The following is a 144,179-nucleotide window of genomic DNA, read 5'->3' as shown; positions in this document are numbered from 1 at the left end:
CAATCAAATCTCTAGCGCATGTAATGACAAGAAATTTTACATTATTCACAACAAACTTCAACGGCTGGAAAGGTTTCAGAGCCGAAGAAATGGGAGGAATGTAGTTATAGTAAAGAAATTGCACAGTAGGCTTTTTGAGGAAGCATTAAGGTTAAAAATTTAAATATTCTGTTGGATTCATATGACAGTTTGCATGCTCTGTAGCATAAATAGCATCAAATTATTCGCCACATTTATTTTTTAAAGATTTTTCTATTAAAACTTTGCTAGTTGTCGTTACGTTTTTCCGCAAGCCCATCACCATAGCTCAAATATGCCCAATGGGGGTGAAAAAAAGGTTGAAATCGTTGACCGCTTACATCACACCCAGAAAAATAAGTTTGCTGATATCAGCAAACACTGTCTGCTGAATTTACTTTTTATACCCACCACCATAAGATAGGGGTATAGTAATCTAGTCATTCCGTTTGTAATGAATGTCATTCCGTTTGATCTAGGACCTCAAAAAGTATACATATTCTTGATCGTCTCGAAATTCTGATTCGAGCCAGCCATGTCCGTCCGTCCGTCTGTCGAAATCACGATAGCGGTCGAACGCGTAGAGCTAGCCACTTGAAATTTTACACATATACTTTATATTGATGTAGATCGTTGATTATTGGGCCATATCGATTCAGATTTCGATATAGCTCCCATATAAATCGATCTCCCGATTTGACTTCTTGAGCCCATAAAAGCCACACAACAGTGTTGGAAGTTCTAAATCCTGTCTATGGTCCGGTTTCTGCATACAAATCTCCACCATTGTAAGGCCGCTTCGGAGGCTAAAGGTCCTCCTAATGGCAGGGGTATTTGACGTGGTTCTTGTCCAGGAACCATGGGTGTGTGGTGAAATGGGAGACACAAAGCCTGTGCTTTGTCTTTTCGGGGTCTTTAAGGCGAAGAATAAAATGTTGGACATGTATTGCTTGGACAAAGAGTGGCTTGTGGCACTCAGAATCCGGGATGAAAACCACCCTTATCTCTCACCATCCAGTCGGAACATAGTCCAGCTAAATGCAGCTCCTTAAAATCACTTCGAAGCGGCTTTGTAATAGAGCAGTCAGTACACAATGTGGTTCCCTTGACTTGAAAATTTCAAGCGAATTCATTGTCCAGACTAACTTCTTCTCCTTTATCATGTCCTCAACGAAGGACAATGATTCGGCACTAAGTTATATAAATGGAACATAAATATCACACTGGTACACCGACCCTCCGGCTACGTCCAAGCACCTAGGGATGTGCATCGCAGCAGAAGTTCGTGCTTCTCGGATATTGATGCTTTCTCGGTTCCTCGACTCTCAGAATGCTCGGAATGCTAGGAATACTTAGAAAGCACCCTGCGGAGCCTAAAAAACTTAATTACTTCTTCTATCAACTCCCAAGTATAGACCCACGAGATGTGTATGTATGATTTCATCTCGATTTTGTTTTTATTTGGGGATCCCCTATATAGGTCACAATTCGCACGCAACTTGATTTTAGAGCCTTCTCAAAGTCTGACAGAATAGATCAGTCAGTACCGAATCACGGACAGCACGAGTACTTCTTATAAATGCAGGTCGATTGGGGTTATATTTATATGGGCTATATCGGTCCATCTTTTGGCTTCTCGAGTATTTTGTTTTAACTTCCAATAACTGTGCTTAGTATGGTCAATATAGATTCATTACCTGATAAAGCTCCCATGTCAACCAATCTCCCGATTATACTTCTTGAGCCTCTAAAGGGAGCAATTCTTATCCGATTTGGCTGAAATTTTGTACAAAGACTTCTTCTATGTACTTAAACCTAGGTGCTTAATACGGTCTGAATCGGTCCATAACCTGATATATGTAGCTCCCATATAAACCAATCTCTCGATTTTATTTATTTATTGGGCGCCCCGGTATCCAAGTTGGTAGCGTGCTTGGATTACCATTGCAGGGGTCGTGGGTTCGATTCCCGCCAGAAGCCTTGGTCTGTCGCTACTGTGGTATCACAATGGACTTAAAATTGTCTAAGTGAGTCTGTAAAGGACTGCCACTCTTACCTAATGTAACCTATTGAGCCCCTATAGGACGCAATTCTTATCCGCTTTGACTGAAGTTTTGTACAATTACTCCTGTTATGCTCTTCAACATCAGAACCAAGTATGGCGCGAATCGATCCATAACCTGATTTAAAGCTTCAATAGCATAGCATTTCTTATCCATTATCCTTTGTTTGCCCATAAATAGATATCGGGCAAGAACTTGAAAATGTGATCCAGGCGGAGGGTATGCAAGATAAGAAAATAAGAACATAAGAAAATACTTATGATCCGTAGCTTCACGCACTGGAATAATAAATTGCGCATTACAAGCCAATTTCGATGAAGTTTGCAACAATAGGTTCTACAAGACCTCTGACTTAAATGTCGAATGTCTAGATCAGACCATATTTGAATAAAGCTACCATATAGACCAATCTCTCGATTTAAGATTTTAAGAAATGCGATCTATGGTAAAGGATCCGTATGGGGGTCCAACGGTTTTTATGCTATTTTTATCTAATTTTGAACAGTATTAGCCTCTCCTACATTCTAACAGAAAATTTTCTACAAATTGGAATCGCATTCAAATGGGACATTTCTTTATAATTTCATCAGTGAATTCCTCAAGATGGCTAGCGCTACAGGTCTTAATCTTCCTTTACAAACGTGCGGAATTTTCAGCATGTTTTTTCCTGGGTTAGTATATGCCAATCATTGAGCTTAAAAACTTGAATCGGACAGCACTCATTGATTTGTGAGAAGTTTGCCCCTATCCCTTAATGGAATTTTCATAGGCAAATTTGCATTTTTATCTGCCGAACATGGTACACAAAAAAATTTAAAACTGCAACTTTTCGTTGAAGATTTCGGACATTCTATATTTAAATGTGCAAATCGTGGTCCTGAAAAACATTTGCTGGGATAGTTTGAGGAAATCTGTTGTCAATATTCTTGGTTTCTTTTTAGTGGCAAAACAGTCTGATGAGGCGCCTGGTAAGGCTGAAATCACGTAATGTTATTTATATTCGATTCCACATTATGTAAATTGCGGCTTTTTATAGAAGATTCCGAACATTCTAGATTTAAATGAGCAAATCGTGGTCTTGAAAAACATTTACTGGGGTAGTTTAAGGAAATCTGTTGTCAATATTCTTGGTTTCTTTTTAGTGGCAAAACAGTCTGATGAGGCGCCTGGTAAGGCTGAAATCGCGTAATGTAATTTCTACTCGATTCCAGATTATGTAAACTGCGGCTTTTTGTAGAAGATTCCGAACATTCTAGATTTAAATGTGCAAATCGTGGTCCTGACAAACATTTGCTGGGATAGTTTAAGGAAATCTGTTTCCAATATTCTTAGTTTCGCAGTCTGATGAGGCCCCTGGTGAGGGCGAAATCGCGGTCACTTCAATGCAATTTGCACACCACATTTTGGCTTGACTTTTTAAAGGGTTTTTTGTTGCTTTGTTTTTCTATTCCAAATGGAAACAAAAACCCAAAGGTCTTAGCAGGGCGTAAATCCACAAACAAAATGGAACACTTCTACAAACATCTTCAACTTACTTAAAAAATATAATTTCACAATTTCGATATGAATTATTGCCTATCTCATTGTTTTCAAATTTTAACCTATGTGATACTGACAGAATATTACATTTCATCTCTTTTCAGATCGATGACATTCTTTTGACACTGAGTTTAAGCGAACATCGCAACACATTGACACGCAATCTTTCTGGCGGTCAAAAGAAACGTCTATCCATTGCCTTAGAGTTGGTCAACAATCCACCGATTATGTTCTTCGATGAACCCACTTCTGGCCTTGACAGTTCCACTTGTTTCCAGTGCATCAATTTGCTCAAAATGTTGGCTGAGGGTGGCCGTACCATTATCTGTACCATTCATCAACCTTCGGCTCGTCTCTTCGAAATGTTCGATCAATTGTATACCTTGGCCGATGGTCAATGTGTGTATCAGGGCAGTACCAAACAGCTCGTGCCTTTCTTGTCCACCTTGAACTTGGAGTGTCCCAGTTATCACAACCCGGCCAGTTATATCATTGAGGTAGCTTGCGGTGAACATGGTGATCACACCAGACGTTTGGTCGATGCCATTGATAATGGCAGCAAGGATATTCGCTCAGCTGCCGACTATGCCGGCCTTAAGGCACGTAACGATTTGATGAAAGTTCAAAATCTAAAGGCAATTTTGGATAAAAATGATGCAGCCAATTCGACTGGTAGCAAATTCGAGGATAACCTCAAGCTGAACAATGGTATATTGAAATCGAATTTAGTCAATGACATTGCCAAGGATTCCATGGCTCCTGTGGTGAGCACAAATGAAAAGGGTGATGCCATGATTGAATTGGAGAAGGCGGATAATTGCACTACGGCATTGTTGTCGCCTGAAATTACATCTCCCGAACGTTATCCCACATCGCAGTTTCATCAGTTTTGGGTTGTGTTGAAGCGTACCCTGCTTTTCAGTTTCCGTGATTGGGTAAATGGAATGGATATATGAATACTCTCATATAATTGATTATCATTACTAACTATTTGTTTTCTTCTTTCTTCCTAGACTCTTATGTACTTGCGTTTGTTTGCTCATTTGTTGGTTGGCTTCCTAATTGGTGCCTTGTACTACGATATCGGTAATGATGGTGCCAAGGTCTTGAGTAATTTGGGTTTCCTCTTCTTCAACATGTTGTTCTTGATGTACACTTCCATGACTATAACAATTTTATCATGTAAGTAAAACTTAACTTTGAATTTCAACAATTGATGCATCAAACTGAATTTATTAGGACAATATTAGATATTGACAAGTTTAAAGCGACTAAAACTGTCGTGACGATCCATATTACATATGCTTCATGGGGTCTTGGACTTTTATTTCGAGAATTTATGAACAGAGTGACAAACAAAATTTTTCCAAATCGACACTGTTTGATATGTAAGTGTGCTTCAACATTAGCTTTGCTATAAGTGCTATCGAATGCCTTCGATAGATCCAGTGCCACGAGTACGATCCGGCAAATGTGTGCGATGATGGCATGCGAAGCTGTTATGCTATGCAGTCTTTGAAATCCATGCTGATGCTCGGCGAATGGAAATTCTCCTACGAGGCTCGGGAGGAGTAATTCCTCAAGTGAAGGCGAGAAAGGAGATCAGTCCAGGCTTCAGTAGCGGGATCACTTTGCCCATTTTCCAGACATCGGCAACTATAAGAGTGTTCAAAGACTGGTTGAGGACAGTTGTAAGGTGCTCAACTCCAAGTAGATCCAGATTCTTCAACATCAGTGTAGAGATTCCTTCGAGGCCCGACGTCTTTAATTATTTAGCGCCATGCATAACATACGTAACTTTGCCCACGGTAAATTGTGATGGCTGTCCATCGGCTTGGAGACCACGGATACGACCTGTCACTCTCGGAATGCACAATAAATTTACGGTTGAACAACCTGGTGCATGTCTTCGGATCAGTCACGGTTACGTCGCCAAAAGTGTCTGAGGCCCTGTCATCCCGTTTACCGGGGATCGAGAGTGACTTTACAGTAGACCACAGTTTGCCTAAACCGCTGCCTAAGTTACATTACTACAAGTGTTCCAGCCACAAATTCCGCTTATGTTCGTTGACTACCCTGTTAATTTCCAGATTCAGTTCGCTGATTATTTGACCTAAAGAGATGACGGCTTCACTCAGAAGATCAGGGGATGCAATGGAAATATCTGGCTAGCTGCTACACCTCTTCGTAATGTTAGTGGGGGCATCCTCATTTACTGTGCAAAACGTGGAACTCATCCTCATTTACTGTGCAAAACTTGGAACGCTCTGCCAAAGCTATGCCGCGCTGGTCGTTACCTAGGGAATGCCATGAAATGTGTATAGCTCTATCTCGGCAGTACCGGACCTAACTGCTATCCCCATGCACTCCATGTAGGAGTCACTAGCCCCAGGCGCAGGCGAGATGGTTCTATATTGCACGAAATGGTGTATCACGAAGGCCAATCCGCCACCTCCATTCCTTGAGCGATCCTTATAGCAAATTATATCCGTGAAAACTGTGCAAGCTGCAGGTGTTGGTCAGCTTTGTCTTCTGGATCGCTGCAACCAATATGTTCTTCCGACTCATATCGGGATATCGGTTTATATGGAAGCTATATTAGGTTATGGACCGCTTTGGGCCATATTTGGCACAGTTATTGGAAATCATATCTACAAAATTTTAGCCAAATTGGAAAAAAATTGCGGCTTCTAAGAGCTCAAGAAGTCAAATCGGGAGACCGGTTTATATAGGAGCTACATCCAAATCTAAACGGATATGGCCCAATCCCCAACGACCTACATCAATAATAAGTATATGTGCGAAATTTAAAGCTTCTAGCTTTACGCATTCGACCGCTATCGTGATTTCGACAGGCGGATGGACATTGCTAGATCAATTCAAAATGTCGAGACGATCAAGAATATTATATACTTTATGAAGTCTCAGATCAATATTTGGAGGTGCTACAAACGGAATGGATCAAGAATATATATACTTTATGAAGATCAATATTTCGAGGTGATACAAACGGAATGACTAGATTGGTATAGCTCCATCCTATGGTGTTGGGTATAACAAAGTACAAATATGTAATCTTGATCCTCGGAGTCCACTTAGTCATGTCGTTCGTCTGTCGAAAGCACGCTAACTTCGGAGAAGTAAAGCAAGGCTCTTGAAACTTTGCACAAATACTTCCTATAAATGTAGGTCGGTTTGGATTGTAAATGGGCCATTTCGGTCCATGTTTTGATATAACCATATAAACCGATCTCGGATCTTGATTTCTTGAGCCTCTTGGGCTCCATTCTTTTCCGATTTGGCTGAAATTTCACATGAGGTGTTCTGTTCTGACTTTCAAAAAGTGGGCCAAGAATGGTTCGAGTCGGTACATTATCTGATATGGCTGCCATACAAGGGGATCTCAGATTTTGACTTCTTGAGCCTCGAGAGGCCGCAATTATTATCCGATATTGCTGACATTTCGCATGATGTATTTTTTTCTGACTTCCGACAACTATGTTAAGAATAGTCAAAATCGGTTTATAACCTGATATAGCTGTCATATAAACCGATCTCGAATCTTGACTTCTTGAGCCTCTAGAGGGCGAAATTATTATCCAATTTGGCTGAAATCTGCTCTGACTTCCAATAACTGTGCCAAGAATGGTCCAAATCGGTTTCTAACGTGATATAGCTGCCATACAAACCGATCTCAGATTTTGATTTCTTCAACCACTAGAGGACGCAAATATTATCCTCTATGGCTAAAATGTCGCATGAGATGTTTTGTTCTAACATTCAATAACTGTGCTAAAAATGGTCCAAATCGGTTCATAACCGCATATATCGATGAGAAGTCGATCTTGGATCTTGACTTCTTGAGCGTATAGAGGGCGCAATTCTTTTCCAATTTGACTGAAATTTCGCATCAGGTATTTTGTTCTGAATTCCAATAACTAGGTCAAGAATGGTTCTGACTTTCAATAGATGTAAAGAGAATGGTTCAAATCGGTTTATAACCTGATATAGCCGCCATATAAACCGATTTCGGATCTTGACTTCTTGAGCCTCTAGACGGCGCAATTATCATCCGATTTGGCTGAAATTTTGTACGTAGTCTTTTGGTCTGACTTTCAACATCTTGACGAAGTATGGTTCTAATCGGTTCATAAAATGACATAGTTACCATATAAATCGATCTCCCGACTATACTTCTTGAGCCTATAGAGGGCGCATTTTTTATCCAATTTGGCTGAAATTTTTACAATGAAAATGTACAACGTCTTATACGAAGAACTTCAACATGCGTGCAGATTATGAGAAAAATCGGTCAATAACCTGGTATAGCTCCCGTATAAACCGATCTCCCGATATTACTTCTTGAGCCCCTATAGGGTGCAATTCTTTTCTTATTTGGCTAAAATTTCGCATCAGGAGTTATGTTTTGACTTACAATTACTGTGTCAAAAATGGTCTAAATCGGTTCATAACCTGATATAGCTGTCATATACACCGATTTACGATCTTGATATCTTGAGCCTCTAGAGGGCGCAATTATTATCCGATTTGTCTGAAATTTTTCATGATATATTTTGTTTGCATGATGTATTATTCCAATGGCTGTGCTAAGTATGGTTCAAATTGGTTCATAACTTGATATAGCTGCAATATTAACCGATCTCGGATCTTGATTTCTTGACCCTCTAGAGGGCGTACTTATTATCCGATATGCCTGAAATTTTGCATGATGTATTTTGTTATGACTTCCAACAACTGTGCTAAGTATGGTTCAAATCGGTTTATAACTTGTTATAGCTGCCACATTAACCGATCTCGGATCTTGATTTATTGACCCTCTAGAGGGCGCAATTGTTATCTGATTTGGCAGAAATTTTACATGATGTCTTTTATTTTTACTTATCCGATTAAGCTGAATGTTTTGCATGAGGTGTTTTGTTATGACTTCCAACAACTGTGCTAAGTATGGTTCAAATCGGTTCATAACTTGTTATAGCTGCCATATTAACCGATCTAGGATCTTGACTTCTTGACCACTAGAGGTCGTAATTACTATCCGATTTGGCTGAAATATTGCATGACGGCTTTTGTTTTGACTTTCAATAACTATGCCAAGTATGGTTCCTATCGGTTCATAATCTGACATAGCTATAACCGATCTCCCGATTATATTTCTTGAGCGTATAGAGGCCGCAATTCTTATCCAATTTTACTGAAATTTTGTACAACGACTTATCCTGTGACCTTCAAAATTCGTGCCAAATATGATATGAATAGGTCTATAACCTGATATAGCTCCCATATAAACCGCTCTCCCGATATTGCTTCTTGAGCCCCGGTAGAGAGCAATTCTTATCCAATTTCGCTGACATTTTGCACAATGACTTTTACTATGGTCTCTAATATATCCAAACCAAGTATGGTCCCAATCGTTCCATAACCTGATAGGGCTCCAATAGCAGGGCAATTCTTATCCATTATCCTTTGTTTGTGTATAAAGAGGTACCGGGCAAAGAACTCGACAAATGCGTTCCATGGTGGAGGTTATATAAGATTCAGCCTAGCTTTTACTTGATTTCAATAGATTTAAGTCAAATGTGATTAATATATATCCGAGTTCGTCCCTCCCGAACTTTAAGTTAGCTAACGATAAAATCTCTTTAATGTGGTCTTTATAGGAATTTAAGGCTTCCGTCATCATTACATCCATTTGAATAATTGCAATCTGTTTCTCCCCATTACAGTCCCTCTCGAAATGCCGGTGTTGTTAAAGGAAAACTTTAATCGTTGGTACTCTCTGAAAGCATACTATTTGGCCATATCTGTAGCGGATATACCATTCCAGGTAAGCTACAATTATCTTCCTGTAACATGAATACAACAAATCTGCAATTCCCCTTTTTAGGCTATTTTCTGTACCATTTATGTCTCGATTGTCTACTACTTCACCTCACAACCATGGGAGATAATGCGTTTCTCCATGTTCTTGGGTGCTTGTCTGCTGATCTCGTTTGTGGCTCAATCGGTGGGTTTGGTTGTGGGTGCTGCTATGAATGTGCAAAACGGTGTCTTCTTGGCTCCCGTCATGTCTGTACCATTCCTGTTGTTCTCCGGTTTCTTCGTGTCCTTCGATGCCATTCCCGTCTATCTGCGCTGGATTACCTATTTGTCCTACATTCGTTATGGATTCGAGGGTACTGCCCTGGCCACCTATGGTTTTGGCCGTGAGAAATTGAAGTGCTATCAAACCTATTGTCATTTCAAATCGCCCATGACCACACTGGAGGAATTGGACATGGTCAATGCCAGCTACACTTTGGACGTAGTTGCCTTGGTGGTGATATTTGTAGTGTTGAGACTTTCCGCCTATCTCTTCCTGAAATGGAAACTAAAGACAGCACGTTAAGTGTGGCATGTGGGGTAATTGGTTTCTTTTAGAGATATAGAAGAATTTATGATTATCCGTTTTTAATTTTATTTTAACACAAAAGAGGATTTGTTTTTCAAAGATTCTTTTGAGTTTCTTTTTTATCATTTTATTGTTGTAGATTTAAGGATGAACTTAGGTTTTTATTTGCGATACAGAAGGGAAAATACGCAAAATGTGATTTATATAAATATATATATGTATGTTTGTATATGCATAAACATTTTAATAATAAAACGAGAACAAAAACCCACACAAAATTTTGTATGCGAACATTGCTGTAGTCTGTATTCAGAGTTACCAAAATAAAAATAAACCAAATTATGCCTTAAGTAGACCAAGAAGAAGAATACCCACAACCAAGAACAAAGGACCTACCTATATGCATTTAGCAAAGTATAGAAGCACTTTTCATGGAAAATGTGAAAATCGCTATTTCCATTTGTTGCTTCTTTACCGAACAAAAGGTTGAAAGACCTTCTAACATTCGATATTCTCCTCAACTCATGCAAAAAACTTTCGCCTCCATCCCATTATGCTCCATGACAAGGAAGGTTCCACCACAGGGGTTTATTACTTGGCTGCTCTTTGTAATATCTTTACTATGTCAATCAAAACAACGATTCATTTTGTACATTTAATATACAATCCTTCTTTTTTTTAACGATAATTGTGTTTTTAGCTGTTAAGAAGTCATACACAAGTTAATTTTTATTATTTTGGTAAAAGTAACGCCTTTTTTATTAGCCCATTAATTGTAAAATAAATTATTTATCTATCTATTTGTTTAGGGAAAGTCTTTTTATATGTGATCAGCTCTTCTATATTCAACATCAATTCAAGTTTAACATTTCTTTAATCTTCATAATCTTATATATATATATAGTGTTAAAGTAACTCTTTTTGTATCCGAAACGAACAACGTTTTTCCCCATATACCTATCTTCTATGTAAATTGTAGTATTGTATAATGTCAATATATTTTATAAATAAATGTAAAAACTTTGTGGAGAAATTATATTGTATGTAGAAATTTTATTTAAAAGTAGCCGAATCGGGCTCGCTTCGCTGCTCTCCGCTCTCTAATATAATTTAGGGTTGGGACACTTCGCCCTGAATATGCCCATTTGGGGGTACTTGGCGCTGAGGCGACCTCCCATTACTTGGAACTAATTTTTTATGCCATCTTTGCAATCTACTGTCAAATACTTTTCATTTGAGGCCCATATTGACATGAACATTGAATATATCTGTTTGAAGGAGTTTTTGGATTGGGGAGGCCCGCTGGATACTTGGACCCAAATTTTAATACGATATTCGTTTTTTAATCTCCAATACCTTTCATTTGATACCCATATTGGGGAGGGACCGCCTCCATCCAATATCTAAAAGTTATAGAGCCTATGTTTCCTTCCAGACAAACTTACACAATCTGTGAAAATTTTAAGAAAATCGGTTGATTCTACGGAACAAATAAAAAAACCGAGTCCCATATGGTCATGATGGGTCATATGCCCATTTAAAGCGTTTTTGGAGGGAAGGGGCACTCCCTATTCTTCTATGATGGGTCATATGCCCATTTAAAGCGTTTTTGGAGGGAAGGGGCACTCCCTATTCTTCTTTCCGTTTTTGTATGCCAGATTCATAATCTACTCCCGAATACCTTTCCTTTGAGGCCCATATTGACATGAACGCCCGATATATATGGGTACTTAGATCCCAATTTTAATACCATATTTGTATTCTATTTTCCAATACCTTTAATTTGATACCAATATTGTCCCGATCGGTCCATTTTTGATTTTGGGCGGTGTTTTTGGGTAAAGGGGGAGGGTCCGCCCCCTTCCGAAATCAACAAACTATAAAGCCTATTTCTCCTCCCTGACCTCATTCACAATCTACTCCCGAATACCTTTCATTAGAGTTCCATATTGTCATGATCGTCCAAAAACCCTGTTTATGGGGTAGGGGCGGCCCCCCAGTTTCTTGAACCCAATTTTTAATAGGAAATTTGTTCTCTACTCCTAAATACCTTTCATTTGAGTCCCATATTGTCCCGATCGGTCCACTTTTATTTTTGGGTAGTACTTTTGGGGTAAGGGGGAGCGTCCGCCCCCCGTCCGATATCAAAAAATTATGTAGCCAATGTTTCCTTCCAGACCAACCTACACCATCTGTGAAAATTTCAAGGTTTTTGAGTCTATACGGATCAAACAAACACAAATTCAATTTTATATATAAGAAGATTATCAGATTATTATGGATCAGAACTACTTTCTTTGGTCATGTCTAGGCCTGCAAGAACACCGGCCCTCCATCTTGTGGAAGCGTTTCTTCTCCAATGTGAAAAGCTTGCACATTTACTCTTGCTGGGTATCCTCAAATACCTCGAAAGAGTGACAAGGATTCGAAATATAAAAATAGCTGACAAAGTATTACCTATTCAATCGTCCACATTTGGTTAAGTCACTCAGAGTCCCGGAAGAAGGTATGACAAGATCTCATTCACTTTTGGTCTCATTATTGTTACTGTTCCGAAGAGAAGTGCCAGGTTGTCCCACCGTCAATTTATTGTGCATCCCGAGAGTGACAACGCTAGGAGGAGAGCCATTCGTCGCATCCGTGGTCTCCGAGCCAATGGACAGCCATCACAATGTACCGTGGGCGAGGTTGCAATAGTCATCCAAAGCATTGGTCCCCGACGGAATCTCTACACTGATGCTGAATAATCTGGATTTACCTGGAGTCGAGTACCTTATGACTGCCCTCAACCTGTCCTTGAACACTCTTTTAGTACCCGATGTCTGGAAGATGGGCAGAGTGTTTCCGCTACTGAAGCCTGGAAAGGATCCGAGGAAATGAGAGTTGTACAGATCGATCTCCCTACTTGACTGTCTTCAGCGCATCCATATTTTTATACCTGATGTAGTCATTTCGCTTATAGCATCTTGAAATATTATTCTGTGACCCCATAAAGCATATGATCGTCTCGATATTTTGAGTCGATAAAGCCATATCCGTCTCTGCGTCTGTCGAAACCACGATAGCCATCGAACGAATAAAGATATCCGCTTGAAATTTGGCACAAAGACTTTTTAGTGATATAGGTTGTTGGGGATTGCAAATGGGCCAAACCAATCTCATGATTTGACTTTTTGAGCCCCTGGAAGCGTCAATTCCCATTCGATTTGAACCATTCTTGACACAGTTATTGGACGTCAGAGCAGAACACCTGACGAGAAATTTCAGCCAAATTGGAAGTGCATTGCGCCCTCTAGAGGCTCAAGAAGTCAAGATCCAATATCAATTTACATCGATATATCAGGTTATGAACCGATTTGTACCATTCTTAGTGCACTTATTGAAACCAAAAACATCATGCAAAATTTCAGGCAAATCGAATAATAATAGCGCTCTCCAGAGGCACAAGATATCAGGTTAAAAGCCGATTTGGACCATTCTTGACACAGTCATTGGAAGTCAGAACATAACTGATTTGACTTCTTCCGCCCTTAGAAGTCTAAATTTTTAACTGAATTGGCTGAAATTTGGCCAAAACCCTGCCTTATGACATCAGTGCCAAATTTTATCCGATTCGGTCAATTTGGTGGTATAGGCCCCCCCAGTTTTACCGGAATTCATGGAACCCAAGATTCGTTGGGGCCTTACTTAGGATGCTTGTACTTGTTATTGTTATACCCACCACCATAGGATGGGTGTATACTAATCATTCCGCTTGTAACACCTCAAAATATTGATCTAGGACTCCATTAAGTATATAACCTGATATAGCACCCATATAAACCGTTCTTCCGATTTGACTTCTTGAGCCCCTTGAAGCCTCAATTTTCATCCGATTTGTCTTAAATTTTGCATATAGTGTTCTGTTATGATTTCCAACAACTGCGACAAGTACGGTTTGAATCGGTCCGTAACCTGATATAGCTCTCATATAAACTGATCTCCTTATTTGACTTCTTGTACTTCTGGAAGCCGCAATTTTCATTCGATTTGGCTGAAATTTTGCACAAAGTGTTCTGTTATGACTTCCAACAACTGGATTAAGTGCGGTTCGCATCGGTCTATAACCTGATATATTGGGTTGCCCAAAAAGTAATTGCGGATTTTTCATATAGTCGGCGTTGATAAATTTTTTCACAGCTTGTGACTCTGTAATTGCATTCTTTCTTTTGTCAGTTATCAGCTGTGACTTTTAGTTTGCTTTAGAAAAAAAGTGTAAAAAAAGTATATTTGATTAAAGTTCATTCTAAGTTTTATTAAAAATGCATTTACTTTCTTTTAAAAAATCCGCAATTACTTTTTGGGCAACCCATAGCTCCCATATGAACTGTTCTCCCTGCTTGAATTCTTGATCTTCTGGAAGCCGCAATTTTTGTCCGATTTGGCTAAAATTTTGCAACTAGTGTTCCGTTGTGACTTCCAACAACTGAATTAAGTGCGGTTCGAATCGGTCTATAACCTCATATAGCTCCCATATAACCTGATCTTCCGATTTGATTTCTTGAGCCCCTGGAAGCGTCAATTCTCATTCGATTTGGCTGAAATTTAGCATGAAATGTTCTGTTTTGACTTCTAGCAGCTATGCAAAGTACGGTCCTAATCGAGCAAGAACCTGATATAGCTCCCACATAAACCCATCGCCCGATTTGACGTCTCAAGTCCCTGGAAACCGCGATTTTTATCCGATTTGGCTGAAATTGTATGTTATGACTCTCAACAACTGTGCCAAGTACAGTCCAAATTGGTCTATAACCAGATATAGCTCCCATATTTTAGCAGAATCCATGGTGGTGGGTTCCCAAGATTCGGCCCGGCCGAACATAGCACGCTTTTACATGTTAAACTTCAAATAGATAATCAATTGAACGATGAATTGGTACCAATTAGTGTCCACTTTTCAAAGCATACTTTTGAGCGCTATAACAGTTATTATCATGATTACCAATAAGATGAATCATCATTATGAAGTTCACTTATGTGGTAGTTGAGAAGCCGTTTATTTGAATTATAAAGAAAGCATGAGTTATGGATTCCATACATTAGGTCTAAAAATTGCTTTACACAGCAGATTTCCTTTATCGAGAATTGAGAGAAATCTCAAAAAATGCTTATGAAATTGAGTAGTTGTTTAATGTACCAACTTTTATGTTTAACCAGCGATTTTTATGATCATCACTTTTAAGAATTCCAGACGATGCAACAAAGAAGATACCTGTAATATGATTTCCGTGTTCTCTTTCTAATTTTTGCATTTAACGCCAAATACTGTCAATGTACTGTTACTGATTTATGTTGTCTACACAAATTTTAGTTTTAAGAACAATATTTTTGATGTCCAGAACTATATCGTTAAGGCGTTATGACCATGTTAATATCAGTCGCTGTACATGCTCGATAAATTGTGCTTCATATGAGTTGCCTAAAGTGCTATTATTATTTTGTTCTATCAATTAATGAAAATGACAATTAAATCAACCAGTTGGACAAGTATTGTTTGAAATTCCTTTAATCATAAACAATGTTGCATGCTCGATTCGATTCGGACATAAAGTAGTAATTTTTATTCGCTTCAGTAATGGATGGAAGTATACTAATTTTGTCATTCTGATGGTAACACTTCGAAATATTGATCTGAGACCCAAGAAAGTTTGACATATATTCTTGATCCTCTTGATGATCCAAATCGATTTAAGCATGTCCGACCGTCTGTCTGTCTGTCCATCTGCCTGTATGTTGAAAGCAACTTTCGAGGGGAGGCCGCCGTAGAGCAGAGCTAAGCATGGTCGCCTATGAAGTTAAACGCCTGGGTTCGAATCCTGGCGAAGCATCAGAAGAAATTTTCAGCATTGGTTATCCTCTCCTAATGCTGGCAACATTTGAGAGATACAATGGCCTTCGAAACCAGTAAGGGAAGGCGGTGCCGACTTTATAATACCCTACACCTACCCTATAAATACAAAAGGGGGGCTATATCTAATACTGAACCAATTTTGATGGACCTCGGCGGATGTATTCAGATAGGTTATAAGGATATATAATAACTTCGGTTGACAAATGAACAAGTTACCCAAATTTGGCGAATATATACATCGGAGCTATATCTAAATCTGAACCGATTTCGACTAAACTTTATGGATATTGTGGAAGTCGTCAAGGAAAGCGTTGTACACAATTTTGGCAAGATTGGTCAATAAATGTGTTTGCAGTGGGTCTAGGAGTGAAAATCGGCCGATATATATATATATGTATATTTGGGAGCTATATCCAAATCTGATAGCTCCCAGTTATATAGAGAGTTATAGGAAAATCCTTTCTGTAAATTTTCAAGAGAATCGGTTAACAAACTACCATTTTATTGCTGTATTACTGCAAATCGGACGAACATATATATGGCAGCTATATCCAAATCTGAACAGATTTCTATGAAATTCACCAGTAACATCGAGAGTCATAAGAAAATTCTTTCAGCCAGATTTCGAGAGAATCGGTTAACAAATGACCATTTTATTGCTGTATTACTGCAAATCGGACGAACATATATATGGCAGCTATATCCAAATCTGAACAGATTTCTATGAAATTCACCAGTAACATCGAGAGTCATAAGAAAATCCTTTCAGCCAGATTTCGAGAGAATCAGTTAACAAATGACCATTTTATTGCTGTATTACTGCAAATCGGACGAACATATATATGGCAGCTATATCCAAATCTGAAACGATTTCTATGAAATTCACCAGTTATATCGAGAGTCATAAGAACATTCTTTCTGCCAAATTTCGAGAGAATCGGTTAACAAATGACCATTTCATTGCTGTATTACTACAAATCGAACAAACATATATATGGGAGCTATATCCAAATCTGAACCGATTTCTATGAAATTCACCTGTAATACTGAGAGTCATAAGGAAATCCTTCCTGCCAAATTTTGAGAGAATCGGTTTTCAAATTACCATTTTATTGCTGTATTACTGCAAATCGGACGAACATATACATGGGAGCTATATCCGAATCTGAACCGATTTTTCCCAATTTCAATAGGCTTCGTTTCTAGGCCGAAAAACATACCCATACCAAATTTGAAGACGATCGGATGAAAATTGCGACTTGTAGTTTGTACACAAATAAACATGGACAGACGGACAGACAGACAGACGGACATAGCTAAATCGAATCAGAAAGTGATTCTGAGTCGATCGGTATACTTATCAATGGGTCTATCTCTCTACCTTTTGGTTGTTACAAACAAATGCACCCTGTACCACAGTAGTGGTGTAGGGTATAAAAAGGGTATGGCAGCCATGTAAAAACTTCTCCCTAAAAAGATGTCGTACTACGGCACGCCTTTTGAACTAGGCTATAAAAGGGAGATCCCTTATAATTGAGCTTAAACTTGAATCGAACATCACTCATTGATATGAGAGTAGTTTGCCACTGTTCCTTAACGGAATTTTCATTGACAAATTTGGATTACTTCCTATTAGTATAGATCGGTTGGAAGACTAAATGGACTATAATGGTACATGTTTTGATATAACTGCCATATAAACCGATCTCGGATCTTGGTAAAAACGTAATTCTAATCCAACTTAGATGACTTTGCATGAGGTATTCTGTTCTAACGAGGATGGTCCAAAACGTTTCAAAAACTGATATAACTACCATATAAACAGGTCTTCAGATTTGACTTCTTGAGCCTCAAGAAGACGTACTTACTACCCAATTTGCCTGAAAGTTTTGCTAAAGCTTTTAACAGCCGTACCTAGTATGGTCCAAATAGGTCAATAGCGTCATATATCCCCCCCTTTAAACCGATCGCTCGATTGGACTCCATGACTCCAGAGTGCAAAATTTGTAGGCTGAAATTTTAGTCGTGGTATGTTTCTATGACTTCTGATAGTCATGACAAGTACTGTTCATCAGCATCTGTTGATGTTTCTCCTATGTATCCATGGTGGAGGGTATATAAGATTCGGCCCAGCCGAACTTATCTCGCTTTTACTTGTTCCTTATTACTAAGTATTGTTTATTGAGCAAATTCTAAACAATGTACCAACATGCAATCACAATGTACAAAATTTAATAATGATTGCATCACAAATGAATGCCCATTAAAATTTACACATTGGCGTGGTCAACATGAGTGGTTGCATGGCAAAACTTACTTAAGGTCATCTGCTGTCAAAGCTGACATTGATATACATAAGGATAACTACAATGTGGCAAGGTAGCAGAATTTGATGAGGCAAAAATAAGTGGGAATTTGATGGACATTTTTGCACGGAGTGTTTGTTCATTGAGGGTTATTTTGGGGATATTGGAAAATAAGCAACAGTTCTGATTGGTCTTAATTTGGCAAAATCCAGGCTTACCTTGGTATTTTTTTAGCTAAACTGTGGACACAAACCTCCCCGCGGTGTCACCTAGGTAGCTGTCTTTGACATCCGTTAAAGGTAGTGAACTACAATGTGCGACGGGTTCCCCTGTAAAACGATAAAAAGATGGTTGAGGCATCGGGTTAGTAGTCCATCAACCGTAAACTTGGAGAGATTACTTTGAAACAAGTAAAAACGTGCTAAGTACGGCTGGGCCGAATCTTGGGTACCCATATGTACCCTCATTTCCTGAGTTTGTATTTTGATTATTTTGGTCTCAACAAGTCATATGGGGATATCGGTATTTAGGGGGCCTATATCACTATATATTTTCACTTGATTTGGCTGAATTTGGCTTCTAAGCGCTTAATAATAAAAATCGGGGATTGGTTTATATGGGAGCTATATCAGGTTATGGACCGATTTGAACCATACTTAACATAGTTGTTGAAAGTCATAACAAAACACCTCATGCAAGCCAAATCGAATAAGAATTGTCAATATAGAGGCTGAAGAAGACCCCAGATCGGGTTATATGACATCTATATCAGGTTATGGACCGATTTTAACCACACATGCAAGTTTTCAGCCAAATAGAATAAGAATTGCGCCCTCCAGTGACTTAAGAATTCAAGATCCAAGATCGGGTTATAGGGCAGCTATATCAAAACCTAAAGTATAACAAGTAAAAGCGTGCTTAGTTCGACCTGGCCGAATCTTGGGTACCCATCACCATGGATTTCGCTAAAAATGTATCCTTATTAACTGAGATCGTATTTGAATTATTTTGGTCTCAAGAAGTCATATGGGGATATCGGTATTTAGGGGGCCTATATCACTATATTGACCGATTCGGAAAAAACTTGTCACTGATGTATGTCATATGATAGGATTTTGGAAACAATTTCCGCCACATCAGGTGTAAATTTTCACCTGATTTGGCTTCTAAGAGCTCAAGAATAAAATCCGGGGATCGGTTTATATGGGAGCTATATCAGGTTCTTGATCGATTTGGACCGTATTTTACACAGTATACTATAACATAACAGAACAGTATGTGCAAAAATTTCAGTTAAATCGGACAAAAATTGCGGCTTCCATTAACTCAAGAAACAAAATCGGGTAGATTTAGACCGTGCTTAGCGCAGTTATTTGAAGTTCTAACGGAATACTACGCCTCCCCAAGAACCTATGGTACGGCCAGGAGTGTCAAAAAGCTACTGAAGCCAAGAATGCGGCATACAGGGCAACTCTACAATAAGTAACAACGCACAAGGCGAAGCAAAGGAATCGGGGAAAAGGGAGGGAGGAGAAGCGTCTATTCCGTAGAAAGAACAAGTTAGAGCGTCCTATGTTCGGCCAGGTCGAATCTTTTATACCCTCCACCATGGATCGCATTTGTCGATTTCTTTGCGCGGTTTATCTTTTTAGACAAACAAAGGATAAAAGAAAAAAATTTCTATGCTATTGCCGCTATAGCAAGTTATGGTCGATTCGGACCATAAATGAACTCAATATTGCAGACCATAATAAAAGTCATTCTATATAATTTCAGCCGATTCGCATAAGTATTGCGCCTTTTGGGGGCTCTAGAGGTAAAATAGAGAGATCGTGATGTCAGGAAGGTCAATGCACGTCATTTTTCCAAATTTCTGAAAATTTAGTAAAAACTGCTACTTTTATGGGCTTAAGACCCAAACTTAGGAGATTGGTCTATATAGCCAAACATGGTCTGATCGTTACAATCCGTCGAGGGATGAAATGTAACTCACTGTTCAAGTTTTTAACGTAATCTGATAACAAATGAGCCTGTTAGGCCATAGGATGGGGGTATACCAATCTAGTCATACCGTTTGTAACACCTCGAAATATTCATCTAGGACCCCATAAAGTATAAATATTCTTGATCGTCTCGAAATTCTGATTCAAACTAGCCCCGACCGTCTGTCGAAATCACGATGACGGTCGAACGCGTAGAGCAAATTTTGCACAGACACTTTATGTAGGTCTTTGGGGGCCATATCGGTTCAGATTTGGATAAAGCTCCCACAAAAACAGATCTCCAGATTTGACTTCTTGAGTCCTTGGAAGCCGAAATTATCATCCGATTTGTCTGAAATTTTGCACATGGTATTCTATTTTGACTTTCAACAACTGTTATAAGTATGGTCCCAATCGGTCTATAACTTGATATAGCTCCCATATAAACCGATCTCCCGATTTGACTTCTTAAGCCCCTAGAAGCTGCAATTTTTGTCCGATGAGCTAAATCATTTGAAAAATAGGAGAATATTTTTAATATTGAAATAATGTAACTAAAATTCCAAAAATTTTTTTATACCCACCACCGAAGGATGGGGGTATATTCATTTTGTCATTCCGTTTGCAACACATCGAAATATCCATTTCCGACCCTATAAAGTATATATATTCTTGATCAGCGTAAAAATCTAAGACGATCTAGCCATGTCCGTCCGTCTGTCCGTCTGTCCGTCTGTCCGTCTGTCTGTTGAAATCACGCTACAGTCTTTAAAAATAGAGATATTGAGCTGAAATTTTGCACAGATTCTTTTTTTGTCCATAAGCAGGTTAAGTTCGAAGATGGGCTATATCGGACTATATCTTGATATAGCCCCCATATAGACCGATCCGCCGATTTAGGGTCTTAGGCCCATAAAAGCCACATTTATTATCCGATTTTGTTGAAATTTGGGACAGTGAGTTGTGTTAGGCCCTTCGACATCCTTTGTCAATTTGGCTCAGATCGGTCCAGATTTGGATATAACTGCCATATAGACCGATCCTCCGATTTAGGGTCTAAGGCCCATAAAAGCCACATTTATGGTCCGATTTCGCTGAAATTTGGGACAGTGAATTGTCTTAGGCCCTTTGACATGTTTCTTTAATTTGGTCCAGATCGGTTAAGATTTGGATATAGCTGCCATATAGACCGATCCTCCGGCTTAGGGTCTTAGGCCCACAAAAGCCAAATTTATTATCGGATTTTGATGAAATTCGGGGCAGTGAATTGTGTAAGGCCCATCGACATCCTTCATTAATTTGGCTCCGATCGGTCCAGATTTAGATATACCTGCCATATAGATCGATCCTCCGATTTATGGTGTAAGGCCCATAATAGCCACATTTATTATCCGATTTTGCTGAAATTTGGGACAGTGAGATGTGTTAGGCCCTTTAACATACTTCTTCAATTTGGTCCAGATCGGTTCAAATTTGGATATAGCTGCCATATAGACCGATTTCTTGATTTATGGTTTTGGGCCCATAAAATGCTCATTTATTGCCCGATGTCCCCGAAATTTGGAACAGTGAGTTAAGTTAAGCCCCTTGACATACTTCTGCAATATCGCACAGATCGGTCCAGATTTGGATATAGCTGCCATATAGACCGATATCTAGGTTTTAGGTTTTGGGGCCATAAAAGACGCATTTATTGTCCGATGTCGCTGAAATTTGAGACAGTTAGTTTGGTTAGACTCTTCGACGTCCTTCTTCAATTTTGCCCAGATCGGTCCAGATTTAAATATAGCTGCCATATAGACCGATCTCTGGATTTAAGGTTTAGGGCCCATAAAAGAGGCATTTATTGTCCGATTTCGCCGAAATTTGGGACAGTGCTTAGTGTTAGGCTCTTCGACATGTTTATGCAACTCGGCCCAAATCGATCCAGATTTGGATATAGCTGCCATGTAGACCGATATCTCGATTTAAAGTCTTGGCCCCATAAAAGGCGCATTTATAATCCGATTTCACTGAAATTTGACACAGTGACTTATGTTCAGCTTTTCGACATCCGTGTCGTATATAGTTCAGATCGGTATGAGGTATATGAGTATAAGGTATGAAATTTTCACCGAATTTTGATGAAAGGTGGTTTACATATATACCCGAGGTGGTGGGTATCCAAAGTTCGGCCCGGCCGAACTTAACGCCTTTTTACTTGTTTAAATTTAATTTTCAAATATTTCCAACACCATCACGTCCGAAATTGAAAACAGAATTTCCTATAGCTCAAGTCTACGCCCATGGACATGCAATGCAAAAATGTTTTTCTTTTACAACTTACTTAATAACACCTAAGGGTACTTAAAAAAAATATGCGATTGAACATATGGAAAAAATTTTTAAAAAGAATTACTGCACTAAAAAAAAAAAACTTCATGCCGCCAAATGGAAGATAAAAGCCCCTTAGAGAACTGTATGACTTCTTTGTTTATGTGACTTTTTGCAAGATTATGAAAAGAGGAAAACTTGAAACGGGTTATTTGGAAACCTAAAAAGCTGATAACTCATGCTGACTAACTGACTGGCTGCGATTGCAGCCCGACATGAGTTGTTGTCGTACCAAAAGAGGCTAAAGAACCGCTAATGGGTTGCGGATAGATGCGGTTTTGATGTCGAAGTGTAAAAAAAAACTAAAAGGGCGCAAAAAATGAGATTAGACGAAAGAAAATCTAGCTTAGAAATGAATCACTGCAATTGGCGCATTATTGCAAGATAAGTAGCATTTTATTAAAATGCAATTGCCATAGTTGTAGCCACAGCCAGATCAGTTATTCATGATAATACGTTTTTAATGAAAACGGTTGTGAAATAAATTTTTAAGTTAAGATTTGACACTGGCATGTATTTTAAATGAGTGTTAATGTTATACGGTGGTTTTAAGGGGGTTTTAAGGCTTAAGTAGGATCTACATAGCTGATTATTGGCCCTAAGTTTTCATACTGATTAGTGTTTTCAGGATAAAATTGGTTGAATGATTGAAGGTAAGAATGTAATCTCTTCTTAAAAAAAAAATATATCCTGATATCCAAATTTGTGACAAAGTTTCTGGGCGTCCACCCCTTTCCTAAAACACACCCCAAACACGACTTATTTACTGACCATGGCAATATGGGGCTTAAATAAAAGGTATTTGAGTGTAGAATTCGAATCTGACATCCAAATGTGGGGCCAAGGGTTTGAGGGGCCGCCTGTCCCCGAGAACATCCCCCAAATCGGACAAATTTACGACCATAGATAGCAATATGGGACTCAAATGAAAGGTCTTTGGAAGCACGAGTCTGATATCAATGTTCGGGAAAAGTGTCTATGGGGCCACCCCACCCCCATATGATCACCAGATTAGGAAGTATTTGCTGAACATTGCAATATGAGGCTCAACTAAGAGGTATTTTAGAGTAGAACACGAATCTGATATATATTTTTGCAAAGCCAACTCACTGTGGGGCCGCCACATCCCCCAAAACACTCCCCAAACCGGTCATGTTTGTCGACTATGGAAATATGGAGCTCAAGTATTCGTGAGTAGACCATGAATCTGACATCAACATTCGGTACCAATTGTCTAGGGGACGTCCCACCACCATAACAACCCCCTAGTAGGATGCATTTGCTCACCAAGGCAATTTAGGTCTTCAAGACTGTGGAGCCCGATATTCATAGTTTTTAGGGCACATACCCCAAACCGGACATATTTGCTGGCTTTTCCAATAAGGGGTTATAGTGAATGGTATTTGAGATAAGAAAATGAATTTGATATCCAATTTTGAGGCCAATGGCAATATGGGGTTCAATTATTGGGTTGCCCAAAAAGTAATTGCGGATTTTTTAAAAGAAAGTAAATGCATTTTTAATAAAACTTAGAATGAACTTTAATCAAATATACTTTTTAACACTTTTTTTCTAAAGCAAGCTAAAAGTAACAGCTGATAACTGACAGAAGAAAGAATGCAATTACAGAGTCACAAGCTGTGAAAAAAATTGTCAACGCCGACTATATGAAAAATCCGCAATTACTTTTTGGGCAACCCCAAAACAACCCTAAATCGGTCATATTTACCGACGATCTCAATGTGGGGCTTAAATGAAAGGAATTGGGGGGTAGAGCAAGAATTGATACCCACTTTCGGGACCAATTTTCTGGGGGTCTACCCCTTTTCCAAAATACTCCACAAAAAGCAATTTTTTACTGACCTTCGCAATATGGGGCTCAAATAAAGGTATTTGGGAGTAGAATACGAATTTGATATCCAAATGTAGGACCACGCATTTTGGGCAACACCCCTGCCCCAAATGATCCCCCAAAGGGTAAACATATTTCGACCATGCCAATATGTGGCTCAAATAAAAGGTATTTGAGATTAGAAAACGAATCTTGGGACCATGTTTTTAGGGATGCCTCATCCTGTAAACTCCGCTCAAAACCGATTGCAATATGGGGTTTAAAAAAATGGTATTTGAGAGAAGAGCACAATGCTGATATTTTTTCAGAGCCAAGTGTCTGGGGGACCATCTCGCCCCCGAAAAGAATTGCGCCCTTTGGGGGCTCAATAAGTAAAATAGAGAGATCGATTTACATGGGAACTGTATCAGGCTATAGACCGATTCAGACCATAACAAACACGTATGTTAATGGTCATGCGAGGATCCGCCGTACAAAATTTCAGGCAAATCGGATAATAATTGCGACCTCTAGAGGCTCAAGAAGTCAAGATCCCAGATCGGTTTATATGGCAGCTACATCAGGTTATAAACCGATTTGAACCTTATTTGGCACAGTTATTAAATGTCATAATAAAATACGTCATGCAAAATTTCAGCCCAATCGGATAGGAATTGCGCCCTCCAGGAGCTCAAGAAGTCAAGTCCGCAGATCGGTTTATTTGGCTGCTATATCAGGTTATGGACCGATGTAAACCATACTTGGCAAAGTTGTTGGATATCATAACAAAACACGTCGTGCAAAATTTCATTCCAATCGGATAAGAATTGCGCCCTCTAGAGGCTCAAGAAGTCAAGACCCAAGATCGGTTTATATGGCAGCTTTATCAGGTTATGCACCGATTTGAACCTAACTTAGAACGAGTGTTGGAAGTCATATCGAAACACGTCGTGCAAATTTTCCTTCCAATCGGATAAGAATTGCGCCCTCTGGAGGCTCAAGAAGTCAAGACCCAAGATCGGTTTATATGGCAGCTATATCAGGTTATGCACCGATTTAAACCATTCTTGTCATAGCTCAGTTTGGAGCTCAAGAAGTCAAGTCCGCAGATCGGTTTATTTGGCAGCTATATCAGGTTATGAACCGATGTAAACCATACTTGGCACAGTTGTTGGATATCATAACAAAATACTACGTGCAAAAATTCATTCAATTCGGATAGGAATTGCGCCCTCTAGAGACTCAGGAAGTCAAGACCCAAGATCGGTTTATATGGCAGCTATATCAAAACATGGACCGATATGGACCATTTACAATCCCAACCGACCTACACTAATAAGAAGTATTTGTGCAAAATTTCAAGCGGCTAGCTTTACTCCTTCGAAAGTTAGCGTGCTTTCGACAGACAGACGGACGGACATGGCTAGATCGACATAAAATGTCACGACGATCAAGAATATATATATATACTTTATGGGGTCTCCGACGAATATTTCGAGTAGTTACAAACAGAATGACGAAATTAGTATACCCCCATCTTATGGCTGAGGGTATAAAAATGATGCGTACACTCATGCGTGTGTTCACTCGTTCAACAACGACTTAAACCATGAGAATAAGAACAAGTAAAAAGGCGTTAAGTTTGGCCGGGACGAACTTTGGATACCCACCACCTCGGGTATATATATAAACCACCTTTCGTCAAATCCGGGGAAAAATGTATACCTTATGACCCCTAGCAGCTATATAGAAATATGTTCCGATTTGGATTAAATTCTAATAAGTACAAGTCATTGTTCAATTGTGTAAAACAAAATTTTGCTCTTTTTAGTAGCTGTATCTAAAAATAAACCGCTCTGAATCATAAACGACACGGAAGTTATATCGAAAGTTTTATCACAACTCACTGTCCCAAATTTCTGCGACATCGGACAATAAATGCGCCTTTTGTGGGCTCAAAACCTTAAATCGAGAGATCGGTCTATATGACAGCTATATCCAAATCTGAACCGATCTGAGCCAAATTGACAAAGGATGTCGAAGGGCCTAAGACAACTCACTGTCCCAAATTTCAGCAAAATCGGATAATAAATGTGGCTTTTATGGGTCTAAGACCCAAAATCGGCGGATCGGTCTATATGGCAGCTATATCCAAAACTGGACCGACCTAGGCGAAATTGACGAAGGATGTCGAAGGGCCTAAGACAACTCATTGTCCCAATTTTCAGCAAAATCAGATAATAAATGTGGCTTTTATGGGTCTAAGACCCAAAATCGGCGGATCGGTCTATATGGCAGCTATATCCAAAACTGAACCGATCTGAGCCAAATTGGCGAAGGATGTCGAAGGGCCTGAGACAACTCACTGTCCCGAATTTCAGCAAAATCGGATAATAAATGTGGCTTTTATGGGTCTAAGACCCAAAATCGGCGAATCGGTCTATATGGGGGCTATATCAAGATAAAGTCCGATATAGCCCATCTTCAAACTTAACCTGCTTATGAACAAAGTTTCAGCTCAATATCTCAATTTTTAAAGACTGTAGCGTGATTTCAACAGACAGACGGACAGACATGTCTAGATCGTCTTAGATTTTTACGCTGATCAAGAATATATATACTTTATAGGGTGGGAAATGGATATTTCGATGTGTTGCAAACGGAATGACAAAATGAATATACCCCCATCCTTCGGTGGTGGGTATAATAAGTGTGAATTGAGCATCAACGCTAGAGTAAAGAACAATTCGGCAGGAGTTAGAAGTATTTTCAGTAAATCTCACCTTATATTAAAGAAATAAACCTTTATTTGAACTTATGTTGTCTATATCACTTTTCATTCATCAATATTAAAGTCCTATAGGAGTCCCTAGGAGTCAAACTTTCAATAATAAAGCGATGGTTGCTCATGACATATCATTGTCTGATGATAACTCTCCATGAACTCAATTATTTTGTTTTGTTATTATCTTTTGTTTGCATACTTCCAAAATGTGTACCATATACCAAAAAGTCTCCCAATAGCCCAATTGTATCTTTAATTATGTCAACTTTCAAAGCGGACTTTGCAGTAGCATTTGTAACTTTTGATCATTTGAATTTCTTTCCGGTAAATATCTGTAACATAAACAATAAATTGTGGTCGCGCCGACTGTTATATACCCTCCGATGTAGTCAAATGCTGCAGTTTATAACTAAGACAAATGATTCTTTAAATTGTGGGCACAAGGGTTTGAATAATTACAATTCAAACAAAGAGATCAGTTGTTTATACTTATTGGGTCATATCAAATGAAAACAAGTTAAAAACGGGATCACACTTTGAATACCCACCACCTTGGATATGTATATATTAAACACACTTCGTGGAAATCCTGAAAAAATTCATAATCTATGAATCCATAGCAGCTATATCGAAATATGGTCCCACGTGGACTAAGCTTGGCACGAACGTAGAGTGGTCTATCACAATTTCCTGTTGCTAATTTGAAGACAGTTAGCCGGGAGATCGGTTTATATACGTCCAAATATGGTCTGATCTGCACTACATTCGGGTAGGGTCCTAGTTATGGTCTTCCAGCACCATATTTGTGTAGGGGTCTAAAACAAATTCCTGTACCAAATTTCATAATAATCGGCTAATAAATATGGGTGAAAAACCATCAATCGGAAGATCGATCAACAAATACTGTCCAATCTCAACCATAATCGGCCCGAAATGAAATTTCCCGATTTGGCTAAAGTTTTGGATGAAGTGTTTTGTTCTAACTTCTAACAACTGCGCCAAGTATGGTTCAAATCGGCTCTTAACCTGATGTAGCTCCCATATAATCCGATCTCGGATCTTGACTTCGTGAACCTCTAAAGGGCACAATTATTATCCGATTTGGCTGAAATTTTGAATGAAATGTTTTGGTTTGACCATCAACAACTGCGCCAAGTTTGGCCTAAATCGTTCACAACCTTATATAGTTCGAATACGATTTCTTTTACGACCTTTAAAATACGGGTTTAATATGACATGAATCAGTCCATAACTTGATATAATAGATCCCATATAAACCGATATCCCGATTTTATTCCTTGAACCCCTGTAGTGCGCCATTCTTATCCAATTTGGCTGAAATTATGCGCCATGAATTCCACTTTGGTCTCCAACAGCCAAACCAAGTATGGCCCCTATCGGTTCACAACATGGTGTAGCTGAAATAGCAATTCTTATTCATTAGCCTTTGTTTGCCTATAAAGAGATATCGGCCAAATGACTTGACAAATGCGATTCAGGGTGGAAGGTAAATAATTTTCGGCCTGACCGAAATTATCACGCTTTTACTTCTTGTTTACTAATTTTTCGATTTTGATTTTATCCCACTGTGCGACATCAGTGGTTCATTCTTGGTCAGCTCATCGTCTGCTTCGTTTCCAGCCACCACTTTATGGTCCGGGACTTAACAGAGCCTAATAACGACCTTTGCTTTGGTTCGAGCAAGCTCTTTGCTTGTTTTAACCAGTTTTCATCTCACATGGACCAATGCCAAAGCCCTCAGCGCGGTCTGATTGTCCACATATGTATATCGTGACATTCTGATCGGGCTGCTGGTTTTGCATCGACATCGTCTCCAGTACCTTCAGGTCCGTAAAACTCTTTCCCTGAATAACACTGCACCCGTCCAAAAGCCTATGTGAATATCCGATTCCAAGAAATTCATCGAAGACTTCCGCCCTGGTGTTACTATCCATTTTAGACCTAGCGGTGTATATAGAAGGTTCCGAGAAGTGAGGTGTACTCGCCGCCTTGAGATCCCTTTTCGGAAAACGATATCTAACCCGCCGAAAAGAAAGGGAATGCATATAGTCAGTGCCTTCACACCGTATCTCCATCCTCCAGAAGAACAGCACCTATACCGAGGTTTCTATTTAAATCCCATAACGACCTCGCTCGATATAAAAGCCCTACAGGGTAATTTTTATGGTGAGGTCATCTCAACCATTAGCCAATTTCCGTCGCACTATATATCGGAGAATGTGCATCAACTTAAATTTTATTTTCACACATATGAAAGTTTATTTAATGCTTATAGGACTCGAAAACCTTGGGGTCAAAATCCCCTCAAATTTTAAGGAAAATATGGGTGTCAAATAATTAAGTGAGGAGTGGTAATCTAAAAATTTTGTTTAGTCTGTGGCCTCACCGATCCCAAAAATCTCTCTTAACTAACGTATAAGTCGACAAGGAAAACATGAGACTCAAATGAAGTAGTGCGGGAATATTAACATAATATTGAAGAAGTATCCTTTCTCCATCCCAAAAAAACCTTCAAAACAGGACATGTACTTGACAGGGATATTGTTAAGTTAGGTTAGGTATAAAAAGTGCGAATATAAATCCGCCCGTATGCCACTATGGTTGTGTTGTGCTCTCAATACAAAAAAAAAAAACTCGAAAACAGAAAATCTAAGTCAGGAATTCCATGCTACTTACAAAATTCCAAATTGTTTTCCACACCACGCCCCTTAGTTGGTTCATATATGAAATTGTGTCCCCACTAAAGTGCCGGTGTCTATGAGCCGCAAACGCCGGGCAATGTTATAGGAAATGCTCCAACGTCTCATCATCCTCAACATATGCCCTACACATGCTATCACTTGGCGCACGTAGTTTGCAGAAGTGAGCTCGTGGTCCTATGTGTCCTGTTATGATAACGACAGCTATACTAAACTCCAGCTTACTTCCTTTCAGTAATATCCTCGTCTTCGGATCTCCCCATAGGATTTTCATGGTCCTACCGTCCGTTTCACTGTTCCACAGTGTTACACGTGCGTTCATAACCCAGGCCCTTAATTCGGACTGCATCAACACGAAAGGTTTCGGGTTAACCAAGTTTATTGACGTCAGTCCTCTGGCCTTCAGTGCCAAATAGTCTGCTTTTTCATTCAATCGTCTGCTTTTTCATGCTTTTTCGACGTCCACACTATCACACGCAATCCGTAATCGACCGGGTCTCTGCCAGCAGGATCGTATCATAGTAAGGCAGTCTCACACAGATCTCAGGGTTCTCAATGTAGACCACCAGGCTCACTCTGTTCTCTAGCTTTGGTCCATCTGTGTAGCATGAACTTCCAGATGGCAATACCAGGGTTCCATCAATCCAAGTGCCGCTGGCAGCAGTGCCTCGCACTCGAACTCAAGTGTCGTCTCAGGTAGCCGATAGGAAGCCTCTTCCATTCGTTTCAGGTTTCCCGTCGTTGCCACGATTTTACAGCGATAGTATAACCTGCTTCTAACCTCTATCCATTCTCTCATCGTCCTACGTCTCATAGGTTTTTATTTATTTATTCTTCCTTAGTTTTTATTTATTTATTTGATAATTATACTTATAACTAAACTAAAGGTATAATGGTTAAAGCCATGACTGCAGAGGTCTTAGGCTTCAATAATGTTAAGAACATTAAGTAAAATTTTGTCTTTTTACAAAATTCAGTTTGCGTAAATTTTTAACTAAATCCATGATGAATGGTGGGTTCCCAAACTTTCACGTTTTTAGAATTTTTTCTTCTTTCTTATTCCAAGTTACAAACAAATGATCATAGTCCTTATAATTCCATTTCAAGGTAGTGGTGCCTGGTATGCAAATAAATTGTAACACGTTTTCTTTCTATAACAGGATTGATTCAGCAAAGTCGTAGCTGCAAGTTCAACTTTCGATTGAAGTTAAATAAAAGAAAATATCACACAGTAGACACTGATCCATGAAAAAGCAGTTTCCATTTCCCAGTCTGTAAGTGCATACATTTCATTTAAATGAAGCCACAATAAAAAAGTCATATAAAATCGAGCCACTTTTTTATTGTGCAAAGAGAGTATAATTACTTTCTATTCTTTCGTATTCGATGTTACTATGGACCCAACCGAACAAGAAAATGAGAACAGAACTAAATTCAACATACAAAGTCCCAATTTCGATTGACATTTAAGACAATTTTGGATTAATATTTGGTGAACCCCAAAGCAAAAGTGTCTAAATACTCAACATAAGTTTCGATGTCTTGAGGCAACACAGAATTTGGTTAAGCTATTTTACAAATCCTAGAATGTTTTTGTACGAATTTCAATGTATTAGGATAATGAAGACTTGACTGAATTTGCAATAATTTCATGGATAAAGGTGTGATGAACATTAGTGGCAAAACTACTAGAGAATTGTTACACAAATTGTGGGTTATATTTACTAGAGCCATATTTCATGGCCAGGAATGGCTTATCCATAATATCCTTACATATTTATTTTTATGAAAATTTGCTGCAAAGTCAAGTTAATCGGCACATTTCGTTGAGACAAACAACTTTTTGGCAGACCTTTTTGGAGCATAGATGAACATATTCTAAATTTATTACAATCCGAAAAGTTTGCTCTTAAAGTCAGAAGCAAAAATGGAAAACATGTGATGTCACTTCAAAAAAAAATTGAACCTTTCCTTTCGCTTAAAATGCTTAATTGGCTTGCATTTAAAACAAAACAAAGCATTGCAAAGAGTGTGGTCACGTATTGTATGTTAATGAAATCAAGACATAAAGTTCGCCATGGACAAACTTTACATACTCTACACAATAGAGTGCATACACCCAGATCTAAGGAGAATGAAATCAAATTAAAAAAAAATAGTTTACAAATATTGATGCCTTATAAACAATTTTAGTATCAACCTCCATAAGTACACTATCTGGGAAACTTATATCACAGGAGTAGCCTTGTACTTTATTTTCAATATTCAAGTTCACTCACAGTATCATGGTTGATATATGTTTACTTTGAAATTCCTCACTCCTTCTGTAAGACAATATTCCTTTTTTATGGTAGCGTTTACCATTTTTTTTAAATTTGTTGTTGTCAACACCTATTGTCTGACCTCGACTTCTCGATGAGGATGAAGGTAAATTCGCTTAATATTTCAATAACCTCGAAAGAACCTTGTCTTAATTTTATTTAAACATAGCAACAAATAATTTAAAACAATTGATGGCACTGCTAAAAATAATTATTACACATTCAATATCGCCTTAGACATTTGATTGACTTAATTGAAACAAAAATAATGCAAAACATTTCAAAATAAATTCATTCTAAAACTTGATTAAAATAAATTTAGGGTTAGGTATCAAATTTAGACTTTGTGCAGGCTAATTTAAAAAAAAAGATATATAAATTTAAAATTGATTTGAGTGCTGTGTATAAATAAGCCGAGTTCTTTAATTGTTTCACAATTTATTTCTTTTACATTTTCTTGTTGTATTCATCTTTCAGCTTAGACCAATTGTCCTTGTTGCTTCTATTTCAAATAGAAAAGAAAAGTAAAGAGAAACCTTCAAAGATTTTCAGCCATGGGGTATGTTAAATGTATTGGGGGCGGGTTGCAATGATCGCGATTTCGCCCTTTGCTAGAGGGCTCATCAGATTACTATGCCACTAAAGACTACATGCTTCCACCATCTCACCTATTAGTGAACAGTACAATGGTAGAGGAATGCCCTTCGAATGAAACGTTGGATCTTATTAGTCAATAACAAAAATAAATTCAGGGTTAGGTATCAAATTTAGACTTTGGGCACGCTAATTAAAAAAAAAAGATATATAAATTTAAAATTGATTTGAGTGCTGTGTATAAATAAGCCGAGTTCTTTAATTGTTTCACAATTTATTTCTTTTACATTTTCTTGTTGTATTCATCTTTCAGCTTAGACCAATTGTCCTTGTTGCTTCTATTTCAAATAGAAAAGAAAAGTAAAGAGAAACCTTCAAAGATTTTCAGCCATGTGGTATGTTAAATGTATTGGGGGCGGGTTGCAATGATCGCGATTTCGCCCTTTGCTAGAGGGCTTATCAGATTACTATACCACTAAAGACTACATGCTTCCACCATCTCACCTATTAGTGAACAGTACAATGGTAGAGGAATGCCCTTCGAATGAAACGTTGGATCTTATTAGTCAATAACAAATCAAAGGGTTAGAAAATATTTTAACAGTAAACTCAAAAAAATATTTGTCGTAACTTTTATTTCTCCCCATTTTCCAACTATTTGAGGAATCATTTGCCATAGGAAACGATTCTTCAGGTTAGGTTGAAAAGAGGGTGCAGATATTAATACGTCCCATGCCACTATGGACATGCTCCTAAGCCAGTTATCGGTTAGTTATGCGCTCTAAAAACTATAAAGCAACCTCTGAAAAGAAAATTTTAAATTTGGAATTCCGAAAGGCTTCACCGCCAAATCGTCTGCCCTTTCATTTCCCTTACGCCGTTATGGTCCGGCACCCAAACAATGCGAATTATGCCATCCTCAGAGAAGGCGTTAATCTCCTTCTTACACTGCAAGACTGTTTGTGGCCTTACCGTCCTGATTGTTATTGCCTTATGGCAATTTTACTGTCACAATCGACTTCCTCGAGTTAGCCGTAGGACCGTATTATGGTGAAACAGTCTAAAACAGATCTCAGCCCTTGGATTCTCAATGTAGACTCTCCAGGCCCACACTGTCCTCTAGCTTTGATCCATCCGTGTAATATGATCTTCCAAATGACAATTCTAGAGTTCCCGTCAATCCAAGACTGTGCCGCTGGCATCAGTGCCTCGCACTCGACCTCAAGTATCGTCTCAGCTATCCGATCGGAAACCTCTTCTCTAACTTCCAGGTTTCCAATCGTCGCCTCGATTATACCGCGATGGTATGAGCTGCTTCCGTCCTCAATCTATTCTACCATCGCTTTAAATCTCATAGCCGTAGTGGCTGCTTCACACTTAATCTGTATGTCAACGGGTCGGATATCTAGAATAGTCTTCAATGCCCTAATGGGTGAGGTCCTCATCGCTCCGCCTATGCTCAGACAACATGTTCTCTGAACCTATTGTATGGTCCTTATGTTGCACTTTTTCTCCTTAGCAGTCCACCAAACTACTGAGGCGTAAGTAAGTATTGGTGTAATCACGCTCCTGTAGAGCCACTGGACTATCCTCGGATTCAGGCCCCATTTCGAGCCTACGGTCTTTTTACATAGTGCCAAACATTTGTGAGCCTTGTCAGAACACTCCTGAATGATTATGACTCCTGTAATCGTACTCAGTAACCCCTTATCGAAGGCCAGCAACTCTATCGTCCTCCTCCCATCAACAGCTGGCCAGAGTGTCCTGGCAATCCAACAACTTTACACAGACTACCATCTCATAACCACTTCCACAATAGCCATCTTCTCTATTACTTTCAGTAGTTCGACCAAAAGAACGTCCGCAAGACCGATCACAGGCTTGCCTACCATCCTGGTATACTCGTATGCCCTCTTATTCCTCAGGACACCAATGTGCCCCGAAACCCAGCTCTTGACAACATCATGAACCAGGAACCTGTTCAGGCTCCCAAACACTCCGCCACGCACGGTTGAACCTGAAGAGAAATCGCCTTATCCATATCAGTCATTACCTCATTTGACAACGGAGCCCTAGACACCTCATCGTCCTTGAATTCAAGCCCTAGAGCGCCGCCATACTGCACCCCTTATATACTTGGTTGCGAAGGTGACAGGTTCATCCTCCGGATCTCCTTCGCGGCCAACCTAATGGCACAGACCTCTGCTGAAAGTCCGTGCACTCTCCCGGCAATCTTATCGACATGCCAATGCTGAGTATCTACGAGTAAACCCCCAGTCTCGTCCCTGACTCCATCCAGGAGCCGTGAGTGAAGACCGAGGTCTCATCCGACTCAAACATAGCATCCGCCTCCCACCCCTCCCTTATGGAAAAGAGAATCTGGGAGAACCATTCTCAAACTGGTCTCTGAGACAGGTAGTCCGAGACATTCCTTAGCCTACTTTCTGCACCCATGGCCTCCAGAATGCAGAAGTGACTTCTTTCAGCTTGCCATGTTTCTCAGCCTAAGCGCTACCTAAGCAACTCATCCCCAAATATATTCCTCAACTGGTTCTAAAATCAGCATCGCCTTCAATCCTGCCTGCGGTATGGACCTTAACGTCCCCGTGATCCCGAAACATGCCAGTCTCTGTACCTTTTAAATTTCCTAGGTCAGAGTGCTCTTCTCCATAGCCTTCCACCATTTCAGTACTCCATATACCGGTACCGGTACCGGTCTCACAATGGCATGTACACCCAGCCTATCATCTTCGGCTTGCCCTCTTACTACCAAACATCTTTCTGCATGAGTATAAGCCGGACACTGCCTTTTGGCACCTTTGCCAGGATAGATTCGAATCGAATCTGAAATCCGGTATGTAATATTTCCGAGTGAAGAGCACCTTCTCCGTCTTCCCTGGGTTGGCCCTCAGCCCATTCCTTGTAGCCATTCCCCAGTGACCATTCCAAAATCATTGTGATCGTAGACAGAAATCTGTCTCGAATCAACAGGGCGACGTCGTCCGCGTATGCGATTAGTCTCACGACATTTCCATTGAGATGCAATAGAATTTCATTTATCACCAGGAAAGATTCGAATCGAATCTGAAATCCAGTATGTCATATCTCCGAGTGAAGAGCATCAACTCCGGCTTCCCTGGGTTGGCCCTCAGCCCATTCCTTGTAGCTCATCTTGATAGCCTCCCCAGTGACCATTCCAAAATCTCTGTTCGTCGATAGAAATCTGTTTCGAATCAATAGAACGACGTCGTCCGCATATGCGGCTAGTCTCATGCCATCTACATTGAGATTCAATAGGATTTCGCCAGGTTGTAGAGAATCGGCGAGAACACCTCCCCCCACCACTCTTTCCAAAGTCCTCATTAATAATCCGCCGCGAAGCATATTATACGTTCACCGGGAGACACTCGGGTGGACTCCTGTGCGGCCTTTTACTTATATCAATTCTGGTTAAGACAAGCTACAAAATGAAGATTCAGAATTGCTCCCTCAACTAATGGCAACACTACGCTAGTAAACATCTTAAACATCTTGTCAAACAAATTCTTCATATGATGAATATCAAGCCTCATTATGCTGTCGGCTTCTGTTTTCTCCAAACATGAACCATATATCTTAAAATGATTTAATCATAGATAACCTCGAGATTTGATTCATTGACCTTACCGGTTTAAGATATTTTAAACCATTCATTTACTGCCACAAATTCAGGTACGATAAAACAAATGCAGTTCGTTGAAGGAACCTTACTGTGCCGCTAAATCTTCTCTATAGGCGGAAATAAAAAGACGCTCTCACCGGTTTTTCGATTTGGACTCTTAAGTGAGGGCAATACCAATGCATCTGAGGTACAATACGATAGATAACAAAGTTTTGTGTGTACATACAAACTAGAAGATGCTAAAAATGCAATGAGAAAATAAAGGGGTAATGACTAGAACAAAGCAAACGAAAAGTGAGACAATTCTTATCGTAGTGGGTTTCTAAAAGAGAACGATGGTGAACGTGCGGTAAAGAGGAAGAACATGTTCGAGTTCAAAAAGAGCAACAGGGTTAACATGTTTTCATACCCATAGTTTGGGGAGTACATTAATTTTGTCATTCCGATGGCCAAACGTTTATGTGGCAAGGTTTGCAAGATATAAGGCAAAGAAAATCTATCATTTTGCGTTTTCTAAAACCAGAACAAGCTGATAAATAAAGTGATTCAACACAACACAATATGTCTGGAGTGCGATGAAATGCAATGAAGAGAAATCGCCTTAACCATATCAGTCATTACATCATTGGCCAAAGGAGCCCTAGACAATGTATCAGCAATTTTCAACTCCTTAACGGGTTTGTATATGACCTTGAGGTTATAACACTACAATCTCAGCATTAATCTTTGAAGTCTTGGGGGAATCTTGTAAAGGGTCTAATCAAACAAGTTAACCAGTGGCTTATGGTCAGTCTCAACAACTATCCTCGACCCATAAACAAATTGATGGAACCGTACACATCCAAAAAAAATAGCAAAAAACTCCTTTTCGATCTGCTCATAACATCTCTGAGATTCAGTCAATGAAACTGATATATATGCAATCGAGTGCTTATGCGGCAAAATAGTAGCCCCATGGGCGAATTTTGATGCATAGAAAGACAACTCTATATCCCTCCTAAGATAGAAGAATGACAGAACCGGAGAAATCGTTATTTCTCTCTTCAAAATTCTCAAACTCCAGCTCATGAGCAGGTGACCAATGCCACAGAACATCATTCTTCAATGACTGCCTTAACTTCTCGTTTTATTTGGACAAATTCTGTATAAAAGATCCTAAATAATTCCCCATTCCCAAAAATCTCGGTAAATCCTTGGCGTCATTCGCTCCCGGCATCTCCAAATTCGACCTAATCTACTCATTATACTGCCGAACCCCAGGGCTTATAAAAGAAATGACATTAACAATTTCATCCCCCTTTTAAAAAATCTACATTTCGATTTGTTAAATTTCAATCCAGGCTTGCTTGCATTCTTCAGAACCATCTATGAAGTCGCCTTATGCTCTTCCATGCCCAAAGAGTAAATCATAAACTCATCTATATAAATAAATATCCCCAAAAAGCTTCATCATTTCAGAATGAAAAATCTATGTCCGGAGGAGGACGAGGGAGTTGCTGGCCCTCGATAAGGGGTCACTGAGTACGATTACAGGAGTCATAACCGGACATTGTGCAATAGTCCACATGGCCGCGCATGTAGCATTGGAGTCCCGCACAATGACTTCTGTGGCCGATGTCTTGATGAGATGAGAAGGTGACGATTGAACACATAATCTGCTCATGTCCGGCTCCACAGGGTCAAAGGTTTTCCATCCGACGAAATTGTAGATCTGTCTCTGGGAAGTCTCCTCAGATACATGAAATGGGTTTGTTTCGACGAGGGACGTGATTAGATCTTCAGCACGCTGTCACGCGGGGCACCAAGGAGAGGAGCGACAACGAAGGAAACACGCGCGATCCCACAAACCCACGCGGTTGGGTCGCTGAGCCAGTAACCCGCCCCCGGAAAATTATAAGAAATTCTTTGAGAAACAAGAGAATAGAAAATACATTGACACTTGGCGAGTATTTTCTATTCTCTTGTTTCTCAAAGTAATTCTTAAAATTTTCCGGGAGCGGGTTACTGGCTCAGCGTATATAACACCCCCACAATACCCTCACCTAAATAGTGATAGTCTTTCTGTCGCACATCTACCAGTTGCTTCTCTTACTCTCACCACAAATACTCCCACCTATGGCTTTGCGCATTCACACTCATAACTAATGCTTTAGGAAAAAACCAACAACAATTGGCCGTGTTTATGCTTCTTCTTCATTCATTTAAAGATAATTCCTCATTTTCATGGCTTTTCTTTAAGGAAAAAAATCTGCATATGTATTCGTCGCTTCTCTGGAAAAATATCTTTCGATTGATGCCAATTTCATTAAAATCCATTCATCCGTTTAACCGTAATATGTACCACAAAATCTCCCTTATAAAACCCTTGGCCGTTTAATAATATAAATATGAGGTTGATGGAACATCCTGCAATGTATTCATATCTCATGAACTACAACTACATTCTAAATATGGAATAAGATCTTCATAAATAAAGTGATTGAATACAACGCATCAAAAAATGAGGGGCTAAATGAGAAAAATCCCCAACGCATAATCGTGGGTAAAAAAAATTCCATTTGGAATTCAGAGTTCACAATAGGTTGTCTAACGCGTACCTTCGTCATGCTAACCTCCCCTAAATTCATAGCGCTTTCAACATATGTTTGCTTATGGCAACTCTGAAATTCTATAAACGCATTCACACAGCACTAACACACATGAAAGCCAAAAGTTCAAAATTCCTCCAATGCCCCACCAAACAATACCAAAGTGATGAGTAAAACGCAATAGAATAAAATTTCTTGTGGGTTATCCAGCCAAGTGACGTTGTCGGTCGTCGTCGTTTAGTGCGCAACACTTAACGCCAGTATTCGGTACAATAATACCGTTGCTGTTGTTGTTGTTATTATTGGGGTCTCTACAAACGCACTATGTATGTGTGATGTTTATGAGTCTTGTTGCTTTCAAACATTTACGGCGTGTACAAGCAGACAGCAATGTCGCCGCGCGTTGCCATCAATTTCCCCCAACAGAAAGAGTAAATGTTTTTGTTTTGTCAGTTCGAATTTGAGCGTCGTTGCAACAAGTTGCAGATCGAAACGATATTTTGGGGCAAGCGCGTTAAAGAAGCTATTGTGTGGCGCGCTTGATGTAAATGAGTTGAGTGTGGTGAAAATTGATAAATGAATAACAAAAACTAGAAAATACCCCCTCAGTTAATTTTTGGTAAACAAAAGTAAGATTTTCTCTGTGAAAAGCCCAAAAAGAAAAGAAAGAAAATAAAATGTGTGTCGAATAGATAGTTGTGGATAAGGTCACAAGCAACTTTCCATGCTATACAAAACAGCCGGCCATTGAACTTGAAGAGAAAAACGGGCTGGATATATGTTTTCCCAACTGCCCCCTAAACAATGCTATGCCTGTAAAAAGTGTGGATTTGAAAATATGCCATTCATTGGCAATTGATAAGGAATGCCAGGCATGAAATTACAAAAATAATTACAAACGCCAAGTTTACAAGCAAAACGAATCATTGGAATAAATGTATGAAGTCTGTTCGAAACAAAAATAGATCAACACTAGAAATGGGAGCGATGCAGTTCATACCTTTATGTGGAATATACTCAAATGTTACCAATCAAGAATAAAATGAAATATTGATATTGAGAAATAGAGAATTACTCAAGAGAAAGAACGTGATTGTAACCAGTACAAGAAAAAGGATACTTGTTCCCAGAGGTGAGTGTATATAAATTAAGTTATTTTCTTAAGTATTCAAAGTAATCTATTCGATATTCCAATAAGAGGTGTTATTTAAGTGATTAGATGATTATTTCATAATAAAGAGGAAGGCATGCCGTTAATATAAATCAAGTAATAGCGTGCTAAGTTTGTCCGGGCCGAATCTTGGGTACCCACCACCAGGTATTCTGCCAAAAATTTATACAATAAAAAGGGATAATTTTATTATTTATACCGAATTTCTGCCAAACCAGCAAAAATGTAAGCTTCTAGAAACCGAACAAGGATGATCTGAAGAGACAGGTTTACATGGGAGCTATATCAGGTTGTAGACTGATTTACACCGTATTTGGCATGTGCCGGAAGTCATAACAGAACACCGCATGCAAAATTTCAGCCAAATCGGACAAAAATTGCGGCTTCCAGGGACTCAAGAAGTTACATCGGGAGATCAGTTTATATGGGAGCTATATTAGGTTATGGATCGATTTAGACTCTACTAGGCACAGCAGTTGGCAGTCATTAGAGAACACTATCTGCAAAATTTCATTGAAATCGGTCGAAAATTGCGGCTTCTAGGGGCTCAAGAAGTCAAATCAGGAGATCGGTTTATATGGAATCTATACCCAAATGTAAATCGATATTGCCCATTTGCAATCCCCAACGACCTACATCAATATTTAGTATCTGTGCAAACTTTCAAGCGGCTAGCTGTACGCTTTCGACCGCAATCGTGATTTCGACAGACGGCCGGACGGACATGACTAGACCGCCTCAGTACGTCGAGACGATCAAGATAATATATACTTTATGGGATCTTAGACGAATATTTCGATATTTTACAATAGTAATGACCAGATTAGTATACCTCCATCCTATGGTGTTGGGTATAAAAACGTATGTTCAATTTGTCGTTCCGTTTGCTACATATCAAAATATTCATTTCCGACCCTATAAAGTATATATATTCTTGATCGTCGTAAAAATCTAAAACGGTCTAGACCTATCCGTCCGGCTGTCTGTTGAAATCACGCTATATTCTTTAAAAATAGAGATATTGGGCTGAAACTTTGCACAGATTTTTATTTGTCTATAGGCAGGTTAAATTCGAAAATTGGCGGAATATATCTTAATATAGCTCTCATATAGACCGATCTGCCGATTTAAGGCCTTAAAACCATTAAAGCCACATTTATTATCGGATTTCGCTAAAATTTGGGACAGTGAGTTGTGTTAGGACTCCCAACATCCCTGTTCAATAAAGCTCAGATCAGTCTAGATTTTGATGTAGCTGCCATATATACCAATCTCCCGATTTAAGGACTTGGGTCCATAATAGACGCATTTATTGTCCGTTTTCGCTGTAATTTGGTACAGCTAGTTGTGTAAGGCTCATTGACATCCCTGTCCAATAAGGCTCAGATCATTCCAGATTTCGATGTGACTGCCATATATTCGGATCTCCCGATTTAAGGTTTTAGGATCTATATAGCTGCCATATAAACCGACCTCTCAATTTTTGATCTTGAGCCAATAATAGGCTCATTTATTATCCGATTTCTGTAAAATTTGGTGTAGCGAATTGTGTTAAGCTCCTCGACATCCCTTTTCAATATGGCTCTCAGGTCGTTTCAGATTTTGATCTAGCTGCCATACATACCGATCTCCCGATCAAAAGTTTTAGGCCCATAAAAGGTAAATTTACTAACAAATTTTCCCTAAAATTTATCACAATAAATACCGTTAGGCTCTTCGACATTCGTACCGAGTATTTGTCACAGTGAACTTAACTTAAACTTAATGCCGTTTTAATTATTTCGTTTGTGTGGTTCGCCAACGTTAGGAGCATCCGTTTTTATACCCACTACAATAGGATGGGGGGTACACTAATCTAGTCATTCCGTTTGTAACACCTAAAAATATTGATCTGGACCCCACAAAGCATATTCTTGATCGTCCCGATATTCTGAGTCGATCTAGCCATGTCCCTCGGTCTGTCGAATAAACGACAGCGGTCGAACGAATAAAGTCGTTTGAAATTTTGCACAGATACATCTTATTGATGAAATTCGTTGGGGATACCCGAATTTGACTTCCTGAGCCCTTAAAAGCCCCGATTTGCATTCGATTTGGTGGAAGTTTGGAACAAAGACCTTGAGTTATGATTTCCTAGTTCCATGCCAAGTGTGATCCTAATCGGTCGATAAACAGATATAGCCCCCGTATAAACCGATCACCGAATTTGACTTCTGGAGTCTTTAGAAGTCTCAATTTTCATCCGATTTGGTTGAAGTTTGGAACAAAGACATGAGTTACGACTATCAATATCCATGCCAATTATGGTACGAATCGGTCTATAAAAATCCATATAAACCGATCCCCGTGTTTTGACTTCTTGAGTCCTTAGAAGCCTCAATTTTCATCTGATTTAACTGCTGTTTGGAATAAAGACTTGAGTTGCGACTTTCAATTTCCATGCCAAGTATGATCTGAATCGGTCTATAAACAGATATAGATTTGACTTCTTGAGCCCTTAGAAGCTCCAATTTTCATCCGATTTAGCTGAAATTTGGCCCAAAAACCTATCTTATGACTTAGGACATCAACGCCAAGTTTTATCTGAATCGGTCAATATGATGATACTGGATCCTCTAAGTACCGATATGACTTAACAATAATAAAATACGAACTCAGTTAATAAGGGTAAATTTTTAGAGGAATCCATGGTGATAAGTTCCCAAGATTCGGCCCGGCCGAACTTAGCATGTTTTTACTTGTTATACTAATTTCGTTATTCTGTTTGTAACTCCTCGAAATATTCCTCTGAGACCCCATGAAGTATATATATTATTGATCGTCATGTCGTTTTGAGTCGATCTTGCCATGTCCGTCCGTAATACTTCTTTGTAGCGTGGGTCGGTTGGGATTGTAAATGGACCATATCGGTCCATGTTTTGATATAGCTGCCCTATAAATTGATGTTGACTTCCTGAGTCACTAGAGGTCGCAATTATTATCCGATTTGGCTGAAATTTTGTACAACGACTTTTCTCATGAACTTCAACATATGTGTCAATTATGGTCTGAATCGGTCTATAGCCTGATACAGCTCCCATATAAACCGATCTCCCCATTTTACTTCTTGATCCCCTTAAGGTCGCAATTTTTATTTGATTTGGCTGACATTTTACACAAGGGCTTCTACTATAGTCTCCAAAATTCAGTTCAATTATGGTCCGAATCGTACGATAACTTAATATTATAGCTCCAATGTCATAGCAATTCTTTCCTTTTATTATATGTTTGTCTAAAAGAGATACCGGGTTAAGAACTCGTCAAATGCGATCCATGGAGATGGGTACCCAAGATTCGGCCAGACCGAACTTAGCTCGCTTTTACTTATTTTTTGCTTGCTTGGTTCACCAATGTTAGGAGAGTCCGTTTTTACCATTCTTTAGTTTCTCAGAGTAATGCTTATAATTTTCCGGGGTCGGGTTACCGACTAGAGCTGGCAAAATATCGATGGCACTATCGATATTTAAATTTTTGACTGAATAGCGATTGATATTTTTCCAATGGATACTATCACAAAAGATCAATTTTTGTAAAATTATACAAAAATAAGCAATCCGACACTGAATGCCTCCTTTAAAATACATTGCGCCTATAGAGGGCCCATTTTTCATCCGATTAGGCTAACATTTTTTACAATTATTTCTCTCATGACTTACAACTGACTTCATTAATTTTGGTTTTATTTGGCCTGTGTATAGATATTGCTTCTATATAAATCGATCTCCTGATTTGTACTACTCATTTTCGTTTGAAATATGGGTGATAGAAAATTAACGATAGTATCGTTACTATCGATATTTTTTATTGAAATTATCGAAAATATCGAATGTTTCGATTATCGATAGTTTGGCAGCCCTATTACTAGCCCCAACCGCATGTATTATGTGGGATCGCACATGCATCCTTCGAGCCGCTTGGTGCAAGAACCGTCTCTCGCTATAAGCCGCCCCTAACCTGTGAACAGGCCATGCTTTTGGTCATTGATTATCTGAAGGCGCCAAAAACTCGTCTTGTTATTCGACTATCATTGGCACTCAGTATTTAAGTAAGAGACAGGTCCATTTGAACCCTACACTGAGACTCTTCTCTCGAAATTGCAGAATGCCCGCGGCCATATTCGCAGCTACACCGCATAATTACGAAGCTGGCCTCAATCCGCAACCCGGTAGCTTTCAGCTAAGCTTCCCGTGGTAACAATGAGCACCACACAAGTTGGAGCTCCAAGTTCCAGTCCGAGTGGTGCGAACAGCTATTCCGTATCGGCCTGAACTCTGTGGTGCAGGGTGTTTTATAGACTCCTCCGTCCGATATTCTTCCTGTTTTATTGTCTCAGTAAGTACAATATATACAATATTGTCTCAGAGTACAATGTAGTCGTCTTCCAACAACTATATACACTCTCAAACTGTAATCTGCCATTCTAGATTGTCAGCATATAATGCTCGATAGAAAGCATTAGAATAACTTATCATAATTGGGGTAGCCAATAATGCTCTAATTATGCCTTGTGGAATATTTCGTGATTTGAGAAACCTAATCTACATACATGTGTTTGCATCTGATAAGTCACATGTCGTAAGGTTAATTCAAATAATCTACATTATTTTGAGTAGATATAGGTATGTTCCTCTAGCTTCAATTTAACATGCAAATTATTTTGGATTTAATTGTAGGTTTATGATGAATTTCAATAGAACTCCCCTGCAAAAATACTCGGAATATGAAACAAAGCTATGGAGGTGGCACTTTCGCTTTGTTCTATTTTTTTTTTCTCAAACTTGTTGGTTATTATTATTTATTTAGAACAATGCGCTCTATATAGCAGACCTCGTAATGTATTATTTATTTTTTAATACTACAATACTTACTTACACACATATGCATGCAAGACGTACTTGGTGTATAACCCCCTTACGAAAACTTTGCGAGCGAGCATAAATAATTAAATTAAATCAATGACCCCTCATGTGGTTGATGCATAGTTTGTGGTTATTGTTTTTGTATTTTTGTTGTTGTTGTTGTTGTGGCTCCAATTTAAAGAGACTGACAATCTCACCACACAATATTCGATTGCTTGCCACAATGTGAATAGCGGCAGCAGTAGCAGCACTTTTCACTGCCACAACACGCTCAATGTTCGGTGAGTGACTTCCTCCCAATCACACTCTCGTGTATTGTACTCGCTAAACAGTCCATGTATATTCAACTCATGTTGATTAGGCAGAAAAACAAAAGCCGGTACCGGTTCGTAAACAACTATTTGAGAAATGTTATCCAACCTTGGGCCCAAGCGAATCAGCTGTTTGCGTTTGTAGTCAATAACTAAAGGCCTGTTATGACATGTGAAAATATCATTGTGGATGTTGGAAATAGCATTTTAAAATTAAAGTGTTTATTGAAAAATAGATTTTCGTTAAAGGTTAAATTGTTACGCTAAAACATTGCAAACATTTTTGTTGGAGATGCTGAATCAAAAAAAATTTGTTTAAACATATTCATTGTCATCTTAAGGTTGGTACTATGTTCGCATTCCGCGAAATTTTTTCGTGACTACTTTCTATACCCACCACCGTAGATGGGGGTATATTCATTTTGTCATTCCGTTTGCAACACATCGAAATATCCATTGCCGACCCTATAAAGTATATATATTCTTGATCAGCGTAGACGATCTAGCCATGTCCGTCCATCTGTCCATTTGTCTGTTGAAATCATATTTTTAAAGATCCAAATCTGGACCGATCTGGGCCAAATTGAAGAAGGTTGTCGACTGGCCTAACACAATTCACTATTCCAAATTTCATTAAATCGGATAATAAATGTGGCTTTTATCTGCCTAAGTCCCTAAATCGGCGAATCGGTCTATATGGGGACTGTATCTAGATATAGTCCGATATAACCCATCTTCGAACTTAACCTGTTTATGGACAAAAAAGGAATCTGTGCAAAGTTTCAGCCCAATATCCCCAGTCTTTAAAAATAGAGATATTGGGCTGAAACTTTGCACAGATTCCTTTCTTGTCCATAAACAGGTTAAGTTCGAAGATGGGCTATATCGGACTATATCTGGATATAGCCCCCATAAAGACCGATCCGCAGATTTAGGGTCTTAAGCAGATAAAACCCACATTTATTATCCGATTTAATGAAATTTGGGATAGTGTTGTGTGCTGGGATAGTTGTTGTGCTAGGCCAGTCGACAACATTCCTCAATTTGGCCCAGATCGGTCCAGATTTGGATATAGCTGCGATTTAGACCGATTTCTCAATTTAAGTTTTTGAGCCAATAAAAACCACATTTATTATACGATTTTGCTGCAATTTGGGACAGTGAGTTGTGTTAGGCCAGTCGACAACCTCCTTCAATTTAGCCCAGATCGGTCCAGATTTGGATATAGCTACCATATAGACCGATCTCTCGAGATAAGGTTTTGGGCCCATAAAAGGAGCATTTATTGTCCGATTTCACCGAAATTTGAAACAGTGAGTTGCGTTAGGTTCTTCGGCATCATTCTGCAAATTGGCTCAGATTGGTCCATATTTGGATATAGCTGCGAATTTGACCGATCTCTTAATTTAAGCTTTTGGGCCGATAAAAGCCTAATTTATTATACGATTTTGGTGAAATTTGGGACAGTGAGTTGTGTTAGGCCAGTCGAAAACCTCCTTCTATTTGGCCCAGATCGGTCTAGATTTGGATATAGCTACCATATAGACCGATCTCTCGAGATAAGGTTTTGGGCCCATAAAAGGCGCATTTATTGTCCGATTTCGCCGAAATTTTCCGACAACTTTCTGCAATTTGACCCAGATCGGTCCAGATTTGGATATAGCTGCCACAAAGACCGATCTCTCGAGATAAGGTTTTGGGCCCATAAAAGGCGCATTTGTTGTTCGATTTGAACGTGACCGGTCTTGATAGTGAAATAAAATGTTCACCGAACTCGCCTCTCAATACGTCCATTTTTACGCGTGCTGTGTGGCATGTGGCACCGTCTTGTTGAAACCACATGTCATGCAAGTCAAGCTCTTGCATTTTGGCCAATAAAAAGTTGGATATCATCTCACGGTAGCTCTTACCATTTACAATTACGTTGCGGTTCGCATCATCTTTGAAGAAGTACGGTCCAATGATGACACCAGCCCCTAAACCGCCCAAAACTGGGTTTTTTTCTGGATGCATTGGAATTTCTTGGCTAATCTCCACTCCAAAATGGACAATTCTGCTTATTAAATACCCATTGAGCCAAAAATGAACATCGTCGCTCAGTGGAAGAAGTGCGCGAAGAACCTTCATAACAGATCATGCATTTTTATAACAAAATTCAATAATTTGCAAGCGTTGTTTGTTTGTAAAACGATTCATGGTTAAATTATAGACCAAATTGAAAATGTTTGACAGTGAAACAAAACACGAAACGTGCGTGAGCTGTTTAAACCAGTGTTGCCAAAAAAAATCACCCTATACAATATGTTCAGAGAACATCTTGTCTTGACATAGGCGGAGCGATGAGGACCACGCCCTCAAGGACACTTTGAGACTATTCTAGATATTCCATAGATATAAAAATTAAGTGCGAGGAAGCCATTGCGGCTATGAGACTTAAGGCGATAGGAGAATGAATAGAGGATAGGAGCAGGCCATACCTTTGTGGTGTAATCGAGGTGACGATGGGAAATTCGGAAGGAATGGAAGAGGTTTCCGATAGGATACCTGAGACGACACTTGCGGTCGAATACGAGAAACTGCTGCCATCGGCACATTCTTGTATTGACGAAACCCTAGTATTGCCGTCTGGTAGAACATGTTACGCGGATGGATCAAGGCTGAAGAACAAAGTGGGCCTGGGGGTCTACATTGAGAACCCTGGGACTGAGAACCCAGGGACTGTTTTAGACTACCTGACCATAATACGGTCCTGCAAGCAGAGATCCGTGCGATGACGGAATGCGTGAGGTGGTGTGGTGTTCACGCGAAGACGTCGGGTGTGAACATCTTTACGGACAGTTAATCGGCCATAAGGACAATAACAGCAGAACGGTAACGACACGAACTGTCTTGCTGTGTAAAAAAGAGATTAACGCCTTCTCTGAGTCAGAGTTAAGAACGTGGGCTACGAACGCGGATGTTACACTGTGGAACTGCAAAACGGTTGGCAGCACTACGCAAATCCTATGGGGAGATTCGGATTGTGAGAAGACGAGGCTATACTGAAAGGAAGCGAGCATGAAGTCAGTAAAGCTTTCTGTATCATAACAGGACACATTGGACTACGAGTTCACTTATGCAAAATCGGTACGGCAAGTGGTAGCATGTGTAGGAAATGTGTAGAAGACGATGAGACGTTGGAGCATTTCCTACCGGGCTTAGCGCCTAACAGACACCGACATCTAGGTGGGGACTAGGTCTGTCTGTTGAAATAACGCTACAGTCTTTAAAAATAGAGATATTGAGCTGAAACTTCGCACAAGTTTTTTTTTGTCCATAAGCAGGTTAAGTTCGAAGATGAGCTACATCGGACTATATCTTGATATAGCCCCCATTAAGACCGATCGGCCGATTTAGGGTCCTAGGCTCATAAAAGCCACATTTATTGTCCGATTTTGCTGAAATTTGGTACAGTGAGTTGTGTTAGGCCCTTCGACATCCTTTGTCAATTTAGCCCAGATCGGTCCAGATTTGAATATAGCTGCCATGTATACCGTTCCTCCGATTTAGGGTCTTAGGCCAATAAAAGCCACATTTATTATTTTTATTTTTCTTCAATTTGGCCCTGATCGGATCAGATTTTGATATAGCTGCCATATAGACCAAACTTTCGATTTTAGGTTTTGGGCCCATGAAAGGCTCATTTATTATCCGATGTCGCCGAAATTTAAGACAGTGAGTTAAGTTAGACCCCTTGACATACTTCTGCAATACGGCACAGATCGATAAAGATTCGGATATAGCTTCAATGTAAGCCGATCTCTCGGTTTTAGGTTTTGGGGCCATAAAAGACGTATTTATGGTCCGATGTCGCTGAAATTTGAGACAGTGAGTTGTGTTAGGCTCTTCGACATATTTCTTCAATTTGGCCCAGATCAATCTAGATTTGGATATAGCTGCCATATGGACTGATCTCTCGATTAAGGTTTTTGGGCCATAAAAGGCGCATTTATAATCCGATTTCACTGAAATTTTACACAGTGACTTATGTTAGGCTTTTCGACATCCGTGTCGTATATGGTTCAGATCGGTTTATTTTTAGATATAGCTACTAAAAAGACCAATATTTTGTTATACACAATTGAACAATGACTTGTACTTATTAGTATTTGGTCCAAATTAAGATATCACTATTTAAGATAACACTTTAATACGACCTAATTACATCAAATTGTCACAACTTATTTGACATAATTTCATTCATACCAGACGTATTAACCTGTACGTTCAAGTAGTCATTAGTAACGATAGGGAAAAAAATGTAAACCAGATCCAATAAACACGTTGCGATAAACCTGTATTTCTATCTTCCTAGTAGGCAATTGAATTCAAATGAAATGTCATTTATAAATGTAAAAATTATTGTTTTCATCAAACCAAGAACAAATTGCAGGCGTTGAGGTATTACTGGCAATTATTGTTAACAATCGTTAAAATTATTGATTGGAGTATTTATTATGGCTTATATTTGTATGCGTTTGTTTGAGTTACAGTGACTAAGTGATTGATTCTAGATGTACTTCGACGTACTTGTATGAGTGTTAAGCGCAATGAAGCCACCTTGGTGCTGAGGTTCAAATGTCTGTCTATGACGCTGAACACATGGGTTCGAATCACAACGCAAAGTGGGCCAAAAGGGGGAAAAATTTATCCGATTTTGCTGAAATTAGGAAAATTTTGTTACAATTGCCTTGTTTAATTTACCCATTAAGTAGATTTTCTCGCTTAGATTGTATGAAGAAAAATTTTATCCCCGATTAGCCAAGCGGCTTATCTTATCGCCGTTTATTAAACATTGGTGTCATCATTAAATCGGAATGACAAAACTAAGAAAGGAAGAACGCACCATACTTACATATTCAATGATTAATCGTTCTGGAATGCAAAAATTGCATAGAATTTAATAAACTCACATTTATGAACTCCGAGAAACATTAATTTAAAACAAGTAAAAGCGTGCTAGGTTCGGCCGGGCCGAATCTTATATACCCTCCACCATGGATCGCATTTGTCAAATTCTTTGAATGACTTTTTCAAATAGAAAAACACCAGTCATAGAGGAAAGGCATCTCCAAAATTTCAGGCAAATCGAGTAATAATTGCGCCCTCTAGAGACTCAAAAAGTCAAACTGGGAGATCGGTTTATATGGGAGCTATATCAGGTTATATACCGACTTAAACCATATTTGGAACAGTTGTTGGAAGTCATACCAAAACGACATATGCAAGATTTCAACCATAGAAGCCCAAGAAGTCTAATCGGAAGATCGGTTTATATAGTGGCTACAATTTTTGGCCAAATCGGATAAGATTTGCGCCCTCTAGAGCTCAAGAACTTCATTCGGTAGATCGGATTATATGGCGGCTACATCAGATTATGGACTGATTTAGACTATACTTGACACAGTAGTTGGAAGTCATACCACAACACTTCATGGAAAATTTCAGCAAAATGAGATAAGAATTGCGCCCTCCTGGAAGCCTTAGAAGTCAAGACCCAAGATCGGTTTATATGGCAGCTATATCAGGATATGGACTAATGTAGACCATACTTGACACAGCTTTTGGTAGTCAAAATAAAACACCTAAAGCAAAATTTCGGCCAAATCGGATAAGAATTGCGCCCTCTATGGGCTCAAGAAGTCTATTTGATAGATGGGTTTATATGGCGGCAATATCAGTTTATGGACTGATTTATACTAAACTTGGCACAGTTATTAAAAGTCATAAAACAATACTTCATGCAAGAATTGCACCCTCTGAAGCTCTAGAAGTTAAGACCCAAGGACGGTTTATATGACAGCTATATCAGGTTGTAGACCGATTTGAACCATACTTAGTACAATTGTTTGAAGTCACACAAAAAAAACATACTCAAAATTTCAGCCATATCGGTTGGGAATTGCGCCCTCTAGAGGCTCAAGAAGTCTAATCAGCAGTTTGGTTTATATGGCGGTTTAATCAGGTTATAGACTAATATAGATTATACTTGGCACAGTTGTTGGGAGTTATAACAAAACACCGCATGCAAAATTCAGCCAAATCGTACAAGAATTGTGGCTTCCAGGACCCCAAGAAGTCAAATCGAAAGATCCGTTTATATTGAAGCTTCTGTTATGAATTCCACCAATTGTATCGGGTACGGTCAAAATCGGTTAAGAACCTGATATAGCTCCCATATAATCCGATAGACTTTTAGTGACCCTTGATGACTCAATTTTCATCCGATTTGGCTGAAATTTTGCACATAATGTTCTGTTGTGACTTTCAACAACTGTGCTAAGTACGGTTCAAATCGGTCAAGAACCTGATATAGCTCCCATACAAACCGATTTCCCGATTTGACTTCTTGAGCATCTGGAAGTCGCAATTTTTGTTCGATTTGGCTGAAGTGGTCTGTTATGACTCTCAACATATGTGCCAAGTACGGGTCAAATCGGTCTATAAAGCTCCCATATTTTAGCAGAAACCATGATGGTTCCCAAGATTCGGCACGGCCGAACGTAGAACACTATTACTTGTTAAAATTACTTATTTTACATATTTTATTCGTTTTGTTGATTTTTGATTATTTTGGATGTGTGTAAGTGTTGCCAACGGATAAAGTACAAAGCATTGAGCGGGAAGAGCGTTTTAGTTATCCATGAGCCAGCGAATCCGATAGGCCGATAAATAAAACAAGTAAAAAGGCGTTAAGTTCGGCCAGGCCGAACTTTCGATACCCATCACCTCGGATATATATGTAAACCACCTTTCATTCCGAATCTGGACCGATCTGATCCAAATTGTCGAAGGATATCGAAGGGCTTATCACAACTCTCTGTCCTAAATTTCATCAAAATCGGATACTAAATGTGGCTTTTTTGGGCCTAAGACCCCAAATCGGAGGATCAGTCTATATGGCAGCTAAAACCAAATCTGGACCGATCTGGGCCAAATTGAAGAAAGATGTCGAAGGGCCTAACGCAATTCACTGTCCCAAATTTCAGCAAAATCGGATTATAAAAGTGGGTTTTATGGGCCTAAGACCCTAAATCGGAGGATCGGTCTATATGGCAGATATATCCAAATCTAGACCGACCTGGGCCAAATTGACCAAGGACGTCGAAGGTCCTAAGACAACTCTCTGGCCCCAATTTCAGAAAAATCGTATAATAAATGGGGCTTTTATGGGCCTAAAACTCTAAATCGGAGGATCGGTCTATATGGCAGCTATATCCAAATCTGGACCGACCTGGGCCAAATTGACCAAGGATGTCGAAGAGCCTAAGACAACTCACTGGCCCCAATTTCAGAAAAATCGTATAATAAATGCGGCTTTTATGGACCTAAGACCCTAAATCGGAAGATCGGTCTATATGGCAGATATATCCAAATCTGAACCGATCTGGGCCAAATTGACCAAGGATGTTAAAGGGTCTAACTTATAACACTGTCCCAAATTTGAGCAAAATCCAATAATAAATGTGGCTTTTATGGGCCTTCGACTTTAAATCGGAGGATCGGTCTATATGGCAGCTATATCCAAATCTAGACCGATCTGGGCTAAATTGACGAAGGATGTCAAAGGGCCTAACAGAACTCACTGTCCCAAATTTCAGCAAAATCGGATAATAAATGTGGCTTTTATTTGCCTAAGACCCTAAATCGGCGGATCGGTCTATATGGGAGCTATATCAAGATATAGTCCATCTTCGAACCTAACCTGCTTATGGACAAAAAAAGAATCTGAGCAAAGTTTCAGCTCAATATCTCTATTTTTGAAGACTGTAGCGTGATTTCAACAGACAGACGGACAGACATGTCTAGATCGTCTTAGATTTTTACGCTGATCAAGAATTTATATACTTTATAGGGTCGGAAATGGATATTTCGATGTGTTGCAAACGGAATGACAAAATGAATATACCCCCATCCTTCGGTGGTGGGTATAACAACCCTATTGTATACAATTGCGTATTGCATGTGCACTTATGAAATGATTGTAAAGATCCAAATGAAGCTTACTGATTTAAATTCCACCACAATCTGGTAAACTGGTATTAATCGCCTCCTTTCTTTCTTTCTTTCTCCAACAAAATCAATTGGGAGATCAGTGAACATGACAATTATATCCATATATAGTTTTCCATGGATATCATTAGGCTACATCAATTATTAATGACCTCATGGGGTAATAATATGGTATAGATAAATCCATCATTAAATTTAACTTGCCATAAATACAACAAATAAAAAATTGGTAAGTTCGACCGGGCCGAATCTTAGAAATCCACAACCATGGATTCTGCTAAAATTTCAACATACCAAATTTTCTAGACCATATTAGGTGGAAGTAGTAAAGAAACACTACGTTCAAAATTTCAGCTTTATCGGACAAAAAGGCTCAAGAAGTCAAATTGAGAGATCGGTTTTTATAGGAGTTATATATCCTATACTGCCCACTTGCAATCCCCAATCAATAAGGAATATCTACATCATATCATCCTTCATCAATAAGGAATATCTGTGCATAATTTCAAGAGTCTATCTTTACGAGTTCCACCGCTATCGTGATTTCCACAGATGGACTGACGGACATGGCTAGAACGACTTAGAAAGTCAAGACGATTAGGAATATATGTACTTTATGGAGTCGCAAATCAATATTTTGAGGTAATACAAACAGAATGACTACACTAGTATATCCCCCATATAGGGGTGTACTAATGGTGGTGGGTATAAAAATAATAAATTCCAAGTTTTAACTCAATATGCCCCAAGTTTAAGGACTTTAGCGACAACAGATAGACAAAAAGTTTGACGAATATGGCTTCATCGTCAAAAAGTTCTAAAAGAAAACACATATGGAGACAAATCGGATTATATACCGAATATACCACCCATGGTGGTGAGTATAAAAACTTCGATTATGGTGACTTATGAAAAACATATGATCGCATAGGCTTCATTTGAAATTAAATTAAATTTCAAAATAATAACACAACTCTCTACACTCTGGCCTACATAGCTGATAGGAGATTTTTGAGGCACAAATATTTTTCGCACTAGATTTGAATATTGCGGAAACGGTATCAGACAGAACGCTTTTTGGTTTTGTTTTTTACTTTTGTAAATACATAGAAATGTTTACTACGACATACAAACAATTTTAATGAGGAGACTAGCTCGTTGCGTGCACAATTTAAATTTCTGTCTGCTATTTTCGAAAAAAACTATTCTAAGTTTGAATTCACTGATTACAGCTGAAAACCATTAAGTCATTGGTATCGATGACTTGGCATAATGAATCAAAAACTAACGATGATGATTAGAAGAATTTTAGTCCATATGAAGAACGCAGTTCTTATACGAATATGATGCAAATTTTGAATATATATTTTGTCGACCCATGCAAATGAAAAATGGACCATGACTTGCGATTCCGCACCTGGAAAGTCCGTACTCTTTAAAAAGAAAGTGCAGTATACGCGATGGCGCATGTATTGGAGAAGTACAAGATAGATATTACCGCCTTACAGGAAGTGCGATGGACTGGGAATGGCGTCACAACAACACCAAACGGTGACGAACTATACTATAGCCGCAATAACGTGAGGCATGAATTTGGCTGTGGATTTGTGGTTAGTAGGAGACTGAAATACCTTGTCTCAAGCTTTACTTCGGAGTATGAGATGCTAGCCACAATCCGCATAAAAGCCAAATTCTTCAACATCAGCCTTATTTGTGGCCATACACCGACGGGAGAAGGGCCAAGCAGACCAAGGATATTTTCTACAAGCGTCTAGAGAGAGAATATGACCGCTGCCCCGCTCATGATACTAAAATCGCTTTAGGAGATTTTAATGCGAAGATAGGGAAGGAAGACATATTTGGTCCACAAGTTGGAAAGATTCACCTCCACGAGAAAACGTTGGATAAGGGGTTGAGGCTAATAGATTTCGCCGCAGCAAAACAACATGGTAGTTAGGCCACTGTAACGCAGAGGTTAGCATGTCTGCCTATGACGCTGAACACCTGGATTCAAATCCTGGCGAGACCATGAGAAAAAATTATAAGCAATGGTTTTCCCCTCCTAATGCCGGCAATATCCGTGAGGTACTATGCCATGTAAAACATTCTCCAAAGACGTGTCGCACTGCGGCACGCCGTTCGGACTTGGCTATAAAAAGGAGGCCATTTATCATTGAGCTTAAACTTGAATCGGACTGCACTGCATTGAAATGTGAGAAGTTTGCCCCTGTTCCTTAAGGAATTTGCAGTTAGAAGCACCAGATTTCAACAAAAAAATATTCAGAAAGCCACATGGATGTACACAATCTATCACGTTGTGATAGATGGAAGGCATTCATCCAGATGGAAGGCATTCGATCCGTGGAGTGAATATAGATTCGAATCCTTACCTTGTTGCAGCAAAGGTTCGCACTCGTTTGCAAACACAACAGATGGCAACAAAATACTCCACTTGAATGACTCAATTGCTTGAAGAAAGCACCCCTTATTCCGATGATATAACGGCGCAGTGGCAAACCATTGCCCACTCCATGAAAAATGCCGCGAAATCCGTACTTGGGCACCGGAAGCCTCCCCTAACAAACCCAAGGTACGACCAAGAGTGTCGAGATGCTACTGAAGCTAAGAATGCGGCATATAGAGAAACCCCGCAAGCAGTAGTAACGCAGTGTAGCGCCAGATGAAGGAGAGGTATCGGAAGCAAAGGAGAGAGGAGAAACATCAATTCCGCAGAAAGAAAAAGGAAATGGAAAGAGGTGAGTGTGAGTGTGAGTGAATTGAGATGTACAGGGGTCAGAATGAAGTTCGGAAATTCTACCAAAGAATTAAACATCAAAACGATGGCTTTGGTGCAGACACATTCTCCTGCAGAGGCGAAGAAGGAAATCTGGCAACTGACACGAATAGTGTGCTGTGAATATTGAAAGAACATTTACCCAACTGCTAGTGCCCGACGATGGCGACGAAGATGATACCGCAGAACCAATCAATGATGATGGTATAGAATGTTTTCCTCCTAGTCAGAATGAGGTCCAAGTAGCTGTGACCCGACTGAAGAACAACAAGGCAGGAGGAGCCGACAGGTTACCCCCTGAACAATTTATGACCGGAGGCGACACTGTGATAAGGCGTATGCATCAGCTTATCTACGCAATCCGGCTAGAAGAACGCATACCCGATGATTGGAAACTCAGCATACTATGCCCCGTACACAAGAAAGAAGACAAGACGGAATGTGCCAACTACAGAGGAATAACTCTCCTCCCCATCGCATACAAGGTACTCTCGAGCGTGCTGTGTGATAGATTAAAACCTATACTCAATGAGATAATTGGCCCTATCAATGAGGCTTTAGGCCTGGTAATCCATCCTAGACCAAATATTAATACTGCGCCAACCCCTGGAAAAGGCCCGAGAAGGAAAGAAAATAAGAAAAGAGAAGGAGTAGAAAATACCATATTTTGGTTGACTACAAAGCCGCTTTCGACGCCCTTATACGTTCAAAGGTAGTTCAAGCCATGTCTGAGTTTGTTATCCCTACAAAATTAATAAGACTCTGCAGGATGACACTTGCTGATACACGTTCTTTAGTGAGAATAGAAAAGAATGTCTCCCAATCATTTACTACCAAACAAGGTGTCAGACAATGAGACAGCCTATCGTGTGATCTCTTTAATATCCTGCTGGAGAAGATTACACGAGATGCAGATGTGAATAGATATGGCACACTACTCACAAGAAAACAAATGCTACTCGCCTACGCTGAAGACATCGATACCATAGGTAGGTCACCGGAAGTAGTTACTGCAGTCTTTGAAAGAATCGAAAGGAAATCAGTATGAAGATAAAACGAAATGGATGGTATAAAATCTCAAAATGCCATGTACAACCGATCAGATATGAAAAATGGAGAAAGTTGGGAACCACAACTTTGAGATAGTCCGCAACTTTATCTACCTCGGCACGGCCGTAACCGAAAAAATTACATCAGTTTTGAAATAAAGCGAAGAAGAATTCTGGCAAACAGATGCTACTTTGGATTAAGTAGGGAGTTTAGAATCAAGACCACCTTTCGACAGGCACTGATACTACCTGTGTTGTTATATGGTTCTGACGCATGGGTAGTTGTAAATGCAGACGAGACAGTGCTTGGAGTGTTTGAGAGAAAGATTATTCGTAAAATATTTGGACCAGTTTGCGTTAATGGAGAATATAGACTTCGTATGAATCACAAGCTGTATGACGACGATGGCATAGTTACACGCATCAAAATACAACGGCTGCGTTGGCTAGGTCATGTTGTCAGAATGGATGAAGAAGCTCCATCGAAGAAATCTTTTGAAGGCAAACACGCTGGTACACGCAAACTGGGACCACCAAAAGCACGATGGAAAGATCAAGTGTTGGGCGACACCTCAAAACTTGATGTCAGAGATTATAAAACAAGCGCAGAAGATCGAGGCGCTTGGAATTCTATTTTGCGTCCGGCTAGTGGAACAAATGTTGTATCATAGCCAATTGAAGTAAAGTTAGACCTACAATGAAACCCTATTTGCTTTTGGTATATGAGGAAATCGTCCAGAGAACTTACCAAACACAATTCATGGTGATTTGGTTCATCTAAACTCAACGCTAGTTTTACTGATTTCATGGCTGATAAAAATTTTCATTGATTTTGCCGCAACATGTGTTAATGTATGAATTTTTGTTTTTCTAGGGAAAAAAAATTTTTTTATTTTTCCACATTTTAGCTGTGGTGGTCATGGAGGCCACCGTAGCGCAGAGGTTAGCATGTCCGCCTATGACGCTGAACGCCTGGGTTCCTGGCGAGACCATGAGAAAAAATTTTCAGCGGTGGTTTTCCCCTCCTAACACAGGCAACTTTTGTGAGGTACTTTGCCATGTAAAACTTCTCTCCAAAGAGGTGTCGCACTGCGGCACGCCGTTTGGACTCGGCTATGAAAAGGGGGCCCCTTATTATTGAGCTTAAACTTGAATCGGACTGCACTCATTGATATGTGAGAAGTTTGCCGCTGTTCCTTAGTTGAATGTTCATGGGCAAAATTTGTATTGGTTTTTTAAGCTATGGTCATACCAAATTTTCTTAAAGTAATTTTGCTCTGGCGATATTTACTGTGCATTACGGTGAACTAAATACTTTTCTATTGTCTTAAATCTTTTTCATGGAGTCATGAAGTTTTACCAGCTTTTGTTATCAACTTTTTCAAATCTGTATCTAGAGGACCAGAGAGGGTAAGACCAAAGCATCAATATGCTACTCGTACATACAAATTATCGAAGTAAATGTATCCACAATTTTATAGCACAGATTGTAATTACCATTTTTCAGCTGAAAGTAAAGCAGTCATTACCAGCCAAAGGTTCTGTAACTACGTAAACTTGTCGAAAAAGGTAAATGCATGACTCGTGACTCATTTCATGAACACAATGAGCATATATGGATATGATCCGTTTCTCCTAGATGAAGTAGATAATGAAAGGCATTTTAAAATACACTGACACGCTAAACACAACAGAACAAATTCCAAAAAAAAAAAAGTTAAGTTCAGCCGGGCCGAATCTTATTTACCCTAAACCATGGATCGCATTTGTCGAGTTCTTTTTCCGGTATCTATTTTTAGGCAAACAAAGGATAAAAGAAAAGAATTGCTATAATATTAGAGCTAAATCAGGTTATGGTCCAATTCGGAACATATTATTTCAGCCAAATCGAATAAGAATTTCGCCTTTTATGGGCTCAAGAAGTAAAATAGGGAGATCGGCTTATAGGGGAGCTGTATAAGGCTTAAGACCGATTCAGACCATATCTACCACGTATATTGAAGGTCTTGTCAGAAGCCATTGTACAAAATTTCAGCCAAATTGGATTAATTGCGCCCTTCAGAGGCTCAAGAAATCAAGATCCCAGATCGGTTTATATGGCAGCTATATCAGGTTATGAACCGATTTGAACCACACTTAGCACAGTTGTTGGAAGTCATAGCAAAACACTGCTTGCAAAATTTCAGCTAAATCGTATATGAATTGCGCTCCCTAGTGGCTAAAGAAATCAAGATTCAAGATCGGTTTATATGGCAGCTATATCAGGTTATGAACCCATTTGAACCATACTCAGCATAGTTGTTGAAAGTCATAAGAAAACTCCTCATGCTAAATTTCAGCCAAATCGGATAAGAACTGCACCCTATAGGGGCTAAAGAATTCACGATTCAAGATCGGTTTACATGACAGCTATATCAGGTTATGGTTCGATTAAAACCATACTTAGCACAGTTGTTGGAAATCATAAGAAAACACCTCATGCAAGTTTTCATCTAAATCGGATAAGAATTGCGCCCTCTAGTGGCTAAAGAAGTCAAGATTCAAGATCGGTTTATATGGCAGCTATATCAGGTTATGGTTCGATTAAAACTAAACTTATAATAGTGGTTGGAAATCATAACTTAGGACGTCTTGTAAAATTTCAGCCAAATCGGATAGGAATTGCTCCCTCTAGAGGCTCAAGAAGGCAAGACCTCAGATCGGTTTATATGACAGCTAAATCAGGTTATGGACCGATTTGAACCAAATTTAACACAGGTGTTGGAAATCATAACAAAACACCTCATGCAAAATGTTTGCCAAATCGGTTAAGAATTTCGCCCTCTTGTGGCTCAAGAAGTCAAGATCCGAGATCGGTTTATATGGCAGCTATATCAAAACATGGACCGATAATCCCAACTGACCTACATTAATAAGAAGTATTTGTGCAAAATTTCAAGCGGCTAGCTTTACTCTTTCGAAAGTAAGCTTGCTTTCGATAGACAGACGGATGGACAGACATGGCTAGAACGACGTAAAATGTCATGGCGATCAAGAATATATACTCTTTGGGGTCTTAGACGAATATTTCGTGGATTTACAAACAGAATGACGAAATTAGTATACCCCCATCTTATGGTGGAGGGTATAAAAAAGAAGTAAAAGAGCATTAAGCTCAGCCGAGTCGAATCTTATTAACGCTTAACCATGGATCGCATGCGACAAGTTCTTTGAATGACTTTTTCATATATATAGGAGCTATATCAAGTTATGGGCCGATATGGACCGTACTTGTCATGGCAGTTAGAAGTCATACAAATATACTAAGTTTATATTTTCAGCCAAATAGGATAGTAATTTGCCTCTCTATAGGCTGAAGAAGTCAAATGGGGGGGTTCAAATTATATGGGATCTATATCAGAAATCATGCTAGAAATCATAACAAAACACCTTTTGCAAGTTTTCAGCCAAATCGGATAAGAACTACGCCCTCTAGTGTTTAAAGAAGTCAAGATTCAAGACAGGTTTATATGGCAGCTATATCAAAACATGGACCGATCTGGCCCATTTACGATCTCAACCCACCTACTCTAACAGGAAGTATTTGTGCAAAATTTCAAGCGGCTAGCTTTACTTCTTCCGAAGTTTGCCTGCTTTTGACAGACAGACATACAGAGGGACGGACATGGCTTAACGACTTAAAATGTCATGGAGATCAAGAATATATATATACTTTATAATGTCTGGAGGCCACCGTAGCGCAGAGATTAACATGTCCGCCTATGACGCTGAAAGCCTAGGTTCGAATCCTGGCGAGACCTTAAGAAAAATTTTTAGCGGTGGTTTTCCCCGCCTAATACTGGCAACATTTGTGAGTTACCATGCCATGTAAAACTTCTCTCCGAAGAGGTGTCGCACTGTGGCACGCCGTTCGGACTCGGTTATAAAATGGAGGCCCATTATCATTGAGTTTAGAATTGAATCGGACTGCACTCATTGATATGTGAGAAGTTTGCCACTGTTCCTTAGTGGAATGTTCATGGGCAAAATTTGCAATTTGCAATGTGTTACAAACGGAACGACAATATAAGTATACCCCCACTCTACGGTGTTAGTTATAAAAAAAAAAACAATAACAGAAAAATCAGAGAAATTATTCATCGAACAAATGTATCCCAGTTCACGTATACTTGACACATTCAGAACCGCAGTAAAGCCAACCCGCCTGGCTACAGTGTCACTTCACTTCAGTTCAATTCATTGTAGTTTATTTCATTTCTGTGCTGCTTTGTGCGGTCAATCCCGTGCTATCACTCGACAATGGAAGTGCTGTGGAAAGTATCCGCTGCTTGAAATTAAAACTAAAGCGTTCGCTTAAATAACCTCGAAATATATGAGAAGGCTAAACATGGAAGCCTTCTTTGTCGCGAATATAAACAAACAAAACAAATTCAACAAAAATGAAAATTAAACCCTCTTTCAAAAACAACCATAACGTGTACAAGCGAAACACCATTTTCACATCAAGCTGAAAATTTTTTAGTTAATTTGTTTAGAATTTTCAAGTAAATGCTGAAAGCTCGAACATAAATTCATGTCAGCATCAAAAGAATCATACGCTGAATGTTTATCTCCAAGTGAAATTTTGACATCTTTGTGAACTTAAATTTGAACATTAATTATTGTGTATAGCAACAAATGAATGTGATAGCGCCAACTCAAATTTAATATTGAGTTTAGAATATAAATAAGGTAAATAAAATAAAAACAATTATAAAAATAAAACATTCAAAATAAATAATTATATAATACAGTTGCTGCATGCTTACTGAAGACAAAGTGAATGTGTTAAAATTATGTAACAAGTAAAAATGTATTAAGTTCGGCCGTGCCTAAATTTGAATACCTGCCACCATTGATAAATTTATTACCCTGTTTTATTACCACTCCACTGCCATGCAAAATGGAAATTTGCCAAGGAACATCCATTCCATTAACGAACGGGGACAAACTTCTTACATACCAAATGTAAGCTCAATGATAATAATTGTCGAGTCCAAACGGCTTGCCGCAGTGCGACACCTCTTTGGGAAAAAAATTTTTCATGGCATGGCACCTCACAAATGTCGCCAGCATTGGTGGTTTTCCCACCGCTGAAAATTTTTTTCTGATGTTCTCGCCAGCAATTCGGCGCCGTAGGCGGTCATGCTAACCTCTGCCCACGGTGGCCTCCAACTCCACTACCATATCCATATTTATTTCCAAATATGGGCCGATTTGGATGATATTTGGTTTAGATGCCAAGAAACCTTAAACAAGTCTCAGTTTAGTTTCAAATTTTAGCGAAAACGGGTATTAAATGGGCCTATTGTGCACTTAAAATCCTTGTCTTATAGATCGGTCTATATGATAGCTATAACTGAATAAAGTCCAATCTAGACCACATTTGGTCCAGATATCGGGAGACTCAATGCATCTCACTGTTACAACTTTTTGTAAAATCGTGTAATAAATGCGCCTGTTAAGCGTTTAAGATCCTATATCATGCCCGTAATGGGGGTTTTTAATGTTGGGGAGGCCCCGTATCCCAATTCATAAATATGCCCTACTGGGGGGTTTTGGATGTGGGGAGGTCCCTCAGACACCAAAGAATACATTTTTATGTCAGAATTGTACTCTACTTTTAACTTAACTTTCATTTGATACCCATAATGCCAAGAACGCTGAAAGAGTCCTGATGTTGGGTTTTTTTGTGGGTTGGAGACCCTCCGAATACTTAGGGTGAAATTTGTATACCTAGTTCGTATTCAACTCTTAAATACCTTTCATTTGATACCCATATTGTCCCAATCGGTAAACATGTCCATTTCGTGTTTTTGGGGTACCCTAGTCTAGGTTAGGTTAAAAAGAGGGTGCGGATATTAATCCGCCCTATGGCACTATGGACATACACCTAAGTCAGTATTCGGCTTGCTGTGCACTCTATATACTAAAAAATTAAGTGCCATTCTCAGAAAATGCGTTAAACTCTACCTTACATTCCAAGACTGTTCGTGATCTTACTGTCCTGGCTATTATTCATTCCGTGATCGCCCGGATCTCTGCCTGCAGAACCGTATTATGGTCAGACAGTCTAAAACAGATCTCAGTCGCTGGATTCTCAATGTAGACCCCCAGGCCCACTCTGTTTTCTAGCTTTGACCCATCCGTGTAGGTTTTCCGCCAGTGTGTAAGTTTTTACATCGAAGGATTCTTCTATTTTTTGCAAAACCTCGCCGTCTCCGCCGACCTTCCCTTCACATAGGCATGCTGTCTCCATAGTCTCCACAATATGTGCCATGGTTTTAGGTAGAAAGGAGTAAAATTTTACTGAAATTTTGCATATGTTGTTTTGATATGACATTCGACAACTATCTCAAATGGTCTAAACCGAATTATAACCTGATATAGCTGTCATATAAACATATCTTCCAATTTGACTTTAACTTACTCTTCTTTAGGTCTGTGTTGTTACGCCTTTTACCGTTTAGCGAAATCTTGGATATCAGGTTCGTACTCTACTAAAAAAATACATCTCACTTAATTCTGACGCTGTCATGATCGGCCAATAAGCCTATTTGGGTTGGTTTTAGGAAGAAGACCTCCTCCAAAGTCTTTGGACCAAAGATTTAATGTCATACTGTTATGATCGACCAATATATCTGTTAAACTGGTTTTTGATGTTGCATTGGCCTCCCGATACTGGAACCCATAATTTACCTTTCGATTAGTATTCTGCTACTAAAAACCTTTCATTTTAATCCCCCATTATTATGATTGGAGCTGACCCTCCACCTTCAGTTATCAAAACTTTGAATAAACTAAGACTCCTTCAAGAACCACAGTAACAATTCCCTGAAAATTTCAAGAAAATTTAAGTCTATAGAAACAATGTTACAAATAAACAAACTCAGATTATTTTTTATAGATATAGGTTAATGTCATGCTTTAAGGTTAAGACATCATTTCTTTCAAAGCATGCCTAAGTTACTATCTCTGCAGCACTAGTACAACTTTTCAGGATGACCTTTACTGACACTTAATTATAACAAACATGAAATGCAAAGACTAAGTTTACAAGATTCGTAAATGTGAATAGAAATGGCACGCTATACAACAAACGTGTTCCGTGCTTAAACCAATTATATCGTTATTTTATATCGATCATTGCGAGCAGTATTGCAATCTTTAACAAGTAAAAGCGTGCTAAGATTATAAAGCGATTCAGACCATACTTGGCATGATTGCTAGAACACTATGTGCAAAGTTTCAGCCCAATCGGCTAATAATTGCAGCTTTGAAGAGATAAGGAAGTCAAGTCGGAGGACCACTTTATATGGGAGCTATATCCAAATCTGAACCGATATGAGCAATCTCCAACGACCTACATGAATGAAAGAAGTATCTGTGTAAAATTTCGTGCAGCTAGCTCTATGCGCTCGACCGCTTTCGCAATTTCCAGAGACGGACGGGCGGCTATGGCCAAGTCGACTGAGAATGTCAAGACGATCAAAAATATATATACTATATGGGGTTGCAGATCCATAGCATCTTTTCAAGAAATATTTTTATAAAGCCACCACTATAGGGGTGTATTCATTTAGTCATTCCGTTTGCAACACATCGAAATATCAATTTCCGACCATACAAAGTATATATATTTCCGATTGTCGTAAAATTCTAAGACGATTTAACGACGTCTGTATGTCTGTCCGTCCGTCTGTTGTTATCATTCTACAGCTTTTAAACATTGAGATATTGAGCTCTCGGAACCTGAATAAAATATGATCGAGACCAGCCCCTATTTAGATATAACTATGGATATATTGTAGTAGTGGAGTTATAATTAAATAGGATGATTTTTATAACCTTGGTGATGAGTATCCAAAGTTCGGCACGGCCGTACTTAACACGTTTTTTCTTGTTTTTTCTGCTCTGAAAAATGCATTTGCAGACATCCTCCAAAACCTTTTTATACCCACCACTATAGCATAGGGGTGTATTTATTTAGTCATTCCGTTTATAACACATCGAAAGACAATTTAACGACGTCCGTGTGCCTGTCTGTCTGTCCGACCGTATGCCTGTGAGTTGCAATCACGCTACAGCCTTTAAAAGTGAGATGTTGAAATGAAATTTTGCACAGACTCGTATTTCTTCTTTTACACAGGTGAAGTTCTTGAATGGGCCTTATCGGACTATATTTGGATATAGCTCCCATATAGTCCAATCTGGCGATTTAGGGTCTCAAGCCTATAACAGGGGCATTTATTTTCCGATTTCGCTGAAATTTGACACAGTGAGTTTTATTAAACCCGCAAATATCCGAACCAAAATTGGTCCAGATGGGAACATATTTGGATATAGCTGTCATATTGACCGATCTGCCGATTTTGGATCTTAGGCCTATGACGGGCGTATTTATTGCACGACTTTGTTGAATTTTGGAACAGTGAGTTGTATCAAGACACCCAAAACTGTTTCGAATATGATTCAGATCGCGTTATATTTATAGATATACCTGCCATAGAGACCGATGATCAGCTTTAGGGTCTAAAGACCATAAAATGCGCATTTATTCTCTGATTTTGTTGAAATTGAAAACAGTAAGTTGTCCTGAGAGCCTCGACATTCGACCCGAATGGCGTTTAATACCTGTTTTTACTGAAACTCAGATCAGTGAGTTTTATTAGGCCCGTCGATATCCGAACAAAAACTGGTCCAGATTTGAACATATTTGGATATAGCTGTCATATAGACCGATCTGCTTATTTTGGGTCTTAGATATATAAATGGCGCATTTATTCCCCGACTTCAATGAAATTCGAAACAGTGAGCTGTATTGAGACTCCCAACACTTGTTTCGAATATGGCCCAGATTGGGCTATTTTTAGATATAGCAACCACAGAGATCGATCGTCAGCTTTAGGACCTAAAGACCATAAAATGAGTATTTATTCTACGATTTTGTTAAAATTGAAAACTGTGAGTTGCACTAAGAGTCTCGATATCTGACCCGATTATGGTGTATATCGGACCATATTTACATATAGCTACCATATAGACCGATATACCGATTAAGGGTCTCAAGCCTATAACAAGCGCATTTATTACCCGATTTTGCTGAAACTCAGAACACTAAGTTTTATTAAGCCCGTCGATATCCACACCAAAAATGGTCCAGATCGGAACATATTTGGATATTGCTGTCATATAGTCCGATCTGCCTATTTTGGGTCTTAGGCTTATAACAGGCTCATTTATTATCCGACTTCGCTGAAATTTGGAACAATGAGTTGTATCAAGACTCTCAACATCTGTCCCGAATATGGTTCAGATCGGGCTGTATTTTTATATAGCAGCCATAGACGCCATAAAATTTCCATTTATTTTCCAATTGTACTGAAATTTGAAACAGTGAGCTACTTTAAGACTCCCAACATCCAACCCAAACCGGAACCCACAACCATGGATTCTGCTAAAATATGGGAGCTATGTCTGGTTATAGACCGATATGGACAGTACTTGGCACAGTTATTGGAAGTCATAACAGAATACTACATGAAAAATTTTAGCCTAATCGGACACAAATTGCGGCTTGTAAGGGCTCAAGAAGTCAAATCGGGAGATTGGTTTATACGGGAGCTATATCTAAATCTGAACCGATATGGCCCATTTGCATTCCACAACGACCTTCATTAATATTAAGTATCTGTGCAAAATTTCAAGGGGCTAGCTTTACGCGTTTGACCGCTATCGTGATTTTGATAGACGGACGCACGGACGGATATGACTAGAGCGTCAAGATGATCAAGAACTGTACTGTATGGATATGGGGTCTTGGACGAATATTTCGAGGTTTTAAAAAAAAAACGGAATGACTAGATTAGTATGCCCCCATATTATGGTGGTAGGTATACAAATCATTCATAGAACTTGTCAAATAGGATTCATGGTGGAGGGTATATAAAATTCGATCCGGTAGAACTTGATGCGCTTTTAATTGTTATTGAGAAGTACAGAGAAGTATATTATTCGTAAAAGTCGTAGAATAACACGTTTGTTTATTGAAAACTTTAATGTCGGTTATCGAACTTCATTTTGTTTTCAGGCTTTCAAAAATGCGGTTAAAAAATTAAAAAAAAAAATAGAAGTTTATTGGCCTTCTATTAAAAAATTTATCAATTGTTTTCAGCACATCCAAATGTAAATGTATTGTGTAGATTGAATTATTTCAGAATCGGTGAAAGGTACAATAAAAAAGCGCCATATAATCTCGTTAAAGAGCTTAGCCTTATAAATAGAATGTTCTATTAAAACGTTTAAAAAATTTTTACGACAATACTTGAAGTGAATTATTAAATGTCTCGCTGGCTTAAATGGTAGAGAATATGGATTACCAGTACAGAGATTATGGATTTTATTCCCGTCAGATACCTTGTTCTCTCGCTGCTGTCATATCATAATGGATCAAAATTGTCTATATGAATCTTATTTTAGACTATCACTATTAACCAATCTATAAAAATCGAAGCAATTCGTTTGTACTAATCAAAACTCAATCTCATAGCAAAATACCTTTCCTTAAAGTCCCATATTTTACCCTTCAAGGACTTTTTTGGGATAGATGCCTCTCTGACAAGTTTTCTTAAGTTGTACCTCAAATTTCTTCTCCACTCCCAAATACCTTCAATTCTGGTCCTTTACTGTACCAATCGTTCTATATATGCCCATTACGCGGGCGTTCGGGTAAGGCGCACTCCCAAGGAACATGGCCTAGATTTGCGTTTTTGAATTACTAAAAGAGTGCAAATAAAAATGATTTGTTATTATTTTACCCTGAAAAAAGGAATAAAGAAGAAGTGAAAGAATGCAAATTTCGGCCGGGTTGAATCTTGGGAACAAACCACCATGGTCCACATACCAAATTTCTGTCAAACCAGCAATAATTAAAGCTTCTAGGAACCGAACAATGAAGATCGAGAGACCGGTTGACATGAAAGCTATATCAGGATCTAGACTGATTTGGACCATATTGAACACAAATGTCGTAACAGAATACCGCATGCAAATTTTCAGCCTGTTATAGGTCTAAGACCCAAAACCGGCAGATCGCTCTATATGGCAGCTAAATCCAAATATGTTCAGACCTGGACCCTTTTTGGATCGGATTTCGGCGGGCCTAATGAGACTCACTATGCCAAATTTCAGCGAAATCCGATAGTATATGCACCCTAAACCGGCAGATCGCTCTATATGGCAGCTATATCCAAATATGTTCTAACCTGGACCCTTTTTGGATCGGATATCGGCGGGCCTAATAAAACTCACTATGGCAAATTTCAGCGAAATTGGGTGATAAATGTGCCTGTTATAGGCCTAAGACCCTAAAGCGGCATATCGGTCTATATGGCAGCTTTATGTAAATATAGTCCGATATACACCATATTAAGGTCGGATATCGAGACCCCTAGTGCATCGCTCTGTTTCAAATTTCAGCAAAATCTGAGAATAAATGCTTTTTTTATGGTTTTTGGACCCTAAATCGTCAAATCGGTCTATATTACAGCTATTTCTAAATATAGCCCGATCTAGACCATATTCGGGACAGATGTTGGGAGTCTTGATACAATTCACTGTACCAAATTTCAGTAAAGTCGGGTAATAAATGCGCCTGTTGTAGGCATAAGACCCAAAATCGACAGATCGCTCTTTATGACAGCTATATACAAATATGTTCCGATTTTTGCTAATAAAAAAAAACTCTAGGCTTAAGACCCTAAATTGCCAGATCGGTCTATATGGCAGCTATATCCAAATATAGTCCGGTGTGGCCAATTCAAAAACTTAACCTGCATATAGGAAAAATAATAGCGTATGCAAACTTTGAGCTCAATATCTCAATTTTAATACCCACCACCGTAGAATAGGGGGTATATTCATTTAGTCATTCCGTTTGCAACACATAGAAATATCATTTTCCGACCCTACAAAGTATATATATTTCGGATCGTCGTAAAATTCTAAGTCGATTTAACCATGTGTATCTGTTCGTCTATCCGACTGTTGTAATTACTCTAGAGCCTTAAAAATTGAGATATTGAGCTGAAATTTGGCGCAGATACGTCTTGTAGATGCACGCTAGTTAAGTTCTTGAACGGACCAAATCGGGCCATATTTGGATATAACTGCTATATAGACCGATTTGCCGATAAAGAATCTAATGCCCATAAAAACTTTATTTTTCATCCGATTTTGCTGAAATTTGAAGCAACTGACCGACAACTGACCGAAATATGGTTTAGATCGGACTATATTTAGATATAGCTATCATATAGACCGATCTCCCGATAAAGGGTCTGAAGACCATAAAAGCTTTATTTAGCACCCGATTTCGCTGAAATTACCAACAGCCGGTTATTTTAAGTCTCCCGACATCTGACACAAATATGGCTCAGATCAGAATATATTTAGATATAGCTGTCATATAAACCGATCTCCCGATAAAGGGTATGAAGGCCATAAAAGCTTTATTTATTACCCGATTTCCCTGAAATTTAGAACAGTGAGTAGGTTAAGACCTCCCAACATCCGACTTAAATATGGTTCCGATCGGACTATATTTAGATATAGCTGCCATATTGACCGATCTGCCAATAAGGGGACTGAAGCCCATAAAAGCTTTATTTATTACCCCATTTCGCTGAAATTTGAAACAGTGAGTTTTTCTGGGCCTCACGATATCCGACCTAACTATGGTTCAGATCGGTTTATAATTGCATATATCTGCCAAAAAGACCAATATTTTGTTCTACAAAATTAAATAGTGACATAAATATTAGACCACTCAATGCCCGTGCCGAGTTTGGTTGCTTAAGTTATTCAATATTCACCGGATTGTGACGAAATGGGATTTACATATATACCCGAGGTGGTGGGTATCCAAAGTTCGGCCCGGTCGAATTTAATGCCGTTTTACTTGTTAAAGATTGTAGCGTGATTATAGCTGACGTTCACATGGGCGGACAGACACAGACATCGTTAAATCGTTGTAGAATTTTACAACGATCCGAAATATATATACTTTGCAGAGTCGGAATGGATCCTATGGTGGTGGGTATTATAAATTTGTCCCAAAAACTCCAAACCCTTTCGACCCTTTGCTCTGCAGACCTAATACCGTCATGAACAATGCAAATTCGTCCAGGATGATTCCGTTAAGGAACAGGAACAAACTTCTTACATATCAATGAGTGCTTTCGGATTAAGTTTAAGCTTAATCAAAAGGAACCCCCTTTTTATAATTGAGTTATACTCGAGATTATATTCTTTAAAGCACACATTTGTCAGGTGTTTCCTACTCCCCAAGCTTCTTATATTGATCTTAAATGTTTATACCCTACACCAAAACTGTTTTACAGGGTATTATAACTTAGTGCATTTGTTTGTAACACCCAAAAGGTAGAGAGAAAGGCCCATTTATAAGTATACCGATCGATTTAGAATCACTTTCTGATTCTATTTAGCTATGTCCGTCTGTCCGTCCGTCCATGTTAATTTGTGTACAAACTACAGGTTGTCATCCGATCGCCTTCAATAGAGACGAAGATTATTGAAATTGGAAAAAATCAGTTCATATTTGGATATAGCTCCCATATATATGTACGCCCGATTTGCAGTAATAATGCTATATGAAAACGTTGGGGTTCAGTGGACTGTGAACGAAAGGGTGATAATGGCCTCCTGAAAGATAGAAATTCTTTTTGGAAGTTTGGAAAGTCCAAAACCCTTAAGACTCGAAATGTGTTTTTGGGTTATGTATGTAAAAAAGTAACCTTAATACCAAGTCACAATGACTTAACAAAAAAAAAAAACGATATATGTTTAGATTTTACGAAGACTGAACTTTATTGCTCTCGAAGTTAAAACGGAATGAACGAGTCTTTCATTTCATAGTCATGACTTCTCAAAATAATGACATTTAGTTTACCATAAAACTAAATTTAGAACTAAAAAGTGTAGTGTTCTCAGTGCCCTCTGTATGTGGCATTATAAAAATGCAGACCTGGAAGTTGTGTGGCACAAACATTACCGGCCCATGTTGCAAGATTGCAAGGTAAAAGTTTTAAATTCAAATATATAATGGTATGAGGTCAAAAAAAAAAAAAAAAAAAAAATAGGAAAATATACAATTCATACGATCTTTGAGTGTTCATAAAATGCTTGAAATTCCATATGCCTTAATACTATAAGGGTTATCTCTAGTCAAAATTTAATAACAATTCAGTTTACTTATAGATTCTAATGTTAATTTTAAATATAATCCAGTTCAATAGTTGTTGCATCAGGTGGTGCATGAGCCAGACAGCACCCAGCCGAAGATAGTATTTGTGGCGACTGGAAGAGAGCCATCACTAGCTAAAAGACCCGGTAATATAATGCGCCCATATATGTCAGATCCAAGTACGATTGAAAACGGCCCAGAGATATAAAATTTTGGATCTGCTAAAGTCAAATTAGCGAATTTTGCAGCAATGGCAGCATCAATGGATCTATTAGGCGTGTCCATTGATATGTGGTTGTTGACTCTCATTGTGGTGTCTAAAACAGTGTGAGAAGAGTGGCGAGATGCTATAGAGACTGCACATATGGACTCCGATCCTAGGACAGTTGTGTTAAGTCGTAACTCTTCAACAAACTGTTTAGATATTTTACTAATGGCGGTGCAAGGATCAATAACTGCGCGGATATGGTGCTTTTTCTTGCCGATCACAACCAGTATTATAGCCGTTGGAAATAGCAAAGTGGCGTTTGGAGTTGCAATAGACGCTATCGTTAGTGATCGCTGGTTAGTTGAACTGGTGTTTGGTGGTTCACCTGCGGGGCTTTTTTCGACCTTTACTGTCCTTGTTTTCTTGCTTCGCAATTTTGGATTATCTATATGCAATAAGGAGTGATGGTTGCCTCCACAAAACCGACATCCTTTAGTTGAAAAACAAGAACTAGATGAGTGTTGATGGGCTAAACAGTTTGGACAGTAGCGGTGAGTCACAACTAATTGCATACGTTGTTTCGCATCCTTTTTTCGGAATACCTTGCATTTACGAAGACCGTGGTTTTGTGAACAGATTCTGCAAGAGTAATAATTTTTGTTTGCCTCGGAACGGCTAAGGCGGGATAAAATAGGTGGCATTCTGTAAGAGTAAACTAAAATATAATAAAGGACAATAATGTAACAAAAGGAAATTGAATAACTAATTTCTAACATGGTGGGAGTACCACGACTTTTACAACAGGCCGAGTTATGGTTCCCCTTTGTGTAGTTATATCGACTACTCGCACTAAATCATCCTTGCCATAATATATCTTCGAAATACGCCCCAATTTCCATTCCTGGGGTGGCAAACAGTCGTCTCTCACAACAACCATAGAACCAATCTGGATATTTGGCTGTGGTCTTTTCCATTTAATGCGCTTGTGAAGCTCTTTAAGATACTCATGTTTCCATCTAATACTGAACTGTTGAGATAATGCCACAACTCTTCGCCAACGATTAACTACAGAAATAGTAGTCTCGGATTCGTCAGGTTCGGCAGGTGAAAGCAAAGGACCCCCAGTAAGGAAATGTCCAGGGGTAAGAGCTAGCAAATCGTCGGGATTTTCGGATAAAGGTGAAATAGGTCGCGAGTTTAAACAGGCTTCGATACGGGAAAGTATAGTAGTGAATTCCTCGAACGTAAATTTATGACATCCTGCCATCTTTCGGAAATGAGCCTTAAAACTTTTCACCCCGGCTTCCCAGAGCCCTCCCATATGAGGAGCTCCTGGTGGAATGAAGTGCCAGGATAAGCGCTGGTAGGAGAATTGGAAAAGTGTCTCGTCCCGCGATCTTTGAAGAAAGTTTTTCGCCACCTCTTTCGATGCTCCAACAAATGTTTTGCCATTGTCGGAAAAGATCTTTAAGGGACACCCACGTCTGGAAGAAAAACGGTGAAAGGCCGCTAGAAAGGCTGAAGTGGTCAAGGAACTTGTGAGCTCCAAGTGGATAGCACGTGTAGCGAAACAAACGAATAAACATACGTATCCCTTTGTTATAGTACAGGATCGCGCCGAGTAGTTTTTTATGTCGAACGGACCTGCAAAGTCAATACCAGTATTCGTGAATGGTCGACTGAGCGTGGTACGTTCTGGAGGAAGGGTTCCCATCAGCTGCGTTCTAAGCTTGTGTGTGGAAATTACACAAATCTTGCAATTGTGAACACAGGCCTTTATAAGAATTTTCGCCTTTGGAATCCAGAACTGGAGACGCAACATTCGTAGCATTAAACTGTTGCCTCCATGCAATGTAATGCAATGTATGAACAGTATCAGCAATCGGGAGAAGGTACCGTGATACGGCAGGATAATAGGATAACGCTCATTATAAGTGAGGCTCTCGGAATGGGCTATGCGACTACATATTCTTAAGAGGCCTTTAGGATCACAAAAGGGGTTCAAAGTCAATAAGGAACTGGTGGACGTAATTTGCTCCCCATTTGACAATGCCTTATATTCAGTTGGATAAAATAATTTTTGTGACAAGACAATTAAACGATCTCGAACATCCTGGATTTCGTCATTGGTCAGCGAATGAGTTCGTGAAGTTATATCGGCTGAAGCACGGCAATTAGAAATAAAACGGTATACATATGCCATCACTCTAAGAGCTCTTCCCAGCGAAGAAAACCTATCCAGAGGATCTTGGTAGTTTTGGAAGTAAGTAAAGTGGCTGTGAATAGTCTTAGCTTCCAATAGTGTCTCATCTATTGGCAAACCATTCTTAATTGGCCAAAGGCTCGATGGATGCCTAAGCCACAGAGGACCAAACCACCAAAGGTCATTCTGAATTAACTCATCGGGAAACACTCCACGGGAAGCCAAATCCGCAGGATTCTGCCTTGATTCAACATGGCCCCAGTGGTCCACTGGTACTACCTCACATATTTTTGAAACACGGTTAGCCACAAAAGTCTTCCATTGGAACGCTGGTTTCATTAACCAGGCAAGGACTATCGTTGAATCTGTCCAACAGAAAACCTTGCAATTTGGAATGGACGGCAGAATCGATTCAATGGCCTCCGCCAGTAAGGCCGCGCCACAAAGTTCGAGTCTAGGAATTGAAATTGTCTTCAATGGTGCCACCCTCGATTTTGACATAAGGAGGTGTGTGACAATTTCACCGCTGGGAGCCGCGACTCGAACATAAATGGCTATTGCGTACGCCTTTTCAGAGGCGTCACAGAAGCCATGGAGTTCCATATCGCTTTCAGGAGTGAAATGTATCCAGCGAGGAATTCGTATATCTCCAATCCTAGAATAATTCCCCAAGAATGAATGCCATGCTGCAAGTAAATTCGGAGGAAGGGGATCATCCCACCCGACTTTGGATAACCAAACATCCCGCATTAGAAGTTTTGCGAGAACTATGAAGGGGCATAGCCACCCAGCTGGGTCGAATAGTTTCGATATATTGGAAAGAATATTCCTCTTAGTGGGATCGGAATTTGCGTCTAATTGCCCGGCTACGAAATAAAAATCATCAAGTTTCGCGTTCCAACGAACACCCAGAGTCTTGGCCTTACTTGAATCTTCAAACTCAAGAAATTCGGAATTCAGAAGATGGTCCTTTGGAATGGATTTTAGGAACTCCTTAGAGTTAGAAGTCCATTTTCTCAATAAAAAACCGGCTGTCCCCAAGGCCGAAATGAGTTCCTTCTGGGTCTTAGTTGCGGACAAAATATCATGACTCCCCCCAAGAACATCGTCGACGTACATCGACGATTCCAAAATCTCGCTTGCAAGCGGATATTGAAGCCTTACGTCTGTAGCCAGTTGCTGAATTGTGCGTAGAGCCAAGAATGGGGCACAATTTACCCCAAACGTAACCGTCTGTAGCTCAAATTCTTCGATTTCATCGTAAGGGGACTTTCGGTAGAGAATTCTCTGGAATGTAGTGTGTTTCGGATGGACACAAATCTGGCGATACATTTTTTCAATATCGCTATTGAAAACCACTTTATAAAATCGCCACTGGAGTAATAAAGTGCACAGATCTTTCTGCAAAGATGGACCAGGGTGGAGGACGTCGTTCAAACTCATACCATTAGAGGTAGGGTTTGACGCGTTGAACACTACACGAACTTTTGTAGTAACGCTATTTGGACGAACAACAGCATGGTGTGGCAAGTAGTGAAAATTGGATTTGGGAGTGAAATCAATGTCCCTTACCCTCTTCATATGGCCTAATTCAATATACTCTGCCAGAACCGCATCGTACTGCCTCTTGAGCTCAATATCTCTGAGAAGCCGATTCTCATTTCTTATATACTGAGAAAGAGCTATCTTTTGGGACTGCCCGAGTTGAATACCGGAAGGAAATTCGGGTTTAAATGGCAGCGTAACAATATACCGGCCTGCCTCGTTTCTGGTGGTGGTTTCCACGAACATGTCCTCACAATACTTGTCCATATCGGAAATAGGTTTAACCCTAGGGAGGTCCTCCAGTTCCCAGAATTTGGAAACTAGTTCATCTAAGGCGATATCATCTGGAAGTGAAACAGTAGTGCGGAAGACTGAAATAGGCTCTTTTGGAATGGGACCGGTCAGAATCCAACCAAATACTGTTTCTTGGGCCAAAAGAGACCCACAAACTGGATTAATAATGCCATTTAACATGACCTGCGGAATCAGATCTGCCCCTATCAAAATGTCAATATACGATGACCGATAAAACTCAGGGTCTGCCAGGTGGATGTCAGGAAGTGTGGAAAACATTTCCTCGGATACAGAAAAAGTAGGCAGTGAGGATGTTAGCTTAGGAATGACCATAATGGGAGCCTCCAGGTCAAAACCTGAAGTCATTGGAGAAGTGATTTGAAGCATACATATTTTCTGAGCCTTCGCAGAGAGGGTGCCATTAAGGCCGGATATATGAGCCATAAATTTGCGTGCTTTTAGTTTAAGCAAGTTGAAAAGGTGTTCTGACAGGAAAGACGCTTCCGACCCAGAATCGAAAAGTGCTCGTGCCTTGAAAATCTCCCCATTATGTCGGATACCAACCATGGCCGTTCCCAACAGCACGGTCTTGCTGTTGGCTGCGAAACAAGACTGTATGGGAACAATGGAATCACCATTGGAAGTGGACTGTATCGATTTCTGATCAGTTTCGGGAATTTCCATTTCCTCATTGCAGTCTTGATGCAGTAGAGTGTTGTGCCTCCTGTTGCATTTTTGGCAGTTAAATGCACTTTTACAGTCTTTGACAAGATGTCCCTTAGAAAAACAATTAAGGCATAATTTTAACTGCTTCACGGTTGTCAGTCTATCGGCGTAGGTCATATTATGAAATTTCGAACACAATCTTATGGTGTGGTTTTCATTGGGGCATAACTTACAATTTGGAATGACAACACCATTTCGATACGAATTCACTCTTTTGGAGGAGCTATTCTTTGGCATTGATTTGCCAACGTTCTCGTTCTTGGAATTTGATATCGATTGAGAAGTGCTGGGAAAACCGAAATCCCTCACCGTCTCCAATGTCTGAAATCGACATGTCAAGAAGGAATCAAGTTCTGTCCAAGATGGAAAGTCACTTTTATTCTTGACTGATTGCTCCCACAGGGACAATGTGATCTCAGGCAAACGCATGGAACAAACATACACAAAAATGGGGTTCCAACTCTTGATATCTATACTATAGAGCTTTAGTGAAGCTATAATCCCATTTATAGTACTTTGAATCTGCTTTATGGACTCGCTTGATTCAACGGTAATTCCTGGCAAATTAAAAAGGGTCTTAAGTTGGCTGTTCAGTAGTAAACGTTTGTTGTCGAATCTAACCTCCAACGCCCTCCATGCTAACTCAAATCCCTCATTCGTGAGAGGTGCCTTTCGAACTATTTCCCTGGCTTCACCGCGAGTCTTGGAATTCAAGTGAAATAATTTTTCGACAGGGGAGAGCCTCGTGTTATTGATGTATAAGGCAGTAAAAAGGTCGCGAAACGATGGCCAGGAGAGGTAATCCCCGTGAAAGAGGTCGGTGTCACAAGGAGGTAGGTTTACATTCGGACTCGAAGAGAATTCCAACCGCGTTGGATTGGGGGGAGAAACAGCAGCGGACCTTTTGGATTCTATAACCTCACTTATTTTAGCTATGCCATGAACGTAAGTTCGATAAGTGGTCTGATACCGCGCTTTCAGGGTTTCTATGTCCCTCTTATCGTCAGCAGCGGCTAACTCAGCCAAGCTAGCCTCATACTTTGGTTTAACTCTCTGCCATATTTCCCTCAACTCGTCCCGATGAACCTCCAAGGAGTGGATCGCGGACTGGTGCAGAAGTTCGCTTTCGAGTTCTGCATTGAACTCGATTAAAGCATCGGATATTTGGATAAAGTTTGATAGGGCCATTCTGTTCTATCAAAAATCTTTCGCTAGCAACGGATGTCAAAAAAAAAGGAAAATTCGATGCAAATTATACGGGCCACTACTTCAAAGGAAATTTCTACCAGAATCGATGTTCTGAAGGAAGTGAGTGGATCCCAAGAGGGCAAACCGAACAAAGGTGATCCAAAAAAAAAAGCTAATCTCCACGTCTAAGAACTCTAAAACGTCCAAACAATAGCTATATAGCCAACTATGAAGAACACAGTATGTAGTACTATTCACTCCACTAAAAATTGTCTGCAATGTAATTCGTATCAGAAACAAGGAATTAAAAATTTGATTCTAATTGTTATTTCACTTTGAAAAAATAAAACGAAATATCGGAAACTTAATGCACAAAGGACAGTCTGGTTAATATACGACTTTGGAATTGTCGTACTTACTAATGCACCGAAGAGGAATCAAAAAATTTGTTTGGTTGTATCCACTAGAATAGACTGCAGCATCAAAAATATCAATTATAAACACTTTTATCCAACACAATTATTTCTTTCACCTGGCCCTTTGATTTCTCTTCTCAATTGTGTGGTTTCATCGAATTTTTCTAAAGTTGCTTTATCAATTAGCGAAATGCTGTTCTTCTTCTTCCACTATTCTATTTAAATAGTCTCAATTATCAAAATTATTCAATTGTCTACTATTTCTTTACCAGCAAACTGCTCACTACTCACGTGGACTTTCTAAAACAGTAACAGCAATACCAAATGCACTAAATGTTTGTCCAAATTTGACAATTCGGTTATATTTCAATCGCTCAATCTTTTTTCTCTTCGAATAATATGAAATTTTAATAAATTTAACATCCAAATATTCATTTAATTCCTTTATTTATTTCGATGGCATCAAGTCAAAATGAAATTTTATAAAATCTATCACATGCTCGTCTACACTATATGTTATCACACTTAGTTTGGAAATTTCAACGAATAAGACGAAAAGGCAAAAAATCATCAACATTCGAGCGACCTGATGTGGGAGACAACGTGTAGCTTAGCTTTGGTTAAGCTACAAAATCTAGTTCTTGACGGAGGGATTGTAGTATGGTGAGAAAAAATTATAAAACTGGTACTGGTACTGCTTGTGGTTCTCTCGTGTAGTCAGCGAATAAAGAAACAACAAGGGATGGGTAGTCTGTAGGTACCTACAACTTTTATCAAAAAGGAATGAAAATCAACGTGGATGATTGATTCTGTGGTGATCGATTGGAATATGGATAGGAAAAAATATGATGTAAAGAGTATTTTTGTTGTTGTTGCCTGTTTTTTAATAACCACTATGATGAACACGAATGTACCATATACGACAAAAAAACTGTCAAGTAGAGCCTTTGGAGACCATTAAGTGTAATTACTGTGCTTTGTCTTCTTATAAATCAAGATCAAAGTTTTTGTGTTTAAGAGGATTGAAATTGAAATAAGCAAAATAATTTGACACACTTGATAAGGAGATTGGTTTGAAATGTGTGAACCAATTCAGCGAATTTTTTTGAAGTTGTAATTGCCAGAAGTTTAAGCAAAATATTATAAGCAAGCAAACGAAAGAATTTAGTATCAATTTCTTGGAAAAAATTGAACTTACAATGAAATTGAAATCACTTTCACGGAAATGAATTTTTGTGTAATTGACCTTCACAAAAAAAGAATGTTGCTCGTACTTTCTAAACTTATGTAGGAAGAAATTTTGTACGACAATGGCATGTAGGTTACCTGGTTTTCCTTGTGAACTGCAGGGATTGATTTGGATGATTTTCCAGATTTCACGTCTTTTAGGTTAGCCAAAATCCGGGTTGAAGGATCATGAAAACGTTGGGGTTCAGTGGACTGTGAACGAAAGGGTGATAATGGCCTCCTGAAAGATAGAAATTCTTTTTGGAAGTTTGGAAAGTCCAAAACCCTTAAGACTCGAAATGTGTTTTTGGGTTATGTATGTAAAAAAGTAACCTTAATACCAAGTCACAATGACTTAACAAAAAAAAAAAACGATATATGTTTAGATTTTACGAAGACTGAACTTTATTGCTCTCGAAGTTAAAACGGAATGAACGAGTCTTTCATTTCATAGTCATGACTTCTCAAAATAATGACATTTAGTTTACCATAAAACTAAATTTAGAACTAAAAAGTGTAGTGTTCTCAGTGCCCTCTGTATGTGGCATTATAAAAATGCAGACCTGGAAGTTGTGTGGCACAAACACTATATAATGGTCATTTGTTAACCGATTCTCTCGAAATTTGGCAGAAATGATTTTCTTATAACTCTTTTAGAGAAATCGGCTCAGATTTAGTTATAGCTCTCATATGTATATATAGCCCGATTTTCACTCCTAGAGCCACAGCAAGCGCATTTAGTGACCAATCTTCCCAAAACTTTGTACAACAATTTCCTCGACGAGTTTTACAATACCTATAAAGTTTGCTCGAAATCGGTACAGATTTAAATATAGCTCCCATATATTTGTTCGTTCGATTTGCAGTAATAATGCAATAAAGCGCAAGCGCATTTATTGACCAATCTTCCCAAAACTTTGTGTAGCGCTTTTCTCGACGACTACCACGATCAATCCCATGGCAGCCGGTTGTATGTACCGGATTGACCCGATGAATTCCTTCATCGGCAAGGGCTGCCGCCTCAGTGTACCACACACTGCTACTACAACAACTACCACGATATCTAAGTAGTTTGGTAGAAATCGGTTCAGATTTGGATATAGCTTCCATATATATGTTCATCAGATTAGGACTAATATTGCAATAAAGTGCTTATTTGTTAACCGATTCTCTCAAAATTTGGCAGGAATAATTTTCTTATGTCTATTAATATTACTGATGCATTTCATAGAAATCGGTTCAGATTTAGATATAGCTGTCATATCGAAAGTCCGATTTTCACTTCTACGGTCACTGCAAGCGCATTATTGAGCAATATTGCCAAAATTGTGCTCAACACTTTCCTCGATGCATATTTGCTTGCAATTTGATACGAATTGTTTAATAACCCATCTGAAAATATCCGCACAGGTTCATCAAAATTTATCAAATTGGTTCAAAATTAGGTGAAGCACCCACTTTCTACCTATATTTTAGGTGTAGGGTATTATACTTTTGTCTTTTCTTACTGGTTCCTTGTTATTTTACAGGAAACATCATCTAACTCAAATATTTACTTTCATTTCAACATTTCAAGGCTAGATGACATGATGAAATAATTACCACTCATTACAGTGATTCCCAACTACAAAAATGTTTCTACCATAATGCGATTTTCAATAACTACTATCATTAATTGTAGCACCATGATTACTGTTTACGCGTCCAAATGTCAAATCTAACAAATTCTAGCTAATAGAGATTGATTAATTACCTAGGGATCTTAAAAAATTATTGGCATATTGTTTAATATATTCTGTTATGGATGTGTTAATTATAGATAGCCATAAAGAAATTAAACGGACAAGGCATAATTATCAGAATTATAAGTTAGTTTGCGTGCCAAGCGTGAATTTCGAACTAAGAAAGCGTAATTCTGATAATTTGAAACATTAAATTTTTTTATAGAATCTGTAGGCAGCTGAAATAAATGTGAACTGTTTCGAAGAAAACACATTTGAGAACTCCAAGTATCATTAAATCATTTATCAGCTGCTTATATAGGTGGTATTGGTTTGAAGTTTTCATTATTTGAATTTGAAGGTCAGGGGTATATGGTGGATGCATCAAAAGTTCCCAGCCAAGCTCACTCAGTTTTTGGAGAGTGACCAAAGATGTATGCGGTCTAGCGTTGTCCTGGTGGAATATGACACCTTTACGATTGACCAATTCTGGTCGCTTTTCCTTGATGGCTGTATTCAATTTGTCCAATTGTTGACAGTAAACATCCGAATTAATCGTTTGGTTCCTTGGAAGCAGCTCAAAATATACCACAAAACAGACAGCATAACCTTCTTTTGGTGGATATCAGCCTTTGAAGTGGTTTGAGCTGGTTCACCATGCGTGGACCATGATCGTTTTCGACTAACGTTGTTGTAAACAATCCATTTTTCATCTCCAGTTATGATTCGTTTTAAAAACGGATCGAATTCATTGCGTTTAAGGTGCATATCACAAGCGTTGATTCGGTTTGTTAAATGAATTTCTTTCAATACATGTGGTACCCAAATATCAAGCTTTTTCACCAGTCCAAGACTTTTTATGTGATAATGAACGGTTGATTTTGGTATATTTAACTTCTCTCCTATCTCACGCTCAGTTACATGACGATCCAATTCAATTAATGCATTGATTTGGTCATCATCAACTTCATTTGGCCGACCGAAAAATCTGTAATTACTTTTTGGGCAACCCAATATATATATATATATATATATATATTCGGCCATATATCTATTCTCAGGACTTTATATCTTCTACTCTAACTGACATGTTCGATATGTGAGTCCTGTGATGCATCTGAATTGACTTTGCCAAGATTTTAGAACTTTGAAGAAATCATTTAATAATCCGTCATATATTTTCTAGTTATGCCTACATCTCAAATTTAAGAGATTTAGCTCAATCCGTTCAGAAGTGCCATATGGTACCATTTCCGGTAATGAGAGTAGAAAAATTTTTTCTTTCTACTCTCATTATTTCGCAATAGATGTCTTTTTATCACAAATTTTAGAATCCTAGCATCCGGCACAAAGGGGGGCTTTTGACGAAGAAACCTGGTTCGAGTCGTAATGACAAGACCGAACCTATTCTATCTTCGTATGCCTATAATTTGCCTATGCCATCGGCCTTCCCCGGCAAACCAACACGCTCTTTAAAAGGTTGGAATAATAGAAGGCGCATTGCTCTCAGGTTTATTGAGAGGCTTGTGCGAATAATCCTAAGACTCTGCCTAAATTTGGCTCGGAGATTCGCTGCTCAGGCTATCCCAAAGAATACACGTCTAGATTCGGAAACTACACCCAAGTCAGCCAATAGTCACCTGGAAGGCATACCATGCCTAAAAGAACTAGGAAGAACAATATATTGGTCCAAGAACCTTTGCTAATGTCGCTAGGGACAGTTTGGTGATGGCAGTTGTCGACAAGGGAAAATAACAGGGCTGCATACCTAGGAATAATTGGAGTGGGATAGTCAATGGACTGTCATCAATATACTCCGATGTTATTGCGAAATTTACTGGGTCTGCTCCAGTTTGTGACGATGTAAGCTGGTATCGGGGCCGATGCAGACTAATTGCCTTCGCGAATCAACGCTCAATCGAAATGTATCGTTGTGCGCTAAAATAGATTGGTGAAATGTGGCCAGGTGCACCACTAGATTTAGTCAAGAAAGAAGATATTCCTTCTCGACCAATAGCGCATGCTTGGATACGAAGGATTCTCTCAGATCCTGAATCCATACTTGTAAGACTAGGGGAATGTAATCTCAACTTTCAACCACCGACTGAAAGATTGGTAGATTGGATGAGACCGATGGTGACCGGAGACATGCAGTATTCGTACTAAACTCCGGCTGTCTCGCAGACCTCAACAATCTTGAAAGGGTTGTATCCTATGGACTCAACAGTTGAAACTGAAGGTCTATAGAAGCGATGGGGTTGGGGAATCAGGAGCCGAATCAACAGTTGTTGCTGAACACTTGCCTCAGGAACTATCGACCACATCCCTAAGGTCGGGCGGATTGCAGGAAACTGAAAATCCCCCTGCCACAATAGAGACAGAAGGGGATGGCATCGAAACGGTACCCGACAAGCTCTGTATGGGTGGATCATCCAGTTGGACTGGACTCAAGGTGTGCGCCAGCGGGGAAGCACGGAATTCAAAAAGTACTTCAACAGCAACAGCTAATGAAACATTTAAGGAGGAATCGTCCACACCGCAAGTGTCCAGTGTTCGGAGGAAGAGTGGTTCCACTGCTTTCCCACCTACCCCTGGATGCGCTCATCATGACAAGATCTAACGAATCTTGGGAGGATGAACTCCTGGTGAAATCAAAAGGCGAGGCTAACACAAAAGTAGTGTAAGTTCTGAATCCTGACTATGGTCCGGTTTGTACAGATAAATATCCACCATTGTAAGGTCGAATCGGCGGCACTTAAGGTCCCCCTGATGACAGTGGTATTTGACGTGGTTCTTATCCAGGAACCATGGGTGTGTGAAGGAATGGTTCGTGGACTAAGCATTCCGGGATTTAAACTATTCAAGGCAACGTGGAATGGGAGACACAGAGCCTGTATTCTTGCAAAGAATAAACAAATTTCATTACTGGCTGGCTTTGCTATATATGGCACACGATACAGAGATGCCGCCTTCAAACCTTAAGTCGCTGGTTGGAAGCCGCTGCTGTAGGGAAGAAGAGCCTCATTGTAAGAAGTGATACAAAGGCACATCCCCAAATATGGGGAAGTTCGGATGTCAACGAAAGGGGTGAGCTGCTTATCGAATATATTATAAGTTGCATTCTGGCGATTTGTATTAAAGGGGATAAACCGACCATTAATACAAGGACCAGCCGGGAGGTACTAGATATTACCTTTGTATCAGAAGATATAAGTTGTTGAATATACGACAAACAGCGGCCATGGTGGACGCCAGAGCTGGTTGGTCTAAAGAAGGACTGCAGAAAAATCTTCAACAGGGCGAAAGCCACAGGAGCACAACACGATTGGGACATCTATAAGGCTAAGCTGAGAACAAATCCTGGGTGGATTTCTGCAGCTCCGTGGAAGATACATCTGAGGCCTATAAGCTAAGGAAGATTCTGTCCTCTTGACCTATTACGGTGGGGTATATTCAGAAGTCAGATAATGTATGAGCAATGTCTAGTGAGGAAACTATAGAACTATGTTTCAAACACATTTCCCATGAAATTCTCCAATGGACAACGTGGCTCCAGAAGAGGTTGTAGGAGGTTATTAGGAAAATTTTGTCTGAGCCGAAAATCCTTTGGGTGTTAAGTAGTTTCGACTCCTTTAAGTCGCCAGGCCCTGATGATGTATCACTGGTTGAATTACAATACAAGCTGTGTCTGATAGACTGGGAGATATACGCTGCTTGTATCAGCATGCCATATCTACCTGTGGGATGGAGGGACACGAAGGTCATTTTCATTCAGAAAGCAGAAAATTTGACAGAAAGTCAAAATACCTGGGTGTTTGGCTGAACGGAAATTGAACTTCAAATCCAGTATTTTGGAAAGGGCAAGAAAGGCAACACTTGCCTTATATACCTGCAAGAGAGCCATTGGCAAAAGTTGGGGTTTAGACCGCGTGTCATGCATATACTGCAGTTGTCAGACCAATAATGCTATATGGTGTTGTGGTCTGGTGGACGGCTCTTCAAAAGTCCACTTACTGCTCAATACTTAACCGGATCCAAAGGATAACTTGTTTATGCATCACAGCCGCACTGAGGATGACACCATCTGATGCACTGAATTTAATGCTACAACTAATGCCTCTGGACATTGTGGCTAGACAAATTGCTGCGACTACAGCCCTGAAGCTTGGGTCATGTGGGGGCTACGGACACTTTGTTACTTTCATACAATATCCGATGTTCCAGGCAGTGCGGGTTACATCCTATCTGAACCGCTTTTTGATAAAAAGTACTGTACCACTTTTCCTGATAGAAACGATTGGAACTACAATATCCCTGTTGTCACTGGCTAGAGTAGACTTCTCAGTCATTGTGCCCGTCATGTCACTGTATAATCGGAAAACATGCTGACAGACTGAAGTTTTCCTGCAACGAATTTTGCCGAAGCTGTGAGAACACCGAAGTAGAAGAAACTATAGAACACCTTCTGTGTGTGTGTCCCGCAGTCAAAAGGAGTTCCACTTTGGGTTCTCATTTCTTTGAGCACCTCTCTAATTTAGCGGATGTGAATATTCGCAAATTGTTGGGCTTTTTAAAGCTATTTGGATGGCTCAACGGTAGGAACTAGAAGGCATCTTCCTTCTTCTGTCCCTGTGGTATCACAATGTACGAAAGTGTCTTAGTGAGTCTGATGGTAGTCTGCCATTTTAACCTTACCTAACCTAACCTGAGGTATCGATGTAGTTGTCGGGTCGGCTGGGTATTGTACCTCTTGAGTGTAAGCTTAAGCTCAATGTCGGTCGGATGCTATCTCAGCACTGCGAGGCACTCTGACATCTGGTAGTAGTTGAAACCATTCCTTAGACATACATATATAGTCAATTTGGGTAGGTATAGTTGACCGTGTGTTTCTTGATTTCCACGTGAATATGTGGTGTGGCTTATGTGGGAAGTGTGATCCGCCTAAGGTCGTACTTTGCGCAGATTTCTAGGGACATTTCTTGATTTTCGTTTCTTTCTCCGGTGCTATGTATAGAATGCGGTCTTCATTGGAGTTTGTAAACTCGCCGATGCCGTTCCATCTTATTTCACTAATACCGACAACAGATATATTAAGTCAGTTGCATTCTGCTGATAATTGTACCAATTTTTCGATTTGGAAAAGTGTATTAACGTTCCATGTTGCCATTCGTGTCCGGGGGCGAGTTGGGTTCGTTGTCAGGGTATACGTTAGGTTTGTTCTTCTTGTGTCTATTATTGTTGAAATCGTGTAATTTCGACTTCATCAGGTGATTGGCCTAATGTTGCCTAGTTTGGTGACAGGCTGGTCCAGATAGGTCCGTCAATAATTATAACGAAATATTTCAACAATCCACATACAATCTTTATCTATCCCTCTATTACGAAGAATTAGATCTGCCGGCTAGGTTCAATGAAATAAATCACAGCCAAGATGTCAAAACTGCAAATCAAAATTGAGTGCAATGCATCACATTTCTCCGTCTCGTGCAAAAAAAAAAATCAACAATTACAACAACTTAGTACCAGCAACAATGAAAGGGAACTTTGAATTTGGAATTCAATTATTTGGTTTATTAGTATTGACAATACAATCTCTCTTAATCCAATTTCTTAGTAGTTATTCATTGATTTTATTTTGAAATGTGGTGACTATTAAGCGTTGCCTTGTCTTGAGAAGCTGTTAACAATGACATTGAATAGAAAGTCACTATTGACTTGTAGTACCTATAAAAATGATTTATGTATTTTCCCACATCTAATGACAATTATTTTCGTGTAAAGCTCAGGAGGAGTGTAGCCAATTTTATAGTGTGTTTTGCTTAGTCATGGATTCGATTGCCGCCAGAACACTATGGGTCAAATGGGTAATTTTTGTATTCTTTCAAATGATTGTATGAAACTCAGCTTTGAAAAATTTTATAATTGGAACTAAATCAAATCCGGTTTTTATTAAGCAAGGAGGCCAAGCCAAGTATTAGGCTTGTGTTAATAGTGTTGTGTTAATAGGTCTACCGGCTATTGAAATCTCCTTTTCGACCTACTATAATTATTTTTTTCATTTTCAAGTTTTTCGACTATTAGGGTTTCTTTTTCGAGACGATTGAGCTCGTCTCAATCGACGATTTTCTTTGCAAATGGAAAAGGAAAGCCAGAGATCGCAACACACATCAACCACTATGGCACGGGTTTCGTAATTTGGTTAGAATTACTTATAGGCCATATCAGGTGTCAAGACTTCAAGAGTCGTACGGTGGTATGTTGTGCTCATACAGAATTTATTGCGAATATACCTCTATGAAAATACGTTTCGTAATTTGGTTAGAATTACTTATAGGCCATATCAGGTGTCAAGACTTCAAGAGTCGTACGGTGGTATGTTGTGCTCATACAGAATTTATTGCGAATATACCTCTATGATATAAATACCACATTAACCACTCTCGACAACCCTGTCTATTAACTGTACTTTTCCCAATGCATGTGTTTTTGTGTAATTGCAGATTTTTTGCCTACACAATTACACTTCTTTCATGGTATACATATTCTGTGTATCTGTTGAAAGTAGAATTGATGGCTTCGAACACCAGTCAACGGTAACGGCTCTCGCTGTTCAGGTTCAAATCCCGACCGGGCTCTGCCGAATTTGTTCATTTTCAAGTATTTTTCATTCAATTTTCAATCTTTGTTTGTTTCCCTTTCGAGATGAGCACTATGATCCGGGTTTTTCTTTGCAAATGGCAAAACAAAAAAAACTTGAAAATTGAGAAATTCGACGAAGCCCGATTGGGACTCGAACCTGGACGCTCGGAGCAGCAGCAAGGGCCGTTGTTGTTGTGCAATGTTCGAAGACATCAATTCAACTTCCAACCGATGCACAGAAAAATTCGAAATTTCATCCATTAAAAATCGAAAGTTCGCTTGCAAAACTTAAAATGGCTGTAAATTATAAAATGGCGATGAATTATAAATTTCATCGAAAATCCATAAAAAATCAAAATTTCTCTTGAAAAACTTAAAATGGTTGTATCTCTTAAACTATGCGTCCTAGAGAGAAATCGGCCTTAATTCGTGACTCTATCAAAAAAATTCGAAAGATAATCGATAATTCATTAAAAATCCAAATTTTACTTGCAAGACATAAAATGGCTGTATCTCCTAAACTATGAGTCCTAGAGGGAAATGGGCTTTAATTCGTGACTCCATCAAAAAAATTCGAAATATAATCGATAATTCATTAAAAATCGAAATTTTACTTGCAAGACTTAAAATGGCTGTATCTCCTAAACTATGAGTCCTAGACGGAAATAGGCTTTAATTCGTGACTCCATCAAAATATTCGAAATTTAATTAAAAATCCATTAAAAATCAAAATTTCACTTGCAAACCTTAAAGAGGCTGTATCTCCTAAACTAAGCGCCCAAAAGGAAATGGGCCTTAATTCGTGACTCCATCACAAAAATTCGACATTTCATCGAAAGCCACTTGCAGAACCTATAATGGCTGTATCTCCTTAACTATGCGTCCTAGAGGGATATGGGCCTTAATTCGAGACTCCATCAAAAAATTCGAAAGTTCATCGAAAATCCATTAAAAATCGAAATTTCACTTGCAAAACTATGCGTCCTAGAGGTAAATGGGTCTTAATTCGTGACTCCATCAAAAAAAATTCGAAATGCCATCGAAAATCCATTAAAAATCGAAATTTCACTTGCAAAACTTCAAATGGCTATATCTCCTTAACTATGCGTCCTAGAGGGAAATGGGCATTAATTCGAGACTCCATCGAAAAATTCGAAATTTCATCGAAAATCCATTAAAAATCGAAATTTCAGTTGCAAAACTTCAAATGGCTATATCTCCTTAACTATGCGTCCTAGAGGGAAATAGGCCTTTATTAGTGACCCCATCAAATAATTTGAAATTTCATCGAAAATCCATTAAAAATTGAAATTTCACTTATAAAATTTAAATTAATTGTATCTCCTTAACTATCCGTCCTAGAGGGAAATGGGCCTCCATTCGAGACTCCATCAAAAAATTCGAAATTTCATCGAAAATCCATTAAAAATCGAAATTTCACTTGCAAAACTTAAAGTTGCTGTATCTCCTTAACTATACGTCTTAGAGGAAAATGGGCCTTAATTCGTGACTCCATCAAAAATATTGAAATTTCATCGAAAATTCATTAAAAATCGAAATTTCACTTGCAAAACTTAAAATGGATGTATCTCCTTAACTATGCGTCCTAGAGGGAAATGGGCCCTAATTCGTGACTCCATCAAAAATTTTGAAATTTCATCGAAAATTCATTAAAAATCGAAATTTCACTTGCAAAACTTAAAATGGCTGTATCTCCTTAACTATGCGTCCTAGAGGGAAATGGACCCTAATTCGTGACTCTATCAAAAATTTTGAAATTTCATCGAAAATCCATTAAAAATCGAAATTTCACTTCCAAAACTTAAAATGGATGTATCTCCTTAACTATGCGCCCTAGAGGGAAATGGGCCTTAATTCGTGACTCTATCAAAAATTTTGAAATTTCATCGAAAATCCATTAAAAATCGAAATTTCACTTGCAAAACTTAAAATGGCTGTATCTCCTAAACTATGCGTCCCAGAGGGAAATGGGCCTCAATTCGTGACTCCATCAAAAAATCGAAATTTCACTTGCAAAACTTAAAATGGCTATATATTCTTAACTATGCGAGGCGCAGTTAGAACACAGCGTGTTCTGCACCGTAATGCAACAAGACACTAAAAGGGTTTCTAGATATTTCGTTCCTTAGAATTTTGAGAAAATTTTTTGTTTAATTTTTTATCCTAAAGGAAATTGCCAACTTCTTATTGAGGAAGCCACCGTAGCGCGTTAGCTTTTCTGAGGTACTTTGGCACGTAAAACTTCTCCCTAAAAACGTATCGCACTGCGGCATGCCATTCAAACTCGGCTATTAAAGAGGTCCCTTACATTGAGCTTATACTTTAAGCGGACGTTTGCAGTTCTTTCTTAATGGAAAGTTCATGGCAATTTTGCATTTCTACTGCATTTTGCAGATAGTGTTTCATTACGACTTCCAATAATCATGCCAATCATTATACCATACTAAATCGATTTATAATTTCAACTTTTGACTGATTTGGTAGAAATTTTGTATGTAGAAATAGGCCCGGTCGAACGTTTTGCCATTCTTACATATGCCATTCCTAATTATGGGATTCCCCTGTAGCCGACTTAGAAGCATGCTAGGCTTTTTAGTGCAGGGGTCATGTGTTCAAATGCCATTCAAGGGTTTAGTTTGTCGCTGAGTCTGCCTGATTGTATATTTCAAATATTATTTCATTGCATTCATCACCCACGTAAATTGTCTTCGGAAACATTGTTGAATTTATTGGTTCAGCTAAGATGACTACAAAAATAATATATTCCACATGGTCAATTTGTGGTAATAATTTAAAAGGGTCAAATTTCTCATTATATATTTATAAAAACTATAATTTTACTGAACTTTGTTATTGCAGTTTTTAACTCAAGGGGTGGGCAAGTCATGCATTATTAATGTAATACCAATTATAATTAATTACACTGACTGACACGTGTAATAGACTCAAATAAAAACTGACGACCAAGAAAAAAATTTTGAGCACTTCCAAACTCTAAAAATCCAATATACGACAAATTACGTGGCATCAAATTGAAAGAAAAAAAAAACAAGTAAAAGCGTGCATATTTCGGCCGGTCCGAATCTTGGGAACGCACCATCATGGATTCTGCTAAAAATTTATATAAACTAAATTTAGTTCAAGGGCTTGTAACGGCTCAAGAAGTCAAATCGGAAGATCGGTTTATAGGGAAGCTATATCAGGTTATAGCCCTATTTGGACGGTACTTGGCACAGTTGTTGGAAGTCATAACAGAACACCGCATGCAAAATTTCAGCCAAATCGGACAACAATGGCGGTTTCCAGGGGCTCATGAAGTCAAATCGGAAGATCGGTTTATATGGGAGCTATATCAGGTTAAAGACAAATTTGAATCGTACTTGGCACAGTTGTTGGAAGTCATAACAGATAGTATTCTGCAAAATTTCAGCCAAATCGTACAAAAATTCCAGCTTGTAAGGGCAAAGGATTCAAATATGGGAGCTATATTAGGTTATAAACCGATTTGAACTGTACTTAACGCAGTTATTGGAAGCCATAACAGAACACTATCTGCAAAATTTCAGCCAAATCGGACAAAAATTGCGGCTTGTAAGGGCTCAAGAAGGTTTATATGGGAGATCGGTTTATATGGGAGCTATATCAGATTATAGACCGATTTAGACCGTACTTCGCACAGATGTTGGAAGTCATAAAGAAACACAAAATGCAAAATTTCAGCCAAATCGGACAAAAATTGGGACTTGTAAGGGCTCCAGAAGTCAAATTGGGAGATCAGTTTATATGGGAGCTATATCTAAATCTGAACCGATATGGCCAATTTGCAATCCTCAATATCCTACGTTAATAATTAGTATCTGTGCGAAATTTCAAACGGCTAGCTTACACAGCTATCGTGATTTCGGACATGACTAGATCGACTCAAAACGTCGTGACGATCAAGAATATATATACTATATGGGGTCTTATCCAAAATTTCATGTAAATCGAGCAAAAATTGCGCCCTCCAATGGCTGAAGAAGTCAAATTGGGAGACCGGTTTGTATGGCAGTTAAAAATTCGTCGCCAACGTCGGACACTAGCAGTTGGGTAAAATGTTTTTTCCATATCCTCGGCATGTTATCTGTGTCAGTTACCAGATTTCCTTTTTTTTCTCTCCAGGAGAATGTGCCTGCACCAAAGCCATCGGTTTGATGTTTAATTCTCTGGTAGAATTTCCGGGCTTCATTTTGACTCCTGTACATCTCAATTCGCTCACACTCACGTCTTTCCATTTAATTTTTCTTTCTGCGTAATAGACGTTTCTCCTCTCTCCTTTTCTCCCGATACCTCTCCTTCATCTGGTGCGTTGCTACTGATTGCAGGGTTGCAATCAGTATTCTTGGCTTCAGTTACATCTCGACACTCTTGGTCGTACCATGGGTTTTTTTGGAGGAGGCTTCCGGTACCCAAGTACGGATTTCGCGGCATTTTCCATGGAGTGGGAAATAGTTTGCCACTGCGCCATTATATCATTGGAACAAGTAGTGCTTTCATGAAGCAATTGGGTCAGTCGAGTGGAGTATGCCGCTGCGATTTGTTGTGTTTACAGCTATTCAATGTCCAGCTTGCGTGCGGTGTCAGATCGTACTTTCCTCGCCATGTTCAAACGGATGCGAACCTTTGTTGCAACAAGGTAATGATCCGAATCTTTATTCGCTCCACGGATCGATCGTACATCTAACACGCTGGATGAATGTCTTCCATCTATCACAACGTGATCAATTTGGTTTCTCGTGTTTTAATCGGGTGACAGCCATGTGGCTTTCTGAATATTTTTATGTTGAAATCTGGTGCTACTAACTACCATGTTTTTTGCCGTGGCGAAATCTTTCAGCCTCAACCCTGGACATTATGTCGTGAAGGCTAAACTTTCCGGCTGTTGGACCAAAAATGTCTTCCTTCCCTATCTTCGCATTAAAATCTCCCAGAACGATTTTAATATCATAGGCGGGGCAGCGGTCATATTCTCTCTCTAGGCGCTCGTAGAAAATATCCTTGGTTTGCTCGTCTTTGTCTCTGTCGGGGAATTTGGCTTTTGTGCGGATTGTGGCTAGCCTCTCATCCACCGGAGTAAAGCTGGAGACAAGATGTTTCAGTCTCCGACTAACCCCAAATCCACAGCCAAATTCATGCCTCTCGTTATGGCAGCTATAGTGTAGCTCGTCACCGTTTGGTGTTGTAGTGACGCCATTCCTAGTCCATCGCACTTCCTGCAGGGCGGTTATATCTGCCTTGTACTTCTCTAATACATCCGCCAGCGCGTATACTGCACCTTCCGTTTTTACTATTCCTTTGGTTCTCATAGTAGTTGTCATTGTTTTCCGGGTGCGGGTTACTGGCCCAGCAACCCCAACCGCATTGGTTTGTGGGATTGCACATGTATCCCTCGTTGTGATGAGCCGCTTTCTCCAAGATCCGACGCTCGCCGCCCCTAACCTGGGAACAGACGCTGATGTTGGCCATTGGTTATTTGAAGGCGCCGATGACTCGCTTTGTCATCTCGAGTATCATTGGCACCCAGTATTTAATTAAGAGCCAGTGCCACCTGACTCTTCACTGAGAATCTCCTCTCGAAAATCGCTGACTGCCCGGGGCCGCATTTGCAGCTACTCCGCATAAAAACGTAGCTTTCCACCATCCGCAACCTGTGGACGCGACCGGTAGCTTTCAGCTAAGCTTCTCGTTATAACGATGGACACCACACAAGTCTGAGCTCAAAATTCCCCCCCTTGAGGTGCTCATAGTTATCCCGTACCAATTCCTGATGATGGTATAGAATGTTTATCTCCTAGTCAGAATGAGGTCCAAGTAGCAGTGACCCGAATTAAGAACAACAAGGCAACAGGAGCCGACGGGTTACCCGTTGAACTATTTAAGAACGGAGGTGATACGCTGATAAGCCGTATGTATCAGCGTATCTGCGCAATCTGGCTAGAAGAACGCATACCCGATGGTTGAAACCTCAGCATACTATGTTCCGTACACAAGAAAGGAGACAAGACAGAATGTGCCAACTACAGAGGAATAAGTCTCCTTACCATCGCATGCAATATACTCTCAAGGGTACTGTGTGAAAGATTAAAACCTAAAGTCAATGAGATAATTGGGGCCTATCAATACGGCTTTAGACCTGGTAAATCAACCCTAAACCAGATATTCACCTGGAAAAGTCCCGAGAAGGACCTATCAATACCTACCATCTCTTTGTTAACTACAAAGCCTCCTTCAATACTCCTTTACGTTGATAGGTATTTCAGGCCATGCCTGAGTTTGGTATCCCTGCAAAATTAATAAGACTCTGCAGGATGACACATGCTCATACGCCTTCTTCAGTAAGAATAGGAATGAATCTCTCCGAACCATTTAATACCAAACGAGGTTTCAGACAAGGAGACAGCCTATCGTGTGATCTCTTTAATATCCTACTGGAGAAGATTATACGAGATGCAGATGTGAATAGATATGGCACACTTATCACAAGAGAACACATGCTACTCGCCTACGCCGACCACATCGATACCATAGGTCGGTCACCGGAAGTATGGGTTGCCCAAAAAGTTATTGCGGATTTTTCATATAGTCGGCGTTGACAAATTTTTTCACAGCTTGTGACTCTGTAATTGCATTCTTTCTTTTGTCAGTTATCAGCTGTTACTTTTAGCTTGCTTTAGAAAAAAAGTGTAAAAAAAGTATATTTGATTAAAGTTCATTCTAAGTTTTATTAAAAATGCATTTACTTTCTTTTAAAAAATCCGCAATTACTTTTTGGGCAACTCAATAGTTACTGCAGTCTTTGAAAGAATCAAAAGGAAATCAGTGAAATTGGGTCTGGCCGTACTGCGCCAAATTTCATCGAAATCGGATGAAAAATGATGAATTTATTGCCTCAAGACTTTAAGTCTGGAGATCGGTCTATATAGTGGCTATATAAAACCAAAATCCGATTTTATGAGATCAGACTGTCAGGTTTATATACAAAGAAAACGAAATCATCAAAAATTGTTTGGAAAATTTTTTTATACCCAAGTTATTTGCAAAATTTTAAATACCTAAACGTTGTGTATTTTCCCAGTAGAAACCCATCTCTACAAATGAGTCCTATTTAGATATAAGATGAAAATTTGCCCAAAAACATCCCTGCCTCTTTCAAATAAATATATTCTATACTCTTTAAGATTTTTTGATCAATGATAGTAGATCTTATGTTTATAGGTAAGGGTATATCCACATGAGACAAATGTTTCCCATATCCTCGCTTGAATGACAACTCAGACTTTAAGCTTAATTTTGCACTACATTGGTCTTGCATGTATATTGGGATATATAACATGCCCTGCAGCTGATTGTGGGGATGATGAAATCAAACCCCACCAAAGTCTTAAGTAGCATCCCAATAAATCGATAGATTTTCCATAAAAATACTTGTGACGTAAAACAGACAGACAGAGGGACTTCATTGAAGAGTAACATGTGCACATTATCTGTAGAAGCACAAATTATTATCAATAAGATTTGCATGCGCTTGTCATTCAAAAATATACATGAGTTGTAAATATTTTAGCATGAAAACGCTAACTTTATGTGAATTTTTAAGTTTTGATGCCAAAGTATGAATGCAAATGCTTCTCAGTCATTGTTTATATATGAATAATATTAACAATTTTTTTCTCTGGGTGTGTGTGTGTTATTTTTTTCAGAGAATTTCTCATCACTTTACATTTACATAGTGTTTGAGAAAAAGAGAAATACACCATCTCGGCAACAGCACGCCACAGCCAATAGAGCACATGCAAAAACTTCTAAAACTAGCGGCAACATTTCCTTAATATTGGTTAAGAAACTTAACGTTGGATGAAATATCTATTCAGTTGCCATCAAACTTGCAACCAACTGCCACTGGCGGATATTAAATCAAAACGGCAGCAACACCATCAACACACCATCACGTACCGTATTGAAATTGCACAGAGATCACCAGAATGGATACCATGGACACAGGGGGCTATAGTTTCGGCATGGATGATAGCTACAAATCGAACAGTGGCTCATCTCTCAACTACAGCACCGATATCAATGCCATTAGTGTTGATTTGCCAGCTCAATCCGATGATGGTATCTCATCATGCAGTGGCGGCCTGAAATATCTGCCGCGATGGCCAGCAGTTAATTTGGAATTTCGCAATTTGTCATATAGTGTTCCCGATATTGATCGAGGTAAGTCCAGAAATAAATACCTAGACTTAGCACTGAGTTGGTTTGGTTGACTTTGAGCAATATCGTTGCCATGGTTGTTCATTGAATGTCACTGAGTCTATTGGCGAAATGCCAATTGGGCAATAAAGTTTAAAAACTGTGCAATTAACTCCACTATTGGTTGAAGGGAAACATTTACAATGTTACATATAAATATGGTAATAAGTTTAAATACTTGTAATTTTAAATGCAGCATGTGCTATGTCAGAGGCATCACTTATAAATTTCGACTAGCACTAGTTATTGGGTTGCCCAAAAAGTATTTGCGGATTTTTTAAAAGAAAGTAAATGCATTTTTAATAAAACTTAGAATGAACTTTAATCAAATATACATTTTTTACACTTTTTTTCTAAAGCTATCTAAAAGTAACAGCTGATAACTGACAGAAGAAAGAATGCAGTTACAGAGTCACAAGCTGTGAAAAAATTTGTCAACGCCGACTATATGAAAAATCCGCAATTACTTTTTGGGCAACCCAATATAAAAAAACCAAATAAATTGAAGGAGATTACAAACAATTCACCAATCAAACTAATTGTCAGCACGGGGTTATTTAGATTTTGCCATTTAGTTTTTGTTTGATTTTGAGCTATAAAAAATTGCCGACTTTCGGCAAGTAAATTTTCTCCCTAAACATCAACTTATACTACGGGAAAAATTTTTACAACATCCATCATAGGATGGGGGCATAAGAATTTCGTCATTCCGTTTGTAACACATCCTAATCTTGATCGTATTGATATTCCACGTCGTCGAAAGCAAGCAAACTTTTGAAGAACTAAAGCTAGCTGCTTAAAATTTTGCACAAAGACTTGCTATTTGTGTTGGTCGTTTGGGATTGTAAATGGGTCATATCGGTTTTGATATAGCTGCCATATAAACCGATTTCGGGTCTTGACTTCTCAAGCCTCTAGAAGGCGCAATTCTTATTCGATTTGGCTCAAATTTTGTGCAACAACTTCCATGACCTTAAACATACGTTCCAAATATAGTCTGAATCGGCTTATAACCTGTTATAGCTCCCATATAATTTCCAATTTCGGCTTGGTCGAATCTAAAATACCCTTCACCATGGATAGCATTTGTCAAGTTCTTTGGATGGTTTCTCTTTAAAGGCAGAAACTAATAAAGGATAGTGGCAGGCAAAAGTCAACGCGCCAATTCTCAACCGAATCGGATAAGAATTGTGCCCTCTAGAGGCTCAAGAAGTACATTTGGACCGATTCGCACCATACTTAGTACATCTGTTGGAGGTAATAGGAACATTTTTAACCAAACCGGGTAAGAATGGCGCTCTTTAAGGGTTCAAGAAATATCATCCAGGGAGCTATATCTTAAAGTCCCCCTAATCCCTAATGGAATATTCATGGGCAAATTACGAAAACGTAAAAATGCAAATAGGCCAGAAAAAAATATTCATTCGTGGTAAGGTTGCAAATGCAAATTTGCCTATGAACATTCCATTTAGAAACTGGGGCAAATTTCTCACAAATCAATGAGTGCTGTCCGATTCAATTTTAAACTCAATGAAAGGGGACCTATCACTGAGCGTGCCGCAGAGCGACACCACTTTGGGGAGAAGTTTTTACATGGCAAAGTACCTCACAAATGATGGAGAAACTGGTGGTACCTCACAAATGATGGAGAAACTGACGCCTCGTCTGGCCAAAATTTTCTCAGCGTGCCTAGGACTTGCATATACTCCGAAAGTCTGGCAGGAGGCAAGGGTGGTGTTTATACCCAAGCAAGGCAAGGCAAGTTATGCGACACCAAAGGCCTACAGACCCATAAGCCTTACGTCTGTTCTACGCAAAACCATGGATCGTATTGTGAACACCATGATAACGAGTAGGACATCCAGCGAACTGCTCAAATACAAACATCATGCCTATGTCAAGAGAAGATCGGTGGAGACTGTCCTGCACGAGATTGTGCAGAAAATAATAGAATCCTTTGATGCCAAAACGTACACATTGGCGGTATGCATTGACATGGAGGAGGCTTTTAACAATGTGCGGACCGATCCTTAAACCAGTGCCGCGTGGACCCGGTCCTTAAAGACTGGATAAACCATATGCTAAGGAATAGGTGGATAAATTGTGTGTCCCATGGCATAAATATAAGGGAGAAAGTGGCACAGGGCACGCCACAGGGGGGCATTTTATCGCCACTCCTATGGGTGACCACCACAAATGACCTATTACGGATGCTGACTGAGGAGGTATTTGAACCCGTGTGCTACACAGACGATGTTATAATACTTCTAAGGGGTAAGGATCCGAACGAAATATGCAGAAGGGTCGAAAGGGTCTTGCATATGGCATATGGCTGGGCTGGACCAAAAGGTCTCAATGTTTACCCAGAGAAGACTGAAATATGCCTATTGACGAGGAAGACGAAGGTGGGCCAATTTAACGCACCAGGTTTCCTATATAAGACGATTTCGATATCTGACAAGGTCAAATACTAAGGTGTGATCTTGAACGGAAAACTGATTTGGTGTCACAGTCACATTCAGGAGCGTACTGAGAAGGCTCACAGGTGTTGGGCATTTTGAACCAAGTCGACTCATATGTAGATATAGCTCCCATATATATTTTTCATCCGATGTTGCCTTATAAGGCTGAAGTAGATACAATTTTGGTCCAATATTGTGTTAAATTTAATCAAAATCGATTCAGATTAAGATATAGCTCTCATGTATATCATCCGATATGGCATTTTTAGGCTGTAATAGCTAAAATTTTTGTCCGATCTTTACAAATATTGGGATGCCCAAAAAGTAATTGCGGATTTTTCATATAGTCGGCGTTGACATATTTTTTCACAGCTTGTGACTCTGTAATTGCATTCTTTCTTCTGTCAGTTATCAGCTGTTACTTTTAGCTTGCTTTAGAAAAAAAGTATAAAAAAAGTATATTTGATTAAAGTTCATTCTAAGTTTTATTAAAAATGCATTTACTTTCTTTTAAAAAATCCGCAATTACTTTTTGGGCAACCCAATGTTTTTGTCTATATACGCTTTTAAGAATGCAGTAACCTTTAGGTCCTTGTAACAAAATCTTGCTAGTTTTTATTCGATATTTCCATAGGTATGCAAAATTAAAATCTGACTAGATTTCGAGGTAGCTTCTATGTATTACAAGTAGTACGTGAACTTGAGGCCACAGTAGCGCAGAGGATAGAATGCCCGCTTATGACCTGTTCCTTAATGAAATGTTCATGAGCAAATTTTTACGTAGACTCGGTGGTGTAGGATATCATATAGTAGGCACCGCCCGACTTTTGCCTTTCCTTACGTAGACTCGGTGGTGTAGGGTATAACATAGTCGGCACCGCCCGACTTTTGCCTTTCCTAACTAGTTTTTTCTAAAAGCTAAATTTCAAATTACCATATTAAAAACCAGTAAGGAAGGGCAAAGTCGGGCGGTGCCGACTGTATTATACCCTACACCTACCCTATAAGTACAATCTGGGAGCTATATCCAATTCTGAACCAATTTTGATGGATCTCGGCGAGCAAATATATTCAAACTGTAATAACTACGGTTGACAAATGAAAAAATTTTTTCAAATTACCCAAAATCTGACGAACATTTATATGGAAGCTAAATCTAATTCTGAACCGATTTCAAGCAAACTTCTTAGATAATGAGGTAATCGTGGAGGAAAGCGTGGTGCAAAATTTTGACAAGATTGGTCAAACAATGGGCTTGCAGTGGCTTTTGATGAAAATCTGGCGATAAAAGTATATGACAGCTATATCTAAATCTGGGCCGATTTCAATAAAATTCGCCAGTAATGTCGAGAGTCAAGAGAAAATCCATCCTGCCAAATTTCGAGAGAATAGGTTAACAAAAGACAATGTAATTGCAATATTACTGCAAATCGGACGAACATGTATATGGAAGTTTTGACAAGATTGGTCAATAAATGCGCTTGCAGTGGTTCTAGGAGTAAAAATCGGGCGATATATATATATTGGGTTGCCCAAAAAGTAATTGCGGATTTTTTTAAAAGGAAGTAAATGCATTTTTAATAAAACTTAGAATGAACTTTAATCAAATATACTTTTTTTACACTTTTTTCTTAAGGCAAGCTAAAAGTAACAGCTGATAACTGACAGAAGAAAGAATGTAATTACAGAGTCACAAGCTGTGAACAAATTTGTCAACGCCGACTATATGAAAAATCCGCAATTACTGTTTGAGCAACCCAATATATGTGAGCTATATCTAAATCTATATATATATATATATATATATATATATATATATATATATATATATATGTGTGTATATATATATATATATATATATATATATATATATATATATATATATATATATATATATATATATATATATATATATATATATATATATATATATATATATATATAGGACCTATATCCAAATATGAACCGATTTTTTCCAATTTCAATAGGCTTCGTCTCTAGGCCGAAAAACATGCCTGTACAAAATTTTAAGACGATCGGATAAAAATGGCGACATGCACTTTGTACACAAATTAACATGGGCAGACGGACATCGGTCGATCGGTATACTTATCAATGGGTCTATCTCTCCTTCTTCTGGATGTTACAAACAAATGCACTACTTTATAATACCTTTTAGGGTAGGGTAGGGTAGGTAGAAATCGATTAGAAATCAAAGAAGGTATTGAATTAGGCTTCTATGGTCTAAAAATAAGTTGCTAAGGGGCCCAATATCTATTTATGAACCTTTCGGAGTAGGATTCGTTACCAAATACGGAAAAACGAAGGCTGATAGTAACTCAAGAAGTCAAATCCAGTGATCGGTTTATATGAGGGTTATATATATTTATGGACCTATCTGAATGGGATTTGGCCAAAATCATCCAAATAGGATGAAAATTGAAGCCTTTTAGTGCTCAAGAAGTCAAATCTGGATATCGGCTTATATAGGGGCTATGTTAGTCTATAAACCGATTTAGATCATACTTAGCACAAAAGGAGGAACAGAAGTCCTTATGTAAAATGTCCACCACATCGGCTCTAAGGCCTCTTAGGGTTCTTATTAGTTTATAGACCGATTCGGGTCATACTTGACAAGGATATTGGAAGTAAGAACAAAAGTGCTTCTGCAAGTTTCAGCCAAATCGGGTAAGAATTAAGGCTTGTAGGGGTCAGCGCAGAAAATTTTTCAAAATCGCCTGTAGCAAAGGCAAGTCCACTGACTTTTCTGGCTTCAAAGAATGCTCTCTCGCAGTCAAGAAATATACAGTAATGACATTTTTTTCAAATTGATGCTTAAATTTATGAAAGATGGTTTATGAACAACATAAACGATATGGGCAAATTTTTATGAACAAATTGGAAAAATTCCTCGAGTTAACTAAAAGCATAGCACCGATACTTCTATTGATTTACATAGTTGGGGATTGCAAATGGGCCATATCGGTTCAGATTTAGATATAGCTCTCATATAAACTGATCTCCCAATTTGACTTCTTGAACCCCTGGAAGTCGCAATTTTTGTCCGATTTGGCTGAAATAGCTCCCATCAGGGATGTAGCCAGGATTTTATTTGGGGGGGGGGATCGCCTCACATTTTTTTCAAAACCGAAAATTGCCAAAATTCTTCTTTTACTGTAAAATTGGAAAATATACCTCAAACTTTTTTTTTTGAAAATTGTGATCGCTACTGGGTACCGAGACGGTGACATTTGGTTAAAGTCAGAGCTGAATTTTGTACTGCTTGCTAACACACTATTTATAGGCCGATGCTAATCTTTCAAAGCCTTCAAAGTGTGGTTGTCTTCGGGAATATCTTAGTTATGAAGTGAAAGTTTCATCGAATTAGCTTCAGTATTTTAATGATTTTTTTTACGACGAATCATCTACTATATAGTCCTATATGGCCCATCTTCGAACTTAACCTGCCTATGGTTATCCCCATCCCTGGTAGTGGGTATAAAAATAGAAATTCAATCAAACTTAGTCTTTAGAAAACATTTGAAATTTAGTCTTTAGAAAGATTGCATTAAAAGTTTGTTTTTAGTAAAAATTTGATTAAATGTTTGTCTGCAAATTTTGTCATTGAAATTTCAAATTAAAAAAAATTTCATTGATATGTTGTTTGAAAAAAATAAATTCATTAAAATTTTTCTTTAGAAAAAAATGTCATTGAAATTATATCGTTAGAAACAATTTCATTGTTTTTATACCCTCCACCATAGGATGGGGGGTATACTAATTTCGTCATTCTGTTTGTAACTACTCGAAATATTAGTCTGAGACCCCTTAAAGTATATATAATTTTGATCGCCGCGACATTTTATGTCGATCTAGCCATGTCCGTCCGTCTGTCTGTCGAAAGCACGCTAACTTCCGAAGGAGTAAAGCTAGCCGCTTGAAATTTTACCCAAATACTTTTTATTAGTGTAGGTCGGTTGGTATTGTAAATGGGCCATATCGTTCCATGTTTCGACATGGCTGCCATATAAACCGATCTTGGGTCTTGACTTCTTGAGCCTCTAGAGGGCGCAATTCTCATCCGATTTGACTGAAATTTTGCACATAGTGTTTTAGTATCACTTCTAACAACTGTGCTAAGTATGGTTTACATCGGTCCATAACCTGGTATAGCTGTCATATAAACCGATCTTGGGTTCTGACTTCTTGAGCCTCTAGAGAGCGCAATTCTTACCCGATTGGAATGAAATTTTGCACGACTTGTTTTGTTATGATATCCAAGAACTGTGCTAAGTATGATTCAATTCGGTTCATAACCTGACATAGCTGCCATATAAACCGATCTGGGATCTTGACCTCTTGAGCCTCTAGAGGTCGCAATTATTATCCGATTTGCCTGAAATTTTGTACAACGGATCCTCTCATGACCATCAACATACGTGTTTATTATGATCTGAATCGGTCTATAGGCCGATACAGCTCCCATATAAATCGATCTCTCTATTTTACTTCTTATTCGAATTGGCTGACAGGTCTCCAACATATAATTTAATTGTGGTCTTAACCGGATCATATGTTGATATCGCTCTAATAGCAGAGCAAATCTTTTCTTATATCATTTTTTGCCTAAGAAGAGATGTCAGGAAAAGAACTCGATAAATGCGCTCCATGTTGGAGGGTATATAAGACTCGGCCCGGCCGAACTTAGCACGCTTTTACTTGTTCTCTATATACAAAATCATTTTGGGGGGGAGTCTCGGGCCCGAAGCCTCTCCCCTGGCTACGTCCCTGGCTCCCATATAAACCGATTTCCCGATTTGATTCCTTGAATCCATACAAGCCGCAACTTTTGTCCGATTTGGTTGAAATTTTGCATGTAGTGTTCTGTTGTAACTTCAAACAACTGTGTCTAGTACGGTTTAAATCGGTATATAACCTAATATAACTCCCATACAAACCGATCTCCCGATTTAACTTCTTGAGTCATTACAAGCCGCAATTTTTTTACGATTTGGCAGAAATTTTGCATTTGGTGTTCCGTTTCGACTTCCAACAACTGTGCCCAATATGGTTCAAATCAGTATAAAATCTGATATAGCTCCCATGTAAACCGGCCTCTCCATCATCCTTGCTCGGTTCCTAGAAGCTTTAATTTTTGCTTGTTTGGCAGAAGTTTGGTATATGGAATAAGATTATGCCCTTTATCAAAATTTATTTTGTATAAATTTTTAGCAGAATCCATGGTGAAAGGTACCCAAGATTGGGCCCGCCCGAACTTATTGTAGTTATTTAAAAGCAGTCAGTCGAGCGGAATGGGATATAACAGGGCGTTTGGTGGTTTTCATAATTGCTTCATTTGTTTTATTCATTACATTTTTCTTTAAAATCATTCGTCTTTTTCTATCACAGGCAAAAAAACAATTTTACACAACATTAGCGGAGAATTTAGATCACACGAGCTAACCGCCATAATGGGTCCTTCAGGAGCTGGAAAAACAACGTTACTTAATTTATTGGCTGGATTTGGGTAAGTAACGCCAACATTAAAATACCTTACAAAGAGGGGAAATTATAACACAGTGTTGTCATGAACTAAAATGAGTACGCATTACTAAAAACACACAAGATTCAATTCGACGCAATATAGGGGTGTTAAAATTTTTTTAACTGAAACTACTTCAGTCACAAAAATGATAATATTGAAGTTATATATGGAAGCAATATCTAAATCTATTCCTATATTGATCAATATCAATACCGTTCGTCCCTGGAGCAAAAAAGTAAAATTTCCAGAAAATCTGACAACGAATTCGCATTTGTTGTCAGATTTTCCTGTACCTTGATCACAAGAATACATGGACAGACAGACGGACAAAGCTAAATCGAAACAGACAATTATTCTAAGCCGATCGCTCTTCTCCTTCTTAGAGTTGCAAACAAGTTAACAAAACTATAAATACACAAAGTTATGGTAAAAAAAACCCTTTTACTAATGCCACTTCATCTCTTTTTTAGAATATCCACTTATACGGGCGACATCAATATCAATCGGAATCCTCGAGATTTGCGCCTATTTCGCAAAATGTCACGCTACATAATGCAACAGGATATTGTCGATCCATATTTCACTGTCATGGAATCCATGATGTTGGCAGCCAATTTAAAATTAGGCAATGAATTGACAAAACAACAGAAGCTAGAAATCATCGATGAAATTCTAAGCATGTTGCGGTTGGAGAAAACAGCGAATACAGCAACCGAACGTTTGTCAGGTGGAGAGCGTAAACGGCTTTGTGTAGCAATGGAATTAGTTAATAATCCACCGGTACTGTTCCTAGATGAGCCTACAACGTAAGTATAACCATATGTATTCAGCAACAATAGCTGTGTTTTTTCGTAGTCGTATACAGTGCAAGTCAGATGATCTGGATAAAATATCAGTGTAAAGTTGCACTGGTAAGTTATCGATATCATGCGATATCACATAATAAGAATAAGAAATCATGATTTGCTCTATATAGAGTACTAAAATAAATTATGGCAAATATAAACCATCATATAAAACCCTGTTTCCACTGCTCCTTAAATCCAGATTTAATATCCCGATCATCTGTTTTCCCTTTATAAAATCAACTGACGAGAACCTTAAGAGAGCCTTAAAAGTAAATGTTATACCCTCCACAATAGGATGGGGGTATACTAACTTTGCTATTCCGTTTTTAACACCTCGAAATATTGATCTGAGACTCCATAAGGTATATATATTCGTGATCGCCTTCTCATTTTAAGTCGATCTAGTCATGTCTGTGGAAAGCACGTTAACTTTCGAGCTGGGCGCTTGAAATATTGTACAAATACTTTCTACTGGTTTAGGTCGGTTGTGATTGTAAATGGGCCAAATCGGTCCAATGTTTTGATATATTGGGTTGCCCAAAAAGTAATTGCGGATTTTTTAAAAGAAAGTAAATGCATTTTTAATAAAACTTAGAATGAACTTTAATCAAGTATACTTTTTTTACACTTTTTTTCTAAAGCAAGCCAAAAATAAAAGCTGATAAATGACAGAAGAAAGAATGCAATTACAGAGTCACAGGCTGTGAAAAAATTTGTCAACGCCGACTATATGAAAAATCCGCAATTACTTTTTGGACAACCCAATAATGGCATATTTTGCCCATGAACATTCCACTAAGGAACAAGGGCAAATTTCTCACATATCAATGAGTGCAGTCCGATTTAAGTCTTTTTTTTTAAGCTCAATGGTAAGACGCTTCCTTTTTATTGCCGAGTCCGAACGGCGTGCCGCAGTGTGACACCTCTTTTGGAGAGAAGTTTTACATGGCATAGTACCTCACAAATGTTGCCAGCATTGGGACTATATTTTCTGATGGTCTCGCCAGAATTCAAACCCAAGCGTTTAGCGTTATAGGTGGACATGCTAACCTCTGCGCTACGGTATTCTGATATAGCTGCCATATAAGTCGATCTCGGAACATGTCTTCTTGAGCCTCTAGACGGCGCAATTCTTATCCGATTTTGCTGAAATTTTGTATGAGGTGTTTTGTTGTGACTTCGAATAACTGTGCTTATGGTCCAAATCGGTTCATATTCTGATATAGCTGCCATATTAACTTCTTGAGCCTCTAGACGGCGCAATTCTAATCCGATGTGGCTAAAATTTCGTATGAGTTGATGTGATATAATATATATGTTCAAAATCGGTTGATAACCTAATACAGCTGTCATATAAACCGATCTCAGATCTTGACTTCTGGAGCCTCTAGAGGGCGCAATTCTTAACCGATTTTGCTGAAATTTTATATGATGTGTTTTGCAACTTCCAACTACTGTAAGTATGGTCCAAATCGGTTCATATTCTGATATAGCTGCCGTGTAAGCCGATCTCGGATCTTGACTTATTGAGCCTCTAGATGATGCAATTCTTATCTGATTGGGCTAAAATTTTGTATTTTGTGTTTTGTTATGACTTTCATGGTCATGGTTAAGTATGGTTCATATCGGTTCATAGCCTGATATAGCCATCATATAAACCCATCTCCGGATTTTACTTCTTGATCCCATATAGGATGCAATTCTTACCATTATGCTCTATTTGCCTTTAAAAAAATGCCGGGCAAAGAACTTGACAAATACAGGGTGGCTGATGAAAGCCGCTACCAAAAAAAAATGTAATAACTTTTTTTCTATTTAATAATAATAATTTAATAATTAATTTAATTAATTAATTAATTAATTTAATTAATAATAATTTAATAATTAATTTAATAATTTAATTTAACATGAATAAAAGAAAAATGTATTCCATACACCGAAAAAAAAATGTAGCAATATTCATCATTGTAGCAATATTCATCAGCCACCCTGTAGGATCCCTGATGGAGGGTATATAAAATTCATCCCGGCCAAACTTTACTTTGTTATTTACTTGTTTTTATACCCACCACCGAAGGATGGGGTTTATCCATTTTGTCATTCCGTTTGCAATACATCGAAATATCCATTTCCGACCCTATGAGGTATATAAATCCTTGATCGTCGTAAAAATCTAAGAAGATTTAGCCATGTCCTTCCGTCTGTCCGTCCGTCTGTCCGTTCGTCTGTCCGTTCGTCTGTCCGTCCGTCTGTCTGTTGAATTAATTGAAACTTTCAACAGATTTTTTTTTGTCCATAAGAAGTTTGAGTTCGAAGATGGGCTACATCGGACAATATCTTGATATAGCCCCCATATAGACCAATCCGCCGATTTTGGGTCTTAGGCCCTTAAAAGCCACATTTATTATCCGATTTTGCTGAAATTTGGAACAGTGAGTTGTGTTAGGCTCTTCGACATGCTTCGTCAATTTGGCCCAGATCGGTCCTGATTTGGATATAGCTGCCATATAGACCGATCCGCCGAATTAGTGTCTTAGGCCCATAAAAGCAACATTTATTCTCCGATTTCGCCGAAATTTGGGACAGTGGGTTATGTTAGGCCCCTCGACATCTTTTTCAAATTTGGCCCAGATCGGTCCAGATTTGGATAGAGCTGCCATATAGAACGATCCGCTGATTTAAGGTTTTGGGCATATCAAAGGCGCATTTATTGTCCGATGTTGCCGAAATTTGGGACAGTGAGTTAAATTAAGCCCCTCGAAATATTTCTGCAATATGGCTCACATTGGTCCAGATTTGGATATAGCTGCCATATACACCGATCTTTCGATTTAAGGTTTTGGGGCCATAAAAGGCGCATTTATTGTCCGATTTTGCCAAAATATTTCCCTACGACATATTTCTTCACTTTGGCACAGATCGGTCCAAATTTGGATATAGCTGCCATATAGACCGATCTCCCGATTTAAGGTTTTGAGTCCATAAAAGGTGCACTTATTGTCCGATTTCGCCGAAATTTGGGACAACGAGTTGTGTTAGGCTCTTCAAAAATTTTCTGCAAATTGGCCCAAATCGGTCCAGATTTGGATATAGCTGCCATATAGACCGATCTCTCGATTTAAGGTTTTGAGTCCATAAAAGGTGCACTTATTGTCCGATGTCATCGAAATTTGGGACTTTGAGTTGTGTTAGGCTCTTCGACATTTTTCTGCAATATGATACAGATCGGTCCAGTTTGGATATAGCTGCCATATAGACCGATCTCTCGATTTAAGGTTTTGGGTCCATTAATGGCGCATTTATTGTCCGATTTCACTGAAATTTTGGACAATGAGTTAAGTTAAGCACCTCGACATACTTCTGCAATATGGTACAGATCGGTCCCGATTTGGATATAGCTGCCATGTAGACTGATATCTCGATTTAAAGTCATGGCCCCATAAAAGGCGCATTTACAATCCGATTTCACTGAAATTTGATACAGTGACTTATGTTAGGCTTTTCGACATCCGTGTCGTATATGGTTCAGATCGGTTTATTTTTAGACATAGCTTCTAAAAAGATCAATATTTTGGTATACACAATAGAACAATGATTTTACTTATTAGATTTGGTCCAAATCGGAATATATTTCGATATAGCTGCTGTGGGGCATAAGGTATGCATTTTCCATCAGATTTTGACAAAATGTGGTTAACATATATACCCGAGTTGGTGGGTATCCAAAGTTCGGCCCGACCGAACTTAAAGCCTTTTTACTTGTTTTACTTCGTATGGCTTTTTCCACTTTAAAACTTTTACTGTCTACCTTTAGTTTTTCAAAAACACAAAGTGAACTTCTTCATCAACAATTTGCATTATTAATTTTTTTTATATTTTTCCACAAAAATTTATTTTTTTTTTTATACAAAGCATATATTTATATTTTTTTGTGTTTTTCTCATATAGTGGCTTAGATGATCTCTCCAGTTCCCAGTGCATAACTTTACTACGCCGTTTAGCCCATGCTGGGCGCACCATTATCTGTTCCATACACACACCTCCTGCCAAACTATTCCAGATGTTCGATAAGGTCTACATTTTAGCCGAAGGCCAATGTGTTTATCAAGGCAGTGTGGGGAACATCGTGCCATATCTAAAACAAATTGGACCAACTTGCCCGCTCACCTACAATCCAGCAGATTTTAGTAAGTATACCCATATAACGCAATAATTGAACAAACAATAACGATAAGAGAAAAATTGAGGTTACACCTACAAATTCCTTAAAAAAATTCACAAAAAAAAAATTGATAACATTATCTTAAAAAAAATAAAGCAAATATTTGAAGAGATTTTTCTCACTAACTTGCCAAAGATGAAAGCATGCCCAAAGACATTTAACCACAATGAAATTACTCAAACTGTGTAAACAAATAATCTAATGTTGTCCTCCCTTTAAACTTTGCTTGAACTATAAATCATAATCACCTGAGTCATTTTGCTAATTAGGCATTTTCTATTATGCCCAGACGTCACAGAATCTATTTTAATAGTAATATTGCTCATTTACTTATAAAAGATTATTTCATGCCGATTGTAAAGTGGACTTCAAACTAATTGTTGTTTTGTATTTATGATGAGTGAAATGTGTAATAAGTATTGCAATATTTACGATGCAGCAGAATTGTAGCAATGAATCCGCCCTAATTGCGTGTTTAATAGAAAAAGTTGATTTTCATTGTTAGCTCATTAAATTAGCACTCATATAAATTATATATATTTCTTCCACAGATTTAATAATTAATGCCTTGAGAAAATGATTTCCACTTGAACAAAATTAATATTGAAGAAATTAGCATGCAGTTGAAAATGCAAAAAATCATTTAAAAGTCAACAAAAGTGTCTTGTTGCTAGAAGCATTTGACTGGTTTCCCGTATCGCGATTTCATTTTAGACCAAGAAAAATCATCAGCAGGAGATGTCAAATGGATCATGGTGCTTTACAACCATTCCAACTAGAGTATGTTGTAAAGTACACATCTGAGCCCTGTTCAAATTCAGATGTGTGCTTTACAACTTACTCTAGTTGGAATGGTTGTAAAGCACCATGATCCATTTCACATCTCCTGCTGATGATTTTTCTTGGTCGAAAATGAAATCGCGATACGGGAAACCAGTCAAATGCTTTTAGCAACAACACGCTTTTGCTGACTTTTAAATGATTTTTCGCATTTTCAACTGCATGCAAATTTCTTCAATATTTATTTTGTTCAAGTAGAAATCATTTTCTCAAGGCATTAATTATTTAATCTGTGGAAGAAGTACATATAACAACAACACACTTTTGCTGACTTTTAAATGTTTTATTGCCTTATTATTCTGTGAAAGCATTATACAATGGTCCGATTTGGACCATAATTGAATTGAATTTTGAAGACCATAGTAAAGTCATTCTGTAAAATTGCAGCCAATTCGAGTAAGAATGGGAGCTGTATCAGGCTATAGATCGATTCGGACCATACTTGACATGTATGTTGAAAGTGATCGGAGAAGCCGTTGTATAAAATTTCAGCCAAATCGAATAATAATTACACCCTCTGGAGGCTCAAAAATCAAGATCCCAGACCAGTTTATATGGCAGCTATATCAGGTTATGGACGGATTTCAACCATATTTGACATATATTTGTTAGCAGTCGCAACAAAACACCTCACGCAAAATTTCAGCCAAATTGGATAAGAATTGCGCCCTCTAGAGGCTCAAGAAGTCAAAATCCCAGATCGGTTAATATGGCAGCTATAACAGTTTATGTACCGATTTCCGCCATACTTAACACAGATGTTGAAAGTCATAACAAAACACCCCTTGCAAAATTTCAGCGAAATCGGATACGAATTGCTCCCTCTAGCGACTCAAGAAATCAAGATCCAAGATCGGTTTATATGGCAACTATACCAGGTTGTAGACCGATTTCGACCATACTTCACACATTTGTTGGAAGTGACACCAAAACACCACGTGCAAAATTTCAGTCAAATCGTACGTGAAGTCAAGACCCAAGATCGTCTTATATGGCAGCTAAATCAGGTTATGAATCGATTTGAACCATACTAAACACATTTGTTGGAAGTTATAACAAAACACCCCATGCAACATTACTCTCAAATCGGATAAGAATTGTGCCCTCTAAAAGCTTAAGAAGTCAAGACCTAAGATTGGTTTATGTGGCAGCTATATCAACTTATGAACCGATTTAAACCATACTTAACACAATTACGTCCTTTAGGTCACCCCCATTTTTTTACTTCCCTAAGCGGAAGCCATGTTGCCAGCTCGATCGATTTGAACCATACTTGGCACAGTTGTTGAGAATTATAACAGAAGATTATGTAAAAAATGTCAGCCAAATTGGAGGAAAATTGAGGCTTCCAGAGTCTCAAGGAGTCAAATCGAGAGATCGGTTTATATGGGAGCTGTATCAGGTTCTTTACCGTACTCAGCACAGTTGTTGGAAGTTATAACAGAACACCGTGTGCAATGATATGATTGTAACCAAATCGGAAAAAAATTGTGGCTTCCATGGGCTCAAAAAGTCAAATCTGGAGATCAGTTTTTATGGTCTTTACCGATTTGGACCGTACTTGGCACGATTGTTGGAAGTCATAACAGAACACCATATGCCAAATTTCAGCCGAATCGGACAAAAATTGAGGCTTCCCTGGGCTCAAGAAATCAAATCGGGAGATCGGTTTATATGGGAGCTTTATCCTAATCTGAACCAATATGGCTCATTTGCAATCCCCAAGGACCTACATCAATTCGAAGTATCTGTGCAAAATTTCAAACGGCTAACTCTACGCGTTCGACCGCTATCGTGATTTCAAAAGACGGACGGACGGACATGACTGGTTCGAATCAAAATTTCGAGGCAATCAAGAATATATACACTTACGGGGTTCCAAATCAATATTTTGAGGTGTTAAAAACGGAATGACTTGATTAGTATACCCTCTTCGTATGGTGGTGGGTTGAAAAAAAGAAATCTAGGTCACGAATTACGTGCTTCTTACAAAATCCTTATTTAGTTCCAATATCACGCTTCTAATTGGGTTCATGTCTGGTATTGTGCCCCCACCTAAGTAGCGGTGTCTGATAGCCGCGAAAACCAGGCAATGATATAGGAAATGCTCCAGCACCTTATTATCTTCCCCACCGATTTGGCGTAGCATCACTTCGCCCAAACGACAAATATCATATCGCCCAAACGATGCCAACATGCGTTGTTTTTGCACACTTTTGGGCGATATGACCGTATTTTGAGCACAATGAAATGTTTATACCCACCTAGAATAGGGGGTATATTCAACTAGTCATTCCGTTAGTAACACATCGAAATATCCATTTCCGATCCTACAAAATATATATATTTCGGATCGTTGTAATTTTCTGAGACGATTTAACGTTGTCCGTGTGTCTGTCAGTCCGTGTGTCATCAGTTTTAATCACGCTATAATCTTTAACACATAAAAGCCTGCTAAGTTCGGCCGGGCCGAATCTTATATACCCTCCACCATTGATCGCATTTGTCGAGTTCTTTCCTGGAATCTCTTTTTAGACAAACAAAGGGTAAAAGAAAAAAAAAATGCTATGCTATTTGCATTGAATGTTCGAGACCACAGTTGAAGACTATGTGTAAAATTTCAGTGAAATCGAATAAGAATTGGGCCTTTTAGGGGCTCAAAAAGTAAAATAGAGAGATCGGTTTATAGGGGAGCTGTATAAGGCTGACGACCGATTCAGACCATATTTGACACGTATATTGAAGGTCATGGGAGAAGCCGTTGTACAAAATTTCAGCCAAATCGAATAATAATTACACCCTCTGGAGACTCAGAAATCAAGATCCCAGATCAGTTTATATGGCAGCTATATCAGGTTATGCACCGATTTGAACCATATTTGGCACAGTTGGTAGGAGTCATAACAAAACACCTCATGCAAAATTTCAGCCAAATCGTATAAAAATTGCGTCCTCTAGAGGCTCTAGAAGTCAAGATCCAAGATCGGTTTATATGGCTGCTATATCAAGTTATGGACTGATTTACCCCGTACTTGACACAGTTGTTAAACGTCATCACAAAATACCGCATGCAAAATTTCAGCCACATCGGATAGGAATTGCGCCCTCTAGAGGCTCAAGAAGTCAAGACCCCAGATCGGTTTATATGACAGCTAGGTCAGGTTATTGGCACAGTTGTTAGGAACTATAACAAAACATCTCATGCAAAATTTCAGCCAAATCGGATAAGAGTTGCGTCCTCTAGTGGCTCAAGAAGTCAAGATCCCAGATCGGTTTATATGGCAGCTATATCAAAACATGGACCGATATGGCCCATTTAAAATCCCAACCGACCAACACTTATAAGAAGTATTTGTGCAAAATTTCAAGCGGGTAGCTTTACTCCTTCGAAAGTTAGCGTGCTTTCGACAGACAGACGGACGGACATGGCTAGATCGACTTAAAATATCATGACGATCAAGAATATATATACATTATGGAGTCTTAGACGAATATTTCGAGGAGTTACAAACAGAATGACGAAATTAGTATACCCGCATCCTATGGTGGAGGGTATAAAAATTAAGACATTGAGTTGACATTTGACACAGACTCGTATTTCTTCTATACGCAGGTTAAATTCTTGAATAGGCCACATTCGACCATTTTTGAATATAGCTGCCGATTTAGGGTCGTAAGCCTATAACAGCCGCATTTATTACCGGATTTCTCTGAAATTTGGGATAGTGCGTTTTATTAGGCCCGTCAATATCCAATAACCAAAACTGGTCTAGGTCGGAACATATTTGGATATAGTTGCCATATAGACCAATCTGCCGATTTTGAGTCTTAGGCTTATAACAGGCTGAAATTTGGAACAGTGAATTGTATCAAGACTCACAACATCTGTCCCTAATATGGTCCAGATGGGGCTATATTATGATATAGCTGCCATAAACACCAATCTGCAGCTTTACGGTCTAAAGACCAAAAAAGGCGCATTTATACTCCGATTTTGCTGTAATTTGAAACAGTGGGTTGCACTAGGGGCTTCGATAACCAACCTTAATATGGTGTATATCGGACCATTTTTACATATAGCTGCCATATAGTCCGATATGCCGATTTAGAGGCTTAAGCCTATAACAGGCGCATTTATTACCCGATTTCGCTGAAATTCTGAAAAGTGAGTTTTATTAGGCTAGTCGATTTCGGAACCAAAAATTGTCCAGATCAGTACATATTTGCATATATCTGCCATATAGATCGATCAGCCGATTTAGGGGCTTAAGCCTATAACAGGCGCATTTATTACCCGATTTCGCTGAAATTCAGAAAAGTGAATTTTATTAAGCCCATTAATATCCGAACCAAAAATGGTCCAGATCAAAACATATTTGGATATAGCTGCCATATAGACCAATCGACCGATTTTGGGTCTTAGGCCTATAACAGGCGCATTTATTACCCGACTTTGCTGAAATTTGGAACAGTGAAAAAAAATTTAAATCAATCGATGAATGGCTCCTTCTCTTTTGAGTGTTACAAATTTTTTTACCCTTTAACACATTAGTGGTGTACGGTATAAAAAGTGAATTGTAGTGTAAAGCCCTCGATGCCATAGTAAAACACATGGGTTCTACTTTTATCTTCATATTCACAATCTACTCAGTTTTTCTAGCAATTAATTTTTTTGCCTTCCACTGTGTTATTAAAATTGAATTGATTGTTTAATTGTAATAATTTTATATTCATCACCAATCGTGACTTATTTTCACTTAACAATTTTAATTGGCTGCGATTAATGTAAAAAGCATGCTTTGTTGTACTGTCAGTTAAGAAATCGTCTTAATTGCCATTTTAAATGTAATTTTATTGAGTTTTTAGTCAGTTTTGGTCACCCCTGTAGCCAAGTTGGTAGCGTGCTCGGATTAGCTGTGCGGGGTCGTAGGTTCGATTCCTACTAAAAGACTGATCGATTGCTATTGTGGTATCTAAGTGAGTATGTTTAGAAAATAGACTGCCACTTTTACCTTACATAACAATAGTCAGTTTTAATAAAATATTTGCACAACATTTGCAACCAACATATGTCATGGAAAACGTCATTAATTAAAATTTTCATACCATACATTTGTTGCGTCGTAAATAGTTCCGCTAAGTGTCAATGTCGGAAATGATTTCGTCATAATACGAATTTTCTTGGCATCGTTAAAATATTTCGCATGTAAGCTTATAATGGTTTTCATAAAGAATAACTTTGCCAATATTCTTTTCGGCTGAATTTAAGGCTTGTTATTCATTAAATGGAAACAAATTTCAATTAAATATTGTGTTCCTAAAAGCATGCTACAAAATATGTAACAGTATATTTACGAACTACGTTTAAAACATGCGCCCACCCTCTTTCTGTATTAATCAAGTCATTGTGTTTGTAACACCGCAAAAGCCTTTGAGGTACATACACTGCGGTTCACCAATATAGAACCACTGAAATAAAGTTGGGGTTATATTATTCATCGCATTGACATTCCAAAACGATCTAATTATGTTCGTCTGAGGTAATACGACAAAGTTCTAACAAATCAAACTATGCCCTGGGCCGTATTTCTTCCGTGATGATAAAGACCGGCACGTTACTGTGAATAGGAATCGCTACCGTTCAATGATACAAAATATTTTTGGCCCCAATTGGATGATATGGATTTGGAGGACATATAGTTCCAACAGGACGGCGCCGCAAACCACACAGCGATTGTCGCAATCAATTTATTGGAAACCATATTTGGAGAACGTGTAATCTCACGAATTGGTCCAATCGATTGGCCGACTCGGTCGTGCGATTTGACGCCGTTAGAATATTTCCTATGCCTACAATCCAGCGGTGATTGATGAACTTATCGAATATCAAACTTGAAATTGCAGCAGTATCGGCCGATTTATGCTTTGTCCGATTTGGCTGAAATTTTGCACATAGTGTTCCATTATGACTTCCAATAACTGTGCCAAGTACGGTCCAAATTGGTCTACAGCCTCATATAGCTCCCATATAAACCGATCTCCAGATTTGACTTCTTGAGCCTCTGGAAGCCGCCATTTTTGTCCGATTTGGCTGAAATTTTGCACATTGCGTTCCGTTTATGACTTCCAACAACTGTGCTAAGTATGGTTTAATTTGGTCTATAACCTGATATAGGTCCCCTATATAACGATCTCTCGATTTGACTTCTTGAGCCCCTGAAAGCCTTTATTTTCATACGATTTGGCTGAAATTTTGCCCATGGTGTTCTGCAATGACTTTTAACAACTACGTCAAATACAGTCCAAATCGGTAAAGAACCTGATATAGCTCCCATATAAACCGATCTCCCGATTTGACTTCTTGAGCCTCTGGAAGCTGCAATTTTTGTCCGATTTGGCTGAAATTTGGCACATGGTCTTCTGTTATGACTCTTAACAACTGCGTCAAATACAGTCCAAATCGGTAAAGAACGTGTTATAGCTCCCATATAAACCGATCTCCAGATTTGACTTCTTGAGCCTCTGGAAGCCGTCATTTTTGTCCGATTTGGCTGAAATTTTGCACATAGTGCTATATTATGACTTCGAACAATTGTGCTTGGTACGATCCGAATCGGTCTATAACCTGATATAGGTCCCCTATATAACGATCTCTCGATTTGACTTCTTGAGCCCCTGAAAGCCTTCATTTTCATACGATTTGGCTGAAATTTTGCCCATGGTGTTCTGCTATGACTCTTAACAACTGCGTCAAATACAGTCCAAATCGGTAAAGAACGTGTTATAGCTCCCATATAAACCGATCTCCCGATTTGACTTCTTGAGCCCCGGAAGCCGCAATTTTTGTCCGATTTGGCTGAAATTTGGCACATGGTGTTCTGTTATGACTCTTAACAACTGCGTCAAATACAGTCCAAATCGGTAAAGAACGTGTTATAGCTCCCATATAAACCGATCTCCCGATTTGACTTCTTGAGCCCCGGAAGCCGCCATTTTTGTCCGATTTGGCTGAAATTTTGCACATAGTGTTCTGTGATGACTTTCAACAAATGTGCTAAGTATGGTTTAATTTGGTCTATATCCTGATACAGCTCCCATATAAACCGATTTCCCGATTTGAAATCTTGAGCCCCTGAAAGCCGCAATTTTCATCCGATTTGGTTTAAATTTTGTACATGGTGTTTTATTATGACTTCCAATAACTGTGTTAAATAAAGTCCAAATCGGTCAAGAACATGTAATAGCTCCCATCAACACCGATCCCCGATTTGACTTTTTGAGCCCTTACAAGCAGCGCCCTGAAGTGTTATTTAATAACTCTCAACAACTGCGCAAAATACGGTTCAATTCGGTCTTTAAGCAGATATAGCTCCCATATTTTAGCAGAATCCATGGTGGTGGGATCCCAAGATTCGGCCCGGCCGAACTCAGCATGCTTTTACTTGTTTTATTAAAAAAATGTATAGCTTACTGATCGAAAACCCCTGTATATTTCAGATCGTCGTAGAATTTTAGGGAGATTTAACGATGTCAGTGTGTTTGTCCGTCCGTCTGTTGCAATCACGCTGCAGCCTTTAAATATTGAGATACTGAGCTGAAATTTGACACAGATACGTCTTTTTGCCGCATGAAGGTTAAGTTTTTGAAAGGACCAAATCGAAAGATATTTGGATATAGCTTCCACATAGACAGATCTGCGGATTAAGGTTCTGAAGCACATAAAAAATTAACTTATTATCCGCTGAAGTTAGAAATAATGGGTTATATTAAGCCTCTCAAGATGCGACCTCAATATGGTTGAAATCGGACCATATTTCAATGAAATTTTAAATAAAGAGTTATTTAACCCTCCCGACATCCAACTCAAATATGTTTCAGATCGGACTATATTTGGAAATAGCTGCCCTATCCCATCCTATCTCATATATTAAAGATATAGACCAACAACGTCATTTCCTGAAAGCCTATATTTTTTTACCTCTCAGATCAACAGTAAAAAAGTTGTAGACTTATTTCTATTTTTATCGCTGTTTGGCTGATTGCGCGACATTAGTTTTCACTCATCCTTTGGTGGAAGGTAAAGAAACGATTTACCAGGGTGGCGTATGATGTACGACATATTTATCAAAAAGTATTCATACACACCCATGTCCAATTAACTTTATTAGAAATTATTATACCCTCCTCCACCATAGTATGGGGGTTTGTCTATTTCGTCATTCCGTTTGTAACACCTCGAAATATTCGTCTAAGACCCCATAAAGTACATATATTCTTGATCGTCATGACATTTTAAGTCGACTTAGCCAATTTCACCTGTCTGTCCGTCCGTTTATCAAAAGCACACTAATTTTCGAAGGAGTAAGGCTAGACGCTTGAAATTTTGCACAAATCTGTCTGTCGAAAACACGCTATCTTTCGATGGAGTAAAGCTAGGCGCTTAAAATTTTGCCATGTCCATGTTTTAGTATAGCTACCATATTAACTGATCTTGGGTCTTGACTTCTTGAGCCACAAGAGGGCGCAAATCTCATCCGATTTGGCTGAAATTTGCACATACGGTTTTGTTTTGCCTTCCACCAACTGTGCTAAGTATGGTTCAAATCCGTCCATAACTTAATATAGCTGCCATATATAACAATTTTGGATCTTGACTTCTTAGCCAATAGAGGGCGCAATTCTAATCCGGTTTGGCTGAAATTTAGCATAAAGTTGTTTGTTAAGACTTACAACGACTGTGCTTAGTATGGTTTAAATCGGTTCATAACCAGATATAGTTGCCATGTAAACCGCACTTGGATCTTGACTTCTTTAGCCAAGACTTCTTTAGAGGGCGCAATTCTTATCCCATTTTGCTGAAATTTTGTACAACGGTGTCTCCCATGACCTTCAACAAACGTTTCAAAAACGGTTTTAATCGATCTATAACCCGATATAGCTCCTTTATAAACCGATTTCCCGATTATGCTTCTTGAGCCTCTACAAGACGCAATTCTTATTCGAATAGACTGAAATATTACCCAATGTCTTCTACTATGGTCTTCAACATTAAATTCGCTTATAGTCCGAATCGGACTATAACTTGATATGTCTCCAATAGCATAACAATTGTTATCCATTTTTCTTTGTTTTCCTAAAAGGAGATACCGCGCAAAGAATTCGACAAATGCGATCCTTGGTGGAGGGTACCGGTTTTGAGGGGATTTTACAGGATAAAGCGTCCCTCAAACACATGATCCCCAAATTGTTAACGAATTCGTTTTCTAATCTCAAATACCTTTCATTTGAGCCACATATTGGCATGGTCGAAAAATCGTTACCCTTTGGTGGGTGTTTAGGGGAAGGGGTGATACCTTAAATACATGGTCCTACATTTGGATATCAAATTCGTATCCTACTCCCAAATAGCTTTATTTGAGCCCCATATTGCGATGGACAGTTAAAAATTGCTGTTTGTGGGGTATATTGGAAAAGGGGTAGACCCCCAGAAAATTGGTCCCGAATGTTGGTATCAATTCTTGCTCTATCCCCCTATTCCTTTCGTTTAAGCCTCACATTGACATGGTCGGTAAATATGCCCGATTTAGGTATGTTTTGGGGAGTGGGGTGGTCCCCCAATCACTAAGCCCTGAAAATATATCACCAACGTGCTCTATTCTCATAAATTTGAACCCCATATTGCCATTGGCCTTAAAATTGGATACCTAATTCTTTTTCTAATCTCAAATACCATTCACTTAAACCCTTTACTGGAAAATCCAGCAAATATGTCCGGTTTGGTGTGTGGGCCCTAAAAACTATGAATATCGAGCTCCACTCTCTTGTATACCCAAATTGTCTTGGTGAGCAACTACGTCCTACTTGGGTGTTGTTATGATGGTGGGGCGTCCTCTAGACAGTGTGGCCCCGATTGTTGATGTCAGGTTCATGATCTACTCCCAAATACCTTTCATTTGAGCTGCATTTTTCCACAGTCGGCAAACATGTCCGGTTAGGGGGTGTTTTGGCGGATGGGGCGGCCTCTCAGTGACTTGGCTTTGAAAATATATATAAGATTCATGTTCTACTTTAAAATACCTCTTATTTGAGTCTCTTATTCCAAGGGTCAGCAAATACTTTCTATTTGGGTGGTGTAGCCCCATAGACACTTTTCACATTCAGATTCGTGCTTTACGCCTAAAGACCTTTCATTTGAGCTTCATATTGCTATGGTGGTAAATTTGTCTTCTTTGGGGGATGTTCTCGGGGCGGCCCCTCAAACACTTGGCCCCACATCTGGATATCAGATTCGTATTCTACACTCAAATACATGGTCAGTAAATAAGTCCTCATTGGGGGGTGTTTTGGGGAAGAGTGAACCCCAGAAACTTTGTCCCAAATTTGGATATCAGATTCATATTTTACTCGCAAATACCTTTATTTGAGTCCCATATTGCCATGGTCGGTAAATATGTTCGATTTAGGGGTGTTTTGATGGTTGGGGTGGTCCCCCAAACACTTGGTCCGACAATTCGATATCAGATACGTTTTCTAATCTTAAATAGCTTTCATTTGAGTCCCATATTGTCGTGATTGGGGTATATATATATTTGGTAGGTTTTGGGGTGGGGCGCCCCCCTGGGTACCCCATCCGGAATTTTGATACCAAATTTTTGTTTGTAGGTTACTATAAGAGAGCACACAAAATGTCGCCTAAATCGCACCACCCACCTCTGAGATTTGGCGTTTCTGAAAATTAGGGTAAGGGGGAGGGTCCGCTCCCCCTTCAGATATCAAAAAATGTAGTACCCTATTTCACCACGGGATCATTTTTAGAAATTTTAAGAAAATCGGTTCAGCCGTTTTTGAGTCTCTAAGGAACACACAAACATATTGATTTTTATAAGAAAGATTAATTATATTTTACCATTTACAGTTATCGAAGTATCTTGCCGAGAGTATGGTGATTATAACAATGAAATGATAAAAGCAGTTGACAATGGCAAAGTATATCGTTGGCTTCCTGACTGTGACTGCAAATCATCCTCACCCACAAAATCGAATACCACCTCGGGTGCTTCATCGGGAGCCTCGTCCATGAATGAATTGGAACAATTTGAAATGGAGATCGATAAGAAAGCGCTGAAGTCGAAATGTACTTGGTGGATGGAATATAAAATACTGCTGGGGCGTATGTTTACCAAAATGTGGCGTGAAAAGTCCTACATAAAGCTGCGTTTCTATATGAACATAATTTTGGGTCTCATTGTGGGTGGCATTTACATAGGAGTAGGTAATGATGCCAGCAAGGCGCTGTTCAATTTTGGATTTGCTTTTACAATTGTGATAGCCTATTTGTATTTGCCGCTGATGCCAGTGCTGGCACAATGTAAGTTGGACTTAAAAAGGAATAGTGGCTTGATTTCATGTGGTGGTTTTATCTTTCAGTTCCCAGTGAAATGAAGTTACTTAAGAGAGAGTATTTTAATCAGTGGTACAAGCTTAACTCGTACTACATGGCTATGATTACCTCTAGGTTTCCCTACATGTTGCTATTGGCCTTTATCTACTTAACAATGGTCTATCTGATGTCAAATCAACCATTGGAACTATTTCGCTTTGCCATGTTATTTCTAATAGCCATACTAACAGCTCAGATCTCTGATAGTTTGGGCATGCTGATATCATCACGCCTAAGTTTGGTGGTATGTATGAGAGTTTAGGAAAATAAAAAAACTCGAAATTTAATTTGTTTTTTTTTATTGTGATTTTTAGAATGCCCAGTTTGTGGGCCCAGTGGTTGCAGTGCCTCTCATACTCTTGTCCTGCCATGGCATTGGCTATGGCCGGGAAATAAAACCCTTCATGCGTTTTATCATGAATTTCAGTTATCTACGCCACAGCATGGAAGGTCTAGTGGAGACCTTGTATGGCTATAATCGTGCCGATACCATATGCCCTGACACAGAACTACTGTGTCTCTTCAAGAATGCCAAGTTCCTGCGTGAAAATTTGGGTTTCGAGAATCTCAACTATTGGTACTCCATATCCTTCCTTACCTTCTATTATGTCCTGTGCACCTTCATGGCCTATGTACTCATCAAACATCGTTTATCCGCCTCGAATGGTAAAACGAATCGCTTGTTCCAATACATCAATCAAATCTTGGTCAAATATTTCAATTTCACCACATACAAATATTGAATATGAGTCTATTGTTCAAAGGAGGAAAACTTTTTTGTATAACGTGTAGCCCTAAGTAGGTTTAGTGTTGGGATAGTTTTATTCTTTATTGAATGTATTTTATAATGCCAAAAAATCTAAACTTAAAATCTGTGTCTTTGGGGGTATTAGTATCAACTTAATGTACTTTTTTTGTTCTTAAGACATCTACATTTGCCTGTACGTGATATTAGCTATAAAATGAGAACTATTTTTATATGTCTTTTATACCGAAAATAAAAAACTAAACAAAACACACATTGATTTTTTTTAAAGGTAAATTTATTTAAAATAGAATAGTTTTTATATACATCAACTGAACAAATGTGTAAGTAAGGTAAAGATGTTAAGTTAAGCCGGGCCACATCTTGGGTACCCATCACCATTGATTCCGCTAAAAAAGCAAAAATGCAAATTTCGCCCATGAACATTCCAGTAAGGAACAGGTTCGCAGTCCTAACGACGTGCCGCAGTGCGCCTGTTGCCAGCATTAGGAGGAGAAAACCAGGCGGACATGCTAACCTCTGCGCTACGGTGGCCTTTTATGGGCCTAAGACCCTAAATCGGTGGATCGGTCTATATGGCAGCTATATCCAAATCTGGGAAGGAACAGGAAGGAACTTCTCACATATCAAAGAGCGCAGTCCGATTCAAGTTTAAGGTCAATGATAAGGGGCCTCCTATTTAAAGCAGAGTCCGAACGGCGTGCCGCAGTGCGCCTGTTGCCAGCATTAGGAGGAGAAAATCAGGTAGACATGCTAACCTCTGCGCTACAATGCCCTTCAAAAACCCTAAAAAAGTTATCTCATTAAATCAGTTTCTATAAACTTAAGGTAGCTGTTGAGTGGAGCGGATGTGTTTTCATTTCGCTTCTCAAAGAAAATATCCATATCTCGGAATAGGTACTATCTATTTTGAAAAACAGTTGCGATGGTGGCATCAAACCGTAGCATGTTATCCTACCCTCATATAGGTGTTGATGCCTTGGTACCTGTAGTCGAGAGTAATGCTTCAAGCGCACAACTTGTTGTCAGACTAATTAATGAGGAAGAGACTGATAAAACAGAGGGATGCACAGTTCGCCCCCAGCCTTTAAGTTAAGGTCATGTATTCGATTCGGATTCAGACAGCTACAGTGTCAATGAAACAGTCATCGCAGCCGAATCGAGAGATGAAGACAGCGGGATGACAGCAGACATGAGCGAGGGTTTTGCTAAACTCAATAGAAGACCGAGAAAGCAATCCAAGGAACGACGAAGGAGATAGAGGAGTATGCACCGGCAGCGCACTCAGGAGTAAATGCAGGATGCTAGAAGGGATAGAACTGACATTCCAAGCACTTCTACGTAAGCTGCAAAAAGAATCAGATCTCCCGAAGAGCAAACGCTGCTAAAATGCTGAAGAAGAAAAAGAGCTCTCTCCTTTCAATACGATATACGTAAATCAACTTTTAGACAAAATCCGGTAAAAATTCATACCTTATGCCCCCATAGCACCCTTCCCTTCTGAATCCATTGATCCCCTTGAATTTTCGAAATTCGAAGATTTGAAGAAGTTACGCCATTTTCGAACTAAAAGATCTTGAATTCTACGAAAAAAAAATTTCGAGCTTTGGTCTCTCTTTTCAAAGGAAAAATTGAATTTTCCCTTTTCATCTGCATAATTGAGGCATTAGCTCAATCTTTGACTACTTTCCCGACAAATTTTTCGGTCTTCGAAATTTCGAAAATTTCAATGGGCTATACCCTTTCCAAAAAAATTGACAAAAAATCGAAAGTCGGATTTCAATAAAAATTCGTTTGCTAAATGATTGCCAACGGTGTTCTGAATCCATTGATGCCCTTGAATTTTCGAAATTCGAAGATTTGAAGAAGTTACGCCATTTTCGAACTAAAAAATCTTGAATTTCTACGAAAACATATTTTCGCATATTAGACTCTCTTTTCAAAGAAAAAATTGAATTTTCCCTTCTCATCTGCATAATTGAGGCATTAGCTCAATCTTTGACTACTTTCCCGACAAATTTTTCGGTCTTCGAAATTTCGAAAATTTCAATGGGCTATACCCTTTCCAAAAAAATTGACAAAAAATCGAAAGTCGGATTTCAATAAAAATTCGTTTGCTAAATGATTGCCAACGGTGTTCTGAACCCATTGATGCCCTTGAATTTTCGAAATTCGAAGATTTGAAGAAGTTACGCCATTTTCGAACTAAAAAATCTTGAATTTCTACGAAAACATATTTTCGCATATTAGACTCTCTTTTCAAAGAAAAAATTTAATCTTCCCTTTTCATCAGTATAATTGAGGCATTAGCTCAATCTTTGACTACTTTCCCGACAAATTTTTCTGTCTTCGAAATTTCGAAAATTTCAATGGGCTATACCCTTTCCAAAAAAATTGACAAAAAATCGAAAGTCGGATTTCAATAAAAATTCGTTTACTAAATGATTGACAACGGAGTTCTGAACCCATTGATGCCCTTGAATTTTCGAAATTCGAAGATTTGAAGAAGTTACGCCTTTTTCGAACTAAAAAATCTTGAATTTCTACGAAAACATATTTTCGCATATTAGACTCTCTTTTCAAAGAATTTTCCCTTCTCATCTGCATAATTGAGGCATTAGCTCAATCTTTAACTACTTTCCCGACAAATTTTTCGGTCTTCGAAATTTCGAAAATTTCAATGGGCTATACCCTTTCCAAAAAAATTGACAAAAAATCGAAAGTCGGATTTCAATAAAAATTCGTTTGCTAAATGATTGCCAACGGTGTTCTGAACCCATTCATGCCCTTGAATTTTCGAAATTCGAAGATTTGAAGAAGTTACGCCATTTTCGAACTAAAAGATCTTGAATTTCTACGAAAACATATTTTCGAGTTTTGGTCTCTCTTTTCTAAGAAAAAATTTAATCTTCCCTTTTCATCAGTATAATTGAGGCATTAGCTCAATCTTTGACTACTTTCCCGACAAATTTTTCGGTCTTCGAAATTTCGAAAATTTCAATGGGCTATACCCTTTCCAAAAAAATTGACAAAAAATCGAAAGTCGGATTTCAATAAAAATTCGTTTGCTAAATGATTGCCAACGTTGTTCTGAACCCATTGATGCCCTTGAATTTTCGAAATTCGAAGATTTGAAGAAGTAACGCCATTTTCGAACTAAAAGATCTTGAATTTCTACACAAAATATTTCGAGTTTTGGTCTCTCTTTTCAAAGAAAAAGTTGAATTTTCCCTTTTCATCAGTATAATTGAGGCATTAGCACAATCTTTGACTACTTTCCCGACAAATTTTTCGGTCTTCGAAATTTCGAAAATTTCAATGGGCTATACCCTTTCCAAAAAAATTGACAAAAAATCGAAAGTCGGATTTCAATAAAAATTCGTTTGCAAAATGATTGCCAACGGTTTTCTGAATCCATTGATGCCCTTGAATTTACGAAATTCGAAGAATTGAAGAAGTAACGCCATTTTAGAACTAAAAAATTTTGAATTTCGACAAAAACTATTTTTCAGTTTTGGTCTCTCTTTTCGAAGAAAAAATTTAATCTTCCCTTTTCATCAGTATAATTGAGGCATTAGCACAATCTTTGACTACTTTCCCGACAAATTTTTCGGTCTTCGAAATTTCGAAAATTTCAATGGGCTATACCCTTTCCAAAAAAATTGACAAAAAATCGAAAGTCGGATTTCAATAAAAATTCTAAATGCTAAATGATTGCCATCGGTGTTCTGAACCCATTGATGCCCTTGAATTTTCGAAATTCGAAGATTTGAAGAAGTAACGCCATTTTCGAACTAAAAGATCTTGAATTTCGACAAAAAATATTTTTGAGTTTTGGTCTCTCTTTTCGAAGAAAAAATTTAATCTTCCCTTTTCATCAGTATAATTGAGGCATTAGCACAATCTTTGACTACTTTCCCGACAAATTTTTCTGTCTTCGAAATTTCGAAAATTTCAATGGGCTATACCCTTTCCAAAAAAATTGAAAAAAAATCGGAAGTCGGATTTCAATAAAAATTCGTTTGCTAAATGATTGCCAACGGTGTTCTGAATCCACTGATGCCCTTGAATTTTCAAAGTTCGAAGATTTGAAGAAGTTACGCCATTTTCGAACTAAAAAATTTTAATTTCTACGAAAACATATTTTCGCATATTAGACTCTCTTTTCAAAGAAAAAATTGAATTTTCCCTTCTCATCTGCATAATTGAGGCATTAGCTCAATCTTTGACTACTTTCCCGACAAATTTTTCGGTCTTCGAAATTTCGAAAATTTCAATGGGCTATACCCTTTCCAAAAAAATTGACAAAAAATCGAAAGTCGGATTTCAATAAAAATTCGTTTGCTAAATGATTGCCAATGGTGTTCTGAATCCATTGATGCCTTTGAATTTTCGAAATTCGAAGATTTGAAGAAATTACGCCATTTTCGAACTAAAAAATTTGAATTTCTACGAAAACATATTTTCGCATATTAGATTCTCTTTTCAAAGAAAAAATTGAATTTTCCCTTCTCATCTGCATAATTGAGGCATTAGCTCAATCTTTGACTACTTTCCCAACAAATTTTTCTGTCTTCGAAATTTCGAAAATTTCAATGGGCTATACCCTTTCCAAAAAAATTGACAAAAAATCGAAAGTCGGATTTCAATAAAAATTCGTTTGCTAAATGATTGCCAACGGTGTTCTGAATCCATTGATGCCCTTGAATTTTCGAAATTCGAAGATTTGAAGAAGTTACGCCATTTTCGAACTAAAAGATCTTGAATTTCGACAAAAAATATTTTTCAGTTTTGGTCTCTCTTTTCAAAGAAAAAATTTAATCTTCCCTTTTCATCAGTATAATTGAGGCATTAGCTCAATCTTTGACTACTTTCCCGACAAATTTTTCGGTCTTCGAAATTTCGAAAATTTCAATGGGCTATACCCTTTCCAAAAAAATTGACAAAAAATCGAAAGTCGGATTTCAATAAAAATTCGTTTGCTAAATGATTGCCAACGGTGTTCTGAACCCATTGATGCCCTTGAATTTTCGAAATTCGAAGATTTGAAGAAGTTACGTCATTTTCGAACTAAAAAATTTGAATTTCTACGAAAACATATTTTCGCATATTAGACTCTCTTTTCAAAGAAAAAATTGAATTTTCCCTTCTCATCTGCATAATTGAGGCATTAGCTCAATCTTTGACTACTTTCCCGACAAATTTTTCGGTCTTCGAAATTTCGAAAATTTCAATGGGCTATACCCTTTCCAAAAAAATTGACAAAAAATCCAAAGTCGGATTTCAATAAAAATTCGTTTGCTAAATGATTGCCAATGGTGTTCTGAATCCATTGATGCCCTTGAATTTTCGAAATTCGAAGATTTGAAGAAATTACGCCATTTTCGAACTAAAAAATTTGAATTTCTACGAAAACATATTTTCGCATATTAGATTCTCTTTTCAAAGAAAAAATTGAATTTTCCCTTCTCATCTGCATAATTGAGGCATTAGCTCAATCTTTGACTACTTTCCCAACAAATTTTTCTGTCTTCGAAATTTCGAAAATTTCAATGGGCTATACCCTTTCCAAAAAAATTGACAAAAAATCGAAAGTCGGATTTCAATAAAAATTCGTTTGCTAAATGATTGCCAACGGTGTTCTGAATCCATTGATGCCCTTGAATTTTCGAAATTCGAAGATTTGAAGAAGTTACGCCATTTTCGAACTAAAAGATCTTGAATTTCGACAAAAAATATTTTTCAGTTTTGGTCTCTCTTTTCAAAGAAAAAATTTAATCTTCCCTTTTCATCAGTATAATTGAGGCATTAGCTCAATCTTTGACTACTTTCCCGACAAATTTTTCGGTCTTCGAAATTTCGAAAATTTCAATGGGCTATACCCTTTCCAAAAAAATTGACAAAAAATCGAAAGTCGGATTTCAATAAAAATTCGTTTGCTAAATGATTGCCAACGGTGTTCTGAACCCATTGATGCCCTTGAATTTTCGAAATTCGAAGATTTGAAGAAGTTACGCCATTTTCGAACTAAAAAATTTGAATTTCTACGAAAACATATTTTCGCATATTAGACTCTCTTTTCAAAGAAAAAATTGAATTTTCCCTTCTCATTTGCATAATTGAGGCATTAGCTCAATCTTTGACTACTTTCCCGACAAATTTTTCTGTCTTCAAATTTCGAAAATTTCAATGGACTATACCCTTTCCAAAAAAATTGACAAAAAATTGAAAGTCGGATTTCAATAAAAATTCGTTTGCTAAATGATTGCCAACGGGGTTCTGAACCCATTGATGCCCTTGAATTTTCGAAATTCGAAGATTTGAAGAAGTTACGTCATTTTCGAACTAAAAAATTTGAATTTCTACGAAAACATATTTTCGCATATTAGACTCTCTTTTCAAAGAAAAAATTGAATTTTCCCTTCTCATTTGCATAATTGAGGCATTAGCACAATCTTTGACTACTTTCCCGACAAATTTTTCGGTCTTCGAAATTTCGAAAATTTCAATGGGCTATACCCTTTCCAAAAAAATTGACAAAAAATCGAAAGTCGGATTTCAATAAAAATTCGTTTGCAAAATGATTGCCAACGGTTTTCTGAACCCATTGATGCCCTTGAATTTTCGAAATTCGAAGAATTGAAGAAGTAACGCCATTTTAGAACTAAAAAATTTTGAATTTTACGAAAAAAAAAATTTTCGAGTTTTGGTCTCTCTTTTCAAAGAAAAAGTTGAATTTTCCCTTTTCATCAGTATAATTGAGGCATTAGCACAATCTTTGACTACTTTCCCGACAAATTTTTCGGTCTTCGAAATTTCGAAAATTTCAATGGGCTATACCCTTTCCAAAAAAATTGACAAAAAATCGAAAGTCGGATTTCAATAAAAATTCGTTTGCTAAATGATTGCCAAAGGTGTTCTGAACCCATTGATGCCCTTGAATTTTCGAAATTCGAAGATTTGAAGAAGTTACGCCATTTTCGAACTAAAAAATTTGAATTTCTACGAAAACATATTTTCGCATATTAGACTCTCTTTTCAAAGAAAAAATTGAATTTTCCCTTCTCATTTGCATAATTGAGGCATTAGCTCAATCTTTGACTACTTTCCCGACAAATTTTTCTGTCTTCAAATTTCGAAAATTTCAATGGACTATACCCTTTCCAAAAAAATTGACAAAAAATTGAAAGTCGGATTTCAATAAAAATTCGTTTGCAAAATGATTGCCAACGGTTTTCTGAACCCATTGATGCCCTTGAATTTTCGAAATTCGAAGAATTGAAGAAGTAACGCCATTTTAGAACTAAAAAATTTTGAATTTTACGAAAAAATATTTTCGAGTTTTGGTCTCTCTTTTCAAAGAAAAAGTTGAATTTTCCCTTTTCATCAGTATAATTGAGGCATTAGCACAATCTTTGACTACTTTCCCGACAAGTTTTTCTGTCTTCGAAATTTCGAAAATTTCAATGGGCTATACCCTTTCCAAAAAAATTGACAAAAAATCGAAAGTCGGATTTCAATAAAAATTCGTTTGCTAAATGATTGCCAACGGTGTTCTGAACCCATGGATGCCCTTGAATTTTCGAAATTCGAAGATTTGAAATAAATACGCCATTTTCAAACTAAAATATCTTGAATTTCGACAAAAAATATTTTTTAGTTTTGGTCTCTCTTTTCAAACAAAAAATTTAATCTTCCCTTTTCATCAGTATAATTGAGGCATTAGCACAATCTTTGACTACTTTCCCGACAAATTTTTCGGTCTTCGAAATTTCGAAAATTTCAATGGGCTATACCCTTTCCAAAAAAATTGACAAAAAATCGAAAGTCGGATTTCAATAAAAATTCGTTTGCTAAATGATTGCCAACGGTGTTCTGAACCCATTGATGCCCTTGAATTTTCGAAATTCGAAGATTTGAAGAAGTTACGCCATTTTCGAACTAAAAAATCTTGAATTTCTACGAAAAAATATTTTCGAGTTTTGGTCTCTCTTTTCTAAGAAAAAATTGAATTTTCCTTCTCATCAGTATAATTGAGGCATTAGCTCAATCTTTGACTACTTTCCCGACAAACTTTTCGGTCTTCGAAATTTCGAAAATTTCAATGGGCTATACCCTTTCCAAAAAAATTGACAAAAATCGAAAGTCGGATTTCAATAAAAATTCGTTTGCTAAATGATTGCCAACGGTGTTCTGAACCCATTGATGCCCTTGAATTTTCGAAATTCGAAGATTTGAAGAAGTTACGCCATTTTCGAACTAAAAAATCTTGAATTTCTACGAAAAAATATTTTCGAGTTTTGGTCTCTCTTTTCTAAGAAAAAATTGAATTTTCCTTCTCATCAGTATAATTGAGGCATTAGCTCAATCTTTGACTACTTTCCCGACAAACTTTTCGGTCTTCGAAATTTCGAAAATTTCAATGGGCTATACCCTTTCCAAAAAAATTGACAAAAATCGAAAGTCGGATTTCAATAAAAATTCGTTTGCTAAATGATTGCCAACGGTTTTCTGAGCCCATTGATGCCTTTGAATTTTCGAAATTCGAAGATTTGAAGAAGTAACGCCATTTTAGAACTAAAAAATTTTGAATTTTACGAAAAAATATTTTCGAGTTTTGGTCTCTCTTTTCAAAGAAAAAATTGTATTTTCCCTTCTCATCAGCATAATTGAGGTATTAGCTCAATCTTTGACTACTTTCCCGACAAGTTTTTCTGTCTTCGAAATTTCGAAAATTTCAATGGGCTATACCCTTTCCAAAAAAATTGACAAAAAATCGAAAGTCGGATTTCAATAAAAATTCGTTTGCTAAATGATTGCCAACGGTGTTCTGAATCCATTGATGCCCTTGAATTTTCGAAATTCGAAGATTTGAAGAAGTTACGCCATTTTCGAACTTAAAAATTTGAATTTCTACGAAAACATATTTTCGCATATTAGATTCTCTTTTCAAAGGAAAAATTGAATTTTCCCTTTTCATCTGCATAATTGAGGCATTAGCTCAATCTTTGACTACTTTCCCGACAAATTTTTCGGTCTTCGAAATTTCGAAAATTTCAATGGGCTATACCCTTTCCAAAAAAATTGACAAAAAATCGAAAGTCGGATTTCAATAAAAATTCGTTTGCTAAATGATTGCCAACGGTGTTCTGAACCCATGGATGCCCTTGAATTTTCGAAATTCGAAGATTTGAAATAAATACGCCATTTTCAAACTAAAATATCTTGAATTTCGACAAAAAATATTTTTTAGTTTTGGTCTCTCTTTTCAAACAAAAAATTTAATCTTCCCTTTTCATCAGTTTAATTGAGGCATTAGCTCAATCTTTGACTACTTTCCCGACAAATTTTTCTGTCTTCGAAATTTCGAAAATTTCAATGGGCTATACCCTTTCCAAAAAAATTGACAAAAAATCGAAAGTCGGATTTCAATAAAAATTCGTTTGCTAAATGATTGCCAACGGTGTTCTGAACCCATTGATGCCCTTGAATTTTCGAAATTCGAAGATTTGAAGAAGTAACGCCATTTTCGAACTAAAAGATCTTGAATTTCGACAAAAAATATTTTTCAGTTTTGGTCTCTCTTTTCAAAGAAAAAATTTAATCTTCCCTTTTCATCAGTATAATTGAGGCATTAGCACAATCTTTGACTACTTTCCCGACAAATTTTTCGGTCTTCGAAATTTCGAAAATTTCAATGGGCTATACCCTTTCCAAAAAAATTGACAAAAAATCGAAAGTCGGATTTCAATAAAAATTCGTTTGCTAAATGATTGCCAACGGTGTTCTGAACCCATTGATGCCCTTGAATTTTCGAAATTCGAAGATTTGAAGAAGTTACGCCATTTTCGAACTAAAAAATCTTGAATTTCTACGAAAAAATATTTTCGAGTTTTGGTCTCTCTTTTCTAAGAAAAAATTGAATTTTCCTTCTCATCAGTATAATTGAGGCATTAGCTCAATCTTTGACTACTTTCCCGACAAACTTTTCGGTCTTCGAAATTTCGAAAATTTCAATGGGCTATACCCTTTCCAAAAAAATTGACAAAAATCGAAAGTCGGATTTCAATAAAAATTCGTTTGCTAAATGATTGCCAACGGTTTTCTGAGCCCATTGATGCCTTTGAATTTTCGAAATTCGAAGATTTGAAGAAGTAACGCCATTTTAGAACTAAAAAATTTTGAATTTTACGAAAAAATATTTTCGAGTTTTGGTCTCTCTTTTCAAAGAAAAAATTGTATTTTCCCTTCTCATCAGCATAATTGAGGTATTAGCTCAATCTTTGACTACTTTCCCGACAAATTTTTCGCTCTTCGAAATTTCGAAAATTTCAATGGGCTATACCCTTTCCAAAAAAAATTGACAAAAAATCGAAAGTCGGATTTCAATAAAAATTCGTTTGCTAAATGATTGCCAATGGTGTTCTGAATCCATTGATGCCCTTGAATTTTCGAAATTCGAAGATTTGAAGAAATTACGCCATTTTAGAACTAAAAAATTTGAATTTCTACGAAAACATATTTTCGCATATTAGATTCTCTTTTCAAAGGAAAAATTGAATTTTCCCTTTTCATCTGCATAATTGAGGCATTAGCTCAATCTTTGACTACTTTCCCGACAAATTTTTCGGTCTTCGAAATTTCGAAAATTTCAATGGGCTATACCCTTTCCAAAAAAATTGACAAAAAATCGAAAGTCGGATTTCAATAAAAATTCGTTTGCTAAATGATTGCCAACGGTGTTCTGAACCCATGGATGCCCTTGAATTTTCGAAATTCGAAGATTTGAAATAAATACGCCATTTTCAAACTAAAATATCTTGAATTTCGACAAAAAATATTTTTTAGTTTTGGTCTCTCTTTTCAAACAAAAAATTTAATCTTCCCTTTTCATCAGTTTAATTGAGGCATTAGCTCAATCTTTGACTACTTTCCCGACAAATTTTTCTGTCTTCGAAATTTCGAAAATTTCAATGGGCTATACCCTTTCCAAAAAAATTGACAAAAAATCGAAAGTCGGATTTCAATAAAAATTCGTTTGCTAAATGATTGCCAACGGTGTTCTGAACCCATTGATGCCCTTGAATTTTCGAAATTCGAAGATTTGAAGAAGTAACGCCATTTTCGAACTAAAAGATCTTGAATTTCGACAAAAAATATTTTTCAGTTTTGGTCTCTCTTTTCAAAGAAAAAATTTAATCTTCCCTTTTCATCAGTATAATTGAGGCATTAGCACAATCTTTGACTACTTTCCCGACAAATTTTTCGGTCTTCGAAATTTCGAAAATTTCAATGGGCTATACCCTTTCCAAAAAAATTGACAAAAAATCGAAAGTCGGATTTCAATAAAAATTCGTTTGCTAAATGATTGCCAACGGTGTTCTGAACCCATTGATGCCCTTGAATTTTCGAAATTCGAAGATTTGAAGAAGTTACGCCATTTTCGAACTAAAAAATCTTGAATTTCTACGAAAAAATATTTTCGAGTTTTGGTCTCTCTTTTCTAAGAAAAAATTGAATTTTCCTTCTCATCAGTATAATTGAGGCATTAGCTCAATCTTTGACTACTTTCCCGACAAACTTTTCGGTCTTCGAAATTTCGAAAATTTCAATGGGCTATACCCTTTCCAAAAAAATTGACAAAAATCGAAAGTCGGATTTCAATAAAAATTCGTTTGCTAAATGATTGCCAACGGTTTTCTGAGCCCATTGATGCCTTTGAATTTTCGAAATTCGAAGATTTGAAGAAGTAACGCCATTTTAGAACTAAAAAATTTTGAATTTTACGAAAAAATATTTTCGAGTTTTGGTCTCTCTTTTCAAAGAAAAAATTGTATTTTCCCTTCTCATCAGCATAATTGAGGTATTAGCTCAATCTTTGACTACTTTCCCGACAAATTTTTCGCTCTTCGAAATTTCGAAAATTTCAATGGGCTATACCCTTTCCAAAAAAAATTGACAAAAAATCGAAAGTCGGATTTCAATAAAAATTCGTTTGCTAAATGATTGCCAATGGTGTTCTGAATCCATTGATGCCCTTGAATTTTCGAAATTCGAAGATTTGAAGAAATTACGCCATTTTAGAACTAAAAAATTTGAATTTCTACGAAAACATATTTTCGCATATTAGATTCTCTTTTCAAAGAAAAAATTGAATTTTCCCTTCTCATCTGCATAATTGAGGCATTAGCTCAATCTTTGACTACTTTCCCAACAAATTTTTCTGTCTTCGAAATTTCGAAAATTTCAATGGGCTATACCCTTTCCAAAAAAATTGACAAAAAATCGAAAGTCGGATTTCAATAAAAATTCGTTTGCTAAATGATTGCCAACGGTATTCTGAACCCATTGATGCCCTTGAATTTTCGAAATTCGAAGATTTGAAATAAATACGCCATTTTCAAACTAAAATATCTTGAATTTCGACAAAAAATATTTTTTAGTTTTGGTCTCTCTTTTCAAACAAAAAATTTAATCTTCCCTTTTCATCAGTTTAATTGAGGCATTAGCTCAATCTTTGACTACTTTCCCGACAAATTTTTCTGTCTTCGAAATTTCGAAAATTTCAATGGGCTATACCCTTTCCAAAAAAATTGACAAAAAATCGAAAGTCGGATTTCAATAAAAATTCGTTTGCTAAATGATTGCCAACGGTGTTCTGAACCCATTGATGCCCTTGAATTTTCGAAATTCGAAGATTAGAAGAAGTTACGCCATTTTCGAACTAAAAAATCTTGAATTTCTACGAAAAAATATTTTCGAGTTTTGGTCTCTCTTTTCTAAGAAAAAATTGAATTTTCCTTCTCATCAGTATAATTGAGGCATTAGCTCAATCTTTGACTACTTTCCCGACAAACTTTTCGGTCTTCGAAATTTTGAAAATTTCAATGGGCTATACCCTTTCCAAAAAAATTGACAAAAATCGAAAGTCGGATTTCAATAAAAATTCGTTTGCTAAATGATTGCCAACGGTTTTCTGAGCCCATGGATGCCTTTGAATTTTCGAAATTCGAAGATTTGAAGAAGTAACGCCATTTTAGAACTAAAAAATTTTGAATTTTACGAAAAAATATTTTCGAGTTTTGGTCTCTCTTTTCAAAGAAAAAATTGTATTTTCCCTTCTCATCAGCATAATTGAGGTATTAGCTCAATCTTTGACTACTTTCCCGACAAATTTTTCGGTCTTCGAAATTTCGAAAATTTCAATGGGCTATACCCTTTCCAAAAAAATTGACAAAAAATCGAAAGTCGGATTTCAATAAAAATTCGTTTGCTAAATGATTGCCAACGGTGTTCTGAACCCATTGATGCTCTTGAATTTTCGAAATTCGAAGATTTGAAGAAGTTACGCCATTTTCGAACTAAAAGATCTTGAATTTCGACAAAAAATATTTTTCAGTTTTGGTCTCTCTTTTCAAAGAAAAAATTTAATCTTCCCTTTTCATCAGTATAATTGAGGCATTAGCACAATCTTTGACTACTTTCCAGACAAATTTTTCGGTCTTCGAAATTTCGAAAATTTCAATGGGCTATACCCTTTCCAAAAAAATTGACAAAAAATCGAAAGTCGGATTTCAATAAAAATTCGTTTGCTAAATGATTGCCAACGGTGTTCTGAACCCATTGATGCCCTTGAATTTTCGAAATTCGAAGATTTGAAGAAGTTACGCCATTTTCGAACTAAAAAATCTTGAATTTCTACGAAAAAATATTTTCGAGCTTTGGTCTCTCTTTTCTAAGAAAAAATTGAATTTTCCTTCTCATCAGTATAATTGAGGCATTAGCTCAATCTTTGACTACTTTCCCGACAAACTTTTCGGTCTTCGAAATTTCGAAAATTTCAATGGGCTATACCCTTTCCAAAAAAATTGACAAAAAATCGAAAGTCGGATTTCAATAAAAATTCGTTTGCTAAATGATTGCCAACGGTGTTCTGAACCCATTGATGCCCTTGAATTTTCGAAATTCGAAGATTTGAAATAAATACGCCATTTTCAAACTAAAATATCTTGAATTTCGACAAAAAATATTTTTTAGTTTTGGTCTCTCTTTTCAAACAAAAAATTTAATCTTCCCTTTTCATCAGTTTAATTGAGGCATTAGCTCAATCTTTGACTACTTTCCCGACAAATTTTTCTGTCTTCGAAATTTCGAAAATTTCAATGGGCTATACCCTTTCCAAAAAAATTGACAAAAAATCAAAAGTCGGATTTCAATAAAAATTCGTTAGCTAAATGATTGCCAACGGTGTTCTGAATCCATTGATGCCCTTGAATTTTCGAAATTCGAAGATTTGAAATAGTTACGCCATTTTCGAACTAAAATATCTTGAATTTCGACAAAAAATATTTTTCAGTTTTGGTCTCTCTTTTCAAAGAAAAAATTTAGTCTTCCTTTTTCATCAGTATAATTGAGGCATTAGCACAATCTTTGACTACTTTCCAGACAAATTTTTCGGTCTTCGAAATTTCGAAAATTTCAAAAAAATTGAAAAAAAATCGAAAGTCGGATTTCAATAAAAATTCGTTAGCTAAATGATTGCCAACGGTGTTCTGAACCCATTGATGCCCTTGAATTTTCGAAATTCGAAGAAATTTCAATGGGCTATACCCTTTCCAAAAAAATTGACAAAAAATCCAAAGTCGGATTTCAATAAAAATTCGTTTGCTAAATGATTGCCAACGGTGTTCTGAACCCATTGATGCCCTTGAATTTTCGAAATTCGAAGATTTGAAATAACTACGCCATTTTCGAACTAAAATATCTTGAATTTCGACAAAAAAATATTTTTCAGTTTTGGTCTCTCTTTGCAAAGAAAAAATTGAATTTTCCCTTCTCATCTGCATAATTGAGGCATTAGCTCAATCTTTGACTACTTTCCCGACAAATTTTTCTGTCTTCAAATTTCGAAAATTTCAATGGACTATACCCTTTCCAAAAAAAATTGACAAAAAAATCGAAAGTCGGATTTCAATAAAAATTCGTTTGCTAAATGATTGCCAACGGTGTTTTGAATCCATTGATGCCCTTGAATTTTCGAAATTCGAAGATTTGAAGAAGTTACGCCATTTTCGAACTAAAAAATTTGAATTTGTACGAAAACATATTTTCGCATATTAGACTCTCTTTTCAAAGAAAAAATTGAATTTTCCCTTCTCATCTGCATAATTGAGGCATTAGCTCAATCTTTGACTACTTTCCCGACAAATTTTTCGGTCTTCGAAATTTCGAAAATTTCAATGGACTATACCCTTTCCAAAAAAATTGACAAAAAATCGAAAGTCGGATTTCAATAAAAATTCGTTTGCTAAATGATTGCCAACGGTGTTCTGAACCCATTGATGCCCTTGAATTTTCGAAATTCGAAGATTTGAAGAAGTTACGCCATTTACGAACTAAAAAATTTGAATTTCTACGAAAACATATTTTCGCATATTAGTCTCTCAATTTAAAGAAAAAATTGAATTTTCCGTTTTCATCAGTATAATTGAGGCTCAATCTTTGACTACTTTCCCGACAAATTTTTCTGTCTTCGAAATTTCGAAAATTTCAATGGACTATACCCTTTCCAAAAAAAATTGACAAAAAAATCGAAAGTCGGATTTCAATAAAAATTCGTTTGCTAAATGATTGCCAACGGTGTTCTGAACCCATTGATGCCCTTGAATTTTCGAAATTCGAAGATTTGAAATAACTACGCCATTTTCGAACTAAAATATCTTGAATTTCGACAAAAAATATTTTTCAGTTTTGGTCTCTCTTTTCAAAGAAAAAATTGAATTTTCCCTTCTCATCTGCATAATTGAGGCATTAGCTCAATCTTTGACTACTTTCCCGACAAATTTTTCTGTCTTCAAATTTCGAAAATTTCAATGGACTATACCCTTTCCAAAAAAATTGACAAAAAATCGAAAGTCGGATTTCAATAAAAATTCGTTTGCTAAATAATTGCCAACGGTGTTTTGAACCCATTGATGCCCTTGAATTTTCGAAATTCGAAGATTTTGAAATAACTACGCCATTTTCAAACTAAAATATCTTGAATTTCGACAAAAAATATTTTTCAGTTTTGGTCTCTCTTTTCAAAGAAAAAATTTAATCTTCCCTTTTCATCATTATAATTGAGGCATTAGCTCAATCTTTGACTACTTTCCCGACAAAATTTTTCGGTCTTCGAAATTTCGAAAATTTCAATGGGCTATTATACCCTTTCCAAAAAAATTGACAAAAAATTTAAAGTCGGATTTCAATAAAAATTCGTTTGCTAAATGATTGCCAACGGTGTTCTGAATCCATTGATGCCCTTGAATTTTCGAAATTCGAAGATTTGAAGAAGTTACGCCATTTTCGAACTAAAAAATTTGAATTTCTACGAAAACATATTTTCGCATATTAGACTCTCCTTTCAAAGAAAAAATAGAATTTATCCTTCTCATCTGCATAATTGAGGCATTAGCTCAATCTTTGACTACTTTCCCGACAAATTTTTCGGTCTTCGAAATTTCGAAAATTTCAATGGGCTATACCCTTTCCAAAAAAATTGACAAAAAATTGAAAGTCGGATTTCAATAAAAATTCGTTTGCTAAATGATTGTCAACGGTGTTCTGAATCCATTGATGCCCTTGAATTTTCGAAATTCGAAGATTTGAAGAAGTTACGCCATTTTCGAACTAAAAAATTTGAATTTCTACGAAAACATATTTTCGCATATTAGACTCTCTTTTCAAAGAAAAAATTGAATTTTCCCTTCTCATCTGCATAATTGAGGCATTAGCTCAATCTTTGACTACTTTCCCGACAAATTTTTCTGTCTTCAAATTTCGAAAATTTCAATGGACTATACCCTTTCCAAAAAAATTGACAAAAAATCGAAAGTCGGATTTCAATAAAAATTCGTTTGCTAAATGATTGCCAACGGTGTTCTGAACCCATTGATGCCCTTGAATTTTCGAAATTCGAAGATTTTGAAATAACTACGCCATTTTCAAACTAAAATATCTTGAATTTCGACAAAAAATATTTTTCAGTTTTGGTCTCTCTTTTCAAAGAAAAAATTTAATCTTCCCTTTTCATCATTATAATTGAGGCATTAGCTCAATCTTTGACTACTTTCCCGACAAAATTTTTCGGTCTTCGAAATTTCGAAAATTTCAATGGGCTATTATACCCTTTCCAAAAAAATTGACAAAAAATTTAAAGTCGGATTTCAATAAAAATTCGTTTGCTAAATGATTGCCAACGGTGTTCTGAATCCATTGATGCCCTTGAATTTTCGAAATTCGAAGATTTGAAGAAGTTACGCCATTTTCGAACTAAAAAATTTGAATTTCTACGAAAACATATTTTCGCATATTAGACTCTCTTTTCAAAGAAAAAATAGAATTTATCCTTCTCATCTGCATAATTGAGGCATTAGCTCAATCTTTGACTACTTTCCCGACAAATTTTTCGGTCTTCGAAATTTCGAAAATTTCAATGGGCTATACCCTTTCCAAAAAAATTGACAAAAAATCGAAAGTCGGATTTCAATAAAAATTCGTTTGCTAAATGATTGCCAACGGTGTTTTGAATCCATTGATGCCCTTGAATTTTCGAAATTCGAAGATTTGAAGAAGTTACGCCATTTTCGAACTAAAAAATTTGAATTTCTACGAAAACATATTTTCGCATATTAGACTCTCTTTTCAAAGAAAAAATTGAATTTTCCCTTCTCATCTGCATAATTGAGGCATTAGCTCAATCTTTGACTACTTTCCCGACAAATTTTTCTGTCTTCGAAATTTCGAAAATTTCAATGGGCTATACCCTTTCCAAAAAAATTGACAAAAAATCGAAAGTCGGATTTCAATAAAAATTCGTTTGGTAAATGATTGCCAACGGTGTTCTGAACCCATTGATGCCCTTGAATTTTCGAAATTCGAAGATTTTGAAATAACTACGCCATTTTCAAACTAAAATATCTTGAATTTCGACAAAAAATATTTTTCAGTTTTGGTCTCTCTTTTCAAAGAAAAAATTTAATCTTCCCTTTTCATCATTATAATTGAGGCATTAGCTCAATCTTTGACTACTTTCCCGACAAAATTTTTCGGTCTTCGAAATTTCGAAAATTTCAATGGGCTATTATACCCTTTCCAAAAAAATTGACAAAAAATTTAAAGTCGGATTTCAATAAAAATTCGTTTGCTAAATGATTGTCAACGGTGTTCTGAATCCATTGATGCCCTTGAATTTTCGAAATTCGAAGATTTGAAGAAGTTACGCCATTTTCGAACTAAAAAATTTGAATTTCTACGAAAACATATTTTCGCATATTAGACTCTCTTTTCAAAGAAAAAATTGAATTTATCCTTCTCATCTGCATAATTGAGGCATTAGCTCAATCTTTGACTACTTTCCCGACAAATTTTTCGGTCTTCGAAATTTCGAAAATTTCAATGGGCTATACCCTTTCCAAAAAAATTGACAAAAAATCGAAAGTCGGATTTCAATAAAAATTCGTTTGCTAAATGATTGCCAACGGTGTTTTGAATCCATTGATGCCCTTGAATTTTCGAAATTCGAAGATTTGAAGAAGTTACGCCATTTTCGAACTAAAAAATTTGAATTTCTACGAAAACATATTTTCGCATATTAGACTCTCTTTTCAAAGAAAAAATTGAATTTTCCCTTCTCATCTGCATAATTGAGGCATTAGCTCAATCTTTGACTACTTTCCCGACAAATTTTTCTGTCTTCGAAATTTCGAAAATTTCAATGGGCTATTTCAATGGGCTAAATTCGAAGATTTGAAGAAGTTACGCCATTTTCGAACTAAAAAATTTGAATTTCTACGAAAACATATTTTCGCATATTAGACTCTCTTTTCAAAGAAAAAATTGAATTTTCCCTTCTCATCTGCATAATTGAGGCATTAGCTCAATCTTTGACTACTTTCCCGACAAATTTTTCTGTCTTCGAAATTTCGAAAATTTCAATGGGCTATACCCTTTCCAAAAAAATTGACAAAAAATCGAAAGTCGGATTTCAATAAAAATTCGTTTGGTAAATGATTGCCAACGGTGTTCTGAACCCATTTATGCCCTTGAATGTTCGAAATTCGAAGATTTGAAATAACTACGCCATTTTCAAACTTAAATATCTTGAATTTCGACAAAAAATATTTTTCAGTTTTGGTCTCTCTTTTCAAAGAAAAAATTTAATCTTCCCTTTTCATCAGTATAATTGAGGCATTAGCTCAATCTTTGACTACTTTCCCGACAAATTTTTCTGTCTTCGAAATTTCGAAAATTTCAATGGGCTATACCCTTTCCAAAAAAATTGACAAAAAATCGAAAGTCGGATTTCAATAAAAATTCGTTTGCTAAATGATTGCCAACGGTGTTTTGAATCCATTGATGCCCTTGAATTTTCGAAATTCGAAGATTTGAAGAAGTTACGCCATTTTCGAACTAAAAAATTTGAATTTCTACGAAAACATATTTTCGCATATTAGACTCTCTTTTCAAAGAAAAAATTGAATTTTCCCTTCTCATCTGCATAATTGAGGCATTAGCTCAATCTTTGACTACTTTCCCGACAAATTTTTCTGTCTTCGAAATTTCGAAAATTTCAATGGGCTATACCCTTTCCAAAAAAATTGACAAAAAATCGAAAGTCGGATTTCAATAAAAATTCGTTTGCTAAATGATTGCCAACGGTGTTCTGAACCCATTTATGCCCTTGAATTTTCGAAATTCGAAGATTTGAAATAACTACGCCATTTTCAAACTAAAATATCTTGAATTTCGACAAAAAATATTTTTCAGTTTTGGTCTCTCTTTTCAAAGAAAAAATTTAATCTTCCCTTTTCATCATTATAATTGAGGCATTAGCTCAATCTTTGACTACTTTCCAGACAAAATTTTTCGGTCTTCGAAATTTCGAAAATTTCAATGGGCTATTATACCCTTTCCAAAAAAATTGACAAAAAATTGAAAGTCGGATTTCAATAAAAATTCGTTTGCTAAATGATTGCCAACGGTGTTCTGAATCCATTGATGCCCTTGAATTTTCGAAATTCGAAGATTTGAAGAAGTTACGCCATTTTCGAACTAAAAAATTTGAATTTCTACGAAAACATATTTTCGCATATTAGACTCTCTTTTCAAAGAAAAAATTGGATTTTCCCTTCTCATCTGCATAATTGAGGCATTAGCTCAATCTTTGACTACTTTCCCGACAAATTTTTCTGTCTTCGAAATTTCGAAAATTTCAAAAAAAAATTGAAATTTCCAAAAAAATTGACAAAAAATCGAAAGTCGGATTTCAATAAAAATTCGTTTGCTAAATGATTGCCAACGGTGTTCTGAATCCATTGATGCCCTTGAATTTTCGAAATTCGAAGATTTGAAGAAGTTACGCCATTTTCGAACTAAAAAATTTGAATTTCTACGAAAACATATTTTCGCATATTAGACTCTCTTTTCAAAGAAAAAATTGAATTTTCCCTTCTCATCTGCATAATTGAGGCATTAGCTCAATCTTTGACTACTTTCCCGACAAATTTTTCTGTCTTCGAAATTTCGAAAATTTCAATGGGCTATTTCAATGGGCTAAATTCGAAGATTTGAAGAAGTTACGCCATTTTCGAACTAAAAAATTTGAATTTCTACGAAAACATATTTTCGCATATTAGACTCTCTTTTCAAAGAAAAAATTGAATTTTCCCTTCTCATCTGCATAATTGAGGCATTAGCTCAATCTTTGACTACTTTCCCGACAAATTTTTCTGTCTTCGAAATTTCGAAAATTTCAATGGGCTATACCCTTTCCAAAAAAATTGACAAAAAATCGAAAGTCGGATTTCAATAAAAATTCGTTTGGTAAATGATTGCCAACGGTGTTCTGAACCCATTTATGCCCTTGAATGTTCGAAATTCGAAGATTTGAAATAACTACGCCATTTTCAAACTTAAATATCTTGAATTTCGACAAAAAATATTTTTCAGTTTTGGTCTCTCTTTTCAAAGAAAAAATTTAATCTTCCCTTTTCATCAGTATAATTGAGGCATTAGCTCAATCTTTGACTACTTTCCCGACAAATTTTTCTGTCTTCGAAATTTCGAAAATTTCAATGGGCTATACCCTTTCCAAAAAAATTGACAAAAAATCGAAAGTCGGATTTCAATAAAAATTCGTTTGCTAAATGATTGCCAACGGTGTTTTGAATCCATTGATGCCCTTGAATTTTCGAAATTCGAAGATTTGAAGAAGTTACGCCATTTTCGAACTAAAAAATTTGAATTTCTACGAAAACATATTTTCGCATATTAGACTCTCTTTTCAAAGAAAAAATTGAATTTTCCCTTCTCATCTGCATAATTGAGGCATTAGCTCAATCTTTGACTACTTTCCCGACAAATTTTTCTGTCTTCGAAATTTCGAAAATTTCAATGGGCTATACCCTTTCCAAAAAAATTGACAAAAAATCGAAAGTCGGATTTCAATAAAAATTCGTTTGCTAAATGATTGCCAACGGTGTTCTGAACCCATTTATGCCCTTGAATTTTCGAAATTCGAAGATTTGAAATAACTACGCCATTTTCAAACTAAAATATCTTGAATTTCGACAAAAAATATTTTTCAGTTTTGGTCTCTCTTTTCAAAGAAAAAATTTAATCTTCCCTTTTCATCATTATAATTGAGGCATTAGCTCAATCTTTGACTACTTTCCAGACAAAATTTTTCGGTCTTCGAAATTTCGAAAATTTCAATGGGCTATTATACCCTTTCCAAAAAAATTGACAAAAAATTTAAAGTCGGATTTCAATAAAAATTCGTTTGCTAAATGATTGCCAACGGTGTTCTGAATCCATTGATGCCCTTGAATTTTCGAAATTCGAAGATTTGAAGAAGTTACGCCATTTTCGAACTAAA

At 37.8% G+C, this 144,179-nt stretch overlaps 3 protein-coding genes across 4 annotated transcripts in view; 2 read left to right on the top strand and 1 right to left on the bottom strand.

Annotated features, from left to right (window-relative positions):
• The window catches only part of LOC106087367 (ATP-binding cassette sub-family G member 4), a 122,500-nt gene extending 111,671 nt beyond the window's left edge, over nt 1-10,829 (top strand). The window contains exons 5-8 of the mRNA XM_013252392.2: nt 3,725-4,555; nt 4,634-4,802; nt 9,365-9,465; nt 9,526-10,829. Of these exons, the coding sequence (XP_013107846.1) occupies nt 3,725-4,555; nt 4,634-4,802; nt 9,365-9,465; nt 9,526-10,026 (1,602 nt within the window). The 3' untranslated portion in view covers nt 10,027-10,829. The remainder of the gene's footprint in view (nt 1-3,724; nt 4,556-4,633; nt 4,803-9,364; nt 9,466-9,525) is intronic.
• A 28,606-nt stretch (nt 10,830-39,435) lies between these two features.
• On the top strand, nt 39,436-122,511 carry LOC106087364 (ATP-binding cassette subfamily G member 4). Of its 2 annotated transcripts, none has more exons than XM_059364720.1 (8): nt 39,436-40,212; nt 95,585-96,101; nt 104,009-104,126; nt 104,615-104,950; nt 108,941-109,179; nt 120,970-121,422; nt 121,482-121,738; nt 121,809-122,511. In XM_059364720.1, the coding sequence occupies exons 2-8, from the start codon at nt 95,867-95,869 to the stop codon at nt 122,235-122,237; spliced, it is 2,067 nt and encodes a 688-aa protein (XP_059220703.1). In that variant the 5' UTR covers nt 39,436-40,212; nt 95,585-95,866; the 3' UTR covers nt 122,238-122,511. The 2 variants fall into 2 exon arrangements, with proteins under 2 accessions (XP_059220703.1, XP_059220704.1); XM_059364721.1 differs by lacking the exon at nt 39,436-40,212 and adding an exon at nt 61,553-62,086.
• LOC131996023 (uncharacterized) lies at nt 72,635-77,821 on the bottom strand. Its single transcript, XM_059365438.1, has one exon. The coding sequence runs from the start codon at nt 77,819-77,821 to the stop codon at nt 72,635-72,637; it is 5,187 nt and encodes a 1,728-aa protein (XP_059221421.1).
• Nucleotides 122,512-144,179: the final 21,668 nt, after the last annotated feature.

This window comes from Stomoxys calcitrans, chromosome 3 (genome assembly GCF_963082655.1).
Source record: "Stomoxys calcitrans chromosome 3, idStoCalc2.1, whole genome shotgun sequence".
Lineage (NCBI taxonomy): Eukaryota > Metazoa > Arthropoda > Insecta > Diptera > Muscidae > Stomoxys > Stomoxys calcitrans.
This window is presented reverse-complemented; position numbering and strand designations above follow the sequence as displayed.

Excerpts from the sequence above, each read along its gene's own strand:
- LOC131996023 (XM_059365438.1), bottom strand. The coding sequence starts at position 77,821 with ATGGCCCTATCAAACTTTATCCAAATATCCGATGCTTTAATCGAGTTC.
- LOC106087364 (XM_059364720.1), top strand. The coding sequence starts at position 95,867 with ATGGATACCATGGACACAGGGGGCTATAGTTTCGGCATGGATGATAGC. Across the intron at positions 96,102-104,008 it reads TGTTCCCGATATTGATCGAG|GCAAAAAAACAATTTTACAC; the intron begins GTAAGTCCAGAA and ends TTTCTATCACAG. Across the intron at positions 104,127-104,614 it reads AATTTATTGGCTGGATTTGG|AATATCCACTTATACGGGCG; the intron begins GTAAGTAACGCC and ends TCTCTTTTTTAG.